Consider the following 144,179-nt stretch of genomic DNA (forward strand, 5'->3'; position numbering starts at 1 on the left):
CATCAACAAAATTCAACTCTGCCTTCTGCAGATATAAGCGTGCCAATGAAGACCCAACTTTGGGGTAAATGAAAATTATGTAGCTCAGCTTCTGACTGTTCAGTTTTAATTTCATTCCAATTTTAGTTGTAACTATGGTTAAGGATATCTGAGTTAATATAGCCCATATCTGCTCCTGAAATTCGGCAGCTTCCTCACAGCAGGAAATGACGATAAATAGTGTTTCAAGGTCACCATAATTTGTGACCGTGCAGGGCGAATGATGCCTTTTTTAATTTGCAATGATGGATTGTGGTTCACATTTAATCGTAGTGATTTCAGTGTCACGTGGTGCAGGGCATGTGCTCCTGAACGATATTTTCAGACGCTCACATGTTATTTAAACTAGACAAATTCTTCATCCTTTTCTCAACCGTAATGCACCAAAGTCTAAATTGCCACAATTCCATTTCTCCTGTACATGTGAAATCGATGTGCTGAAGATGAGTCTCAGAGTCATTTCTTCTGCACATTTTCCAACCATTCCCAGGGCATACTGGTAATGGTGATGGAACATTTTAACAGAACGCTTTGCGTCATTCCTTACTGGAATTTTGCTACCCATGCAACTTGCAAATGAATGCTGCTTTTCACCAAGTGCCAAGCATTTTAACATTAATCAGACAGGAGTACACAGAAGCGTAATAATGAAATGACCTAGCCATGTGGGAAGTCCGACCAAAGATACAGATCCTGGTGACAAAAGCTGATTGCTGTCGCTCCCAGTGGTAAGAAAATTGAAAGTCGTTGTCCTTTCTTTCTGGCATCTCTGTCATGTCGTAGGAACCATATCAACATAGAGAGGAGTAAAGAGGGAACAAAACACTTTTATAGAACGATTATACAGGACTATAGTTTCACTGTTCACCAAAACAATTCACAATTTACCCACATATTGAGAAAATGAGGGTAAATATTATGTTTGATGCCACACTATCCATCTATTGCGTGTAAGATATGAGTACACCTACGGCGTTGACATTTTCAATCAACCTCCAGATATTGCCCTTCACACAAAGAAATGACAACGTGTCAACGCGGACTCCAAGGCACTCTTGTACTGGAGACAGTGTCTAACTACAACGTTGTGCAATTATTTCGCTTCAGATTTCTCAATGATCTGTACTTACGTTACACGGTCTCGTCTATCTAACCCTATTACGAAGTGACAGTTTTTTTCTTTACGTTTGACAGGTAGAGGGAGCCAATCAATACACATGACCTGAAGCTACTTTCTCTATGGAAGTCAGTAAATTTGTAATAACCCAGTAACGCATCCATTATGTTCATTTTTTCCTCCAGCAAATGCCGAGTGTGCATAGACTGTACATTTTGCTTTCTACAAAGGTGAAGGAATTTATTTCTTTGAAAGAAACATGAATGAGGGTAGAAGCTTTGTTTTACAATTGCATGATTGTGTTATCAATACGATAAACTAATAAGATAAACTTGGTATAACGATGCAATACATATACCATTGAAGTTACCTTTATAACCTTAATCAATGCTATGACCTTTTGCTCAATAAACTATTGACTGGCACCTCAAATAAGTGTTGATAATGGCCACCATATGTGTGTGTATGTGTGTACGTCCGTTTATGTGTGTGTGTGTGTGTGTGTACGTGCGTTTATGTGTGTGTACGTGTGAGTGTGTGTATGTATGTGTGTGTATGTGAGTGTATGTATGTGTGTGTACGTATGTATGTGTACGTATGTGTGTGTATGTGTGTGTGTGTGTGTGTGTGTGTGTGTGTGTGTGTGTGTTCCTGTCACATCATAAATTAGGCGTTGTCCTGCCATTGTCTTCATACGCGGTCCTTTACCTTATTTTAGCGAGTGATACCACGCTTTACGTAGCTGTTGTTTTAAAGATGATATTACATGATCAAGTTACTATTACCCCCTTGTGTTTTTGCACAGCTAATATCTATTATTTGGAATAAAATTTGTACGTGTGTACTATGTAGTCCTCAGCGACCTGTAAATCGTCAAACCTGGTGTAGATGGCTGCAGTCAAAAGCAAATGGCTGCATGGGATGAGATCAATACCGCCCGGGTACGATGACACACGACCTGTGAAGACCCGGGGTGAATAGGTCTTCAGCAACCCATGCTTGCCGTAAAAAGGCGACTATGCTTGTCGTAAAAGGCGACTAACAGGATCGCGTGGTCAGACTCGCTGACTTGGTTTGAAGCATGTCATCGATGCTCATGATGTCAATCACTGGATTGTCTGATCCAGATTCGATTATTTTACAGACCGCCGTCATATAGCTGGAATATTGCTGAGTGCGGCGTTAAACAACAAACAAACATACGATTTTACACATCTCGATCATCACACATTTGTATGAAACTGTTCAATATGATACTTTTATTTGCAATGAGAATACGCTAATTGTGTTTGCAATGAGAACACGTTTATTCGCATCCATCTGCATTATGAATGAATGTATATAATAAAGTTTATTCCTAAAACAGCATATTTACCATCCACAAACACAAAAGAGTGGTAACCTCTTTATCGTATAATGTCATTCTTAATTTCTAACGTTGATAAACTTGTTCTCATCTCTCACAAACGGCACCTAACATTGCAAGTTTTCCTGGAATGTGCGGATATGTATCAATCAGAAGAGAAGGGATTAGTCAGTCGGAAAATGACATTCGTCAATTGTCAACTGAAACCTGTTATTTTTAAAAACAATTTTTCAAAGATAAATACTAGTAGGTAGCTAGAGTTTATCCCGCCTGTGTATCTTAGGATGGTAAATAGCCTCTATTGATATAAACTTTGTATTACGCGAGCCTAGGCTAGATAAATACAAAACGTTTATTCGTAATACAACATATTTAATATCCCCAAACACACAAGTGTCACACAAGTGTGATAACCTATATTTTTTTTATCTTTGATATATGCCTCACGTAGATTTTCAGATACATGGTCTCGATGAGACAGGCTAATTGTTGACGTTGTATTCGAACCTAAAATATGTATCCAGCACTTGACTTCATGTAAATAATGTTTGGAGAATGTAGCAGAATAACCTATTGAATATGTCTAGTCGTTACACATACCTCCACGGCTCAAGTTATGAGCATAATGTTACCATATGAACATGCCGGTTATACAAATGAAGGTCTACAGTTACATTTATCGGTGCCCCATCGGATAATCAAAGGCTAGAAATTCCACACGAATTGAGAAAGGATCCCAGAACAAAACAGTGATCCTAAAAAATCTATAACACAAAAAATAGCATTACGATAAACTACAAAAAATATGTTTTTCTAAAACAGCAATACAATTACATTAAATCTAATTTTCTAGCAGTTCCCGCAAACGTGAAAATCGTGTAGCTTTCACATTGTCAGATACGCCAATGACTTCGGCCCTGTTTATTGAATTAAACAATGTGGCAATCTGCATGCACTGGCATTACGGCGGCTTGGCTCGACGTACACGACCTCTTTGATCTTCTTTGGGAACCTTCGATCATGGTGTTTAGTGCATGTAATATCGCAGGCGCCATAAGGATGGCCGTTCTCTTCAATGCATTGATTTACACTTCTGTCGGTATTATCTGAATTGTGACTGTATGATTCGGTTGACGTGGAGATATCTAATTGAATTACGTTACAATTATATGATAAATATTATCATTGTGGTTGAGCTTTGCACCAACTTCTACCTGCTAAATGAGTATGTAGGCAAAAGTTCAAAAGTACGCTTGGAACAGTTCCTGAATTCCATTGCATGTCTATTTGAATTATTGATAATTCGAGGGAACTCTCCCCTAAATGGAAACACATGTTGGTGTGAATATGGCTTCAATTTTAAAAAATTGTTCATGTTATCATTTTAATGAAATGAGTCTCTTTGGTTATAAAATATTACTGATTATTATCTATCATTTTTAATGAATCTATTCTTAAATGAATTACACTGTTAGCATCACTTCCGGCTTTCCTCCCACATCAACCGAATACGCAACGACTCATAATATAGACTCAAATACACTCATTCGCCACGTGTAGTGGTGACTTCAAACCCCTTGATTTTGTCATTAGGAATCTTGACAAAACCGTCTTCATGAAACCATCGTTCTTCACTATTTTATGAGAAATAATCTCCTACACATATAATGTGCTCCATTATCAATGCCAATGCTATGTAATGCAGAACACTTTGCAGACGCACACCGTATGGGCTGGTGTTAGCAATATCCCCGATAAGTACAGTTGAAGTACCGGTAATAACCATGCCCGATTGTGACCTTCATTACTACGTGAATTTCCCAAGACCATCCGCCCCAATTGATTCCCCATAGCAGTTCTCCATAACACAAGGACAGTAATGACTATGAATGGGAACTATAATCAATTTATATACAACATTCTATATATTGTTGACATTCTTGCCAGCTCAGACAGTATTATGATTTATTAGATCAAAATGGATATCATCTCATCATCTCCATTTATTTTCCTCCAGCGGGTGAATAGACATTAAATCATCACGATTCATGTGGGGATATTTTGACTAGCGTTAATGTTCTAATTACTATTTCTGCCCCTAAGCTATGTTTTGGATGAGAATACTTGTAACATTAGTCCACGTCAGTGTAGAGACAACCGTCCACTTTCTGTCACTTTACAAATCATTGTTAGATATGTTGAGGTCATTCGTTGATCTCAAAGGCACTTGTACTTGTGGCACTTTTTCGTTGTCTCCATGTATTAAGTGACGACGACAACGTGATTGAGTGACGTTATTCCTCCATTCCGCTGTGCAGCACGCTTATACATGACGGCACACGTCAGGATTCTCACTAAAACGGGACTTGCCTCCAGTGGGACAGTGCACCTTGCCTCCAGTGGGACAGTGCACCTTGCTTCAGTGGGACAGTGCACCTTGCCTCCAGTGGGACAGTGCACCTTGCCGCCAGTGGGACAGTGCACCTTGCCTCCAGTGGGACAGTGCACCTTGCCTCCAGTGGGACAGTGCACCTTGCCTCCAGTGGGACAGTGCACCTTGCCTCCAGTGGGACAGTGCACCTTGCTTCCAGTGGGACAGTGCACCTTGCCTCCAGTGGGACAGTGCACCTTGCCTGCAGTGAGACAGTGCACCTTGCCTCCAGTGGAACAGTGCACCTTGCCTCCAGTGAGACAGTGCACCTTGCCTCCAGTGGGACAGTACACCATGCCTCCAGTGGGACAGTGCACCTTGTCTCCAGTGGGACAGTGCACCTTGCCGCCAGTGGGACAGTGCACAAGGCCTCCAGTGGGACAGTGCACCTTGCCGCCAGCGGGACAGTGCACCATGCCTCCAGTGGGACAGTGCACCTTGCCTCCAGTGGGACAGTGCACCTTGTCTCCAGTGGGACAGTGCACCTTGCCTCCAGTGGAACAGTGCACCGTGCCTCCAGTGGGACAGTGCACCATGCCTCCAGTGGGACAGTGCACCTTGCCTCCTGTGAGACAGTGCACCTTGCCTCCAGTGGGACAGTGCACAGGTATATTTGAAACATGCATGTCAACCTGGTTAATGAAAAGTTCACCACTAACCAATTCAATACCACAACAACCAACACCGATGAATGTGTAATGAATTTTCACTATAGATCATCTACCGCGACGATAACGACCTAACTTACTGCTATATATGTATATATACAACATAACATTAACTTGTGTTCATGTTGTGGTAACTAACCACAACCACTGCGATACATACGGGGGCACTTTTATAACTTCAAGTACATGCATCTGACATAATACTTGTAGACATCGGAGGCATATAGATGATTCATCGTCGTAGACGCTGCAATTCGCAGAACATTATTCATGAGCCGCACCAGGATCCGCTGATCGGAGTTTGAATTCCACGATTCGTCTTGATTATGCTCCCTGGCAACATCATACCTCGTGATAAACGTCTAAGACCTTCACATGAGGCTTTCCTCGCACACAAAGCTTTTACGCCGTGATATAACTGAAATACTGTTAAATGCGGCGATACATCCTACTCTCTCACTCACTCTGCTGTAGCAGAACAATTTGCAAGATAAATATGAAGGCAAGGTATGAAGGGAATATTCAACTTACCACACAATAGGCAAATATACATGGTTCTCTGTTAACTAATGTTTAAAGTGGCGTTCAGCATAGATCACTACCTCATGCTGATATATACATGTCCTTCTTATTTCCCCCCAAACCACTACGATATAAACGACCTATTTTGTTCCACTTCAATCAATAATTCATCCTTACATTGGACTTAAAATACATACATATCACGGAACGAGTGATCTGTTATCTTATTATAGACGTCACTGTTGCTACATCTACTCCCAAGGCATTTAAACGATAGCCAATGTGCATGTAATGGCAATCCAGTTGATCGGTATCTTCTCCTCTACAATATTCCAATCTACCAAACAAGTAGAAGATAGGCAACTAGAACTTGAAAAAATCGAATTACTTGTATGCAGAAAATCAATAGAAGAATCCAAAAGAAAACTTTTACTGGAACCTGTCTGACCTCAAAATCTGGCAAGTTGGAAATGGATTGTGGGTTTTCTGTTGGACGGACGTGGCGTGCCGTACCAATCTTAGCAGTGCTACCGGTTTATTACAAATGACAACAGTATATATTTGGTCAGAATTCGTCTTTAACTAAGGCATAAGCAATTGTCATGTCCGATAACATGGAGGTTTTGACAAAGGGGCAATTTCCTGTCTAACTTGCACACTTCGACACGCCTATGTGTCTCTGTGATGCATGTTCCATTATACAAATGAAAACTTGATATGAAATGCATAACTGGATGTGTTTCAAGCTATTATTTATAATCGAAATACGTTCAGATAATAATATAACATTCATCTGAAACGCCAAATGGCACAACGTAGATTTATGGTTATTGTTTAGTTTGAAATATTCTTTTTCATTTGGTATATATGAGTAAAATGAAGGTTGGGAATTTGATTTTACAGTTGGTGAGATAGATTACATGATCATGACACGTTCCTTTGTTATCTATTATTCATTTATTTAATTGTTGTTGTTTTTAATATTGTGTTTGTGTGTTGCGTGTGTTTGCTCAATTGTTAATTGTTGTTTTGTTGTTTGTGTTTGTTTTTGTGTTTGTTTCTTTTGATTTGTTTTTTGTTATTTCATTGTATTTCCCGTTGAGGGTGGGGGATGGGAGTTTAATATACAGCGGTTTTGATTACTTTTTATAAGCAAAACTTCACATTTTTCGAGTTCATACTGGAGCTTGTTCTTTTCTCTTCCCAGTTCACCAAAATGTCTTACGACGCCTTACAACATAAAACCAATATGTCCTCAAGGCTTTCCAGATACATAATTGAAAACACGTACTTCACAAAATTAGCTCTACGGCAAATTTCACTGTTCCCGATAATAGGAGCGAGGAAATAGTTTTTCTAAAAGCAAAATCTAGTACAAGCAAACCAGCAGTTGCCAGTTTTAGCAACGCTGATACACATTTGGACACATTCCCAAGGCAAGTTGTTTCTGACAACGACATGATTTAATGTGAATCAACGTAGATGCTACCGAGCATTTCAACAGCTCGATATGAGGAACAATTTCCAGTTCCAATAAACAGATGGTAGGACATCATTTCAAGAAGCAGCGTCCAGGCAGTGTGACCAGGTCACTCATGTGCCACTACCCCAGCCAACCCCCCAACCCCCCCCCCCCCCCCCCCCCCCCCCCGGCCCCTCCCCCCAAACAGAGAACCATAGACCACCTGTTAGGCTTCCTTGTCCATGCTGATAAAACAAATCAGCCATTGGGCTATCATCATTTTGGCAGACAGCTGGCAGCGCAGGTCGACGTGGGAAGTGTATAAAATACACTGGTGCTTCTTTGGTCGAATGAGCTGCCAATGTGCATTCCTGGAATTGTTGTCTGGTATGGGAACTGACCTTTCTGTTTTGCGCTCAGATAACCAATCACACATACTGCTTTCACGAATAAACTGACGTTCCTTTTGCGATGAGTTCGAATCATGATCGACATGTTTTGATTAGTAGATCCCACATGTACTCAGTATCCTTGTAGTAGTTCATACATTGAGACTGTCTTAAGATTTGAGATTTTATTAATTGGCTGTTTTCATTCTTCATATGGATTCCGTTGGCCAAAGTCTTCTTTCCGCGAATAATGATACAATTTACTTAATGCCTTGGTCATATAAATCGTCATATTTTGACATTCCTTTTATCGTGGGTAGATTTCTTTCAAATATATGGACATATTTATATATTAGACCTCTTTCTTACTTCTATTTCTGAAAGATCTCATTCACATACAAGTGCTGGATCTAAAGTTATACTAAACTGTATGTTTTGTACATTTAGTTTATGAGCTAGGTAACGAAATTTACATAAAATTATAATGGAAACCCGTTCACGTGCTCAAGTAGTGAGATATTTCTCTGGTACAAGTAGCGAAATAAACGACGAATGTCCTCACAAGAAAATGATTTTTGTATATGACAATGTCAATTTTGCAGTTCAAGTTTAATCAAGTCATGAAACAAAAAGCAAGTCTTAGATATTCATACATATGAAATAGAAAGCGGCAAAAAAATCCATAATCGCAAGAAATCCAAAAGCCGGGTCCAATTTTCGATTCCGACTATATCACAAACACCTGTTTATTAATCAAATACTGATGATACCATGTGTTCGTATCCTGTCCCATTGGTTGCACCCATGACAAACACACGCAAAGGCAAGTCAGCTGTCCACACGGGAGTTAAGTCTAGTTTTAAATATAAGTAATCTTAAATGAGAGACCCAATCAATGTTTGGACGTGTTTTGGAAGCCATTAGCTCGCTCAGAACCACAAGAGCAAGGTAGATTATCAGACTCTGATCAAGAATGATCACTAAATCACTGATGTTTTGGAACATGTTTGATGACGTACTAAAATAGTCCACGAAACTTGTACCCTTGATACATTTGTAAAACATCTATCTTTAGTATGTTGGGTCCTGCAATTAATTATATGTATACATATGTTGCGTCCATTGGGCACGCCAGAATCCTATGTTCGTGGGTTGGAGTCCCGGTTCCCCTGTCAAGTTCTAGGGTTGTGAGTACCTTATCCATGTTCATGGGTTTCACCAAAGAGGTAAACATCTAAGACATGCATCACATCGGGCGTTCCTCCCACATCAACCAGACACGCCGTGAAATATTTTTAATACTGTTATAAGCGCCTTAACACTAACTTACTTACCAACACACGAGTTGTTATTAATCTGTTTAACTTTGTGTCCTTATTCAACAATATGTATACACCAACGTTAACACAGGTAAAGTAGTAATAACACGTGCGTGCTAACAGTGCTGTCCCGCATAGACATGTCTTGAAGATAATTGTCACGAATAGATGTGTTTCACTCAGTTTCACTCAGTGAATCATAGTTGATTTCTCTTCAATGCAATCCTCATTATTAGCGGCTCTTGCACTGAAGACACCACAACCTATTGTACCAACAAGATGGATACCTCTAAGTACATACTATCTGCTACCATCATTATCAGTGTCCGCAAGCGGGAATTTCTCTCCAGGTATATACAACCAGCCTAATATAAACCTGTAGCAGTTCGTGTCATACACAGGAATACAGAGTTGACCAGTCCGATTGAATTTGTGTTACACAGTTGTGCAGCATGTAATTTACATATGCAGCCACTCCTCCTGAAAACCTACCACGATATTTAGTCTCCTAGGAGGTGATGCTTGGAAGATATGTCTTCGTCTGTCAGTGACAAATTGGATGGTCTCCATCAGACCAACGATGCCGTATTTTTCGCAGAAATTGAAATTTGTCTTCAGTATGTGAATGCACAGACATTACGGATTTTATAATGATTGAGCTACTGGCTGGGTAGTTAACTGGACTCAAACTCAGGAATCAATGGACCATGGCCGTCTGAAGGGGTAGCAGGAAACCCCCTGGGCGCCTGCCATCACCACTCTCATAGGGGCCTGTTGGGCTGTCTACCAAGTGGTCCGCCACGATTCTAAGAATTCATATCTTGTTTGTACCCAATCGTTATCTTGCGGACAAATGTCATCATCTATTCAGGTATGGATTGTGTTCAAGATAGGCCTAAAGAATGAGGTTCTGGCTCTGGTCTGTCGTGGCTTTGCCGTGTAATCGTCTCCCACTCGTCGAGGCTCATTTTTCTTTAACTTCTCTCTTGCGCTTGTGAGCCTTCTAGATTTGACTTTATAAGAGAGAAATTTACATACAAATATGAAAGGTTTTAATACATGTCTACTCCTAAACCGCTGTGTGCGTTCAATAGGAAAACGACGAGCATCCCCAGTGTCTAAATTGACAAAACTAAAGCTTCTTACAAGTTCTCTTCCGTCTCATCCGGGGGCACGGGTGGCGCCGCGATTCGCTGTGCAGAGTTGCGTCCCTCGGGCACGCCAGAAACCTATGATTGTGGGTTCGAATCCCGGTTCGCCCCGATTATGTTTCTAGGTTTGTCAGCACCATACCCGTGCTCATGGGTTTCACCGAAGTGGTAAACGTCTGAGACCTACATCACTCCAGGCTTTCCTCACACATTATATAAGCTGGCACGCCGTGATATAACTGGAATATTGTTAAAAGCGGCGTTAAACCCAACTCACTCTGTCTGATCCAAAGTTTCACCAGGTACCATTTTCATGAAATAGACTGTTACCTTTTTTTGAGTACACTTGGTATTATCACTGATTATCAGTGGTCATTTCATATAATTTTCAACGCTATTTTTCCCTTTACGCCAAATGGAATATGTTTCGGCAGATAACCTAGACTGGTTATTCTCTAGCATTGATAATTTATCTTTACGTCTACTTTGAGCTTCCGACTTAACCATGCAGAGACACGATTACTCATTTCAATGTTTTCAGATTTCATTTTTCAGTGCTTGTTCAAACACATGATCTGCATTGCTTTACCCTCTTATGAGTAACAACTTTCATGACGTCACAACTGACATTTTGTTGAATAACAAAGGTGTAATTGCACCGCTTTGCTGGATGAGTAATACGCGCGTCCAGAACATACCCTCTGGTGGTATGTGCTCCAATTACCTAACACCTCTCACGAGCCTTACACCAAACCCGATCAATATTTACTCTGGCGAGAATCCCCGAGCGATTTAGAAACTTAGAATCGAAGAGTAGGCGTTGTGTTAATTTCAAAAGTGAACACCATATACTGTCATATGAATACGTCATGGTAAAGCGTAGGGAGAGCCGTATGTACCTCATACATTGTACGTATTCTTACGCTCTGTATGTGTAGGTGTTTGTGTAGGCTGGATACATATATCACGATATACATTGTGTTTTGTACAGCACTTTTCCTCCTCTTCATCCTGGTTTGTGGCTTATCCTGGCGTGTTACATAAAACAACACGGCAAGATTGAATACATGCTTATATAAATTGCACTCGTCTCAAGATAATATCAAGTTTATGTCCCTAGGGAAGTAATTTTTTGTTTGTCTGTGGTTTGCCGAGGGCATGCTGAAAATTATTTCCCGAGGGATATAAAATTGATATCAAATTTAAGCCAGCGTAATATTCTATTTATTACCACATGCAAGTATGTAATTGGAAGACGAATCAACAAAACATAGTTTCATTACCTATAGTCTATATAGCAACCGAGAGAGTGACCAAGGTTACAGCTTTTGTTAACCAAACAACAGTGGAAGTCAGTGATGTCATGGCGGTGTAACAAAATAGATTTCCGTTCAGACTATACTGGGTAAACAACAGAATTATATGTTGGCGTGTTTGCTTGTATGTTTGTTTGTTTGTTGTTTAACGCCGCACTCAGCAATATTCCAGCTATATGACGGCGGTCTGTAAATAATCAAGTCTGGACCAGACAATCCAGTGATTGACATCATGAGCATCGATCTACGCAATTTGGAAACAATGACGTGCATCAACCAAGTCAGCGAGCCTGACCACCCGATCCCGTTAGTCGCCTCTTACGAAAAGCATTTGTTGCTGAATACCTATTCTAACCCGGATCTTCACAGGCATGTGTTGTCAAACTGAACGGCTGTATCAGTTTTTGTATCATAACTGAGAAAACAATAATTTAATAGGTTAAATCGATCGTAATTTTTCGTTACTTTCGCCCTGTGAACTGATACACTGTCTAAGCACAAGGGCGTAGTTGACTAGACAATACCGCACACGCTGCGATGTCCAGTTTGGTTTCGAACATTCCATTGAGAGGTAACCGATTGTATCTCCTAAAGAAGCCAGCACGTTGCTGAAAAACATTTTTTCCTAGAATACTTAAGACCTGAAAGGCAACTTGTGTACTCTGTGCAAATATCAGAAATATGCCCCTGAGGTAATAAATGTATATTACACAGAGATTTGGTGTAGAAAACAATATTAATAATCTGTGTCATGTCATTACTTAGCATTTTACAGTTTCGTCCTCATCGGTACACGGTTGCATGTACATGATATGTACGTTATTGTGATTATTTGAAAACTGTGTTTCAGCATACAAAATATCTGTTGCAAACAGTAAGGGCATTCAGGCATTAAACCGACTGCAGCTCAAGGTCGATTGTCCTATGATATTAGAGTGTCATGATTTGTCAGATTAATAATTGTTCATATCATGTGGTTGTATGTGTCTGAAAACTATTATACATTTTGTACATAAAATAAGTAGATCAATATATAAAAATAAAATCGTTTTATTATTTTCCATACAAACTATGGCTGGTGTCTGCAATGGTCAGGAGATGAAACAGACTATACAATAATAACCTATTGTTCAGCCACTTAACACCTGTGATACATCTGACTGCATTTGAGCTCAAATTTGGGATTTTGATCACACTGACATCTAAACGATCCTCCAGTGACGGTTGTGGTTGTTTATATTGCAGTTAGGTGTTTCAGCGATTGCTGTTGCGGTCGAGTATCAGAGTGCTATCAACTGCAAGGAAATTATTTTTTTCCAAGTCTGAATGACAATCACAATGTCATTTTTAATCACTCTCTGGTTTGCAGAACTACTTCTCTCCCAAGCATACACCTGAAAGTTCAACAATTAATGAGTACTGTAAGTCGAAAATGTTTCAACCTGAAATGACCTAAAAGAGTACTGTTCCAATATATAGCCCTTCCTGGAGCCATCACTCTAAACCTGTCAGTTGACGTTTGTGTTTGTACTTGTTTCTTTAGGACCGAAATATGACCATCAACAACTATCTATAGACACCATATACGCTGTTAGTTTAGCTAATTTAAATGACATATGATATGTTCATTTTATTCTAAGCATACGCAATCTCTATTCTGAAAGGATGCAAATTTCAAAGTTATCTGAAAAATTCTTTGAAACGTCGTCTTTTTTTACATTTAATCAAGTTTAAACGGCATTAAGCTCCAGTTTTAATATCACACAAAAAGTTTCTCGAGAAAAAAATGTACATAATGGAACACTTACATGTCATGATATCATGTGTATAATGTTTTATGTGCCGTAAGGAATTTAATGCATCTTTATGTAAATCCTATAATCTGGTTTATATATCATAAATACGTTTCGGTTTGTGCGTAAGTAAAAGCTACAAAAACATTTCCATAATCCATGTACATATCTGCTGAAAGCAGAGTCCATTCCGACTATAGTGATGAACCAGGTGTTCTGGAAAAGATGAACGTATCACCAGTGGCACTCTTCACAAACACGTGCTAGCTCAAGTCAGCTGTTGATCACAACAAACACAGAACCACATCATACAAATCAAAAAAAGAAAACAGCTTTGTCACTATCCCCCGCCATTGGGCACATTAGAATTTTGTTTATTCAATTAGCAGTCCCAGACAAATGCTGCAATTTCACGATCGCGGAAAGATTTGCAGAAAATGTAACTCACCGCAGAATTGCAGACAAATTGCGGAATTTGCCTTATTTATGAATTAAGTACACGAAGTTTCTTTATTTTCAAGCTTTTCAATCGAAATTTGCCCAAATGGAGCCCAATCATTTAACATTTCTATGAAACATACAAATATTAATCCCTTAATAAAACGATGTTTGAAAAATACAATTCTCACTTTTTAAAGTTCTTGTGGCACTATGACTTCATAAACCATGTTTACATCTTTCCAAAAATAAATATCGTTAACACAATGCATAATTGTTTGTCCTATTCCATGATAACTGTTTATAATGACATTTTGGTGGATTATTTCGTGATGAGTTCGGATACATTTGTGTGATTGTAGGCGCAGAAAATGTTTGGTAAGTTTACTGAAGAATGTTGATAACTGTATCGCCGACTTCGTCTAGGACTGGTATATTGGAGTGAATATTAACATAGAAGTTGATATTAAAAAAGTATTTCTTACAGAAGCTTGCATTCTTGTAACTTTGGTAAACCTTTATTGCAGACAGTATGCACTAAATAAGACAAGGAAACACGAATACCTTGATAGTTGTGAAATGTAGACACCAAAATCTGGAGCTGCTTAATTTTGCTCGACACAAAGTTAATGTTGAGTGTTGGAAAGTTGAAGACATACCTCTTGTCATTAGTCTTATGGGGAAGTAATTGTCACTGTTGAATCGTTAAATAAACCATGAAATGTACACACGAAGATATTGATAAGCCATGCCACCGAAGTGAATCAATCACTTCTGAACCAATCAATGGGCAAACGTCAACACTTAGTCAGCCTATTCGTCTGGAACGCATGACTGGAAAAAGGTAAAAGGAAACCAAAACAAACAAACTCTAATAACTAGACATGATGGTTCATCATCGGGGAAATTACGGAAACTCTATAGCGAACACTTGGGTGGTTTCTGCCATTATCTTCCGAATGCTATCTCAGTAGGACACTGCATAGGTTTATATAAATACTTATATATCTAGATTGTTATGGAAGGGAACCTGAAGTCGGTCACCGACTATACTGTTGCATACTTATAACGAAATGGACTGACGAGGAAAAAATCTGAAAACGACACATTACAGGATTGTATAACTACAGTGTTAATAAAATAATTTGAGTAACCTGGTGTTTAAAGCATTCGTCCGACACGCGCAAATCCTGGATTGATTCCCCATATTGGTACATTCTATGAAAAGAACACTGTCAGTATTTATATTTCGTGAAATGTTAAACGAAAACTGAGTAATTCAACAACTACTGATTTTAAAGCATAGTCTGGAATTGAAGTCGCTAATTTAAAACTTGTGCCGCAATGCTTAAGAAAACTGCTTTCTTAGTGGCTAATGTCGACTTCCTGTTAGTAATTTCGTTGGTCGGTCAAAGTTCGCGAAAGGTCGTTCTGACGTGACCTGTAATGGGATGTCCGGTAGCGAGAACTCGTATCCGATTTTAATGAGATTGAGGTAATCTGGGCATGTGATTAATCCTGTTTTGTTTATTTTAAGCAGTAATTGTTTATTGTTAAGCAAGTTTATCTCTGCAGCTCTTGAAAAATGCAGCTACTCGCCGACTCGTCTCGCATCAAAACAGGCGCTGTGTACTCGCGGGCAGATGACCACGGAGTACGCTGATCACTGTGTCGGATTAACGAGACTGATTAATGAGTGATTTCAGCAATGTGTTGCAAATTAGGTGTGTCGGAGTCGGAGTGCGAGACTGTCGGATTAATCGGTTCCCATCATTTGTGTCGGATAAAGCCGATTGTCGGATAAACGAGACTTGACTGTATATCCATAGCTTACTTATATGCCTCCTGCCAACGAAAACACCAGTGTGATTTGCAATGGGCGATCCTTTTCAATTTTTCTTCCCTTCGCTAACGCACCAGGTGCGCTGACCCCGACGGTCAAACCTTGAACTGACAGTGCATGTGACATGCGCGATACGAGCGGTTCATGCTACAATCACACCTGTAGACAGTTAACCAGTATAACCTTCGCCTCTATCGGCAACGGTCATGCTGGTGTATGAAGAGTATATTTTTTCGCCTAAACAATTATGTATTCTATTCAGTGATACATCAGTGATGACCATGTCTGCTTATATTGTACAGTTAACCACTTAGCAGTCGTTCGAATCGAGGCGGTGAGATCTGCTGATCGTTCATTCCTTGTGGCTTTCTTGACTTTTGCAATCGGTACTGAAAGTGTTACCCTAGGCAATGCGGTAGGCGAAATGTGAAGGTCTTACGCAAATTGAGTAAGTGAGAGAGTTGGGTTTATCGTCGCTTTTAACAGTATTCGAGTTACATCACGGCGACTCAGTTTAATGTGGGAAGAAAGCTCGAAGTGATGCAGGCCTCAGACGTTTACCACGAGCACGGGTATGGTGCTGACAAACCTAGAAACATAATCGGGGCGAACCGGGATTCGAACCCACAATCATAGGTTTCTGGCGTGCCCAAGGAACGTAACTCTGCACAGCGAATCGCGGTGCCTAAGACGACTGGGCCACCCGTGCCCCACGCAAATTTTGACAGCAACACATGGAAGTATTTATTAGGTGTATAACTGAGAGAAGTGATAAATGTTTTCAAGAAATTGTAAAAGAAACAGGCACTGAAACATTATGTCATCAATTAGATATCATAATACGATGCTTAAAATAAAGAAATGGATATCACTGAAATATATTGTGATATTTAAGGGTTAATCGGTGTATGGTGTATAAAAAGATTTTATGGATGAATGGTGGCTGTTTGTTCCGAGATACTACCATGTTTATATTTCAATATGATAAATAAAAGCTATACATTATTATGGCCTTTTATAAATTTTAAAAATTAGAAAATGACAAAGACCCCATATATATTCAAGGACACTTATACCAACTACAATTTGTCATCTCAAAAATTAAAAACAATATATTCATACTAATTTTCAATCTCTGTAATGATGATTGTATTAACATTGCAGAGTCTACATCCAGTTTGCTTTGACGATCATCAGATGATACAGCTCATTCTTATTTTCATTCGGGCTTGCCTTGTATGTTTCCTTTTCTCTTTACACCATCATATATACTCATTGCACAATGGTATCATTTTATGTGATATCTTTGTATACGTGTGTCATTATACAGACCAACACACTGAACATTTCCGTGTTTCGGACGCCTGCTTCCTTATCGTGACAATAGTTACACGGTGTGCATATAATTATACATGTGATGGCAAGGAAACATAAATTGTCAATGCAAGAGAATAACCAGTCTAGATTTTCTGCCGAAACGGATTACACTAGGCGGAAAGGGAAAATAGCTGAAGTGGTGAAATTATATGAATGGACCACTGAAAATCAGTGATCACACCATCTGTTCGCGAAAAGGGTAAACATGTTCTGCTCTACCGGTAGCACCCGCTTTTCATACAATGTGCATACAAAGTAAGTATTCAGCCTGTTAACAATCCATTGACACGAGAGTACCATTACTGATTCTGTTGGAACCAATAAAAACGGTAAGTCTCCTGTGTAACAAGTGCAGAGATTTTGCTGCTTATGAGTAAAGAAAAACGTAAAGAAATATATTCGTTATGCAACACACTGGGGCGCAGTTTCAAAGTCTCCGCCCAAACATTTCTTTTGTGGTTGACTCAGGATTGATAAATGCTACTGAGCTTATGATGAAACTCGGGGACTTCAGTCAAGCAGCATTGGCCAACGTTTAAGAGCGGTTATATGTCGACATAGCATGACCCTACATCGTAAAGTCTACAAGGTGTAAATACTAGCATTTGTCTATACCCACATATCATACACGTACATACTAATCATTTCGGCGAATTTCGAATTCCGAAAATAATATTTCACAGATGTTTGCTTCATATTAAATTTTGCCAACTGTGCCAGTATCTGGGAAACAAACATAAATGGATATTGAAAACTGAACTGAAAACACACGTGTCTCACTTCCACCTCGCCGACTCGTCCTTATATGCAAAACATGTTTATTTGCATATTTATTGCATATGCTCTCACACTGGCACCAGTAGAACTGTCCGAGAATTATGGTCCAGTCATGTCATCGGGGGCGGTTTTCCCAGGCAAGTTTCCAAAGGGGTAGTTTTCTCGGGCAGATGTATGTTCGTTTATTCCCTTCTTTGTCAGAGTTATTTTAATCTATTTTGCTACAATTCGTCACAACAACAAAAAATGCAAATTGCAGACATGGTATTCTTCATACTTAATCGGAAACGTCGGCATATAGTTATGTGTCTGTTTCCATAAGTAACATAAATAAATTGGTTGAATTTGGCTACTTAACATGAATACATTCATATGTATCCTTACACCTCCGCCAAAACACAGCAAAAACATATCGACATGCTGCCAAAGTTATAAAGATGTCCCATATATATTTTATTGACGTCAGTTTCTTTGTGTTAAAACATCCATCCAGTGTACAATATTGTCTGTTCCAGTGTTATGTTTGCAATACCCACTATTGATGATATTCTTGTTTTTGTTTGTATGTTGTTTAACGCCGCACTCAGCAATATTCCAGCTATATGTCCTTATTTCTATAAAGTATTCTACTGCATTCTACTGTGCTGAACACTTTGAAAAGAGGATACTGGATTAGTTATTAAGTAATCAACATATTTGTGGTTTTAGTACATGCCGCGAAGCTTTAAGATTTGCTAACGGATGCAATGCATTTTCGCAGAGGATGCTACTGTTTGCAATGTATTCCTGATCTTATCAATAGGTAAAGCTACATATACCAGATGACATCAATGACAATGAAATAGTGTTTGTATTGTCCTGATATGTGTTATCTCAGAATGATACTAACGTCCCCATGCCACATTTATAGCATTAATGAAAAGGAAAAAGCAGATATCGTGAGTCATCGGAAATTCATTGAATTAATCTCACAAACGAAATAACTGGACTAGCAAAGCATCGGCTCTGCTTAGATTCAAAACATCAATGTCACTGAATAATCAGGCCAGATTATCAGCCTAACAGACTCCGTACTACGTAAAAGATTATATGTACATAGTGATGAAGATAATACGAAAATATATAAAACAGTCAGTGCATTTATATTCTACTTTGTTAGCTATCATATTATTAGCGCCGATCTAGTCTATTCCTACTCTCAATAAACATCTATAGATTTTGAGCCAATCAGTTGTTTTCAAGGAACACAAAAGGATTTATAATTCAATACAGAAGAGGTTTGTATTCAACAGGATTTAACTACGTTCAATATTCAGCGCGGCTACAGCCTAACATATCATTACTTAGAAAGAGTTCTGTACTGGACAGTACATACAGATTGCCCCAAAGCAACGTGCCATGTTTAGCCAGGGGAACTCCCGACAACAATCGGCACTATTTGATGCCTTGGTTTCAAAGGAGAAAGGGACAATTTAGTGATTAGAGTGCTATTGAAAAATGTTCGCTCAACAGACCGTTTAGAATCCTCAGACACGACAGCGTCAATAAAGGACCAGTACGTTAATTTCTAATGCTGTTCATTCATTCACATCTTCCCAGTGTCGATTGTAAGAGGAACGCAGAGTAAATTAGAACAAAGAGATAGTTAGGGACACGGCTTGTAGTTTTCCAAATCCCTACGAGATTTCCCATCGTTCTCTTAGGTGTGGATTTAGAGCTGTAGTGTGTTTGGACAACTCTTGGTATATCAGTGTTATATGTATTGTTGATTTGATTAAGTAAACCCAGTGTCTGTCTTTCTAACGAAAAACGTTGTGACAGGCAATTACATACATCTGAAGCACAAATGTGTTACGTTGGGCTCTTTCCAAATTCGTTTTTAGATGATGCACAGTCATTTACTTCCCACGTTTACAGTGAAACTGCTCTTTTCATATAAGAACAGTAAATGTTTCAGGAAATACGCAAAAAAACTTTGGAAAAAGTTAAAAGTAATGTTTGCATTCTTCGAGCCAATCGGACATCTTTAAGGGTACTGTTTTGGTATTGTGAACCGAAAAGGCATTGCTTCGTTTGCGCGATTTATAAAACACCAACATTTATTGTCCAACAATGATTGATATCTAATCGTTGTGTTTGTAAACGACATACCATAGTCTCTTCATATGTCATCTTGAAAGGTTGCGTTGTCGTATGCGTAATCGTTGAGGTATCCGCCACGGGTACAATTTCTGAAGTCCCTAATTTGATATTGCTGGAATATTGCTAAAATTGACGTAAAATCATAATTGAATTACCACCTTTCTTCTCATTCATAGTTATATGAAACTGTATACAAGGCAAACAGCAAATTTGCCCAAGATCGACGTTATGTGTACGACTTTACATTGTACAACACTTTTACTTCCGTTCCCCTTCTTATCAATATGCAGGTGGATATCCCGAATACATGTGACAAAAGTTAAGGTCTCCGAAAAACATGTCACTCTGGTATTATCATTAAGAACGCACGATGCAAATCATACTGTGGAATACGCACAAGAAGGTAATAATAATTCCCTCAAGCACAATTGGTCATCAGTCACTTCCAAAAAACTCGGTCGACAAACGTCAATAGTTACTCAGCCAATTTGTCTCCTTGCATGACGCCTTGAAAAAGGGAAAAAACAACCTAAGACAAACAAAGTCTAATAGGCGTCTTCAGACAAAACGCAACGATGGTATATCATCGAGGGAATTAAGGAAAGATATAGTGTGTCACTGAGAAAGATACGCACTTGCTTGGCTTCTATCATTGCGTTATTGTGTGTGCATGGCACAAAGAGAAAGATAAATATGAAATTGAGGTCAATACGAAACTTGTAAAACAAAACGGCTGAACATGAAATATACCATGAATAAGCAATACACGCCAAACTTTCATGGCTATTGTCTGTTTTTCCTGATTTTAGGAGTGTTGGGATAGCTTTTAATTACAGTAAACTACGTTTATAACGAACACGCTTATAACGAACTAACGAATATAACGAACCATTTCTTGGTCCCGTCCATTTGCTGTATGTATGCTGTACATATGCTTATAACGAACAACGTATATAACGAATGACAATTTGTGGTCCTTTTGAGTTCGGTATAACCGTCCGTAGTTCACTGTACTACTAAATCTCACTTCTCAAGGAGAGGTTCTTTGTTTGATTGACTGTGTGGGTATAATAGATGAAGTGAGTTACTGCTTTGAAAAGGCGTTATGCAACAACTGAGTTCATGGCTTTAAACAACCTAAACTGTGGGCAAGTCTCGCATCGCAGTCTCTTTCATATTGTTGAAGTGGCACAGACAAAAACTATAAGGAATGCCGGCTTAGGATACATAGCTCACTCAAGCTAAAAAATGTTAAAGAGATAAACTGTCAATATTAATCACATCCACGTTAACAACGGAAACGAATATATTATCTTTCTTAATACATATGACATCGATCTGAACGTTTATATCTGCATTTGCGTAACAACATATTGAATTCATTTCTTATAGATAAATATGTCAACAATAATAACATCACATAATGTTTATTTAATTATTAACACTCAAAAACTGAAAACAGAATCGGTGATACCGTTCAGAGCAATAGTGCAACACAAGCCAGGCCTATTATACAGTAAACTACGTTTATAACGAACACGCTTATAACGAACTAACGGATATAAGGAACTATTTCTTGGTCCCGTCCTTGTGTTGTATGTATGCTGTACATATGCTTATAACGAACAACGTATATAACGAATTACAATTTGTGGCCCCTTTGAGTTCGGTATTACCGTAGTTAACTGTATTGTCAACCAACCAGGAAACACAAGTCCGTTTGTTGTAGAGGACTATTTCTGCAGTTAATGGAAACATAAACACAAAGTTAATTGCTTCGTTAGCCAATCAAATGCCACATAACTACGTGCAATATATTTATATAAAAAGCACTGAAATGACGTGCAGAACACAGATTCAATTAAACCAATATTAAAGGTATTGCTTCACGCTCAGTCCTCTTGACGAAGTAAACACCACTCTACCATCTGTAAAACCTACTCACTCGAACACATTTCAAGTTTACAACTCGTTACAAACCATACAACATAAAACAGTACAGTGAGTGAGTGAGTATGGTTTTACGCCGCTTTTAGCAATATTCCAGCAATACCACGGCGGGGGACACCAGAAATGGGCTTCACACATTGTACCCATGTCGTGAATCGAACCCGGGTCTTCAGCGTGACAAGCGAACGCCTTAACGACTAGGCTACCCGACCGCCCCCTATATATTAGTACATACATTACATACATGTATATCACAATCGTGCTCAATAATATGGACTGCTTCTTTTATGAATCGGATAGCATGATGAGATGTTTAGATATTGCTTGTTATCTGTATGTTTATTGTATATAGCTGTCTCTAGATAACGTTAAAAATGGAATTTCAGAGTAACTGGAATCCATGGCAATTTTCAAAAATTCAAATTTTATGAAACAGAGGTGACATAAAAAGTTATAAAAAAATGACTTTAACTTTGAGTGGGTTCATTGGCGCGTATGGCCGCAAGCTCCGACATTCATACAGTTTGGGCCTCACTCTATGAGTGAGTTGTTTTTTTAACGCCGCTTTTAACAGTATTCCAGTTATATCGCGGCGTGTCAGCTTAATGTGGGAGGAAAGCCCGAAGTAATGTAGTTTACATTTATCTTTAATATCCCGATACTTTAGGTAATCCATAAAAGTTGCTTTCTTTGCACACGAAATGTTTAAGGTAATCATGTGAAAATGTAGTGAGAAATTTAAAAAATGCTCTTTTCATGAACATTGGCAATATTGGTAACCTCGTAACGGTTCTTATCATTAAATATGCAGAAAGACATTTTCCTGTAATCGTCAGCATCCATTATGACAATAGCTCACATTTTTGCAAATACCCGGTATCCTCACTGTAGTGATTCATTCATTCTTATGAATACAGAAATGGTTTTGTCACTTTTATATACCTTTATCGGCCTTTTTGATTATGATATTATTAACATTAAGAATACCCTTAAACGCATTCAGTTCATACGATAATACACGCACATTAGAAACGCAGTCAATATACTGATCCAGATGCAAATTCTACCTTTCTTACCTTCAGAATCCAACAACGTTTGCTCCTAGTGATACATACTCGTCTGTGTTTGAATCATCGAAATACTCCGACAAAACCCATTAATATCAGGTTAAAGTTCATACTCATTCTCCTTGTTGTTGGTATAAAGTAAGTCCTTGGTTCAAAATATTGTTTCAGTTTTGTTTAGTTTCCGTGAAGACAAGTCATCTATTTAGGGGTGTTGCTGCCCTGTCTGTGTTGAGCTGCAGCCTTATTCAAAAACGGTCGTTGTTAGACTTCTTCCCATTTCCAGAAATTGACATACAACTTTCCATGATTGCACTCCTGTATCTTGATCTTGATTCTCGTCTTTTAACTTTTAACTTGATCTTTATCCTTTATGATAGTGATTCTTCTACTTTGTTCTTCTTTTCCTTCCCGGGGATACGGGTGGCCCAGTCGTGTAAGGCGCCGCGATTCGGTGTGCAGAATTGCGTCCCTTGGACACGTCAGAAACCTATGATTGTGGGAATCGCGACCTTTCCTCTTCCTTACAACATTTCAAGGTGATATTCTCTTTCTTCTTTTATTGGTGCATCGATACTTATCCTGTTGGGAATGAGAGCCATTTTGAGTGAGTGTGTGAGTGAGTAAGTATGATTTTACGCCGCTTTTTACCCATGTGGGGAATCGAACCCGGGCCTTCGGCGTGACGAGCGAACGCTTTAACCACTTGGCTACCCAATCTGCTTTGACCAGTATTTCAGTCATGTCACGGCGTGTCGGCTTATGTTAGAGGAAAGACCGTAGTGATGAAACACGCAAGCATGGGTATGGTGCCGGCAAACCTAGAAACATAATCAGGGCGAAACGGGATTCGAACCCATTATCATAGGTTTCTGGCTTGCCCAAGGGATGCATCTCCACACAGCGAATTGCTGCGCTTAGAAGACTGGGCCAGCCGTGCTACTTTAAGTGAGGAACCCCTCGACAAGCTCTAATGGAATCACATATTTGTTCTAAGAAATAGTGTTGGAAAATATAGCGTTAGTATTGTTGATGTATGTCGCATTCGCTTCGGTAACGTTCAGAGGAGTATCTTCGCGGGAAATGTTACTGTTTGCAATGTGCCTCCAGTGAATTCTTAATCACATTATAAAGAAAGCTAAAGATACCAAATGGCATCACAGGCTATGGCTAAGTGTGTGTGTGTATTACGTCTGGGATGAAGTGGGTGTGTTTACCTTTGGATGATATAAAACATCCCAAGACACATGTATCACACTAATAAACTTGAAATAAAAGACAATGAAATGGCTAATGGAAAACAAATCGAATTAATCCAATGAATCCAATTGGAAAGGTATTACATTCAATCTATCGAGTTACTACACTCAGTATTGCTGCGTCTGTTAATCAGATAATATTTACTCTCAATAAACTTCTTCTTCCTGTCTCCACTTTAAGGTCTAAGCAGGCAATCAAGTGTTACAGACAAGGAGAATTTGTTCAAGAACCGGATTTTGCGGGATAGTAACTATGTCAGGAAAGTTCCTATTCGCAATGTATCGCCAGTGTATTCTTGTTTTTAAATTAGGACCGCTAAAGATACAAATGAAATCAAGCGTGATAGGTGTGAATATTTTGTCTCTTATATTTTGTGGAATATATGAATATGAACATTCCCAATTCACGATCGTGAATTAATGAATCGGAAGGAGTAATCAATGATCTAGGTCATCGGAAAATATTACTCGAAAAAAAAACGAATTAATCTCACGAAGGAATAAAGTAGATTGATATTGCATTAATCGTATATGTATTGCATCAGTTCACGCAGACAGTCAATATATTTATACTTTGTTGATGCAGCATGCACTTTACGTTGATCTATTAATGTTTGCGTTCACTCAACAACTATTTCCTGTCATGCTTTTTTATTTATAACCATATGGCTATCATGTTTTAAAAACATATACACACACAATATCCCATACATGAGAGGTTTACTCAAGAACCTGACTTAATTCGTTCAGTATTAATCTTTATCACACGCTAACAATGCATTGCTCAGTAAAAAAAAGCTTTGGTTGAACTATATATTCGGATTGGAAAGCGCATTGTGCCATGTGAAGCTGGTGGAAGTCCGTTAGAATAACAATATTTGAAGCCTTTCCATGAAAGGACAGAGAACCATTTAGTGATTATTGTGCTCCTGAGAAATGTTGAAATTGAAAGTTTTATTGAGCTATTGGTAATTCTATGTGGCTAATACTTTCCAAATGTCCGAGATGTAATCATTGAAAACTCAATAACTAAAACTGTTTGCTTTTGCTTAACGATGTTTTAAGATTGCCTGTACATTCAGACTTTTCTACATAGTGAAAAACAATATGTTTTTCTGTGTATTTATAAGTAATGGTCGGTTTTGTAAAGTCATTAATACGATTTTTAGAAGTACCAATTGACTGTCTACTGAAACCTTTTGACCAACTTGTTATCCCGCCGGTATGTAATACGGGGGAGTATTGTAATCAATGTGTCTGTCTGTCCGTCCCTCCGCAAGTCCGTCTCTCATCAATTTTTTTCCGGATCATATCTCAAAAACTAATAGGTATTCTTTCGTGAAAGTTTGCATACACAAAGGCAAGGTTGTCAAGTGATATCTGCTGCTATTTTGGGATTGGTAGAATATTCTAGTTTGTCTAGTTTTCCATGGCATCAACTATTTTAATTTGTACATATATACGCTCTCAAAAAAGATTATTTCATTTGCTGTATTTACCTCTTAATATATACATTTAACTTATTAGAAATAGAATCTCCAACCACCGACTCCCAATTTAAACTGGTAGATGGTGTACCAATAAGGAGGATACATGTAAGCTATGCTCACTTTGTAAAATACATGTTGGCGATAAATTTCATTTTCCGTTAGAATGCCGTGAATTGGATCGCTTAAGAATATATCTTCCATCCATTGTTGTAAATATCCAAATATATTTCACTTATGACATGTTCTTATGGACCTCTTCCCTTACGATTAACTCAGAATGGTAAATGTGGACTGTGTATTCTCCACTAAATATTTTCTCATTACTGTGTATGTACGTTTTGTCACCAACGTGATTCATGGGAAATAAACATCTTCTGCGTCTTCACCAGTCAGTCAGTGGAACTAGAGTTCACGGTGTTTCACTGTAATATACTTCCTTCTTGTTATATTCCCTTATTTCCAAGCATCTCTGTACGACATTTAAGTGTTGTAATATAAATATATGACGACCAAACAATTGCAAAAAACTAGAGAGAGAGAGAGAAGAGAGAGAGAGAGAGAGAGAGAGAGAGAGAGAGAGAGAGAGAGAGAGAGAGAGAGAGAGAGAGAGAGAGAGAGAGAGAGAGAGAGAGTGAAGTTTTCTCAGGCACAATATTGTGAAAATAAAATAAAGATTGAACACAGTTTTAATTGGCTGGCGCTTTCAACTCGCAATACGTATGAGGCCATAACTGAATAACGGACAAGAAGTTGTAACATATACTTACGTATATATACATATGAAATGAAAGGTTTACAAGTACATCTGCGAACCTAGAACAACAAATCATCAACATTTCATCAACGTCGATATTCTGCACATCAATTGTCAAGACACACACGGCGGTTGTGTGATTTGGCGCATAAGTGTCAGTGTTGTTGGAATAAACGTGGAATGCTGTCCGCGGTCGAGATCCACAGATACACAACACGGAGCATGCTTGGAATGAGCTTGTAAAGTAGTAGTAAAAATGTTTATTAAAGTGTCACACGCACAACATGAACAATATTAAAGCGATGCACATAAGATAAAAGGTGTATGGAGTGCGTCCAGCCAGACATTGGCTTATGAGACACAATAAACAAAATATATACATAACATATATAACAGGAGAGGTGGGAAATTTAGCGTCGAAATCAGAAGACTCGCAGGAAACAATAACACAATCCTCGATTCAACAACGAAAGAAAAAGAAAGGATTGGTAGAGAGAGAGAGAGAGAGAGAGAGAGAGAAGAGAGAGAGAGAGAGAGAGTGAGAGAGAGAGAGAGAGAGAGAGAGAGAGAGAGAGAGAGAGAGAGAGAGAGAATTTAATAATCATGGCGACGACTGTCGTCTCTTAAACGTTTTGAAAAGCGTGGCGGCAAGCAATTTCTGTAAAACGTTTGAATTCATTAAGTAAATGAATTTCTTTTCTTTGCATATCACATTATAATTTCGGTTGTTTTCTTCATTAAAAACTGCATTGGAGTAACAAATGACATTCATCTTCCACCAAATCACAATTGCAATATCTACATAACCTCTCCGATAGTGGTATAGGAGGCTTGGAATATCTGCCTGTCTCAACAAACAAAGGTTAAATTCCACATCTAAACTTGGCTAAAACTTGGCATGGGTTACAGGGCAATCCGGTGACCTTAAGGAACTGCTCAAACACTGATCACAGATTGGCAATTAATACCACGGGCCTTTTATGATCCTTGTACGAACTATGAAAATCCGTTTTAATACCTCATATGTTACCATTAGAGGAACACGATGGTGTTTCATTCATTCAGTCTATTATGTCAATAAAGTAAAATTGACAAAAAAAACTTTCCATAATCATAAGTAATATCTCCATTGCACGATTCCAACGATATCATATTATGTAAGGTAGGTCATTCAAGTCTTCTTATAGCACTAAAGGAGCTGGACTTTATCATAGTATATGTTTTATGGAGAATGCAATAGAATATTATATCATATGCAACTGTGATAATTTATTTAGTAGTAATTGAAGAATTTAGAACTTTGACCAAAAAGTCCTGGCATGTCCAAGAGACACGATTGTTCACAACCTGCCCCCAAACTGTGAAAGTATACATCTGGGATGCACTTTAAGGTCCGGAATACCTTTATCTTCTCAAAGTGCGTATTTAAAAAGGTACTTTCCATACCACTTGACCACATTTTATGGAAAAAATGAAAACGGTTAATAGCAATCAGTGTCATACTTTTTTTGTCTGGCAGTGACTGACATGTAACGAATCACGTTAATTGACATGTAAAGCTCATGTAAGTTCACGGGCTTTTGGCCTATTAATGTATCGCTTACTGCAGACGTAGCTGGCAGATGCAATCTCAATGTGTTTGCACTGATTGGTGGTAAGAGCTCACCACACGGAGGTTTGATTTCATTATTGTTGCAGACAGTCGTTAAGCGTCCATGTATATGTATCAGATCCAGAGGTACAAAGCTTATGTTTGTGAAAGGATGACAGATTCCCAGCACACTATTCTCAAGACAATAGATGAGCCTAATGAACCAGAAACGGTAGTCAATAGTCTAAGTCACTGGAAAAAGCAAATAAAAACATTCGATCTAATCCCTTAAGGAATAAACTGGAATTAATTTTTTGAAACTCAATTGAATAGTGCTGCACAGTCGGTCAATACTTTCCTTTAAATGTTGATGCTGGTTGACAGATAGCCCGATGCAATACACATAGACCCACTTCTTTTGTCCTGTCAACACTCTCTATTCTGACCAAGCACGCAATCTTGTTTTAAAAACAAGGAGAGCTTTGCCCAATAACCGGATTGATAACTGTGCAAGGAATGTTTCTATTTGTAAAGTATCGCCAGTATATTCTTGATATCTGTTAATAGGAACGCTATGGAAGCAAGATGCAGTGACTTGGAGCCATGACTATGTGTTTATATTTTGTCTGTTATGTGTGATCTAAGAATATCCACATTCCCAATTCACAGTCATGAATTTATGATTCCAAAATAGTAGCCATTGGTGTAAGTAATAATATATGTAACCCGAATTTATCTCACAAGCGAATTAAGTACAATAGAATTATATAAGCTGCACTTGTATCAAATCAGTTCACTCAGACAGTAAATACATTTATACTCTGTTGATGTTGTAGCATGCATTAACATCAATTTATTAATGTTTACTTTCAATAAACTTCTATTTCCTGTCAATTTTTAAAACATCAAAACCAAACTGGCAATCCGATTTAAAAACAGATGCACACAAAAATTTCCCATACAACAGAGGTTTATCCGAGAACCTTATCTTACTTCCATCAGTATTAATCTTCACCAAAAGCTAACACATCATTGATTGGAAAAGGATTTCGTGGGACTATACATTCGGATTTCAAAACGCATAGTGCCATGTGCCAACAGGAATAGGCAATATTTGAAGCTTTTATATGAACGGACAATGGACCATCTAGTGATTACAGTGTTATTGAAAAATGTTCGCTCAACCGACCGTTTAGAATCCATAGACACGACAGCGTCAAATTTGGACCAGAACGTTACTTTCTAATGGTGTTCATTCATTCACAAGTTCCCAATGTCGATTTCAAGAGGAATGCAGGGTAAAATACAACAAAGAGATAGTTAGGGACACGGCTTGTAGTTTTAGTAAATCCCTAATAGATTGACCATCATTTCTCCCAAGTATGGATTTAGAGCTGCAGTGTGTTTGGACTACTCTTCATACATCAGGGTTATATTGTCTTGTTAGTTTGACACAACGCTGTGAAAATCAATTACATACATCTGCTGCGCTATGTTGGTCTCTTTGCATTTTTTAAGAAGTGATGATGTTTTCCACCTTGTAAGTGTTACAATCATGTTAATACATTTATGGTTTAGCGAAAAGGAAGGTTTTGGATAAGTAAAAAGTCATGTTTTCTCTGGAGCCTCTATTCATACGTACATTATATTATTGCTGTCTTTGTGTAGGTTATTTTCGGAATAGATATAAGATGTCACGGTTGCATCATTGTGTTGAATCATCAGGGTTTCTCTACTTTTGCAAACATATACTTTCAAATACATTCATTAATTTACTAAGTAACACAGTTTATTACTTAACAAAACTTAAGCGAGTATTTTCAGATCGACTGAAGCTATGTTTTATGTGTGTTGCAGACAGAAGACTTCTTAATGTTTACAATTACTCTAGAAAAGCATTTCTACGTAACAGAAAGGATATTACTATCACTGTGTTAGCTCTGTGATTTTAGGTACAGGATGATATATAGTGAAGGGCCCTTTTTCGACACACTGGAAAAGTCAAAGTTTACGGAAAACTTTTAAATAGTGGAATGAAATGGAGCCTTTTTTGAGAATTGTTTTCTATTCAAATACTGACATGATACAAATTGTAAAAATGGCTAATTGCAAGATAAAAGACAGCTTACAGCAATTCTTTGACCGAAGATGATATTTACCATACATTTGTACTGCCGTTGTACCTACTTGTACTGAGAAAAGAAAATCAGCTTGGGTCAAAGACTTGGTTCAGATATTAAAAGAACGTTTCCCCAAAATCTCTATAATCGGTCTTTTGGACGCATGATTACATAATTATACAGTTTGCAGATGCTGAAAAGAAGTATCGCTCTCTTAAATACGGATACTTGCTTCAGAAAGGTGGAAACGAGAATTCCAGTGAGGACAATTTTGTCCTTGCCAAAACCTTCTTTCGATAATTCCCATCCGAACAATTCTCACCATGACAAGTTCCATCGTTCTCACAACTCACACCATCACACTCATGGACAAAATAATCATTGTCAGTTTGTCTTTAAACTTCAACCTCATAAACAACAAGACAATGTCCCATCATATATCCTTTAATGTGTTTATCACGTTTAGCATTCATGTTAATATTCACAACAGTCTAAGTATATGTTGTCAAAAAGTAGCGTGTGATTTGATAAACATTACAGTGAATAACAGGCTATCATTACACACTCAATGACAACATCAATTGTAATGTCACAGGTCACCTGACCTGTAATTTTTGCATATTTGTTCGTTTCGTCAGATCTCTTCAATAGTTATTCGTACTTTTAGCTGTCATTGCCCTCAGATATATTAACAGCCTATGTCCCTATATTTGTTCGCACACAAACACCGAGGTTGTTACCGATTCTCATTATTCTTAAGCTGTGATTGTAGGACATAATACTTTAGCGTACATCACCCTGTGTGAAATCCATTATCACTGAATGAAATACATACAGCGAAGATAATGACATCCATCCTACCTGACATGTAATCTATTACTTTCCAAACACCCAATATCAACATTCTCTCAGTCTATTTGTCTCCATGCATGCAGAACAAAGCACTGATTCGTATTTGCAAAGGGAAATGTGCTTCATCATTGCTAACTTAAGGAAAATTATGCAATGGGCGACCAGCAAAGTTAAACTTGTCTGTTACCCGTTATGTTCCCATTATACTGATTTATATCCAAGTCTGTCGACATATCAAATTATAATCCAGGATAATCGAAAATTAATCGAGTTATCCATAGTTGGTGATACGTTGGTGTGATATATAGAGGTTTCATTCGAGCGGGGATTTTAATATTAGTTAATTGGTATTTGCGGAGTATTCACATGAACAGTGAATTCTATTTATCATTTCCAACTTAAAGTTATCCACATTCGGCATTCAGAAAACAAATACACCGAAATTGTTAAAAAAGTAAAGAAAATTATTCGTGCAGATACATATATTCTTTGGCTATGCGAAGCAATAAATAACCCCGTAACTGCTTTTGGAAAATCCAATAGTCCCTGGAAGTATTCGATAACAAAATGATTGGACAATTTGTTGTCGGATATCGGAACCTGTATGACGGTAATAATGATTCATTCTATTGTATTTGATCGTATATGTGGTTTCATTGCACAACCTCGGACATTCAAACAAACCGCGTTCAAACTTGTAGAATGTCACGTGGGCATAACAGTGCTTTTGAGTCGGTGTGACTTTAACTTCAATGAAAAGCAAGTGTCCTTTGACGGGAACCGGGCTTGGAGGTATAACAAGATTAATCGATATGTTTTCAAAAGTTGAATAGCCAGCAAAAAGTACTGTCGCGGCCAGAAAAAAATTAATAATTTGATATTGCTGACTGTTGTCTAAACGCGATTTGAAAATCACTTATGGGTTGCTATTATGCGACACTGGATCGCATGAACAAGTCAAACTGTGACGTCACTGTGTTCACTGTGTAGGGTTAGAATGCTTCTGTAAATTAGATATGATATTTGTTTATTTTCTGATCAGGATTTCTGAATGTCTTTTGTGGTGGTCCAACGTCGTTGTTCAGCCTTTCGACAAGATGTGTCCGCTCAGAGTGATTTGTTGGTCGTTTTGACGTCTAGAACCCGACTGCTTGCACATGTTTCATGAGAGTGGGTGGTTTGACTTTCTCAGTACGATTTATGATAAACCATTGTTCGTAAGATTTAGGCATGCCGTAAGTGTATACAGATCTAAAACAGACTCGTCATCATTTCCAAGAAACTGATGATGGGCATGTTATTTAAAGATACCACTGTGTCTGTGACAGTCAACTTAAACAGCGATACTATTAATCTGTAACCATCTGGTAAGCTTTAATAGGAATTGTCACAACGTTGTGTCACTAGCCTTTTACGTGAGGAAAAATAATGTTAAACAGTTTATCAGATCAAATTGTGATACGTGTACCTGCATTGATGTTTAACAAAGTTGTTTGTTTTACATTCAAATGCGGAAAAAATAATTTTGGACATGATAATATGAATTGTGTTTGCAAAAACTGGGTTTAAGTAATGTAATGCAATAGATGCAAAGGAGAGTATATTGGACAGAAGACGGGGTATACCCCAAGAGAAAAAGTGAGTCCACCGAATTCCCAAAGGTGAAACCGATGGAGTAAACGATAGAAATCATCTTTGGATTTTTGTCTTTTATCTAAACATATATACCCGTCACATATGTAACATCACTAATCATTCTCCTTGAAGGTACCATTAAAACATGTCTGAGTACAATTCGTGACGTGTCATTTTTGTGTCAATTTCGTCGTTTTTTGACCATGGTGGACATGGTGTCGAAACACCTGCCCATGAGTCAGAACAAATTGTCTATTGTTTGCCCAACAGTTCACAGACATGAAAGATTTACAAGTACGTCCACGATCCTTGAACAAGAAATCACCAACAGGAGATCAACATCTGTATCCTGCACACCACTTTGCAAGACGTCATCACTTTCCAATCCTTCCAGTCCGCATCACTCCCAGACGGTTTATATGATATTGTGTTGGCGTCAGTGTTGTTGGAATATACGTAACTGGTATGTAAAGCGCTTTCCTTGGACGAGAGCCATCCAGACAAAACATGGAGAATATTTGGACAAATTCAAACAATTCATTAATTTTAATTTTTTGCAAGACGTCATCACTTTCCAATCCTTCCAGTCCGCATCACTCCCAGACGGTTTATATGATATTGTGTTGGCGTCAGTGTTGTTGGAATATACGTAACTGGTATGTAAAGCGCTTTCCTTGGACGAGAGCCATCCAGACAAAACATGGAGAATATTTGGACAAATTCAAACAATTCATTAATTTTAATGTATTCAGAACACAGTTCATTCAAATAATGCAGGAGAAACCACTGAAGCTGATAGGGAATAGAATTATGAAATATAGTGTTGATTTAGAAAATAGTAAAAGGTGAACATACACCAATGATCTGTCATATTTATTGGGAATTATGGAAAAGCCATTATTTTGAAGGATGTGCTATTCGAGACTTTCCTTCTCTTATTTCCTGAACGAAGTCGTGTGAAAAAATTACATCATTCGTTATTACAAAAGTTCCGAACAATTTAAAAGTACCAAGCATTCCATGTGGTTGCCACGAAAGCTCCTTTCCATAATCATACGAAATATCTGCAAAAAGCAGAGTTCATCGGACGAACAAAAGTTCCGAACAATTTAAAAGTACCAAACATTCCATGTGGTTGCCACGAAATCTCCTTTCCATAATCATACGAAATGTCTGCAAAAAGTAGAGTTCATCGTACGATTCCAACATGTTCATACTCATGTATTAAAGGACCGCTTTAAAAACGGGATGATACCAGGTGTTCGCGAAAAGGTGAGGATTTCCTGTCCGGCACCCGGCACAAATACATGCAAAGGCAAGTCAATTGTTCATCGGAAAACGCACGTCGGGGGGTAATCTAAGAACATATGAAGTATATGTGTGTAAACTAGACCATTAGAGCAACACATCTTAGGTCAACTCTACTGTATCAGCTTATATGTAACCCGTTAAGATCCGGGTTCGAAGTCTTCAGCAACTCATGCTTGTTGTAACATGCGACAAACTAGATCGGGTGGCCAGGCTCGCTGACTTGGTTGATGCATGTCATCTTATCCCAAGTGCGTAGATCGATGCTCATGATGCAAATCACTGGATTGTCTGGTTTCCACTCAAACAACAAACCTCAAGTGTATTTTACACAATGTAGTCTTTTTTTATGTTTTCCATGGCCTTCGCGGGTCGCAAACACCTGGAATGATCACTATTTGGTATTGATTCATATATTGTACAATCGCCTCTGCTTTATTTCTTACGAATATCTTAAGGGATTTGACGCCTTTATTTTCTTTTTTGGCCTGGTGACATCTCTGATTTACAGTGATCCATTCGCATACCTGTCATAACAACGTTTCATTTTATACCTTATGCAATATTGATTCTTCTAAGACGACGTTTTGAATGATGATGATCAAGTGCTTATCTTTGTCTTATCATTATTCTTTGCATATATCTGTCCATGGACACTTGTACACGATTCATCACAATACATCACAAGTTCATTGGTCACACCTACCAATTTATCCTCATGACTTGTCACACCGTCTTCTTGTTGATTTTAAAACATGTTTGTTGCACGACGCACACCTGCCCGTTTCGTTGCGATACTTGCTTCGTTCCTCAAAATGTTGTCATCCTCAAATTGCAAGAGCAAATTATTTCTTCAACTTGGATAACTCAAAGTGATCTTGATCCTATATCATGTATGCTGACGTCAAGACAGAATATGTTCATCACTTCCATTTTACAATTATTCCGTAGTGAATATTCTGGAATTCATCCTTTCCGTTTTGCTCATTGCGTGAGTGTGATTGCTGTATCCCGGTAATACGGATTCTGATCAGATGCGATTTGGGTAATGCATATCATATTTGGTAGTTTGCGCGGAGTTGTATTTTAGGGTGACTCTGAGAGAGATGCAAGTGAGCCGAGTCACATACTATTTGATTCTCACTAACTTGTCAATACTACCAAGTCACTACAGGGACGAGCATCTATTATATTAAGTGATCAGAAAACAGCGTAGTTATTCTACGATCTCAGCTGTACGACTATTTTAACTCCCATTGTTTGACATTGAACTACCATGGTCGTAGTGCTACAATCGCTTTGTGCAAGTGGGCCCTGGTAATGTTACTGTGAGGGCGTCTAGATATTGCTTTTGTTTGTCTGAGAATTGTCAAAATGAAAGTCATTCCTTTTTTCTTCAGTGACCGTTGCTTACAGTTGAAGGTAAATTCGTGTCACTCTATAATTGGTCTATAATAGGTCGTTATGCTTTCAACACAACAACAATCTTTCAAAGCATTGACATTATGAGGTGCATTAAGACCATATCTAATTATGACATTCCACAAGGTCTGAGACATTGGAGCATGCTATCAACTTTGCTGATGCAAATTAAAGTAGGTATATTATCAGAATAGTATCTATGTGTTCGTCATTACAATGTCACTGCAATGATAAGAAAATAACTTATCTTATCGTGGGCATCTTGTAAGTACTACGGAGATAGTTCTTAAGAGCATATATGTACTTATCTAATGCCAAATCAAATATTTTCAACAACATATTGGCAGATTACATGTATTCCCTGATAAAAGGTGACGGTAAATACCATCGTTAGGAAAACCAAAAAGCTTCATCTTTAGAACTACGGAGAGAAAAACATTGTAACTGTCCAGTTGTGTCAAACTTGACATTAATAAATATTAGAGTTTTCACCCTCTCTTCTTCATGGACACGTTCATCTAATTTCGTTAATGTGATATGGTGTCAAGAAGCATAAATAAATCAACATTTACTTTCTCCGTTGATGATAAAAATGCGTCGGACGGCAAAACAATAATTACTCTCTATATAAATAAAATTGCGACAATAAAGAACATTAAGAAGTAGGTTGCAACTACAACGTTGTAGAAAGATATACGAATACGTTACGTTCTCCCTCTAGCAGACATTAATAAACTTCTTCATGCATAAATAATATATATATCCACCTGAAGAACAATTAACATCTTATAATGAGTTCAGAAACCGCTATACTATATGTTCAACATGATTAGCTTGTATTAAGGACACTCGTCCTCCTACATTTGGTTGGGATCATATGTGCAACAAACGTGGTGCATGTCAGCTGGGATACATATTGTTCTCTCCTGTAATTCAGTGTAAGTGAGTGCAGATTGATAAATAGAACATTATGTCAACAGGTCAGCAGCTGTAGTGAAGAACGGGCGTTCAGCAATGGGAACAAGAATTGTATTAGAGACAGGGATGTGAGTATAGTTTCACACACACACACACACACACACACACACACACACACACACACACACACACACACACACACACACATACACACACACACACACACACACACACACACACACACACACACACACACACACAAACACACACATACGACATCAATGTAAATGTCTGACAATATATTCATTGCATTGAAATAATGGCACGTTGGGATTATTCATAGACATATCGAGATTTACATGTACGATTAGAGACCTATCAAAAAATTGCGTTCTCGTTGCAAATACAGAAACAAACATTTGGAAGGGAGTGAGTAAATATGGAGTTTCGGGGACTTTAGCAGTAATCCTGTCCAGGGGGTACCAGGGACGAATTGAACGCACTGGTCCATGTTTTGTTTGTTTCTTTGCTTGTTGTTTTACGCCACACTCAGCAATATTCCAGCTATATGACGGCGGTCTGTAAATAATCGAGTCTGGGCCAGACAATCCAGTGATTGATATTATGATCATCGATCCACGCAATTGGAATCGATGACATGTATCAACCAAGTCAGCGAGCCTGACCACCCGATCCCTTTAGTCGCCTCTTACGACAAGCATAGTCGCCTTTTACGGCAAGCATGGGTTGCTGAAGACCTATTCTACCCCGGATCTTCCTGGGTCACTGGTGCATGTGGGGAAGTGAAAACGTGCATAGATGTATCCACTATCATATACTTCTACGTATATCTACGACGTATAAGTAGATATAAGTATGAATAAAACATGTATCAATTGAACAATCAACTCCAATTCCACAAGTAGACTACAAAATCGAATATCGCAAACTCCAACGAATCCAAACGCAACAGCATTGAATCCAAATCTTGTTTTGACTGACAACAGAACGAAACCCAGATCTTATCAGTCCATTGTTTATGTAAAATATCGCTTTATTTGGATGTCAGGGAAATATCTGAAAGTGAGAAATGACGTTGCATAAATGTAAAGAATTGATATTCTTCACATACCGATATTCATGCAACATGTATTGAGCCCTCGTGAAACACGATGAGATTATTTTTCTATGTAGAAAAAACAAAAACAAAAACTACAAAACTAACTTGTTGTGAGAGTCTTTTAAACTTTTCAAAAACATTTTATGGTAACAATATATATGCATGTCTTTGTGAAATCTCGTAATACCATATTTGTTTTCGTTGTTTTGATATCAACAAATTGTTTACATTTAAAGAGTTTAAATGGTTTGTCATTCACTGAAATGTAATCACGTTGTGACGAACCACTTATTGATTATTAAACTAAAGATGATGAGTTAATTCATACACCAGCATAATATATTCAACTGGATACCAAGTTAGTAAAATCGACAAAGACCTTTCAATAGTCATACAAAATCTCTTCTAAAAGCAGAGTCTATTGAAAATATCCGACTACAGCATAAGAATATGCTATTCTGGACGAACAGTTCCCATTGATGTTCTTATAATAATGAAATATCCTTTATGGTCCTGAATAGAGAGGATTCCATAGTGTCAGGGTCAGGAATAATATGTAATCACTACACCTTGTACACAGTATTTCCTACCTATGTAAATTCATTGATAAGAAGGGTTGATAGCAAATTAATAGAACACAAAGACAATAGGTGTATACGTTTTTGGTTCAGTATTTACAACTCGTTTTAAGCGAGAGAATCAGGCTTCAAGAACAACTCGTTTTTAGTGAGAGAAACAGGCTTCAAGAACAACTCGTTTTTAGTGAGAGAAACAGGCTTCACCATGTAGTGTAAGAAACATAATTATACACATGAATGTTGTCAATGACTAATAATTAACTCATAAGAGCTTTGTCCTTGAAGAGGATACTGCTTTGTTTTATGCAATAAAATGAATTAGCCCTGTGTGATAACCAATGTGGGCGGTGGGGTAGTCTGGTGGTCAAAGCTTTCGCTTGACACGACGAAGACCCGGGTTCGATTCCCCACATTCCTATAATGCGTGAAGCCCATTTCTTGTGTCCCCCACAGTGATAGTGCTGGAAAATTGGTAAAAGCGGCGTAAATGCGTATTCACTCAGCCATCACAAAAGTGATCTATGATTTTAACAGGTACATCAATCTTCTTAACACAGTTTTGTTAACAAGGTTTCAATGCAGATCCCAAAACCTATTTCACCTTGTGGCTAAAAGTAGCGGTTCATTATGGTATACAGATGATATAATATGAATACTACAAACATTCCCGCCCACATACCAAAATCAGTCGCCAAAACACATACACCAGGACAGTGTTTAACAAGGAACTGTTGATTGATTGTCAATGCACTTAAAGAAATTAACAGGCGTTTACTTCCTAAAAGCATTCACAACAAATGAGAATGAAATTGAGAATAAGAAAGTGAAGCCAAAGTGATGCTTTAAGCTAAAATGCCGTGGCTAAGTCTTCAGACACAAGTACCTGGGAGTGCATTTGGAAGACTACCACCAATTTCAGAGGTATTGTGTGTCTACATTCGATGATGACCAAACAGCCAAACAGCTCGCCAGCACAGCCACCTCAGCCACCCACAATAGCGCAAAAAACATTTTATCGGTGATCAACAACATCAACGAATCATTAACAGTTCATTAACGTTTGCATTCTGAATGCCACCGCACATGTCATCTGTTTTAAGTAGTCAGTGCTTATCACTTTGAGACATGGTATACATTTTGCGTAGGCGTTACATCTTGGACGAGATCCATGAAGACAAAACATAGAGCATGCTTGGAAGGAGCTTAAACATTGGTTGCAGGGAAAAATCCAATTTCCCGTAACTTTAAGGAACTGTTAGAACGTTGAACAGAGACGGGTAATCGATACCACAAGCCTTTTAGTGTCTTGTTACAAGGTTCGTTATACTTTGTATGTGGTTGTGAAGGATACATGTTGAATTCAGTACATTGTTCTTTGCTTGGAAAATAATGTCATTGCTCTGTGTCCTCCACTGAATGTTTGCAACCATTCCTTTCACAGGCGCTAAAAATATAATAGTCCTGACATTCAGTTAATTGTAACATTCTTTATTGTTTTCACATAATCACAATGCATAAACTTACCTACGTTTTGCATGTGTATACTTTACTTTGTGAGCCAACAACTCTTGATTTTATGGGGGGCACGGGTGGCCCAGTCGTCTAAGGCGCCGCGATTCGCTCTGCAGGGTTGCGTCCCTTGGGCACGCCAGAAACCTATGATTGTGGGTACGAATCCCGGTTCGCCCCGATTATGTTTCTAGGTTTGCCAGCACCATACCCGTGCTCGTGGGTTTCACCGAAGTGGTAAACGTCTGAGACCTGCATCACTTCGGGCTTTCCTCCCACATTAAGCTGACATGCCGTGATATGACTGGAATAATGTTAAAAGCGGCGTTAAACCCAACTCACTCACTCACTCACTCTTGATTTTATGACGTTTGAGGCTGCTGAAATCAATTTTAGACGTTTTCAAATTCAGTCGCGTTATCTTTAGTTTATGGACGGGTGAGCAGAAGACATCAAGAGCTCTACAAAGTTAATTTCAGAATGCATCCTGTTTCATGATATCTTCGTTGTTTGCCCAACGTTCAATGTACATGTAATTATGAAATTCAATATTTTAAACGTCCAGCGGCTCTGCTTCTGCAATGTACTTAACGTTGAAAATGACCGAGGAAGCAACAAACTTGCCCATCTACCAGCGTTACTGTCCAAAAGTTGAAACCATCATTGAGGATCTCCTGGGTCCATTGTACATTCTACCCATATATATTTTTATGCATATATTATTTAAAAAAACAAATTAGAAAATGAATATAGGAAATCAGAGGGTATAAAGTGTATTAGGCTATTAAGACAAATGAGGAAGACAATATTTACCAATGTGGTGAATCCCACGGTCATGGGTATTGGTGTCACAGACCTTGGTTACGGCGAACCTGCAGTTCAAACCAGTAAGTCTTGGCGTCCCTTTGAAAAATCAAGACGTAACGTTCACGAATACACTCTTTTGTCATCACAATGATGTGAGTACTCAAACAGATTCAGTGGTATTCACATACTACGGGACATTAGTTAGTAGTGATCCGTTGTTAACATATTTTAGATGCAATGTAGCGTTCGGTTTTTTATGTTTTTCACACACATTATTTCAAATAAGTACACAAATGTCATTCATTTTCAGGCTAATGGGGTTTTGTTCGATCACTGCAAATAAATCTAAGAAAGCAGATGCTATTACGTCGCTTGTACCATTTTATGTATTGTAGTGAGTTGTTTGCATTGACTGTTGACGGTTTTTATTTTATTATTTCATACATAATGCTTAAAGTAAATACACATGTTTCAGGTTCAGACCTAAAAGCTAAATGCCTAGGAAAGGGTAAAATGGCCCTACACGCACACACCTACCAGACAATGAAAGGCCAAATGAACCAGTAATAGCAGACAATAGTCTGTTTCACCGGAAAAGACACATTCGAATAGGTTCCACCTCATCCAACAAGCTTTTAGACTAAAAATACTTTTCGGATAATGTAAGTCAGTTAGTTAATAACGGCAAAAACTTTTACTCTGTTGATGTTGTCCAATACACATTACCCTATACAGATAATATCTAAATGTTTTCAATAATATTCACGTACATGCACGTCGCTATATAAGTGCAATAATCTTGGACGCGACGTTAAACCCCATTTCACCTCACCTTTCAATAATATTCATCCATAGACACCGAATAAATATTAACTGTAAGACATGTTTGCCAAAGAGTCCGATTCAACATAGTTCGTTGTTGTCTTTAGCAAATTCCAAATACTTCATTAATAAGGACGTGTTTATAAAACGGTATACGTACATTTAAACAGAGCTAAGAGACACCCCTGAAATTGACAGCCATAAATTGTGTCTACTTTAACTAACAGGCAGTTTATGAAGGCTTGTTGGAGAATGAAAGTGGGACAATTTGATGATTAGCGTTCTATTGACTTGGTATTCAAATGCCAATTCATTTCGCGATTTAGAGTACACAGGCAGCGAGAAAAAGTTAGAACTAACTGTAATTTCGAATATAATCTGTCAGCCAAGTCATTTATATTCTTCAAATGTTTTTTCCTCTTGGTTTTTTAACGCCACATTCAGCAGTAGTCAAACTATTTGAAGACGGTCTGGAAAAAGTCGAATCAGGACCAGACGTTCCAGTGATTGACGTCATAAGCATCGATCAACACAAATGGGATACGTGCATACACCTATTGAGACTGACAACCGATCCATTTAAACTCCTCTTACGACAAGCATATGTTGCTGCGGACCTATGTCCACAACCGGAATACCCATGATTTTCATTTCTATTCAAATTAAGATACGATAACTGATGTCCGACGGTTAATGCTAATAGTTCCTTCAGTGAGTGAGTGACTATGATTTTCGCATCCCAGGACACGAGAAATGGTCTTCACACAAAGTTGCCATGTGGGAAATCGAATCTGGGTTTTGGGCTTTAGAACGAACGCTGTAACCGCTACGCTACCCCACCGCTCCTGGTACATTCAAATAATGATGTTTCATCCTTCAAATGGCTATTGGGTTGTTATTGAACGATATCATATCATCGATATACTCGATGCTTAAGTTAATCTTCTTAGCCAAATGACCTTACTTTGATCTGCCAAGCCGAGCAGACATTTTCATTCATAAGCATAAAGAAAGTCGGGGAGCGCAATTGGTGCCCACAGGGCTGCCTACATCTTGCCTAAATAGCTTAGCTCAAAATTTTACAAAAATGTTATCAATGAGGAAGTATAGCTTTTCACATATATTCTTTCCTCAATGAACTTCAAATTACATTTGCGTTCAGTTTTGACAAATTGACCTGAACTTCCGAAGATAGCTATGTAAGTGTATCTGTGGTCACCTCGTTTTGTAACAAAAGCCCAATGGATCAAGGAATGCAATTTTTCTTGCATGTTGTATAGTGGTTACAAAGTAGAATGTTTGAACCTAGTTCTAGAGATTGTAAAATATCAAGCAAATTATTTAGGTTTTTGAGAAACCACATAGTATTTCTCTCGTTGTACTGATTTTTATGGAGCTTTGGAATCCGGTACAAAAGAGGAATTGACATGTCTTCAGGTTTTTAGAGTCAAGTCAAAAGTTGGTAACTAGTACTGATGCTAGGTTTGGGCAGATTTCTTCCTCAGTTATCATACTGGCCTTATATATGGTATCATTTGATAGATCTTTGATCAAACAATTAATGTAGCGACGCTTGCATATAATGGTTATGTAAAGCCTTGTAAGTGGGAACATATACAAACTTTTCATGTAGGGCAGACAAATTTTGGATGACAGCTGGCTGGGACAGAATGGGTTTGTTCCAATTCTTTTTCCACTTCATTAAGTAGTGCATTCTAACAATTACACTATCACGCACTGACGCACTCGCAAAACAGGTTTTGTTCTTTCTTTAGCCCATTTAGTGGCATATGCTTCGACAACATCTATAATGATTTTAAGGAAAATGACATTTTTGGCGGTCCCTGTAATTTGAAATATCATGACACATTTTGGGAACCCCTTTTTGTCTGAGAATGTTATTTAAATTTAAGGCGTCAATTCCCTTGTTTACCAATTTCAATATCAAGAACATGCTGTTTTTGTGTGATTTAGTGGAGTCTACGTTTCAAAACAATATCAAGAACTATACTCCCTATTCAATATGGTAGGCTGTTACTGATTGTAGACCAATCCACCGATAAAGTTGCTGGAGTCGTTTAATGAAAATCTGATTGAGAAAAATGGGATTTCCACAATGTATTCAGTGCTTTCGAAAAGGGGTTTGATTGGCTTGAACTATATACAAATTTGCTCTCATTCATATTGTTTCCAAAAGGAGAATAGGTCAACGATCATTGTTACTTGTTTCTAGGCATTATTCGAAGATATGCAGCAACAATATGTAAACTTCACTTTTGAAAGAACGTATGGTGGTTCCCCTCTTATACCTAAGAGACAGATCTTAATAGGGGCAGATATTAACTCGGCTCAGAGGTGATAAGGTGAGGTGAAATGGGGTTTAACCCTCTCGTTCAAGATTATTGCGTTTATCGAACTAATGATCTTCCTCTCGCAAGGCAGACGTTCTGTCCACGAGACCACCGAGGCGGTCAACTTAGCTCAGAAGTGCAATACAATGTACAACGATAAATAAAATTGGTATCTTTGCATTTCATGAACAGATGCGACGTCTTGGTTTTACTCGATAGAATATATCCCTCTATAAAATGGGACGACATATTATCAGTATAATGTTCAGGGGAAACCATATATTCAGGATTGTGTACAAACGAGTCAACAAAATGCAATGAAAATGAGAGGGTCAATAGTAAGTTACCAATGTGTATGACAGTGCCATTAGAAGACAATGGATTTCGTTTTGGCAATTGATTTGGTGTAATATGCATATAGTCTATGCGCCGGAGCTGACATGAAACGGCTGGCAAATCCGACTTCCAGACTAACTCGGAAATATGCAATCTGTGTACAAGGCATATCCTCGTTGCATTCCCTGCAGTACCCATCACTACCACACTTGTGTACAATGGTGTAGGCGTCACATAATAGACGAGATCCGTCTAGACATGACATAGAACATGCTTGGAATGGGCTTAGACATGGGTTAGAAGGCAAATACAGTTTCTCGTACATGTAACCTCAATTAACTGCTAAAAGCGCTGACCAGAGAGTGGTTATTGACACCACAAGCTTTTTATGATCTGGAGTCTGTATCATTAACACTGTAGTGGATACACGCTATAGTAACATATATCCTTTGCAACTAGTGTTCCAATGGAAGGCTCTGTAAAGCCAAGGTGGAGCAGGACGAATGACGATTACCACTCTACGAGCATGGGCATGGAGCTGACAGGCAAAGAATCATTGTCTGGTATTCGAATCAACGCGCTATCAGATCCTGCCACGAATAAAGGACACACTTCTCGTCACCGAAAATGTTCAGTCGTTACCAAGTTTAATGGTCATTTGGGAATCACTACATAGATAAATATAATACAAGTGGCAGCTGCAGTTAACATGCGTCATGCAATAATATGAATAAGCTTCCTGTCATAATCAACGTGGGCAGTGAGATAGTGGTTAAACATGGGTACAATGTGTGAAGCACATTTCTTGTGTACCCCGCCGTAATCAAATATCATGAAATCCACATTCGTCTAACATGTTTTCAACTTTTGATGACGAATCTATTTTCCACTGGCTGTCGTAGAGAAGCATCATATTATAATATTCTCTAGGGTATTTTGTTGGAGGATTATCTAATTAATTTAATTTAATACCCTCAAAATAAAAATAGATATACGTGGCAAACCGTCAACATTCACCAAACACGTTTGCGTTTTGTGTACTATATTTTACACACAAGAACATTGTATATGCATATAAACGTACCTTTTCAATAACATCCAAATGTTATAGGCCCCAAATTTCTCTCCCAAACTGTAGAACCGGGCTTATTTTTGTATCAAATATTTTTAAAGTAAAAAAAAATGTATCATTGTCCACACCTCTAAGATTTTTTTCACATGGCTTGCAATGAAATGTTAAGTCCATTCTTTGACCACGTTCAACTACTTTTATGTATATCATGGTATCATAACTTGTTCATAGTGATTCATAAGCACATGCTCCTCGTTATAAAGTTGGAATCGTACAATGGATTTTGCTTTTAACTAAAATGTCTTTTGATTATGGAAAGGGGTTTCGATTATGGATAGGATAACAAAGTCGCCCACGCACAAACAACCAGATAATCATATGTTAAATGATTCCGAAAGAGTAGACAATAGTCTAAATCACCGGAAAATGAAAAAATAAAAAAGACTCGATCTAATCGCACAGTCAATAAACTAGAATGTTATGTTGTTAACTCGATTGAACTACGGTACCCAGTTAGTCAATATCGTTTTACTCTGTTCAGTTTCTGTGACAGATATCCCCATGTAACATACATCGACCCAGGACTGTTGAGTGCTCCTAAACTTCCATTTCCATTTAACATTTTCAATTGCATTCAGACATACAAGAAGAATAAATATTAACTGTTGGAAATGTTTGCCAACGAACCCGATTTAACTTCGTTCAAAGTTAAGCTTCGGTAAATCCAAACACTTCATTAATTGGGATGTGTTCAGAGAACAGTACATTTAAACAGCGCCAAGAGAAACCCGCGAAACTAATGGGCAATACATGAAATCTTGCTGTAAGAGGAAAGAGGTACACATTGATGAACAGAACGTACATGACATGTCCCCTCACATACGATGATCAGTTCACATAACACAGAGACAAAATTAGACCTGTTTCCAAGTGTATATATATTCTAGTAGCCAACTCAAAATATGACACGCTACTGTCAATCCTTGTGTTGTTATGATCACTTGCATTTGTTTGTTTTTTGTTTTTGTTCGGGATTTGAATATTTTATTGTACATAATCATATACCACATACATACAGTCCGACATCAGTCATGCATTTACAATTACGTTTCTTGTTTAACGCCTCTCTCGGAAATATTCCATCTATATGACGATGGTCTATAAATAATCTTTAGCAGTAATCCTGTCCAGGGGGTACCAGGGACGAATTGAACGCACTGGTCCATGTTTTGTTTGTTTCTTTGCTTGTTGTTTTACGCCACACTCAGCAATATTCCAGCTATATGACGATGGTCTGTAAATAATCGCGTCTGGACCAGACAATCCAGAGATTGATATCATGAGCATCGATCTAGACAATTTGGATACGATGACATTTATCAACCAAGTCAGCGTCCCAGACCACTTGATACCGTTAGTCGCCTCTTACGACAAGCATTTGAAGACAACTAACGATTCTAAACCAGATCTTCCCGAGTATTACAGTTGCACCTGGAAAGGTAAGGGTACGTAATGCATTGTGAAAAGCGGTATCCTTGTTGGAATAAAAGTTCCCGAAAGGCCTCTAGGGAGAGCCATTCAATTTTTCATGTGAAGGGTGACAGTGAATTCCATACCTCACAATACGTGGATTGCTTAGCACTACACTGGATTGCATGAAACTGACGATTCAGTTGGATTGTCTTGGGTAGTTTAGTCAGGTACATGTATTGTCGCTCTCTGTGTATCAATTTATAACACATATTTGGTAAGATGGTCAATTTATTCCCGTTTTGGGTTGAAATTTTGTCCAGCCCTACTAGAACTGACCATGGATAGCCTGACAAGCAACAAATCATTCTCATGGTAATAGAAATATACATTACAAAAACTCATTGTATAAAGAGAAATGTCTAAATCGGGAGAAATATTCGAAATGGAGCTTGATTGACAATATAAATGTTATTTTTTTCATTCAGTTAATTATCCTTAATGATTTCGATATGATCATATGTCAATGGACTTGATTCTGAACTTGTAGTTTGTTAACTTCATGCAGTTTTGCTTGCACACCATAGTGTCAAAGTAATCGCTATCATCATCTTTGCTGGAGATTCTGCTGCCATTATGGCCTAGTTTTGTATTCTGTGTCATTGAAGTGCGTACATGTATGTCAGGGGGATCTCCATTTGAGTTGATCTCAATTGACTAACTTCATATACGTTGTGCAATGACGGGCGCAAGGTCAACATTTGACTTGATTTTATGTTTTGCAGACCATTAGCTGTGAATAATCAGAGGTGAGGTAAATTGGTCTTTAACGCATCGAAGATTACTGCACTTATATCGTAACGTGCATGCACATGTGTGTGTGTGTTAGTATTTCGTGAGTTAGTGTTAGTTTGTTAGTGTGTGTGTGTTAGTGTTTGTTAGTGTTCGTGTGTGTTAGTGTTAGTGTGTGTTTGTGTTAGTGTGTTAGTGTGTGTGTTAGTGTGCGTGCGTGCGTGCGTGCGTGCGTGCGTGCGTGTGTGCGTGTGTGTGTGTGTGTGTGTGTGTGTGCCGGGTTTATAGTGCCAGTCCACTGAGATACAATGCAGCAGTTTAACATGAATACCCCCTCAGACACAGTACACTGACTCCGAGCCGACCAGTCTTTGTTTAAGCCCCTTTAGCCAGGCAGGGTTGAATAATCAGAACTATTACTTCAGTCTATTTGCCAGAATCTTATATATTTGCTAATGCTGCCTGGTGTCATTCCTGTCATTTCAGTGACAGCTCCTGGGTTTGGGGTTTTTCCAATTTATCCAATTAAATACACAGAGATACAATACAATACAATGTAACGTTGTTCAACGTGTGAGGTATTACGCTGCAAGTAGTATTAATACAGCATCACTGTGGCAACATGAACATGTATCTTATCAATATTTGATCAGACAAACAGGTGATTATTAACATGGGCTACAAGAAGCAACATACAATATCACCGAGATCACAACAGTTTGGCATATACCCCAACTTTCACGTCAAGATTAATTCTCATCTATCGTCTAGCATGAACCACTGGGTACCGATTCTAAACCAGAATTGCCACGAAGGTTATATTTTACACCAGTAGAATGAGGCATATCAGTTTACCCTACACGACTTGTTGATGGTGGGGTGTGTGGTGGTAAGAGTTTTTATGTGGATGTTAATGTGAGTGTGGGTTTGGGTGGGTGTTTGTGTGAGTGTGTTATGATAGGATGCAATCGAGCATTATTTTTTTCATTATAGAAATTCATCATGTCATACTATTTTCTGTGTATAGTGGACCCCATTGCCACCAACGTTACTGTACTATTCGTTAAATTATGTAGTGAATAGAAACATGATCTGACAAGGGACTGTGCAACCACCGGAGCCTGCTGGCAACGTTTCTTATGATTATTAAAGTCGTTTTCCAATCTCCATGCCTGTGTAAATATCATATTGATACTTTATATGCAACATAATGCATCGTCATATTTGAAATCACGTGAATGAAATGGCAACAATAACGATTATGTCTTAACATTTACGTGTGCCTGCCTAGCTTATATCAATATTTGGGACTAAGCACAAACAATGTATGTTTTCACCACAACAGTACTTACTTAAAGAGCCTTACGTGTGTTCATGTTGGTATCTCTGTCACAGGAACAGAGAGAGAGAGCACAGATTAGACCAGCTTATGATACAAGGGAACATCACAAAGATTCAAAATGTGAAACATCGGTGACACGCGAACGGGAGCACGGGGGTAACGAGGAGGCCAGTTGGGCAAATAAACTAAGCGGCAAAAGAAAGTATACATGTGTAGGTTGGCAATTTGTAATTTTCCCAAAATACAGCGATAACTAGTCGAAAGTGGATATTGGGAATATGACTGCCCAGGAACAGTTACCAAAAAACACCTCAACCGAACGCGTCACCTTTTACGGTGACAAAAAAATGGTGAAACAGGCTTCGCGCCTATGGCATAAACTGCACATGCATGTTAGCTGTATAAATGCGTTCATCTGCAGGGTATAACCACACGTGATGAGAGCACACATAAGAAATGCCACGACTGTCACAGGAGCAGAGAGAGAGACTGCGATGGGCGAGGCAGGTTCGACGCTGGCAAGTGAGAAATTGGCGTTGAGTGCTGTTAAGTGATGAAAGTCGAAGAGAGAGAACGAGTTTATCGACGCAGAGGGGAACATTTGGCTCCGGCGTGTATTCGAGAGGTCCATCCATTCGGAGGGGGAGGTGTCATAGTGTGGAGATTAGAAGACTGATTTAGTGATTATACAGGGAAACCTGAACGCTGTGCAGTACAGAGACCAAGTGTTGCAGCCAGTTGTGCTTCCATTCTTACAAAACCAACAGCAGGGGACATTATTTCAACACGACAATGCCAGGCCAAGACTGCAAGACTGACTCGGAACTTTCTAAACCAGCAGAACGTTGACGTTTTGCCCTGGCATGCCCATTCACTCGATATGAATCCTATTGAAGATCTGTGGGACCATCTTCACAGACAGATTAGAGCACGCCATCAGCCTCCCGTCAACAGACAAGAATTGCAGCAGGCCCTGAGAGACGAGTGGCAACGTATTCCAGTCTACGTCATCAGAAGACTGACGTCATCGATGAGGCGGCGTATCACAGCATGCATTGAGGCAGCTGGAGGTCATACACGCTATTGAAGGCAACTGTGTCCACAATGAACTTGTAGTGTGTCTGACAATTTTTTGGTGACATTTCAGACAACTTTTCAAAATGAAATTTCTTACCCCACCATTGTTTACCTTGAGCTTACATTACCTGTGACTGCACAATTTCATTCAAACTGTGCTTGATTAAAATCCACAACAAAACCTCTTCTTGTTATTTTTTTATCGATCATGGAACTCGACCTATACTTTCTTTTGCCGCCCAGTTTATATAACGTCAACGCCAGAGAATGACCAATTTCAGTTATCGAACAAAACATTCAATTGTACGTTAAAGGCCACATATCTGTGAAAATTCTATGAATGGATTACCAGATATTAGTGAAAACACCAGGTGTTAGGGAAAAGTGTAATGCCCAGCTATACCGGTAGCACACGCTCATTTTGCTGTGCAGGTGTGCATCCCAGAAACCTATGATCGTCGGTTCGCATCCTGGTTAACCTTATTCATGTGTCTATAGGCTTATCAGCATCACACCCATGCTCGTGCTAAACGTCTCAGACCTGCTTTCCAAAATACTGCCTTGAACCTAACCACTCATTCATTATCTGCACATGCATGTATCATTGGAAGCCCAACAAAAGTCACACACATGAACAAATGGTTGTCATCAGTCATATTGACTCATATAAGACTTAAAATATAACCGACATGTCACAAATCACAAACAATTTTCTAAATGTACCTCAACAAGCAGGATTAAACGTATAACGATTGACCTATGAAAACTACCACGACAATGTAGGTAGGTAGGTGGGTAGGTAGGTAGGTAGGTAGGTAGGTAGGTAGGTAGGTAGGTAGGTAGGTAGGTAGGTAGGTAGGTAGGTAGGTAGGTAGGTAGGTAGGCAAGCAGGCAGGCAGGGAGGGAGGGTGGGAGGGTGGGAGGGAGGGCATACGCATCAATAAATTGTTCCTGCTATTGTATGTGCAAAGATGGCAAATGGTAATTCAACTACATAGTTGTGAGTTACCTCGCAGAGCAACTGCAAGAACACTTAAAATGTCTCAGACATACAGTCGGTCACTAACACCACCGGTATCCCAGCTGTGCAATCAACATGGTTCGGTTTCCTTGATCCATCAGCTGAAATTACATCCTGTCCGTACCATTTTAGAAAAGAGAAATCAGGAAATCGGTGTGCTCGCCAAAGACGTTCGTGTTAACAGTGAGGCCCTATGTACTGAAGGAGTAAAAATCAACAAAACTGAGTCTGCGGGGATATTGTGTCTATTACAACTTCAAATGAAGGGCAAGGTCACCATCAGAATGAGAAAAGACAACCGTGATCTACACACAGCGATTTATGCGAGAGATCAATACGGATTGTGTTTTTTTCACATCTCGGATATTTTGGGTCACAAAATCAGACACACTTCAACGGAGTTTTCGTATGATGTATATCGAGGCAGTTCAGTTTGAGTGATGGGATCGTGAAATTGTGTACGTTCAGTCATAAACAAACACGTTCGGAAATAGTGTCACAAAATAGGCTCCGAAGGTGACATATAAATATCTGTCAAAATAGTTTAAACTCACTTTATTTAACAACGCTGAACATAATACATTAAAAAAAAATTAAAGTCGAAAGAAGTCATTGACCAAGTAAAATGAACCCAATAATGTTGCCAACAAATTCCACTGCAAATTCATAGTTGCGTCGATCTGGTGTACCCAGACTCCTGTGTCAGGGGTTCGAGTCCCAGATTATGATTCTCGGTTTGTTCCAGGCCTGTGCTCGCGAGGTTTAAACTCTCTATATAGTTTCAAAGTTGAAACAATTGTAAAAATTATTTATGGCTGTAAATACACTGTTCACCCTATTGTTTGAAGTAACATAGTTGTAACATGTAATACAGTAAGGATAAAACCATCTAAGCATTAAAGCATTAAATTGTTCTCATTTTAACATGTGGAACAAAAAAACATACTGCTATCCATATTGAATATAAATATTGCATACAGCTCTCTTGTTTAAATATATGTATTGCATAGTGCTATTCAACTTCAATAGAGAGTATTATATAATAGGCAATCACGTGTACACCATTCTGTGTACAATACAAGGGAATGAAAGGGCATATGTACTTAGGAAATGGTTAGTTATTCTACTTAAATGACATACTACCATTGTTATACACTTCCTGAGTTCTGCAACGTCGTGTACACAGTCACCGTTGAAAATAACTTAGTTTGTTTCCTCGCGTCACTCATCAATGCAGAAATATTGAATATCCTCACAAATGTGTTAACTCATGGATAACTACATTATAAATTATTCTATTATTATATAACAACCAGAGAGACAAATTAAAAGGATATAATGAATCACTCACAAGAACCATTGTATAATAAACATTGTGATCTCGTATTAAGCATTATTATCGTTATTTTAGTTCACTTGTGTCATTATTTCATGCCACTGAGGTTGACACCAAGAAAAGGATTCACACACTGTACCCATGTGGTAATTGAACAGTTCCACGTTTGCATGCTTTTACGTGACCCAGAAGGTAACCACACAACCCCTCAAAGGAGTAGTTATTACATATATGATATTTTATTATTTCATACATGAATGTGCCAAGGTACCATAGTGAGTCCAGATTAGCGACCGCGCAGTGAAGTGAAATGGGGTTTAACGTCCAAGATTATAGCACTTATATGGTGACGTGCATGCACGTGTATGTGTGTGTGACTCATTGTACTAGTCCGGACTGATGCCGATTTATAATGCTAGCACACTGAGATACCATGTCGCAGTTTAACATGAAGACCCCACTCAGACACAGTATACTGACTCCGAACCGACCAGTCCTTGTTTTAGCCCTTTAATGGCGAGCGCCAGACAAGGTAACAACAAGTACCATCTTTTAACGTCTTTTGGTATGACGCGGCCATGGATCGAACCCCGGACCTTCCGCTCTCCGGGCGGACGCTCTACCAATAGACCACGGAGGCGGTCGCGACCGTGCAGTGAATGCGTGGATGAAATTGTAATGCGATTGAAAACCTTCTGCCAAACACGATTCTCTCGGAAAGAAAAAGAAGCATACACAAACTATTTTAGTATATCGAGGTTGTTTTCAGTTGAGTCATCTCGTAAACATATTCCTAATCGCACACAAATCACATCACAATTAATTACACAAATGCATCAGGATCATCAAGCAACAAATGTGAACATCCAGTCATCATATTTTAAGCGACAAAACACTTTCCTTAAACATAAAAGAAATTCATTGTAAGATTCCAACCACATCATTAGCATCTGTTGATGAATCACCGTCAAAAAGTAACGATACGTAGTGGGCGTAAGCTTTACTGAGGCCTGAATATTGTAACCCTGATCAAACAACTTTTTAGGAAGAGTCGTATTTAAGAGTCTTTAAAATCTTCGTCGAAAAAGCATTGAAGGTCGACAGTTGTGAAATGCAGACACCAAAGGCTGGAGCTGCTGGGAATATTGCTCAACATTAAGGTAAAGTTCACTGCAAGAATATCTTGTTGTTTGTTCTGTTTGCACTAAATGTTGGTAATGCTTCCCACGTGTATGTCTGATGTGAAAAACCAATGTGAAAAACAACGTATCCGGCCCAGAGATAAAAGCCCTGTTTTTGTGAAACGATAACAAAGCCGCTCACACACAGACCACTAGACAATGATACGTTGATTAACTTGAAAGAGTAGACAATGGTCGAGGACGCCGGAATAAATACAAAACGGCTTTATATAGTCTCATAAGCAAATACACTGGAATGTTTTTGTTAACTTTACTGAATGATGCTACTCGTTTGTATAAAAGCTTATATTCCATCGAGCCAGCTCCTTCACATCCCTTTAACATTTTCAAATTTTATTCATACAGGCAGAGCGAATAAATATTAACTGAGGGACGTGTTTCCAAACGAACACGATTTTACTTTGTCCAATGTTCAGCTTCGGTAATTCCAAACGCTGAATTCAAACAGCGTTAGGGAGAAAGCCGCGAAAGCTAATTGGGCATACATGAAATGAAAGAGCGACACATTGATAATTTGAGTGTAAATGAGACGTCCCCATCAATATGGTAATTAGAACACAAGGTCACAGAGACCAATTAGACCTGTTTCAAAGGTATATCAGTATATATGCCAGAAGGATAATTTCAGTATAGATACATGTTTTATATACAAAGTAGGGGTACACTAACAGGAGGTAAAAAGTGCATTTTAAGTACATTTAGAATTATAGTAACGAAAAACATTAAGATGGGGCATCTTTAATGTATTCAGCACATACTGACAAGATTTTAATGTTAGAGGTTTGTAGTAAAGTTAAGAGAGAGTATTGTGAAATATCTTCTTTACCCTCTTTGGTGTACATGGAGTAAATATTGTTCAGTTGCGAACGTTGACTTTGTACATAAGTACAATGCATGAAAATCTAAAGTCAAATACTCATTTAACTTTGAAAAAATAATATTGAATACGACAGTCTTTAACACGTTGCTGAAATTCTAAAAGAAATAAATCAATATTTCCAACATTTTTATTTTTCCACACATTATCGAAACAATAAATATAGTATTACTAATTATTTCTTAACATTCGAATATTTGGGTATCTGGTATCCGGCATACATACAAGTTTACTTCAATATTCATTGCATCCGGTAAATGAGTCACAATATATATTACACGGACCACACTCACTTAAAGCAGCTTCAGTAGTGGAAGATTTGCCAACACCTAGAACATATTTACTACTAGTATATGTTACATGGGACTGTTCTAATGCTTCCCATTTATGCCAACCCCTTGTCTTGGATGAACACAAAAGAAAAGGTTTTATTTGACAATCAAGCACTCTAAAGGGAACGGCGAGATTCCTTATTTCCGACCGCAACTGGTTTATAGGCAAAAGTTCTTTACCAGCTTTGTGAATAAGTGTTTGCACTGATTTAGACCATGAAAGTTAATTTAAAAATATGATACCAAGATAGCTATAGTAGGTTGAGGTTTTCAGTGCGATATCATTACACCTCCATTTTTTAGTATAAAGTTTACTTCCGTTAAGGAGCACATGAAGTTTTGTCAATTCCCACTTTAAACAAAATGTCCATAATATGCGTATTTTCTTTTGCAAACGAATATCGCTATCATAAAACAGACACAAATCACTTACAGATACTATTAAAAGCAAGTCTAAAATGTCTGCACCAACAAAAATACCTCTCTCGCCATGCTTATTCATCTTCAAGCTGGTTGATAAACATACTGAATAGAAGGGGTCTTAGAATACAACCTTGACGAACACGACTTGAACAATCAAAATATTCGTAAATGCTATCATTTGATATTTAAACAGCTGATGCATAGAATAGCTTAGAATAGATATCAAGAATTTTTTCAGCATTTTACCTTTAATATCTTGTTGAGCCTACTCTTACCATAAAAGATCTCTATTCACAGAAACAAAATATTTATGACAACCTACGAATAAACAAATAATCTACCCTTAGATTTGGATAAATATTTTTAAATTAGTGATTGTAGTGTATAAGTATTTTCAGATGTAGAACAGCCAGTACGAAATCCAGCTTGACACTCACGGTTTTGTCAAACAACTCTATGATTTTTTTAAGTCTTTTATTTAACACGTATGTAAATGTTTTACTGCAGATATCCATTAAAGAGATTCTTCTATAGTTATTCACATCATTTGTTTCCACATTTCAGGAGGTATCCATCAGGTCCAGCGCCTTTACCAAATTTCAAGCAGACAGAGCTTTAACTATTTCTTTATCTGATTTTCCCCTATTTAGAGTATTATTAGTTTCATCATCAATATGAACAGATACATGTATATCTGGATAAAGATATTATGGAATAAAGGAAACAAAGTCATCATCTAATATAATATCATGAATATTCAAAATATTTTTGAAATAGTAAATCCACTGAGAACACGAACCCGGGGAATGTGATTTACCTACTGATGATTTCACACAAGACGAAATATGATTCGAGTTTCTGTCATTTCATGTATCAAGAGTTTTATAGCTAGAGACTTATGGTAATATTCACATTTCTAGTTCGCTCTATTTATTTGCGGGCAAAGCGAAATTGCCTCAAGTAGCTGTTTTCTTCTGTTGTTCTAAACAGGTCTAATAATGTCTATTTATTTCATTTCAGTGTCATAAATTCTGCATTATACCAAGCCTCAGTCGATTTTTTGCCTCTAGCACAGGCTTTAAATATTGTGATAACATTTTGATAACTCTACAGCAGCCTCTGAAGTGTCATTAATAACTAAGGATATTAACTCATCCTTGGCACAGTAAGCCACACATGTGTATGTCTATTTTGGCGTTCTTTGTTTTCTTAATGTTTATGCAGCGAATACTGACAATTTTAACATTCACCAATGACTCATCATAAACAATAGTTAAGCGATATTTGGATAGATTGCGCGTTTGGGAGTTTTTTTCCTTTCCTGTGCGATGTTAAGAAACGCTATTACATTATTCGACATCACAAACGTGTGAATTTGTAGATTTCCTGATTTTAGAGTGTTACTTTTGTCTATAAGATAAGCAATAACGTAAAAGTCTGGAACAGATGTTGCATACAAAAGCTGAAAATTTAATCAGTACTACAAAACTCTGTTACTCATATATGTACATGTATGGACCAATGTCACTCTTATATTTACAGTTAAAAGTAAACCTAGAAAGAGAAGGATACATACTGCATTCTGAATAGCACCATAAGTATTTGAGGAAAAGGTTAATGCAAAGAACGCCCAAGAACACAGTTACCCATCTTCTTAGCGTATGGGATAACTAGATTAGTACTAGATGTGTGGTTGTGATAGATGTAAACTATGCTTGATGGTGCTCTTGTAAAACAGTTTTTACATGTGTCTTTTACTCATGTAATATATATGACCATGTATAGTATTTATAGTATGTGGACTGCATTGGATTACGTGCAGTTTATATGACGTTGGAATGTTTTGGGTGGTGTTGTGCAGAAGTAGTTTGTATGTCAGTGTTAATAACATTTCGAAAGATGGCCTTTGGATTCTCGCTTTTGCATGGAAGCTGTGTGGCCAACTGTTCACTTGAGATGCATGATTTCACTGTTTATATCCTTATCACTTATCTACAACTAACAGCAGCCCAGCAAAAAAGCTGCAAAATGTATCATTAAAACTCATTCAGAAAACAGTAATTTCCACAGGGAAATTTATGTCGGAACCAGGCCATATTTTCAATATGGAGTTTGAAAAACATCGTCCATATAAAAGTTAGATTTCATTAATATTTATGCTCAATTATTTCCCACAGGACCAAACGTCAATTATCTTGATTCTGAACTTGCAAGGTCATTTAGTATTGCTTGCAAAGCACCGTCCTTAAATAATCGACATTGTTTGCTTGAAGTCCTTCTGGTGTGAGGCATAGTTTTGTATCCATCGAAGCTAGTATTTGGATGTGTACACCTCTAATGTGTGTCAGGTAGATCTCCATTTGGGTTGTAACCTAATATGATGATACATTGTAGATATTGCTTTATGCATTGAAGATTTGATTTGATATCAGTTTTATTTAAAAATTGCGACAAGGTTTTATCTGAGGGGTTTTGCAAATGATCAGATGTCAATAATCAGAGTTATTAATTCAACCTATTTTCCAGAACATACTGAAGCTAATAATTTGCTAATGCTCCCCGGCATCTCTCCTTTCAGATTCGTGTCGGGTTTGTTTGCGTTTCTTTGTTTGTCCAACTTGTCCGCAAGGTAATACAAGCTAACTGTGCTATGTGCATGTATTGTGCAAATAGCTTTTCCGATAATGCTTAATGCATTTTTTAAGGACACCCCTTCCAATGTAACCTCAGCACTACCCACACCAGTGTCATCATTATCCTATGACTCCTCGGGGCTTTAAAGTACACCAGCAGTAGTTCGAAAATTTGCGTATTTAACTAATCATTGAAACTGAAGGATTCATGCAACATTCTTCATAATGAAGTTACTTAAATGAAAACTATTTCTTGGACTCGGCAAAAATTAATTTGACTTTGGCAGTTTGCACCATTATGGCATTCTTTCTACTTTTACTGTGTGATTGTGATACCAATATTAATGCATCTGTTGCCTTGTCATAAATGTGATGAATATATAATATGTTGGACAGGAATGAGATGTTTCCTTCATGTAGCATCATGGCAGCATGTAAGGTATCAAAGTCATACGTTGTTGAAAGAATGAGCAACATATCACGACATGCAATCATATAAATGAAATAGTTATGACATGTATCTCAATATCATTCTAACGACAAGCATCAACCATTAGGTATCAGTTCTGCACGAGAAGTGTCACGGCGGTTCCGCGAGTAGCATGTGAGTGTCATTGACACGTCAGGTTACCCGATAATTCCTGTTGATAGTAGGGTGTTCTTTTCAGTTGTTTCGCGCCACATTCAGAAATATTCCAGTTATGGCTGAATATAATCAAGTCTGTACCAGACAATCAAGTGAATGACACCATGAGCATCGATATACGCAATTGGGATACGATAACATGCATCTAAAAAAGTCAGTGGGTCAGAGTGTTTGTGTTAATTGTGATAAGATGCAGTGTTCTTGATATTTGTTTGTTAGTTTGCTGTGTGAGTACGAGAGATGTCGGTTTCATGTTTTTCGTCAATTATTTTTTTTCATTTCATTAAAACCATCATGTAATACTATGTTATGTATATACATAGAAGCATTACACAAACAATTAATACCCTTTGCAATTTCTAGGACATTGACACATCATCTGATCATGAAACTCTACTGGGCATCCAGAGGTCCCCAAACAGTAGAGTGTGCTACCAACCTAGTCTAAAGCATAATAACTCGCCCTTTTCCAATGTACATTTCAGCGCCCATAGTAGATTAATAATATTTTCATGTCTATTATTACGCAGTCATATGTGCAATCTGGTGAGTAGAAAGGCATTGTGTGACAGCTTTCATCTGTCAAACAGCAAATATAAGCTCTTCGTAAAATGCGTACAAATGCTACAAATTAATAGTTTAGTAGCGTGGGAGCTCGGTGGAAAATGTATATTCTCTATTAACATGAAACGAAAGAGAGACCAAAGACCACACTAGCTACTAATAACAGCAATTGTTATGAACACTGAAATATCATCGTTTTGAATGTCACAAGTTTCAAATCGGGACTCAAAAACAATCATGTGTCATTAGAAGATGACAAATCCCACGACCCCCACAATTTCGAAAGAACATATCGTCCGGCTTTTACTTTAAGTCAAACTTGATGAGAGAATTTCTCTTATCTAATCTAATTCTATCTAATCTGTCTATCCTTACACAAGAGTAGTTATTGAGCTATCAAAACAATTTGGATTCGGAACTTTACATTTCTATGTCAGGTACACACCAATATGAACAGAGTCAAAGTCAATCTTGTTGCCACAGAAATGGAAAAAATATAAATTCTAAAAATATCTAAAAAGTACATGTTGACAACCTGGTCACACATTAAGTTTCATGAAAGTATGCCTATTACTTAGAGAGATATGGGCCTGACAAATGCACCACTATGAACTGAGTCAAGATCAAACTTGTTGCCATGGTAACAGAATTTATTTTTTTTAACTAAATAGTAATCGACAACAATTGATAACCTGGTCTTTATGTGTACACAGATTCAAGAAGGAGAACCTATTAGTTTTTAAGATATGGTCCAGACTAACACGCGACAATGAACAGAGTTAAAGTCAAACTTGTGCCATTAGATTTAGATCTAGACTACCAGTTTTCATTTTGTGGAAGCCTCTGTGGCTGAGTGAGACAGATCACTGACTTAGTGTGCTGGCGATTGTGTGCTCACTATTGTAGTGTGGGTTCGAATCCCGGACGGGACTCAACCCATAATAGTACCAAAATCTGTACTTAACGAAGAAAGTGTTATCCAAAATATAAAATTTGACCACTTTCTAAATGACATTGTGTGTTCATGTTTTCAAGTTCTGCTCCGGAAACGAAATCCAGCACCCCTTTTGAGACCAAATTGTTTCCATGGAAATTGAGAAACGTAAAAAGGCACCACTTCAGTATCTGTTTGATATATCTGCCAAGTTTTGTTGATACATCCGGAAACGAAATCAACTACCTTATGAGACTAAGTACAAATTGCTTCCATGGTAATCGAGAAAAAGCATAAATGCTACAAATCCGTAAATTGCAAAAGGCACCACTTCAGGATCTGTTTGACATCGTTGCCAATTTTTTATGAAAAATATTGAACGGTTTTTGAGTTGTGCTCCGGAAACGAAATGATTACGGACGGACAGACGAGGCGACGAATGTATACCCCCGCATTACATGTCGCAGGATAAAATGTTACTTCTTTCTGTCCAATCACATATTTACAAAGTATTTCAAGTTTTCGTGTTTACTTTTGGTGTGGAGTGTGGCGTTAAACAACGAACAAACAAAACATATTGTCATCATTTCTGCGGAGGGTAATACTACACAATGGTAGTTTAGAATGTGGTAACGATCATGTTCTAAGACAATTGTGGTTGTGGAGGGTTATTACTACTAATATATCAGGATCGTCTAACTGTATCTGTACATGAGGGGCCGTCTAACTGTATCTGTACATGAGCGGCCATCTAACTGTATCTCCACATTAGGAACCGTCTAACTGTATCTGCACATGAAGGGCTGTCTAACTGTATCTGCACATGAGGGGGCGTCTAACTGTATCTGCACATAAGGGGCTGTCTAACTGAACCTGCACATGAACCTGTCTTTCATACTGTTTCTGCACATGAGGGGCTGTCTATCTGTGTCTGCACATGAGGGACTGTCTAATTGTATCTGCACATGAGGGCCGTCTATCTAACTGTATCTGTACATAAGGGCCGTTTATCTAACTGTATCTGCACATGAGGGCTGTCTATCTAACTGTATCTGCACATGAAGGGCTGTCTAACTGTATCTGCACATGAAGGGCTGTCTAACTGTATCTGCACTTGAGGGGGCGTCTAACTGTATCTGCACATAAGGGGCTGTCTAACTGAACCTGCACATGAACCTGTCTTTCTTACTGTTTCTGCACATGAGGGGCCGTCTATCTGTGTCTGCACATGAGGGACTGTCTAATTGTATCTGCACATGAGGGCCGTCTATCTAACTGTATCTGTACATAAGGGCCGTTTATCTAACTGTATCTGCACATGAGGGCTGTCTATCTAACTGTATCTGCACATGAAGGGCTGTCTAACTGTATCTGCACGTGAGGGGCTATCTAACTGTATCTGCACATGAGGGGCTATCTAACTGTATCTGCACATGAGGGGCTGTCTAACTGTATCTGCACATGAGGGCCCATCTACCTGTTTCTGCTCATGAGGGCTGTCTATCTGTATTTGTACACGAGGGTCCCTCTAACTGTTTCTGCACATCAAGGGCCGTCTATCTGTATCTGCACATGAGGGGTTGTCTAACTGTATCTGCACATGAGGGGCTGTCTAACTGTATCTGCACATGAGGGGCTGTCTAACTGAACCTGCACATGAGGGGTTGTCTAACTGTATCTGCACATGAGGGGCTGTCTAACTGTATCTGCACATGAGGGGCTGTCTAACTGTATCTGCACATGAGGGCCCATCTACCTGTTTCTGCACATGAGGGCTGTCTATCTGTATTTGTACAAGAGGGCCCCTCTAACTGTATCTGCACATCAAAGGCCGTCTAACTGTATCTGCACAGGATGGGTTGTCTAACTGTATCTGCACATGAGGGGTCATCTACCTGTTTCTGCACATGAGGGCTGTCTAACTGTATCTCTACATGGGGGTCCCCCTAACTGTATCTGCACAAGAGGGGGCGTCTAACTGTATCTGCACATGAAGAGCTGTCTAACTGTTTCTGCACATGAGGGGTTGTCTTACTGTATCTGTACATGAGGATCCCTCTAACTGGATCTGTACATGAAGGGTTGTCTATCTAACTGTATCTGCACATTAAGAGCTCTCTAACTGTATCTGTACATGAGGGTCCCACTAACTAGATCTGTACATGAAGGGTTGTCTATCTAACTGCATCTGCACATGAGAGGCCGTCCAACTGTATCTGCACATGAGAGGCCGTCTAACTGTATCTGCACATGAGAGGCCGTCTAACTGTATCTGCACATGATGGCTGTCTATCTAACCATATCTGCACATGAGGGGCCGTCTAACTGTATCTGCACATGAGAGGCCGTCTAACTGTATCTGCACATGAGGGTACCTCGAACTGTATCCGCACATGAGGGGCCGTCTAACTGTATCTGCACATGAAGGACTGTCTAACTGTATCTGCACATGAGGGGCCGTCTAACTGTATCTGCACATGAGGGGCCGTCTAACTGTATATGTACATGATGGGGCGTCTAACTGTATCTACACATGAGGGTCCCTCGAACTGTATCTGCACATGAGGGGCCGTTTAACTGTATCTGCACATGAAGGACTGTCTATCTAACTGTATCTGCACATGAGGGGCTGTCTATCTAACTGTATCTGCACATGAGAGGCCGTCTAACTGTATCTGCACATGAGGGGCTGTCTATCTAACTGTACCTGCACATGAGGGCTGTCTATCTAACTGTATCTGCGCATGAGGGGCCGTCTAACTGTATATGTACATGATGGGGCGTCTAACTGTAACTGCACATGAGGGTCCCTCGAACTGTATCTGCACATGAGGGGTCGTTTAACTGGATCTGTACATGAAGGGTTGTCTATCTAACTGTATCTGCACATGAAGGACTGTCTATCTAACTGTATCTGCTCATGATGGGGCGTCTTATAACTGTACCTGCACTTGAGAGGCTGTTTAATAAACACATACTGTTGTTATCTGTCATAAAATAAAAATGTGTTTACTAACTATAAACAAAGGAATGTAACCGAATTAACACAAACGATCAAAAACCCGTTCATCCGTAAATAACTACTTTGTTAATGCATCAACAAATAATATTAAATGAAGCCTTAGAAATAGTCATCGACAACTATCATGGTATGGTATGTCCGTATCGATGCCCAAAGGCACTATTTTGATTACTCACCTGCAAATATGCAGCTTCCTATGATAAATCGTATTCTAAGACACAAAAGTGAACTCTCTGCGCTCATATATTTTGTTGAGGCTACATGGACAAAAACACGGGGTGCGTGTCAGCTGGGAAATATATTGTTCACTCCGGTTACTCAATGTAAATGAACCCAATAAAGCTGCCACCGACTCCAGTCGCTGATTGATACAAAGAACAAGCTGTCAACAGTTAAGCGGCTGGAGAACCGACATACTGCCGGAATGCAATTGAGTAGAATGGTTGTATTACCGACGGATTTAAATTACTTCTTTATTTTCTTTAACATATTATAACCTGCTATTTTTATCAAATGTCTATAAGAAAATAAATAACTTTAAATGTCCTTTAACGCATATATACAATTTACATAAGTGCTTACATTGACTTTAACCATGAACACTCATATACTTATAATACATTGTTTCACTTTATTCAATTGGCAACTGTTACCTTCACATTATAGATGCAAAGTGGTATGAGTGAGTAATAGGTGTGCCGCTTCTATAACTATTCCAGCCTTATCTTCTGATGGCGACACCACGAAATGGCTGTACACATTCAAACAACGTTGTTGAACCTGGATCTTCGGCGTTACGAGCGATATCTTCACCACTGGGGTACCTCACCATCGCGTAAAGAGGTACATGTACATGGAGTGACAGAAGGTCTCAGTAAAATAGATAAGGTTTAATATTTATAAATTCGTGAGGAGAAGAATACTAACAGTTAACCAGGAAGGATATACATGTACACTGCATGTCATCAGTAACTTCCCCCGGATTTCCTTTTTAAGACTTTTAACTTAATCTTCAGGTATATCGATGATCTGATATCGTTCGCGAACATCGGGTATCATCACGAGTTAATAGTGATGCATAGACATGTTCATGATATAGTCGGAATCGTACAGGCGACTCTGCTTTCTGCAGAGATGTGTTATGAATGTGAATAGGGTTTTGTCGCTTTTATTTCACAAATGACGCACAATTGCGGGAGGTTATTGCGCCATTTTCGAGATACTTTCACAAAGTTACATCCAGCCATCTTTAAAGCATGTGTGCGCTACATTCATCATTTTATCGCATCCCATACACAATAAACTCGCGACTGTATCGATAGCCTTTACCCACACAGACGAAGGAATTGATGATATGCACATGTAGTGTACTGCAAGACACGCAGAGCAAAGTGTTACTTCCTTCGGTTCGCAGTATACTGCATTGAATCTTGGATTTATGGATGCCCTATAGTACCCACCAGTATACATGATGATGGTTTTGTTTAAGACAGGATATATTTTAGGTCACTGCTTAAATGTCACTGTGAAACGAAGAGCTGAATAATTTCTTTTTAACAACACAACTGGTCTCCAAGATATCAAACATGATCAACAATCAATTTATTGTGGGATGCAAAATCTGTAGAAAAAGTGTTCCACCAACATCGAATAGTCCGTCCCAAAATTAAGAGGAGAAGTCAGACGTTACTGAACCGGTACATTTTGATATAATCCCAGTCAAACCATGAGTTTGAATCAGTTGTAACAACCGAGCATACTTAATGCAAATACATCTAAAGCACCTTCATTTGAAGATTCCAAAGGCAACACAATTGTCTCGAAGTTTTGATTTTGTTGTTGATGCAAAATAGTGTTTTACGTGATTGTCGGTGTGAAAAAGGAATATAAAACACTCTCTGTCACCGACGTGACATTTATATAATGGAATTGAAGTGTTTTGCGAGTACCAATGAAACACAGACTGAGTCCTCTTGAAATTAGTCCAAAAATATATTCTGCTTGCTAGAGTTACAATGAACGTGTTAGAAACGTGTAAAGTAATCTGTTTGAGTGGGGTTGTCTCTGTCGATGTTCGGCAATCAGGCACAGCCAACCGAGATAGTGACATAAACTAACCCAAGCCAACCTTTCCAAAATAATTGTGTCTGAACCATTTGTATTATCGACATCTGAAACAAATCTCGCTTTAAATCGCATTTAACTTTCGTTTTGTGGTCTGTTTTTTTTCGATATTGGCATCATTGTCATATTAACATGGATATATATATTCATATATTGTACATTGTGATTTGGTGGTCAAATGGTCTAAGACGTCCTAAATCGATGTACAAAGTAACGTCCCTTTTCCGTACCAAGATCCGCACTTGGATGCACATCTAACATTCACTTTGATTAGAATTTTTAGTTTATCAGCATCATAATTGTGCTCGTTGACAAAATGGAAACTGTGACGACCTGCGTGCACCGTTTCTGGCATTCCTCATTGTGCTGACACAATTGAGTGAGTGAGTTGGGTTTAACACCGCTTTAAACAGTATTCTAGTTATGTCACGGCGTGTCAGCTTAATGTTAGAGGAAAGCCTGATGTTTACCACTTCGGTGAAATCCACGAGCACCGGTAGGGTGCTGACAAACCTAGAACCATAATCGGGGCGAACCGGGATTCGAACCCACATTCAACGGTTTCTGGAGACGCAACTCTGCACAGCGAATCGTGGCGCCTTGGACGACTGGGCCATCCGTGTCCCCAAAAGGCAAACGTAGCTGGGATCATGTTGTTGTCAGTTGAGTTTGACGCCACTTTAAACTGTGTCTGTATTCCAGTTGTAGTCCAGCGTGTCAGATTGATGTGGGAGGAAAAGCCAAAGAAATACAACTCTCAGACGTTTACTACTTTCGTGAAACCCACGAAAAACGAGTTTGGTGATGACAAACCTAGAAACATAATCAGGGCAAACTGGGGACATAGGTTTCTGGCATAACAAAGGGACAGAACTCTTCACAGCGGTTGAGTTGACTCGGCCGCCCATGACCTCTATCATGCATCTCAACTACCCTCATTTTTTAGATTTAATAATATATTATGTAATGTTCACTTCAAATGAGACGGAGATAGACCAGTAAGTTTACATATGATTTGATTTTTAAAATCCAAAAGGTCCTGTTCAAATTCTCCCTTGCAATTGTTGTGTTCTATGAAGGATGATGTTGATATGTCTTGTTGTTTGCATTCCTAATACGAGATGTACACCAGTTAGACAGACACAGAAAACAATACCAAGTGCGCATTAAAACGGCACCAATCTGCATTGGTCTGTCTTGACAACTTGTGTATTGTGTACAAACACAAAAGAGTTATTAGTGAGTGAGTGAGTGAGTGAGTGAGTGAGTGAGTGAGTGAGTGAGTGAGTGCCGCTTTGAACATTGGCCCAGTTATATCACGGCGTGTCAGCTTGATGTGTTAAACAACATGCAAACAAACAAACAAATGTTGCGTTTAGTTTAGTATTGTTTTGCGTATGCATGTTGACAGAAAGTATATGTTTTCGATAACCATACAATACAATTAATGTCAACTGATTTGGACGGTTATTTCCGCCTTCTTGCAATATGGACATAGCAGAAATCTAACTATATCAACGTCTGCTTTGCTCGTGGTCCCAGTGGATGTTTTTACTCAACATTAATGATGTGTTTATGTAAATGCCATTTATGGTGTGTTCTTGTGCCCCGCATGTACCAATCCGCAGTCCCATGGTGGATGTGCAAATGATGTCTACGAAAACGGAATTTTAAATACTTTAATTTATTTTCAACATCTTAAAATAAAAACTCATTCTAAACTGCGTCAAATGAAACAGCGATTTCCCCTTTCTTCTTATGTGTGAGCAAATGCAATATTCATACAGGCTGATATTGACGAACTCAGAGGTGTGGTATTGACTGAGCTCACAGGCGTGATATCTGACTGCGTATTATAGCGTAAGGTGAAGTAAACCCCGTCTTGTCTCGCGACATGTTCATAGCTTTCATTTTTTGTTCATCAAATGTGACAACTTTGCAGCGGCAGAACCACGGTTCATAATAGATCTGTTGGGCGTTGGGAGCAGACAGCATGGCTAAAGGGGCTGAATGCAAAATACTGACACATTTTGCAAGAGCTCGGCCACATCTCGAAACCCTGGCACTATGTATGTTCCCCGTGAATAGTGTGAACAATTATGATAGTTTGTCACGGCCAGCAGATGCTTTCTGGACACTCAGATATAACATCTTGTGTCAGGAGCATCTGTAATATGTCAGAAACAAGTGAATTATTAAAGCGTTTATTGCCTAGTCCTGAACACGTGGCAGCAATGATCGAAATGCACTGAGCCAGTTCCAGAGTGTCAAGGTTCATGTCCATTGGTAACCTAATGTAGGAGACAGAAATGTAAAAGATCCCAATCGGTGGCATTAGTCGATCGGTGTTACTCAAAGCCAAAGGGCCATGGAATGCCCAGTCTTTTAATGCTTCGAAATTCGCTCATGCATCTAAGACTCATATGATCGTGGGTTTCATCCCTGTTCGCCCTGATTAGGTTTCTAGGTTTGTCACTACCCGTGCTTCTGGGTTTTATCAAAGGGGTTAAATGTATGACCTGTATTATATAAGACTTTCCTCCAATACCAGGCTGAGACATAACAGAAATACACAAAAAACAAAGAACAATTTCAATATGAAGATAAATCAGTCTTTGCGTTCAGCAATTCAGATAAATTTTAATTGATACGTTCAACGTTGTATGTGTGGAATTTTGCACTATCGTAAATACAGAAACTCCATTCAGCCCTGAAGATGTTTTAATTATTAGTTGGACTCTTTCAAAACATACATGTAGTATCGGTGTGTGAAGCCGCGAGACTGCTTGGAGGTAGTTGTTGGAAAGTAGTATAATCATCCATGAGGAAAGAAGGACTATTACTGCTAAACACAAACATCAGCAGAACAAACAAACACAATATACTGATTATGGAAATATGTTTATTGATAAGCATAGCGCTGTATTGTATGATATATCAATGACCGTGATGCGAAAATCACACGTAGTGCAAGATTCACGGGTTGTGTGGTATTGACACGTTATGATCGGTCTCTAAATCTCCAACTATTTACCCCGAGAAGATATATTGGCTTCAGGGCATTTTGTGAATGAACTAAACGGCATCATGCATTTTCCCTAATATGTGTGGAATATGTGTTATACTGTAGCAATATAACGCTCAACTTTAAGGTAAATTGCAATAAAAGATATTCGGTCTGAAACATATAAATTATGCATCAAAAGCATTATGTTAGTTCATTGATATTATTTTTAGACAATATATTTAGAAATCAACTCCAAATGGATTTTTTTTCAAGTTTCTCAGCTTCTGTGTCAATTTCAGATACCAAAAAGTCAACGAATCTGCCATAAGCATCTTCGCATTATACAACCACATGGTCTCCACAAATGTTTGAAGGTCTGAGAAACACATGTAAATGAGAATCGGCGTCAAGTAATTAAGAATTAGATTTACAGCGCTATTTTAATTTAGGCTGTTGGGTATCTTTCCACACATCTTACTGTCGTAAAAATGTTTCAATTATACCTTTTAACTTTCACTGTGTCGCACAAAGGTGCAACCACTCAATAACCCCAAAGAGCACCAACAGCTCGCAGTGTCATTAATGCTTTTTTCAAATCAATATTTCAGCAATCCATGTTTAAAATGGTGATAAAATCATCTGAGTTGCAGTATGTTATTGCTATCATGAAACAGTGTTGCCCTTTACACGAAGAGAGGTGAACCCTGTTTTGCATTAATTCCATCCGGTAGCCCAAGTCCAATAGGCATTGAAACGTTGCTGAAATCTGCAGTAAATGTACATCATTTGTATTGACACATGGCAATCAACGACTACCCGAGGAGAGTGTTAATTTCACTGAGCGCGGTCAGTCTATATCACATAACTCCATCAAAGACCCTAGCTGTCTGGCACCTCCACTGAGACCAGATCCCCAACCGGAAACTCACGGACAGATACTCCATTTCCGGGTTGAGTGTCTATTTCCGGAAACTTTCCACCATCCCCACGCACGCTTCTCCCCATATCGGCGACATATACCAGATATCCTGCTATGTTTAGTGAGCTCTGACATTTCTCAATAGCAGAACATTTGTCCTACGGTGACAAGTCAGATAGATACAATGGAAGTACACATCAACAGATAAGCGAAGTCGTTTGTTTGTAAGAGCAGTGTCTGGCCTGATGACGGAACAATAAACGCAATTTAAGGAAAATGTTTGATTGAGGTTGCGATAATAGCATCTGTGTAGTTGTATTTCTATGACGTTATGAAACAAAGTATTGGGTTTGTATTATACTAGATAATGTGAAGAAGATAAAGTGGGTGAATATTACATAACGCTGCATAAGTAATTGCCTACTGGTATTTGCGACTATTATCATTAATATTAATCATGTTAGCACCACATTGTGGGATAATTTCACAAATTCGCTTATGGGATGATTGTACAACGCTTTTCGAAGGTGTACCAGGATCCTATGATTCTTGGTTCACAAGCACCATGAGATCACGCAAGTGACAATGGTCAAAGGCCTCCATCACTTCGGACTCTCTCCTCACAAGTTTACACATCGTGATATAGCTGATATCGAATTACTGTTGAACGCGACATTCAATTCTCTCACCCATTATATCAAACGCAAACAGAATACGCACAGTGGAGTGTGTCTGGGTTGTGTTATTGTATGCTTTCGTCTCTTTACATTATGGCGTTTTAGGGATGAAGATGAATTGGTGTGATGGAGTCTTGTTTCGTTTAACTATTTACGATGAATTGACGGATGTTTGCTCCGGAAAGAATGTCATTAAATGACACATGCTCATGGAATGTTTTTGAATTTGGTATTCTTTCAAGAGTTGACACTTTATACATGTACACTGTACCAATAACATGACATTTTTCTGATTTTATTTCGTTGAGTTGACCGAGTGATAGGTGACTGCTGATGTGGATCCGGAATAAAGAAACTAAATGAACTTTGTCCCTTTAAAGGACCATTATATTTACCAATCCCACGCAGTCGTTTACATCAAACAATGAGATCATATGTCCGGTGAGTCATACTACAAACGCAACATACAATGAAATTGAAATTTATACTGAATCACACAGGTCTTCAGGGAATCAATGAAGCCTCAAGTTGTCATGTCATCTGCAAGGATATCTCGGCCATGTAAATTTCGGGCTTTTAATTACCTCGAGTTCATCAGTTTACTCAGATACCATTTGTGGAAGCACGAGCGACTGCATTGTGTTAATTCTTCCGAATCTGACTTCAATCAAGGGAATTTGTTTTGATAATTGATATTGATTTCTTTGTCATTTGAGAATGGCTGAATTCTGAAAGCATTTTTGCAATTGCTTAATGGAACAGATTGTTCCACTAAAACCATAAAGACCATGTCCCATATTTTTTCATAATTCGCCAAACACTTTAAACGTTTGAAAAGGTTTTGGAGAGCTATTGATCTAGTAGTCAAAATATTGTTTATCTGATTACATGTTTAATAAGTGCACAATTGAACAATGAACAATTGGTGTTCTATATAACATGACGCCATAAAACAAAGATCCCAAAGTCAATACGTGTAGCTTTAATCTTATATAATATGCAAACGAAACAGAATAGATTAATTGAATTCAACAACACATAAATCACTGTCAAGGCTCATGGCTCTTGCTGTTCACGAAATGTGTAAAAATAATTGATTCGCCGATGTGATTTACGTGTGTGTAACGTCATTTAATCTTAAATAAAAGACACCTACTTTTAATTTGTGGCTGCTCATTTGGTTTATGAATTATTAATAAAGCAAAGCGAAAGACCATGCATGTACATGTACGTGCTTCCCAAAGTAAGTACACACGTACAAGTCGCACAATGTGAAACTCAAGTCTAATTGTGTTGTGATTTTGTTTACCTTAGTATAATATTTACACAATCCGTGTGAATATATTTAAAGCATTTTTATTTGGAAATTTTGATATTTCAAAATGGATCTTGTGTGGTTGATTATGGGAATCTATATTAAGCACTTCTCTTTAGCAGCTACACTATTCCTTACTTCATGTGATCATGATGCGTTATGGAACTGATGTGTCAACTTATCTACCCCCTTCCACCACAAAGGGCACAAGCTGCAGTAGACCTCGAGTTGAACGTAATTTTGGTGTCTAGTAGTAGGAGGAGGAAGAGGAGGAGGAGGGGGTAGCAGCAGGAGCAGCAGCAGCAGCAGCAGTAGTAGTAGTAGTAGCAGTAGTAGAAGTAGCAGCAGTAGTAGTAGTAGTAGTAGTAGTAGCAGCAGTAGTAGTAGTAGTAGTAGTAGCAGTAGTAGTAGCAGCAGTAGTAGTAGTAGCAGCAGCAGCAGCAGTAGTAGTAGTAGTAGTAATAGTAGTAGTAGTAGTAGTAGTAGTAGTAGTAGTAGCAGCAGTAGTAGTAGTAGCAGTGGGAGGATGAGGAGGGGGGAGCAGCAGCAGTAGTAGTAGTAGTAGTAGCAGCAGTAGTAGTAGAAGCAGTGGGAGGAATAGCAGCAGCAGCAGTAGTAGTAGAAGCAGCAACAGCAGCAGCAGTAGTAGTAGGAGGAGGAGGAGGAGTAGTAGTAATAGTTAGTAGTGTTATTGTTATATTATTTTTGATGTTGTTATTGTCATTATTAAAACTTTGATTCTGATACTTAACCCACGCCAGGTTCTAATGCTTTTTAAAAGGAAACACAACTGTTTACATCATTTGTTCATTAATGTTACATCTTAACATATTACAATGGGTGTGAAAACCTTTTAACGCAGGTTATTTAGGGCTAATAACATATTCGGTAGATGACAGGGAAATGGCTTTTTGATGCAATTAGCTTTGGATTTCTTCTCACAGTGCCGCTCCTAATGACGAAAACGACACAGTCAAATGTCACCACCCGCGAATACACGTGCTGAAAAATGCCGGACACACTCTGCATCCCTTGTTTAGCAGCAATGGTTATCTATACCATGTCATTGGAACAAAGTCAGCTTTTCCGTTTACTTCGAAATCTATTACAAATGGTTGTCGTTATTCAACGGCGCTGAAAACATGATAGGTTGTCAATACTAAAAGCAAATTTCTTAAAGGCGTTAAAAGCCAAGCTAAACTAATGCAGTTTTTTTCACACAATGGGCCTAAAATTGCCAATCAGTCATTCAGTTTGACAATACGCTCATATACAAATTCTGCACAATCCACTGTAATGCCATGCGCCTGTTAATACATTGATTCTATAGTTTCCGATTAACTTTGCGTGATCGATGTATTTGGTAATGTTAGACTTAAGTGCAGTTTTCTTGATGAACATTAGGTCTGGTATTTTTTACTTTAAGAGCTACACAATGCAAGGGAGTGTTTATTAAATATTTACAGAGGAATATTCGTCTTTGTTGACCACAAACCTTTTCATACAACATGTAAAAGTTAATCGTTCATACAAACCAATGACAAAACAACTTCGTATTAACGTACCTTTTAATAAATATTACAGTTTAGAGTAAAGAAAGGCCTCGAGAATTTGACATTACAATACATGATGATGTTCCTGTGCACAGGAGTAATAAATGAAGGTTATTTGAGTGGTATATCCGCGGTTGACTGCATCAAAGCACTGTATGATAACCTAGTGTCATACTGTACCATGGGTCCTGTGAAAATGAACACACATGTTCTCACAAGAATGTACAGACAGACGTAAATATAATATTTCTCTGCTTTTTGAAAAAAAATCGCATCAACAGATAACAAAATACACTTCTCTGCTTTTTGTAAGAATATTACATATCATAGCTATATAACAGCGGTCTGTAAATAATCGAATCTTGACAAGACAATGCAGTGATTGACATCATTAGTATTATTCTACGCAACTGGGATACGATGGCATGCATCAGCTCAATCAACGAGTCTGGCCACCCGATTCCGTAAGTCATTTCTTACGACAAGCATGGATTGCTGAAGACCAAATCTAACTCGGATCTTCACGGAGGTTGTAAAAATAATCTTTGTCAAACGACCATCTTTCTCAGATGACCCTGGTAAGGCCAATGTCACAGGAAAGCATTTATCAGATCCTAAACCCTCATTTTATAACTGTCTTGATTATCAAAGCCTTGCCCAATTCTCACAGCGCCCAACTCAATGTGCTTTCTCCCCGGTCTGACGGAAACTATGACGTCTTTTAAATGAAATCTGATCAAGCCTTAACTTTTGACAGTAATGCCCTTTCTTATGTGTCAGCAGATTTATTTTGGGAATGTTATGGGACAAATAGAGTTCTGTCTATCCCTGGGAGACAACCAGTAAAATGAGACTGTGATCGATCGGGAAAAGGCGAAACACGGTAGAGAAACTTTTGAAATGACTGTCAAAAAGTCAAAAATTGGAATTTGTTCCCTTGCTAATCCTGCTCCCTGGATAGAGACAGTGACGGATAGCTGCTGGAACCGCAAATAGATTATTAAGAAAGACACTGACAATGTGTTTAATACCTTCATATATTCTGACAAGGAAGCCTGTCTAACAAGACGCGCGAGGCTTTGCGGTAGCTAATCATCTGAAACATTGTTGAACCTAATCATCTGAGACAGTGCCATACCTAATCAACCAAGACATGATTGTGAGCACAGATTCAAGCCACATGTCCTGGCCTCGATGGTCGTTTCGCAGCATAATAAATAGGAATTTATCTTGATAAACATTGACAAGACTGATATTGCTGAGAATAGGTTTTAACGACGGCTTTAACTGTTTGAAAGCAATATCACGAAGTCGCAGTTGAATGCGAGAGGACGGGTCGACATGCCGTGGACGTTTACATGGTTCTGACAAACCAAAAATACCGAGGCAGGGCTGATCTGGATTATACCTGATGCATAGCGTCACAGTCCCATGAGCCGTAATGCCCTTATTCGTGTTGTCACAATTCTCGTATCTATGACGTCACAGTACCTGTATTCTTCTTGTCACAGTACCCTTATTTATGTTGTCACAATACTCTTATCCATGACGTCATAGTACCTATTGCATGTTGTCACAGTCCCCTAATTTATGACATCACAGTACCTGTATTCTTGTTGTCACAGTACCCTTATTTATGTTGTCACAATACTCTTATCTATGACGTCATAGTACCTTATTGCATGTTGTCACAGTCGCCTAATTTATGTTGTCACAATTATTTTATCTATGACGTCACCGTACCTCTTTCCATGTTGTCACAGTCCCCAAATTTATGTTGTTACTATACTCTTATCTATGATGTCATAGTACCCTATTGCATGTTGTCACAGTCCCCTAATTTATGTTGTCACAATTCTCTTATCTATGACGTCACAGTACCCTATTGCATGTTGTCACAATGCTCTAATCTACGACGTCACAGTACCCGTATCCACGTTGTTACCACACAGTACCCTCACCCAAAACATCCTAATACCCTCAACGAAGAAGTCACATTCCCCTCACCAAAGAAGTCATGATACCCTCACCCAAGATGTCACAAAACCCACACCCAAGAAGTCAGATTTCCCCCACCAGAGAGTTCACTATACCCTCACCCAAGAAGTCACAATACTCTAATCCATATTGTCACAGTTCCTTATTTCATGCCACAGTAAACCTGCAGTCAATGTTTCCTCACCAGAGAGTTCACATTACCCTCACCCCAGAAGTCACATTACCCTCACCCCAGAAGTCACATTACCCTCACCCAAGAAGTCACAGTACCCTCACCCAAGAAGTCACATTACCCTCACCCCAGAAGTCACATTACCCTCACCCAAGAAGTCACAATACCCTCTCCCAAGAAGTCACATTACCCTCACCTCAGAAGTCACAATACCCTCACCCAAGAAGTCACATTACCCTCACCCCAGAAGTCACATTACCCTCACCCAAGAAGTCACAGTACCCTCACCCAAGAAGTCACATTACCCTCATCCAAGAAGTCACATTACCCTCACCTCAGAAGTCACAGTAGCCTCACCATAGAGTTCACAATACCATCACCCAAGAAGTCACAATACCCTAATCCATGTTGTCACAGTTCCTTATTTCATGCCACAATAAATCTGCAGTCAATGTTTCCTCACCAGAAAGTTCACAGTACCCTCACCAGAAGTCACAGTACCCTCACCCCAGAAGTCACATTACCCTCACCAGGGAGTTCACAGTACTCTCACCCCAGAAGTCACATTACCCTCACCCAAGAAGTCACAGTACCCTCACCCAAGAAGTCACATTACCCTCACCTCAGAAGTCACAATACCCTCACCCAAGAAGTCACATTACCCTCACCCCAGAAGTCACATTACCCTCACCCAAGAAGTCACAGTACCCTCACCCAAGAAGTCACATTACCCTCACCTCAGAAGTCACAATACCCTCACCCAAGAAGTCACATTACCCTCACCCCAGAAGTCACATTACCCTCACCCAAGAAGTCACAATACCCTCTCCCAAGAAGTCACATTACCCTCACCCCAGAAGTCACAATACCCTCACCCAAGAAGTCACATTACCCTCACCCCAGAAGTCACATTACCCTCACCCAAGAAGTCACATTACCGTCATCCAAGAAGTCACATTACCCTCACCTCAGAAGTCACAGTAGCCTCACCATAGAGTTCACAATACCATCACCCAAGAAGTCACAATACCCTAATCCATGTTGTCACAGTTCCTTATTTCATGCCACAATAAATCTGCAGTCAATGTTTCCTCACCAGAAAGTTCACAGTACCCTCACCAGAAGTCACATTACCCTCACCCCAGAAGTCACATTACCCTCACCAGGGAGTTCACAGTACTCTCACCCCAGAAGTCACATTACCCTCACCCAAGAAGTCACAGTACCCTCACCCCAGAAGTCACAATACCCTCACCCAAGAAGTCATATTACCCTCACCCCAGAAGTCATAGTACCTCACCCAAGAAGTCACATTACCCTCACCCAAGAAGTCACATTACCCTCACCCAAGAAGTCACATTACACTCCTCCAAGAAGTCACATTATCCTCACCAGCGAATTCACATTAAGCTCACCCAGGAAATCACATTACCCGGACTAAGGAATTCACATTACCCTCACCCAAGAAGTAACAGTACCCACACCAGAGAGTTCACAGTATCGTCAGAAGGGAGTTCACAATACCCTCACCAGAGAGTTCACAGTACCCTCACCCAAGAAAGCACAGTACCCTCTTCACCTCGAAGTGACAGTACACGCTAATCTATACAGTGTATTAATCTACCCAAATAGATGCGTATGTGATACACATGATGTGTCTGTCGCACAAGACAATATGTCTACTTTGTTTACAAAACTAATATCAAGACAAAGGACAATCATATCTCCAGATCAAACCCTCGCACGCATGAAATGAATTCCCTGTATTTTACTCACATCTACAAGATGCGAAACACGGAAAATGCAGAGGTAATATCTCAGATAAGGTCATTAAAATAGCAGGGTTAAAACGTGCATTATAACTCCGAGCAAAACTGACGGCCAATGTGACCATTAATTTCCACTCGAACGGGTACTCCCACGATTGCCTAAGCAACGGAGCGTTCGGTAAATAACTCCATTCGATTAAAGGCATACATCTTCTTCTGCACGGAGATAAATGGAGGAATTATTGTTTAGTTAGGGTTATGATGAAGAGACTTTTTCCTTGTTCTGACAAGTCATCCATCAAGATGTAAACAGGATCATACACACAGATCTTAAGGTCAGGCACCGATATGGGTTTTGGATCTTGTAGAATGCAGAAAAGCGTGTAATTTGGCTACGAGGTGATACCCATATTTAGAATACACCTTCAAAAGGTGTCGAAATGTTTGATTTCAGATTATTGATATCAGTTATCAGTTTAGTGATTAACTATTAATGTGAGCAAAACCAATTTTAACGAGCAACAAGTGGTATGTTTTTTATGCCGATTGTGACGACTTAGCAATATTGTAGTCATATCACGACGGGGGACACCAGGCATTGGCTTCGTTCAGTCGACACCATGTTAAGATTTTGACGTATTCAGTCTACTTCTTTCTGACTTTATCGCTGGGCATTAGTCATTGTACCTGAGCTTTCGGCCAAGGGCATTCAATCAAATATTGCTTGGTAGTGCTGGCAGTTAAATAATGCCATGCATTTCTACCACGACGCGGCTTGGTACGGCATGAAATAAGTGACATGTGGAAAGCGACTTGGTAAACGATGCAAGCCTGGAAAATAACCTATATCCACCACCTGTTGTCCTCCAGTCATGGTTCACGATCCACATTTCACTACCCACCCTCCACTCGTCAGTATCTGCTATCCACTACCAACTATTCACCACCCACTATCCATAGCCAATAATGTAGAGTCCATCATCCACTATCACCTCCACAGTCCAACTTTCGACAATCTACCATCTACCTTCAGCCATCCAAAACCCATAATCCACTATCCACCATCTACCATCCACAATCTGCTACACAATCCACCTTCAACTATCCAGTCAACCATCCTCTAACCACTATCCACCTTCAACTATCCAGTCAACCATCCTCTAACCACTATCCACCTTCAACTATCCAGTCAACCATCCTCTAACCACTATCCACCTTCAACTATCCAGCCAACCATCCTCTAACCACTATCCAGTCAATCATCCTCTAACCACTATCCACCTTCAATTACCCAGTCAACCATTCTCTAACCACTATCTATCATCAACTATCCAGTCAATCATCCTCTAACCACTATCCACCTTCAATTACCCAGTCAACCATTCTCTAACCACTATCTATCATCAACTATCCAGTCAATCATCCTCTAACCACTATCCACCTTCAACTACCCAGTCAACCATTCTCTAACCACTACCTATCGTCAACTATCCACCATCCAGAACCAACAATGTAGTATCCACCATCCACTATCATCTACTCAGTCCAACTACCCACCATCTACCTTCCATAGTCTGCTGCAAAATATCCACCATCAACTATCCAGTCAACCATTCTCTAACAACTATCCACCATCCACTATCTACCTTCCATTATCTGCTATCAACTACTACACTACCACTTCTCTAACCACTATCTATCATCAACTATCCAGTCAATCATCCTCTAACCACTATCCACCTTCAACTACCCAGTCAACCATTCTCTAACCACTACCTATCGTCAACTATCCACCATCCAGAACCAACAATGTAGTATCCACCATCCACTATCATCTACTCAGTCCAACTACCCACCATCTACCTTCCATAGTCTGCTGCAAAATATCCACCATCAACTATCCAGTCAACCATTCTCTAACAACTATCCACCATCCACTATCTACCTTCCATTATCTGCTATCAACTACTACACTACCACGATCTACAATCAACGTTCGACAATATTTGGAGAGTTCTTCCACCTAAATAAGCATCTTTCAGAAGAACACGAACGCGGTGGGATCGATTCTCTTCCGGATTCCCCACAGGGAGGATGGTCCAGGGTGTACGTTACATGCATGTTCCACTGTCTGTTGTCTTAAATACACATGGTCATTAAGTAAGTACTACGGAGACCATTATGATCACAGCAAAACCCGCATATTCAGTAATGGCCGGATCTTGTGTCCGATTAGCAACACCTAATAACAGCTATGGCACAACGAGTGAATACTGTGATAACAAAATACTGCATTGTGTCGATATAAGTCCCGGGGTGGCCGACAAGCCATGTGGTTAAAGCGTTAACACATTACACTGGATACCATGTTCGATTGCCTGCGCGGGTACATTGTGTGCAAAAGCTGTTCGGGTGTATGGATGAAATATCCATATTCACGTTATGAACCATGATACATAATAGGGATAAGCAGTTATTAGCTCAGGACATATATACTACATACTATATACAGTACTATAATGAAATATCTACATTATTTATCCAGTAGAAGTATTATCGATGATAACTGCCATAAGACATATATGCTCAGTAGTGAAATAAACAACGATTTGTAACCTGCGCCGTGATACATGGTGTATCTTCGTTCGAAATGGGGTCATTTGCAACCCACATTTAGTGGCTCTAGTAGGCGACAGCAATAAAGTCCAAAATGTTAATCACAAATCGATTTCCCAACTCATATTACTTTGCAAATGTGGAAACACCTTTGCTCATTTCAATTTCACTTGTAAGCCTTAACAGAAAGCTGCCTCACATACGAGATATCTATATCCATACACATGACCGTCATGTAGATTTGGTGAAATATACAATGATGTATTGATTTTTATCCTTGCCCCAAATCAGGACTCGGATTCAACATTACAAGCTGTTTGATTGAAATGGGAGGCCAACACGCGCTGCAAAAAGGACAATTTACACCAGTAAAAGTCATCTGTCTCAATATCCCGATGTGTTGATGGGGCCACATGGCGTCACTTACACGTGTCACTACTGTAAAGAGTTGCTGTTTGTGCCTTCGTGGTTGGCGATGATCAAAATTTTCATAAATCAAATCTCCTTCGTCGACTCAGCAGTGGAATTAAAAGGCTGCCATTTGTGTGATGCACAGGACCTGGCATGTCACGAAAGAAAACGGAAGAAATAGAGAGTCATCATTGCAGAAATGTCAACCAATCTTGAAATTCTAAGCCGCCAATTTGTTAACTGTGTCGGTGCAGCTGTCCTTTTTTTCGAAAAAACTAAAACCAACTTTATATGCCACCACTGAATTGATTTTCCATTTTTCACGAAGGAAACACTGAAAATGAAATAGCTGGAATTAGTCCCTTTCAAACAGCACCTACGAACAACGTATTGGTATTGACGTGAGTTGATCATCTTCTAAATTCAACGGTTGTGTTCTGAAGGGATCACAGTCGTTTTTAGACCACTACTGGCAGTGATATTTGGATTCCAAAGCCAACGGTGTGAGAGAATCTATTGGTGCACAATCATCAAATAAGAGATAAAGCGAGAAAACGGCTCCAAAAGCATCAACAACTTGGCGTGAAATGGACATGACATAGGATCTCAAATACCTTCATACAATATTTATGTCTAAAAGCAAGGATCCGCCAAGCTGTGAAATTCCCTGGCATTCACACGTTCACTCCTCCCAGCTTGACGCGAAATTATCTTGCATGGAACCAAACATCAGATTAATTGTGTTATTTTCCTCTTAATCGTGCGGGCCGCATAAAAAGAGCATCTGCGAATCGAGATACAATACCAGCGCTTTACATAAGTTGGCTGAGAGTCTTCGACCACTCATCGTGTTCTCGACCGCGTCCTGAGTGACTGAATATCGCTGCTCAAAACCTGCCCAGACTCACTACACCACTCGCCGATCATGACGCTAGAGGATAGAGGATATTACTGGGAGCCCGAGAGGAAACGAGAGCAAACACTGTTATCGTAGACTCTCTTAATTCCATTACTTGCCTCTACCCGTGGATTTCGACCAGGAATCGCATGACATAACAGGCAGGGAACACGCATGCGCGTGGAGAACTTCCAGATTTCACACGAGCACGTTGGTTTGTTTTCTGTGACACGAATTTGACCACTGAATCGCCATTATAGCGTCACGATGCCTTGGACGATGGAGCTCTGGAAATTTGGATTTACCTGGTGTGTGATATTTCTTCTTCGAACATGTGCAGCGAGAAACACGGAAATACATATTGGTAAGTACATAACTTTACTTTTTCAGATTTGTTTGAGTTAACCCTTTTGGTCCTAAAAGGAAAAGAATGGTATATCTGTAGTGTTATATTGTTATGCTGATGTCTAAACATCTTTGTTATTTTGTGTCATCCAATTAGTTGATTAAATTAAGGTAGCCCCTTCCAATATGCTATAATATTTCCTGAATGAGAACAACGTTTCGTATACTGTATTACAGATCAAGATTCCATAAGATATCACTACAAAAGTACTGTGATACTCGGGTAATGATTACACAAACACATAAAGTGATTATTATTCGACAAATCTGCAACATCAGTTACGAATGTGTCAATGGGCTTATTGTGCTCCACAATCAACAATGCTTGATAAATCACTTGTGGAATATTAGAGTATAATCAATACTCATACGCCTACACGTGATACAGCTATAATTGTCCATCTGTTTGTTGTATGGCACGGAAGCCTAAGCATGTGGTAAACACAAATTCAGAAAGGGGTGAGAACATCATGTTCGACCATGGGTTGATTCCCTGGCGCTCGCTGTTCCTGCACCACCAGCACTCCCTACAGGAACTGATGACCTTTGACATGGGGCTTCCTGTCCCATCATTTCTAATTAATCATACTGTGTGCACTACCCGTGTTTTCACACTGACGTTCTTTCTTTCCAGGTCTCATGTTTGACGAGAACTCCATCGATTTAGAGACTATAGTTGAGAAAGCAATACAGAGATATAACAATAAAACTGAGTCAATTCTACGACTAGAAAGTCATACCCGGCCAGTGAACGTTAAAGACAGTTTCAACTTTACCAATGCCGGTAAGTGGTTTTGTTCTCTCTTGGGAGACATACATCCCTGACGTTACAACATGACGTCATTAAATCCACAACACTAAAGGTATCTTCTCATATCTACAGATACCACAGAAATCTATTTCGATACAAACGCTTTGTAATTAAGTTACTATCGACAGTGGTTCAGCCTTCACGAATACTGTTTTATCACCGTTGAGATTAATATAAATTTTTGATGATATCGGAACCTCCCTCAGGGCATTTAAGATGTTGGGAAAATGACTAGCCTCGGAATTACCGCTGCGGCCCTTATACTGGGAGATCAGAATTTCAATCCCCTTACGCCAATGGCGCTAATGAAAAGCATTAAAATCATCTGGGTTCCACGTTTCAGAAGGGACCTAGATCCATTGTCCAGTGCTGAGGAGGGCAACTATCATTCCAGGCAAGGCATTACAGAGTTGTTACTCTGATTATAACCATAACAATGCCATGGAATCGCGTTACGTTTATGCCCTCAAATTAAAAAAAGTACCGTTAAGACGAAACAAAATGTATGTTTCGTCCAAAGCCCATAATTGGACAAAACTCGTATTCAAGCCTTTTGGTCTTTCTAATGGTTTTGGTTTACGCTTCTTTTATGCGTGCATTCGTTCAGTTTCGATTTTCTCAGTAGTCTGACACAGCCTGAAGTGCCTTGTTCACAATTGATCTACTAACAGTTTCGGGTTTTTGTGTTGATGCCAACTGCCTTTTAATTTTACTCGACGTGGGCAACATTGGTTTCCCCACCCTGGTCGTTTAAGTAAGAAGGCACCTGACCCGGCCGTGTTAGAAACAGATCAATTACTATCATTATAACATCCCAGCCACAATCTCTGAAATTAATCATCGTGATGATTTACGTCCCTCTTTGACCTGACAAGGTATTTTGATTTCTACTGAACAATATTTCGCGATCGCAATATTTAATGCCATAAGCAGGTTTTCGTGGTTTATGTGTTAGAATTTAATAAATGGTGCGTTCTACTGACGTTCAGTGCAATGCAGTAGAACAAATCGTATATTATTACTTGACGTTACTAGTTAATTTCATAACGATTATTCATATTAAAGCATACTTTAATTCTATCTAATCAGAGTTTGCTTCGTTTTCATTCCACAAAGTGATTAAATTCATCGTATAAATTGTTTCCAATCCGTACATTATCCTTGAACATTTTTTTTATAATTATCAGAGGCGTTTTTGAATTACATCTTTTTACACAAATTCAACCATAGTACAATCATTTCACGAAAGTTAATGGCACTTCAATTCGAATGTAACCCTAATTCATTTGAAACCATCGATTTTATTTAAGTGTTTGATAAACCAAACTGATTCATTCAAAGCTGTTTTGCAATGATCAAGGACTTGGAAATTTTATCGCATTTTTCCATTCACAACGCTTACATTGATTAATCAATTCTACATTCATAAAATACAGCCTTGTTGCCCAAGCCTCAACTAAACACTATTTGAGTCTGACCAATCACTGGATTCCTCTACGTCATTTAACATCGGCAACTCACTTTATATAAACCACATGACAATTATCATACCACGATCAATAAAGAAAATTAACTGCCAATAGGTAGTCAAGTACGCATTTATCAATTAAGGGCTGGGACTAGAGCTGAAATGCCTCATATTTGGAGAGTTTCTGGTTCAGTGATGTCCACATTGCTCTGGTTAAACATTAAATATTGGGAAATAAACATCAAACACGAAACCTTTACAGTCAATTTGTCACATATTCTTTGGTCTCTAAAAAAATATGGTATTAAAGTCAAAATAGAATTTCTTGGTTGCTGTTCATTTGGCATTGCCTTTGGCGAATTTCCTTGTGCGTTTCCTTGTCTTCGGTTTCTTTCATGATGACAACTCTCTTTGTCCTGGATTATTATATTTACCGCGGCAACAACTTGTTTGTCCATTTGTTTGAAGAGACTAAATGATAATTAAGATGTATTTGTTTGCTTTAATGCCCTTTTGAAAAGTATTTAAGTTATATTACGGCTTGTCAACTTAATGTTGGCGTTTACACTTTTTTTTGTGAAACCAACGAGCATGGGTATGGCGTGGACAGTCTAGAAAGACAAAAATGATGAATCTGGGATTAGAACACAACATCATAGTTTGGAGCAACGGGAGACAACTTTGAACAGCGAACAGCAGTGCCTTAGACGACTTGGCAATGAGTGCCCCCCTCAATTAAGACGAAGTAAAGTTATGGATATATGACGTGGACGCAGACGTTTGAGGACAAGAAGAAGTAAAAAGATTTTGTAACATAAATTTGTATTATATATATAATGCAAGGTCTACAGGGCATAGTGAAGATAAATGTCCTTTGGTTTCCATTACCCAATGCATAAAAAACTCAGTCTAAACAACTAATACCTAACTATTATTATGAGACAGTTAAGTACAATTGATTCTGTTGAGGTTTTCTGTTGAAAATAATGCGTTTAATGCTTCAAATTGACTCTACATTTCAGTCCAAACAGCCATAAGTCACTCCAAAGGTTCAGATGAATATATATTATATCTGTCTAAGTACTCATGAAGAACAATGAGTGCTAAGCTTATTACAGAAGTTACGATCTCTTTGCTTGTATAAAACTGTAAGAGAAGTCCATATATAACATTGATGTCACAAGTGCATTGCATTCATGTGAACTTTTCTTCTTGTTCCCTCACATGTTCATGTAGGATGGTTCTCAAACAAATCAACATCGCTTCTTTTTATATTTGAACTGGCTTTATCACGTAACGACTGTTGGTGAAACATTACACCGAAACTGACCCTAATATATCGAACCATAGCATTGTGTCTCGCTTTGAGGTATTGACGTCAGCAGTATTGAACGTTACAACTTAAACGATACCACGTTAATCTGGACGGTGTCAGACTGGATTAGAGAGTTTCTTGATTAATGACTCATTGAGTATCGATGCAAATGTTTTTTGTCTAAGTCGGTAAATCTTTCGAGTGCAAAAGATTCCCTTTTAAAAGCATCAGATAATGTGCGAAGCATCTCTTTTAGTGAAATAATGACACTCTGTAATCTGTCTATACAAAGCACTTCTTTCAAACTAGTAGACAGTTTATTTTAACCATATGCATCCTTGATAAATGAAGGACAATATAATCTTAATGTTAAAATCATTGTTTCGTGTGTGATGTTGATGCATGGTATGATATTTTTGTGAATAACTCGACAATTCGCTGTGAACAGTTGTGTCCCTTAGGCGTTTCAGGATCCAATGACTGTGGGTTGGAATCTCAGACTCGCCCTGCTTGATTATGAGCGTTGGTTTATTAGTTAACGGTGGTTAACGTACAGGGCATAGAAAAATCACTTACAGTTTCCTCTAAGGTCAAACTGAAACGCTGTGAAATAACGGAAATCTAGTCCCTTAACGTTAAAAACGGAGGTAAACCCAACTCACTCACTCACTACAACAGCGATGAACCCAGTCCTATCAAACTTACTAAAGATTAGGATACATTCAGATACCACAAGGCAATTACTGATCTCATTTTGACATCGTGGAAATAACACAGTGTGTGTATCGGAACCTCGACCAACGTGAACTGGGTCGAATTCAGTGAATAGACATTAGAACTGACGTCAAGTCGAGTAATAAAAATATAATTACTGTCTTTGAACAAAACGGTTATGGAAAAAATAACAAGTCACAAGCCTTCTTTAGAAACTCTGTTAACCTAGAATGTAATGAATCTCTGAATGTTCAAAGAGGTGCACAGTTTCTGTTGGTCGAGTATGACGTCTGTGCTACACTACTTAAAGGAGATATGAAAGGCATAGAGAACGAGATTGCTAAATAAAAACTTAAAAGAGAGCATCTCACCTGTGTATATTTATTTGAGACCGTGTACATGTGAGCTCATTCCATTCTTTTGTCATATAAGGAAAAGAGTATTATTATTATTATCAGCAGGTCAGTAGATGCATTTTGCTCAACTTTCAGTTGCTGAGGAATGGATTGTGTTTTTTGACCAAACACACTTCTTCTGACTTATGACTCAGATATCAATGCTATGCACATTTGTTGTTCCCAGTAGTTCCGAAACTTTAAACCATGATCTGCTTTTCATCTTGGTGTGGATGCGCGTGTGCAGGACAGCAAATAACATCTGGGTTTATCCGTTGCAAGATCCCAATGGTTTGGTGTTTCCACAAAACGCACTCTCTTCAATAACATTAACGTTGTGGCTAAACGCGTACATAATGAACTTTGAAGATTTCACAGATGATCTTAAAATGCAGAACGCTTGCTTTGTATCAATACGATTAAATGTTTACATGCTTTGTTTAAATGTGTTTGATGTGAAGTTGGAAATGGATACCTCCATAGCTGATTTGGAACTTCTGGATCGAATTTTATAAACCATTATGGATTAGAGACATCCCCATATAATCGTCGATCCCAATTGCGTGGATCGATGCTCATGATATTAATCACTGGATTGTCTGGTCCAGACTCGATTATTTACAGACCGCCGTCATATAGCTGGAATATTGCTGAGTGCGGCGTTAAACAACAACCCAACCAACCAACCATATAATCGTACTATTTCAGTGAGTCATGCCACGTGAGGTCGGGCCTCTCACTGTCAACCAAGCCCTTGCTAGCCACACTGCTGTGTTCACATTCACATTCCTGGTGCATGGGTCGGGCCTCTCACTGTCAACCAAGCCCTTGCTAGCCACACTGCTGTGTTCACATTCACATTCCTGGTGCATGGGTCGGGCCTCTCACTGTCAACCAAGCCCTTGCTAGACACACTGCTGTGTTCACATTCACATTCCTGGTGCATGGGTCGGGCCTCTCACTGTCAACCAAGCCCTTGCTAGACACACTGCTGTGTTCACATTCACATTCCTGGTGCATGGGTCTGGCCTCTCGCTGTCAACCAAGCTCTTGCTAGACACACTGCTGTGTTCACATTCACATTCCTGGTGCATGGGTCGGGCCTCTCGCTGTCAACCAAGCCCTTGCTAGACACACTGCTGTGTTCACATTCACATTCCTGGTGCATGGGTCGGGCCTCTCACTGTCAACCAAGCCCTTGCTAGACACACTGCTGTGTTCACATTCACATTCCTGGTGCATGGGTCGGGCCTCTCGCTGTCAACCAAGCTCATGCTAGCCACACTGCTGTGTTCACATTCACATTCCTGGTGCATGGGTCGGGCCTCTCACTGTCAACCAAGTTCTTGCTAGATACACTGGTGTGTCTACAGCCTGATGCATGTTAGTGGATCAATTCTCTCACTGTCAACCATGCCCCGACTAGATACACTGGTGTGTTCACATTCCTGATGCATGGGCCGGTCCACCCACTGATACCCATGCCCAAGGTTAGATCTACATGTGTGCTCCCATTCTTGATTAACACGGTACAACCCATGGCTTCGCTGCTGAACCGACGTTTGACTTATTAAATTAACCCCTGATTATGTTCAGTTCTCGTCATTCCACTTCTATTCAAACTGCTGAAACCATGTGACACCCCTCTCACCATCTCGACAATTCGGTATCAATCGGGACATTCTGTTCTTTGTTCCGTTTGAGGAGACTCTGGAGTCCCTTTCGAGGACGAGTCTAATCAAGTGTTAAAGATTTGTGTCTAGGCTAGAACGGGAGTGTTCCCGAGGAATTATTAACAGCTATCAGTTCCCCCCATCTACTAAGTCTATATATACATATACCTTTAGCTGTTTCATAAATTTGTCAAAGACAACCTTAGAAATAATGTCAAATGAACAACAACAAATGATCATATCAACCACACGTGGATTATCGAAGGACAAGGTGGTCTCAGCCACACATAGCGTGTCTTTATGAATAAGCAATAGTGTACATGTGCTTCAGTTAAACAGTAGATAGCCGCTAGTTAAGCACAAAAAAACACGAGTAGAGCGTCTTGCCACAGTGACAGGTTGTCGTCTTTGATCGTGAACGGCTGAGTCGATTTATGTTCTGTTTTGAAGCTTTGGCTTTCCACGCCCCCGTCCTTGGCGCTGACAAACGTTAGAGTTCGGCAAACTTGAAAAAAGGCAACGAGCTGACAAAAAGCAGGCAAGGATTGCACAATTGGATTTTGATTGGAAGTATCAATGCTTCGTTGAGAGCTCCATCACCACGTTCTTCAGGCTTAGCCTCTGGACTGTACTTTGGCCTTTCTTTATACTGTTTCACTTGCTGTTCTTTCCGAATACTAGTAATTGTTTCCCATTTTTTTATTGGATTTTTGTTTTGTTTTGGCAACATCAATACATCTCTTGTTTTACCTTCGCCTTTAAAATAATTAGAAGGAATCGTTGACACATACGCAGACACAAATTGAATGGCTTTACCTAATATAGTAGCTGACGCACGTCATACATGTATAGATTCGCTGCTTTGCGTTGGTTACAAGCATGTCTGTTTCCACAATAATGCGTTACGTGCATGCGCGTAGATCTGTTGCTACATTATCGGGTTGCGTGAATGCGTGTACGCCCGTCTCTACAATATCGAGTTGCGTGCATGCGCGAATGGGTGTATCTACGAACGATGATCAGTGTCAAGTTGAAGGAGATCAATGCAGAGCAAATGTTGCCAGTGAAAATGTATCCGTGAAATTGAGCATATGCACGTGGAACAAATTTTCACTGATTCCAAGAAATCAAGTTGATCAAATGATTACATTTACATATCAGGGTTTGTTAGCGTTAGTGTTAGGGGCAGACCATCTTCAAGTTCTTGAAAAACATAATTATGTCTCATATTGTTGGAAAATATAGAATTTGTCTGCCACACAAAATACATTGCTGTAATGAGTGTTGGGTTTTTTCGAAAAAATATTTTGGCTCATAGATTTAATCAAAAAACGTATCTAGTTGTGCAACTGTACACGAAACTCAAAACAAACTCCCAGGTCCCCCAGAATCTCAACTGATTGGGAACATGTTTACCAGAAAATGTATACCGGACCTGAAACACTTAGAGAAATGGGGAGAACAAAGTCCTGGGTCGTGGAACCATCAGCCTCGTGAAACGGGTCCATGGTTATAATTTCCCCAGAGAAAATAGTACAAAGGAACATTTTCACTACAAGAACAGATCCTATATGGCATAGGCGTGTTTCTACAATATCGGGTTGTATGCATACAGGGATACCTGTCTCTACAATATCGGGTTGTATGCATACGTGGATACCTGTATCTACAATATCGGGTTGTATGCATACGGGGATATCTCTCTCTACAATATCGGGTTGTATGCATACGTGGATACCTGTATCTACAATATCGGGTTGTATGCATACGGGGATATCTCTCTCTACAATATCGGGTTGTATGCATACGTGGATACCTGTATCTACAATATCGGGTTGTATGCATACGTGGATACCTGTATCTACAATATCGGGTTGTATGCATACATGGATACCTGTCTCTACAATATCGGGTTGTATGCATACGTGGATACCTGTCTCTACAATATCGGGTTGTATGCATACGTGGATACCTGTCTCTACAATATCGGGTTGTATGCATACGTGGATACCTGTCTCTACAATATCGGGTTGTATGCATACGTGGATACCTGTATCTACAATATCGGGTTGTATGCATACGGGGATATCTGTCTCTACAATATCGGGTTGTATGCATACGTGGATACCTGTCTCTACAATATCGTTTATGCGTGCACACCTGTCTCTTATAGACTTAATAACTCGACAACAACCGGTAATGATATATACAGTCACATATCGATAAGTAGAAGCCTAAAAAACAGAAACAAGAGCGGGAAAGTAGATTCATTTGTTTGTCCCGACTGCATCCTTATTCATTTATCATTATTCGAAACAGGATAACGAGAATTGTAAAGCACCGCGTAGCAGAACACTTCCTCGATCCAAGTAAATAAAGCCAAAGTTCAACAAACAATGATATCTTATGCCAAAAACTCCCGTTGTTGATGCTGATGGCTTCAAAATTACGAAACGGTACGTCTTCTTCAGTGACCCTGGTATTTCAGGTCTTACTCGTCATTACTTACAGTAAAACAACGCATTACTAAGACCATATCTGCGTAAATGGTGTTAACCAGAAGTAAGTGATATAAAAAGTTGGAAACTCCCTTGTTGGATAAGTGACAAACAGGATAAGTGGAGATGTTTGGCTGAGTGCCTTGATTGACCACTAAACTTGTGTCGTGGGATTGTGATCACAGACAAGTAAATGCGAACTGTTGCGAAATAGCACATTCGACATTAAATAATGTACACTAATTCAATCCATATCCCTAACACTCCAAGGAAATTGTCAATAAATAGTTATTTAAATATTCAACATAATGTTTGCCCGTGATATTGCTGGAATATTGCTAAATTCCGGCGTCAAACAATACTTACTCGAAACAATGTACATGTACCTAATGTTACGTAATGATTTGTTGTTTGACCCACATTATGTTTTATAAATACAAATATTATTTGGTTATTAGAGTGTTAACAAGTAAATATTTCCTTTATCATGCAAAGATAAATATTTGCACTATGTGAAAGTCTGTCGTACGTTTAACGAACGACTTGAATGCTTTAAGTGACATCAAGATTTCTTACCATGCAATAATTCAGTCTGAGTGGGTAAAATGTTGCATCCTTCAGCTTCTGATCTCGAAATCAAATCCGTGATTATAATCCTTGGTCTATCATGACTATAGACTAACTCGAGAGCTTCATAACTATGAATTAGAACCTTCATAATCACAGGATTTTCTCCACACGAGACATGTATTGCTTCCAGATGACGTGAAAGCAATTTCAAAACGATATTTCACGCCAGAAATCTATAATCTTCGGTTCGAATCCCGGTTTGCCACGATTAAATTTCTAAGTTTGTCAGCACCATACCCGAACTCATGGCTTTCACCGAAGTGGTAACCATATGAGACCTGCATCACTTCGGGCTTTCCTCCCATATTGAGCTGACACGCCGTAATATAACTGGAACACTGCTCTTTAAATTCATGACCAGCCCCGATTATGGTTCTTTGTCTGTCAGGACAAACCACTGCACGAGCATTTCATCAAACCTGCAACAGTCTACACCCTGTATAACTGAACGCTTTCCTTCCACGTTAAACCGACTTGTTTTAACATCACTTAAATACTGACAGTGTTTAAGGAACGTCAACGCCTTAGCCCCCCACTCACGGATAGAGATACAGAGTCAGGGTTAATAACCGTGAGACACACCGCTCACGAGGTCCAAGTTTGAGTCCACCGTGGCAGTGCTGCTGATTAAAATGTTGACATCAGTCAGCACCAACCCACGTCTTGTCGACGACATCGGTCCTTGAATGTATGGCGCCATGTGCTTGAAGTAAAAAGAACGTTGCTTATATAACTGTTTGTGATTACACTGTAAATAATTGCCGTTGCTAATATCACATGATTTTCTGATTTGTTTACAGGCGATGGTCGCATGGCAAGAATACTGCTGTGCGACGTCAGGCAACAAACATATACTTATAATGGAATTAGTGTGCGTGTTGGAAGCTACCGGTATAACTGGGTATGATTTCCCATTTTGCGAACACCTGGTGTCATCACTTATTTTAATTTAATTTTCACCGCAGTTTTACCTTTTACGCCCATTGGAATCTGTTTCGAAGGACAGTCGTGTTGGCAGTATAAAATTACTTAATATAGAGAATAGTCAAAAAGACCTCTCGGTCACCAATAAATATTCTATCCATCGGTTGCGCAGTCACGGATGAAAATATTTTACTTTCCTGCTTCACGAAATGATCCTAACATGATATGGAGCAAGTATTGATATTCTTGTCATGTATTTCAAACATCCTATTTTATCAGTTGTTTCAGTCTACTGTTTGTATTTACTGTTTTATGCACTGTTTTATTGGATCTATTTATTTTCCATCATGACGACGACATTGTATCCTATTCTGGCGTCAAGGCACCCATGGATTGACGTAATCAGGATAGAAATAGGCGGACCAGTGTATTAAATTGCCATTCTACAAAATAATCATAATTCTTGTGTTTCCTACAGTACGCACTCTTGGCTATTAATAAGATATAAGATTACTCGAGGCCCTTAAAAACAACAGAAATACATTGCAATATTATATTCATTCAAAAATTACAAAACTCAATGCTATGTTCACCAAATGACGATGAAGCCAGTTTGCTAATTATCCATCTCAATCTGCAGCTGTATCTGAACTATAGTATTAAATGTCACTTCAGTGATTCGTCATCTTTGTTAACGACATCGCAGACTTGCGGACGGTCACACAGTAATTTGATATAACCGAAGATTACCTTCGAACACGCGTCGTTAGCTGGGTATCATGATGGCAGAATACGATTTCTTTTCTTGGCATCAAGTTCCTAATGCTCGGTTTCATATATGGTACTTTAGCGTATTAGTTTTGCCTTAAGACACATGTGAATGTCAAAGTATGCCAGTTTACTTTCGATCATGTGTTTGTATCGAAAACAAGATTTGCAAATGTGCTTGTTTAAAATACGATGATCTCTGATGATCAGCTGATTTCCTTTCTTCTTCTTCAATGACATTCACATACAGTAAACTACGGTTATAACGAACTCAAAGGGACTACTAATTTTAGTTCGTTATAACCGTAGTTCGTTATAAGCATATATACAGCATAACTACAGCAAATAGTCGGGACCAAAAAGTAAGTTCGTTATATCAGTCAGTTCGTTATAAGCGTGTTCGTTTTAACCGTAGTCTACTGTACATGTATATGTAGGTGTCATAACAGTTCCTGAGTTTACACCTGTTGTGCCGGATCTACCAGTGCAAAGTGATTTCTGCTCAACGGCAATCGCAGGCTTATGACCAAATTAATGGCCAAATGGTATGGATAATCAATCTTTAACTACGCGTGAAACGAAACGTCGCTACACATTTAAAAAAGTTGAACATCCATACCGTTTGGTCATAAGTCTACGATAGCCAGTGAGCAAAGATCGCTATTACTATAACCAACGTCTTATTGTGACTCACGGATATTAAGATGATAACCTACAAGCCGTAATGAGTTACAGCTTATCTGACTCAAGTTATCATATGCTATATTGGGGATTACTCTTTCTTCGCCTTTGGCGTGTAGATTGTATACCGTGTGAGGTACAATTGAGCATCCTCTTTCTACAACGATTTTGAAGAACGTCATACGGCTGTTCCGCAGAATATGTTTGATCAAGGTTACAACATTCAAGATCTCACTAAAGCTTTCAAAACGTTCTATGATAGACATGTGGAGGACATTTCCAACTCATCAGTGATAAAAATTATGTCTGATGAAGTTCTCTATTTTGGCTTGAACCTTACGTTCCCATGCTTTTTTCAGGCGACTACTTCACTTGTGTGTGCATGTGTTTGTGACGGGTGGCACCGGTGGTACAGGATACGCTCACTGTTTCGCGAACATCTGGTATCATCATCATTGGATAGTGATTCATAAACACATGTTCATGATTTAGTCGGAATTGTACAAGCGGCTCTGCTTGTAGCAGATATTTCTTATGAATAAGGGGGCTAGGGGTTTGTCGCTTTTATTTACTTTCTTGGTGGAGGTACGTGAGGACTGGGGTTTTGTATAGAGTTACATATCTTTTCAGCTACTGCTACAAAACCAGATATTTTTTTTATTTAAAACTATGAGCCTGAATTTTCTTTAAGAAGACACCCTGTAACTTTTTAGGCAGGCAATTTCGTTTCTTTTTTCATCGGTCTGAAGCAATATTCCCCCAGAATATGAAAAGGTCATACAGTTGTCATTCAGAAAGCATGAAACTCCACGTAAAGATCATGATGTGGAAAAGAACTGCACATCCGATCAGGTTGACAAGCTACGAGTCATATTTGTAAATACCCCTGGAAGTCTACCACACATTTTCTGGTGTGACTTAACCTGGCTTTAGATGGAAAAACATTTATTGAAAAGCTTGGTTGCAAGCAAAATGAGTCTTTCGATGACATTTGAATACTAGTATAATGGATATGCTTAAAAGCAATTGGGAAATATTGACACTATAAGCTGGAGTTGGTGGTATAGTGTTCGACATGAAGGAGATATCCACGATTGGAAATTTAGATCAAACTGGTCCATCTTGACGTGTAGCTTTTTACAGAGGCTGATACAGATCCAGATAAGATACTGACTATGGTCACTAACGGAGACGTATCGGAATGATGGCACTACATTCTCTCCCTTGTAGTTGGTTGTTTCTTGCCCTTGATGCCTGTTGACGCAGTTTAGTGTTCTCCAAATGTCGTGTATCGGTTTGATCTAACGATGTATACAGAGTCATTGTGGGAATAAATGTGCCACAGCCGCGACCTGTAGACTTAAGATCATATCGCTGAACATAGGGGAAATAGGTTAAATAGATTGCCTTTTTATTACATGTCGAATATCGCTCACGATAAAAGGGCTATATTCCATGCATTGCTGCACGCAAGTGTGTACTTCTGGCCGTCTCTTTCTCATAGCTGTATTTCTTACATTACGTTTGTTATTTTACTTTTCATGTAATAAGCTTTAAAAAGTTACTTCATGCACATGTATATGCATCATGTCACACTATATCAATACACAATCCTCCTATGTTTCAAGTTGGCAACGTCTCTGGGGTTATGACGAAAGCGTCTGTGCACTTCCCAAATATACTCGCGTTTGTTTCGCAGATGTGTTGAAATGGGCGTTCAGTATTAGTTCACTCATAAATGGTGTGTGTGTGTGTGTGTGTGTGTGTGTGTGTGTGTGTGTGTGTGTGTGTGTGTGTGTAAGCTTGAACTCATCCGGTCTTATACCAGTTATATGGGTTCCAGCCCACCATGCCACAGTTTAACATGGATAACCTAAACAGACACATTAGTCTCGGAGCCGACCTGTCCTTGTTTTGTATCCTTAACACGGGGTGTTTCAGGCAGGGTAACATCAAGTACCATCTTTTAACACTTGATATGATGGGGCCAGATGATCGAAATAAAAGCTACAAAAAACCTTCTCCAAAATAATAATAAATTTCTGCTAAAAGCAGACTCCATTGTATGTACATTGTACGTATCATGAACATGTGTTCAGGAATGACTATCAGAATGTTCATGACTTCATGAATGTTCGCCATTGTTGTATTGCACACATAAGACGAAGTAAAGCAATGATGATCGCGGAGTGTGGGCGGATAATACTACAATAAGTAGAGACTCCTACCAGATGTCAAACGGTTTTTCAGCAAAATAGAACAAAGGCAATGTGTTTATCCAAGTGCAATTTTTAAGTGATTGATATTTGCGATTCTGACATTGCTGAGTAAAAAGCGCATTTTATTGATTTAACCACACAGCATGATTAAATAGAACATTAACAAGAGTTTATGTGGCTAAAATATATTCTCTTGGTAATATGAAGCTGCCACTGTATCCCCTTTGAAACTCATCTTCAATAAGAACATTTCAATAAATGTCTGTATCGACATACAGCCCCATTTGAAATTAATAAAATTCCAGTGACTTCCTTGCTTCCATGTCCTTTTTCATGTGGACCGGGGCGTGTGAAGACATACGCACAAATATTTAACATGGCGCTATTTTCAGCATTCCAGACAATGGGTTTGCAAATGGTTCGGCATCGTTTGGCTCTCCCAGTCAGTGTCAGTTACAGCTGTATGATGTCTATGGCAGTAATCTTTTTTCGGTAACCGTAGTCATGTTACAGTGAAGGTTCATGATGTACGAGTGATGAGATAAACCTTAACGTGTTAAATGGAAGGTGCTATGATAGAAATAACATGTCACAGGGCAGGTGTTATGACACATGGGTGCCATGGGACAAGAGAGGTTATAAGACACACATATATATACCTGTCAGCTGAAATGCATAGTGGTTAAACATGTTCTTGATATGTAATGAAATTATATAACCATAACACAAAATGGATACGACATATGGTAGATTTCCTGGATGATATCACAATACATGGTATTTCTAGCCAATATTCACTTCTGATATTTCGTTTTCGTTTGATACTGTTACTTCTTTCACAAAAATATAAAACGTCAACGCCAGAGAATAACCAGTCTCGATTGTCCGACGAAACAGATTCCACTGGTCGTAAAAGGCAAGATAGCTTTAACAAATGTATGAATGGATATCAATAAAAGGTCATGTATTAAAACTACATGTATTTTTTCTGCAAGTAAAGGGCGTACAAAAATCATGGTATTTGAAAATAACACACGATAGCATCACAAGACGTATTCATAAACAAGTGCTTATGATACAGCCGGAATCGAAAATTGCACTCTGCCTTTATCAGAGGTTTCTTATGCTATTCAAAGAGTTTTGTCGCTTTTTGACTGGTGTCATATACTACAGACAAAATAATTAATTATTCAATATGCATGTATTCTATCACTCTTCTTTAGAAGGGGTAAACGCGCCATGTAGATTTTGCGGCGCAAATAGCAATACCCCAGCCCCACCACACCAAAAAAAGACTTCACACACACTGTGGTATCCTTGTGGGGTAGCGAACCTTGGTCATCGTCCTGCGTTTTCGAAGCATGTACTACAACGCTACGTCACCCGTCTTGTTTCCTTGGAACACATTGTGTACATGTCGTGACAGCATTTGATGGGTTTTGTCAATGGGAACATGAAAATAACGAAATTGTACTCATGCATATATCAATTTAATCGATTATGAACTTATCGTGAACCTATTTAATTATTTGATTTTGTAAATGATATTGGTTTCAAGAATGCTTCGAAGCAAATACTATTAATGTTTAACTATACACTGTAACTCGAAACCGAAATAATTCCCCCCAAAATGCCTATGGCATTCCTATACATCTGTTGTTAAGAATTATCACAATTATAATTATAAAACAATTGTAAGTCTTACCTTTCATACAACAATATCATTAATTCCGCTTTAATTTTGCCACGGTGTGAAAAACGAACACTTAATACTCAAAATATTTAATGTCTATTAATAGTTATTTAATTTGTCTCGAATTTGATTGATTCCTACAGCTAGCGCTACCACTGATTGGTACTGGTCTCGCAATCTCTTTCCGTGCTTGCGTTTGGACACATCACGTTCAGAGGCTATGAGTATACAATGCCTGTTGACTGATCAACGTTAAGTAGAACATGATGCGATATTTCACACACAGAACAAATGTTGTCTAATGTGCTTTAAATATATGGTATTTATAACAAAATATATACCCCTTGAAAGTAATTAAACAACTATTTTACAATTAACGAGGTATGTTAATATTATATAGAACTTTCTAAAATCCTCCTCTAATTTGTAACGAAACACATATGTTTTTATTTACGAAGTGCGTGTGTCTATAGAAATACAGAAATTGAAATGACAAGTATTGTAACTATTCCATGACAAGAATATAGATTCACAGCTACCTATGTTTCTCATAAGAGGCGACTAAATAGATCGAGTGTTCAGACATTTAAGATACTTGCTCGCCGGATAAAATTACGTATACTTCAAGGCTTAGGTCTCGTTTGTTGGTTGGTTTGACGCTGCACTCAGCAATATTCCAGCAACATGACGATGGCGTGATATCGAGTATGAACCTGCCCTAGCTTGAGCAACCACACAGAAGAACGTACAGTGTCCTTACAACTTTCATCATGTGTCGGCACTATTAGAGACATTTAACAACATAAGGATATGAATGTTTTAGAATGTAAACATGTTAAAGATGCACGACTAATATTTGACTAAATGTAAATCCGATAAATCATCTCACGGTATCGTTAAAACATACTAATTACATGTATTTCATCTCTTGTTTTTGTCCGTTTTGTTTAGATGTGACGACACACAGTTTTGTTCAAATTGTCTGTTAGCTGTTCAGTCTCCTTTAATCTCCTTTGAGAAATGGCAGATGATAATTTCAACGGATGAGGAATATTGCTCAAAGCTAACCCACCCTCTCACACATTTCTGATACTTGTGTCTAATACAACAACTACATCATATTTCCAAAGAAACAAGTAGCCAGCATATCCTGTTCCAGAAAACTTCCAATAAGTTAGATGGCAATTTGATTACGACCTTCGTGTAATCTAACTTATTTATGAATATCCAGCGCAAAATTTATCAAATTAAATTTCGGGCTTGAAGCACATCTTAGTCCTCTGAACTTTCCTTGGATCAATTCGGAGTTATAACTCCATCTTGGGTGTGAAGTTTCGCCAATAATTCAACAGGAATATCTGACCCAGAATCCAAACAAGTCTCCAACCGCCGGCTTTGACATGTAGCCGTCATAGACAAACTGGCCACTGACTGATTATTCTGAATATGTGAACCTTCATCTTGTTGACCTCATCTTTTCTAAATCACATCCAAGGCTGTTGAGTACACAATCATTTGGTAGTAGGTCATGCTTCGGATCATTATTCTGCTCAAAACACTATTAAAGAAATATCATGGTTAGCATACCAGCGTCAATTACCTTATTTTATGTGATAAGAGCCATCGTCGTGGCGTGTAATAAGGACATAAGTTTCTCTCTTGACGTTTCTATATGAACTGTGCGGCAAATTGGATTTGCAATGTTCACTCTGATATTGTTGCTCTACAGTTTTTATCTGATATTTGACCTTTGGAATTTTGGAACAAACTGTTCTTTATACAAGAATAACAATTTAGTTAGTGTTTTTGTCTTTGCATTTCAGAATAAATGATGATATGAACGTGCCCATACAAACAACACTTATTTATTCTCAGCAAAAACGAATAATATTTGATTAATGTATATGTGTAACTTATGAATATATTTGATTTTTGTCAAAGCTGAAACCGTAAATATTCCTTTGCAATTCTAGGTTTTTGCTACATTAAATCCTGCAATTTTGTTAGATCTAACAGATTTTTTCATGAAACAAGAGTTGATTTAACATTTTATATATGTCCATTTCCATGACCTTATGTTATTATTATTGTTGTTGTTGTTGTTGTTGTCATCATCATCATCATTATCATTATTATTATTATGGCATACAAAGATCAAGTATCATGTCCAAGAATAATATGTTGACGCAGATTTCCTAATATATCCTTTCAAAATTGCTATTCCCCAAATTCTATTCTCACTAACAACACTATAATGATGGTAATACGTAATGGATGTTATTTATCTGTGTCAGCTCTGTGAGGAAAGTTACCAGCATTTACCATAGGCCCAAGAATAGTCAAAGATTAAATGAATAAAATGGTTAACAGACATAGATCCAGCGGTTTTGCTTGGTATGAATAATATGTATGTGGACCTCGGAGACACGGAGACAACTACCGTGTGAGACTGGGTGGGGTTACATTTGTTACTGCCAAACTGTTACTTGAAATTATTAGGTACTGGTGTGAATGTACACCACTTAATGACAGATGGAATAGAATGTCTACTATCAGACACAACGAAGAGCTTTTACGCCATAACTACCGTTCACATATATCGGGGAATAATTATGTCAAAGATAATACAGTAATATCATGTTCAAGACAGAGCATCCGTGTTGGTTCCGGGAAATGATGTCGATCACTAACATCCTTCTCAGGCTCATGGTTGGTGGTATGTTGACGCTCATGATGTCAATCACTGGATTGTCTGTTCCAATCTGGGTAAGTAACGGACTGCCTGGACAGAGCAGGAATGTGGTGGAGTATGGCGTTAAACAACAAACAAACAAACACAGCCGACTCGATCGTACACACAATAACCCCAGGCAGTGGATATTATCTTACATTCGGCGTTTTATTATTCACTGTACATTTCGTTTATGTCAGTATCGACGAATAAGCGAAATGTTTCCACGAGCCTATCCGGCAAAAGTACAGCACAAGCCATACACTTGGGAGCAATATTATGTGGGCGGGAATGAGGTTATACTGGCTGGTGGCCATCATGGAAACACCTATGTGATAGCTCTCAAACGATAGGCTCTGGGCATAGACGTTAATGAATGTTGCACACTTCATTAGTTATTTCAGGTTGTTAAAGTTCGTAATGATTCGTAATGATTCAAATGATTCATATGATTCTAACATCAATGTCCGCCCTAACTTAAGTCAGTTCTTCAGATTTTAAGGTTATTGGTTTTTACCTTCACGGGATGCTTCAAGATTTAAATTAAAATTAAACCCAATTCAGTTCAAATGTTGTAAACAGAAATACTGCAATATCACTACAATGACAAACATGTTTTGTCCTTCAGGAATCTGCGACCTTTGGTAAAGGTTACAGATGACAGTAGGCTGGTAATATTAATCATATCTCCGTTGGATTTATCTTAAAAAATATAATATTTTCACTTTAATGCATTCCAGTACATTAGATGCACTTTTTGCACTATCGTATCGAAAAACAATAGATAATTTTCCTCATGTATGACTTGTATCAATTTTATCTGCTCGGTTATTTTTAACGTGAATTCTACATCCAGATATAAAACAGACATATAATTTCAACAAGCGATTACATGTAACTGTAGGCCGGAATCTACAAAACACTCTTCTGTAATGCAATGCTGGATTTATAAGTGCACGAATCAAAAAAGAATTTGTACTTAAAATACTACTCATCATATTGACAATCGAAATAGAACACACGCTGCTAACTCAGTTAGCTGTTATTCCAAGACTCAGCGCTGTCAAACCAGCTCAGCCATGGCAAAGCCAGATCCGAAGCCTAAACAGCTAATGATAGAGAGCTCATCCACCATGGCCAAGTTGACTTTGATCCAGTTTTCATTAAGGTCACCCAATGACGTAGAATATGTCTGTTGGCAAAGAGGATCTGCTTTTGAACAATTTATGGCTATTACCGATTTCGTTTTACAAATTGATTACTTACTGTCTGAATTCAAGACACGTATTTTCAAAACAAGCTTTGGGAGAACCTGGTTGTGTATTTTGCACCAGACGTTTACTTTTGGAAAACGATAATCATTGCAATATCATTTGGCGTTCCATCAGCATAAAGCTTCTTCTAGGTTAACTTCTTGAGCGTTACGCAATACTCGAAGGAAATGGTGAAACAGGGCTGTCGGTTTAAATTAGAGTCGTATAGGGTATGATAAGTCACGATTCTGAGCTGAAAAAGAACAGTCTCAAATTAAAGGCGACAGTCAAACTACATCCGTTCCAAAGCCATTCATTGAGACTGAGAAGTTGCAAGCTATTCCCACGACACTTAATTAGACTTTTAAATGAGCTTCATACCAAGGGGTCACCTTTCTTTTCCCAAGTGAAAGGAGGCCATTTTGTGAATATCAGGAGGGATGTATTTCACAGACATACTAAGATACATATAGATTATTGATACATAACGATTTGAGCTCGAGGTGAGGTGAAATGGGGTTTAACGTCGCGTCCAAGATTATTGCACGTACATAGCGACGTGCATGTACGTGTGTGTGTTTGTGTGGCTGCTTGTACTAGTCCGGGCTGATGCCGATATATAGCGCTAGCTCACTGAGATACCATGCCGCAGTTTAACATGAATACCCCACTCAGACACTGACTCCGAGCCGACCAGTCCTTGTTTTAGCCCCTTAAAGCCGAGCGCCAGGCAGGGTAACAACAAGTACCATCTTTTAACGTCTTTTGGTATGACGCGGCCGGGATCGAACCCCGGCCCTTCCGCTCTCCGAGTGGACGCTTTACCACTAGACCACGGAGGCGGTTCATACCGATTTGAAAAAGAAATATTAAATTTGTATGGCGGTTTCTCAAAGATTTATGGAGAAATGTTTTTCAGCTTCTGAGTGAAAACCAGAATTTGAAATATTCTCAGTTGTTTGTCGTCTTTTACGAGCCGTATTCCTGCTTTATCACATCAGCCTGTACATAACCGAATCTAGGCCTGACAATCCAGTGATTGAGATAATTAATTATCAATTATATGCAACGATCCAGTCGGGGTGCGGTGACACAGAATCAACCAAGGCACCAAGCCTGACCACATGATCTATGTCGTCATTCAAGGTCGTTGATTAGTTTTGAGGAACAGCAGATGTTAAAGAGTAAGTGAGAGAGTTGGGTTTAACGCCGTTTTTAACACTATTCCAATTATATCGCGGTGTATCAGCTTAAAGTGGGAGGAAAGCTCGAAGTGATGCAGGCCTCAGACGTTTACCACTTCGTTGAAACCCACGAGCACGGGAATGGTGCTGACAAACCTAGAAACATGACACACATGAACCCACAATCATAGGTTTCTGGCGTGTCCAAGGGACGCAACTCTGCACAGCAAATCGCAGCGCATTAGACGATTGGGCCACCCGTGTCCCCTGATTAGTTTTGAGGAATAGCAGATGTTAAAGAAATATGTTTAGTCGTACGCGTGAAGATATATGGCGTCATATGCTATGTTAAGTACCCAAAGTTTGGATTTCGGGGCAGCATAGGCACACAGTATCCTATGCCTGTCGTAAGAGCCGAGTACGAAGGATCATTAGTAGTGATTTGGCTGACTGTGTCCGAGCGGTGTGGTGACTCATGATATCAGTCACTAGTTTGCCTGGCCCAAAGTCGATTATTTATTTGCATTATCATATTTGCATATTTGTATCACTTGCGGAATACTGTTTCATTTATTTTAAATTACATTATCCAAAACATGAAGGAGCAAACGAAAGTACACTTGAAACTTTGACCAAACCAGTAAGTAACGTTATCAAGACGTTACTTGGCTAAAAACGGCCGTCGAAACACTAGGGAACTTAAGGTCCAAATACAATTATGCTACCCTTATCAATTACCTCACCATCAGATAACCATGTCTTGTCTGTATCATTTTTAGCCACCATCAAACATGGGTGTGTACTTTATTTTGCCTAGTCGTTTAATTTCAAGTCGTCGAGTGTATCTACCGTGTGTTCATATAATATAATATGATATGAAAAGATTTTATTAGTAAGTGGAACAATTGATTTATGTTGTTACCATGCCCGACGCTCGGTATTAAGGAGATTTGGCATGAACTGGTCGGTCAGTTTACTGTGTCTGAGTTAGGTATCCATGTTAAACTGCTGCATGATATCTCACTATAAAGCAGGACTAATACAAGCTCACACACACACACACACACACACACACACACACACACACACACACACACACACACACACACACACACTTCCCCATGCCTAGACGTAAGCACAATGTAATGAAAACAACGATTGGTCTTCAGCAACATTTGTGAGACGTGCATGGTTCATATAATGTCCCATAACAGAATATCGAAGCATCTAAAGTCAGCAACAAGCCGGTAATCATCATTATTTAACATTCACAAAATCTGCTTGATTGTCTATTCTATCGCCAGAACGTACTTAATTAACCAAACCTCGGACAACCAGACACGAAACAGCCACTCCTGTATACTTCTGATCACACAGGGTTAACGGAAACAATAAACAGGTTACAAGAAATAAACATTAGCACGCCTTTGTACTTGTATACAAAACAAAAGTTGATTTTTACATTCTTAATCATTGATGTAACATTTGAACGTTGTCAAAATATATCAACATTTTTCCTATAACGACATTTTTTTAACAAAGCAAGTATTTTTTATATACTATCAATTATCACAGTAGAGACTTGCTCGATTTAGTTTTCAATTTGTGAATCTAGTGAAAGGAAATTACGCCGCTTTTAGCAATATTACAGCAATATCATGGCAGGGAGACACCTAAAATGGCCTTCACACATTGTGCCCATGTGAAAATCGAGCGGGTCGGCGTACGCTCTAACAACGAGGGTACGAAATAGCCCTCTCTATGAATCTAAACCTCGCTGTTGAATATCATACACACATCCTGATCAAAATACATTTACGAAATTGATTTTAAAGTGATTTAACTATATTGACTGATGTTCTGTGTCGAAGAAACAAAACACTACTCTTATATATGTAGATGTTTGAAAACTTGAACACACTTCACAGGCCAATTGCTATCCATATGTCTGCCAACATATTGCAGAAACATTCATCTTGTAGGAATATATGCTGTTATAAAGAATGACATTGCATACGTCATGGTAGCACGTTATGTATGCGACTCAATATCTCACAGACATGGTGGCTCAGCGTAACCGACGTTTACTAAGACAGAAAACGTATTTCTGCATTATATCAAAGCCTACTTGTCTAGCTAATCAATTAATAAATCAGTCTGTGTTTTGACACTTGCTTGTCCAGTTGAATCCTAAAAAGACAATCAGAACGGTAGAGAGAGGGTGAGGGAATGACGTTGGTTTCGCCATCAACCTTTATCTGACACGCCGTCATATAAACTAATTGAACCAACAACAGTTAACTGTTGCGGAGAAGGTGTCGACAAAAATGAAGACAAAAGCTGTAGATCCGAGGAGTCTGATGAAGCCTAGCGGTGCGCGTTGGGTCGTGTCGACCTTTTACGAAGTGTTGCGTGGGTAGCGTCTTGTCTGGACTGCTGGAGTGGTCAATGTTTGACACGAGTGGGTAGAACTCTTGATAACTTGATAAGGTATCATTGTATTTCATACAGAAGAACATTTCAACATTTCTCTGGTATTTCTATCTTTCTTGTTTCAGCGTGCGGTCTACTTAACAGCGGGGCTGTGGCACTGTTGGGAGTTTCCAGTCGAGCGGTTCATCACACAATACAAGACTATACTGCCAATCTCCGCGCACCGTTCATTGTGCTCAATAACCCAGCAGATATCAAATCAAAGTATCACTCCAAATATCAAATATATATACAACCAACTGGCATACGTGCCATGGTCGACGTCATCAAAACCTACAATTGGGAAGAAGTGATCTATATATATGACACAAATGAAGGTAAGAGTCAGCATCTTTTATCTATATAGCGACGAGAAAGTTCTGTATATATATTTATAAACCTGTTTGCAAAAGACAGAAAGTGCTTCTAGAAATATCACAGACAATGTTAAGAACATCTGTTCATATCAATTATACCAGAGGCCGTTTAACACACGGGCTATAAGATTACATAAAAGAATATTAACTGTTTCACGTGACATTTCTTCTCAAAGGTGAGGAGAGTTGGGACCTTTTTTTCATTTTTTTATTGAAAATAAAAGTGATGCGAGAGGAACTCTTTTTTCACGAAGAATACTAAAATACACAACTGGACACACATTGAACTCGTATATTTACAGTTGATGCTTCATTTTACGCGGATAATCTGAAACAATATTGTCTTGGTGGCAATAAAATGACAGGCGCGCAGGTTTTAGAGTGACGCGTCAATGCCAGGGAAACCTTTCCTTTGCCAACCTCCATCACTAGCATCCAGAGCTACATGTCAACTATATAAGCGGAGACCACGGGGACAGCACCTCTACTTCCTACATGATGCCCCAGTAGAGTTAACGTCATCACCCCCGTTAGTGGTGCTTGTTTACAATAAGCATCTAGGCTTTCATCAAGGAATCTTTTTCGAGTTAAAATTCTGTATGATGAAATACCTTCATTTAAGTGTGGACAAACATGACAATGACGTTACGAAATACTCAAATACTGTTTGTACAGAAACGCACTGGATGGACGAATTTTTACAGTATCACCAAACAGAGACGATCAGTTTGAGATGAGGGTAGTTATTTTAATCACGCGATTCATCTCCGTGAGATCTGGTTGTCTTTGAAGAGTGAACCTTCGAGGACCTCTATGCTCGCTGAGACGATGCTTGGCAAGCCTTTTGTGAGTGAAATGGTTCTTCCCACTTCGTCAGCTGTGAATCAGATGAAACCTGGACTCATCTGTGAACAGAATACTGTCCCAATCTTGTCTTCTGCGCCTCAGATGCTGTCTACACCAAGCAAGGCGTGCCTGACGGTGACGTTGAAGTAAGCTTGGGCGTTTCGATGGGCGTCGGGGCCGGAAATGTTCTAGTCAACCGGCTGAATACGTTGCTGCCACTAGTTTATCCCAGGAATTGTCCGAGATGTTAATGTGTTAGTTGGAATCGATTCCCTAGATGCACCAACCGAATATGGTTGACTTGTTGACGTGACGTCACACGTAGTCGACCGGACAGTCATGAGTGTTGCCTGCTCTAGATGACGTCTCAAAAGACGAACGCGAGTTTCGATGAACATTAAAATGTCGGGCAACTTCGTTTTGCACACCATTCCTCTTTGCAGCATACCCACGGCATGTAGACATTGATTTTTAGTAAGCCTTGACTCTGCGTATTTACGGTTCAAGTGTTTTGTGGGCACCTGATGGCTAAACAATCAATGTGTGCTCTTCACACACGTGTAAGTATCATGCTTCCAACATCCAACTGTGTGCCTGGAATTCACTCGCACGTGCAACCTGTGAATCACGACCTTTAAGTAGAGGAGATGTCTCCATGAATGTCTTTTGAAAGATGCATTATTTAATTTCAGAATACATCTATTTTTATTTAACTTTATATGACGCACATATACTTTTTTTTCCGTCAGTATGTGATGGTCACACAACACTATTTCAGTAAGACACTGAAACTTTGAAATCGGGATTTTAAAATCACTGCATCATTAAGAGAATGAACCCGTCAACGAGAATGAATGACCTTAGATGATGCGGCGTTAAGCAATTTTCATTCACCCACTGACTCAAGATCTCGATTAGTTTCACAAATATATTCAGCTGGTAAAACTTCCGTACATTAAACTTGTGTCGTGCTTCGAGCCAATATTTTGTCCAGCTGTTGAATAGGGTAGACACAACACAACACCCTACGTCATCGCGATCGGCTGACGCAGTGAATACACAATGGGAGAACGCCAGTCTCGACTAGACTACCCACAAGTATTACGCGGCGGCCTAGCAACGTGTCACTCATTCTGCTCAGCTTCACAAAATATCATTGCATATATCAAATAGCTTCGAAAACAAAGTGCACATATTGTAAATAGTGAGTGAGTGAATATGGTTGTATGCCGCTTTTACCAATATTCCAGCAATATCACGGCGGGGGACACCAGAAATGGGCTTCACACATTGTACCCATGTCGGGAATCGAACCCGGGTCTTCGGCGTACATATTGTAAATAAGTATGGTAATACATCGTACATTTTGACAGCAATCCCATTCATTGTTAATACTGACGTTTAGTCATTCATATTTAGTACTGAAATATACATATCTTGATGGTTACAGAAGGATACAGAAATACCTCATTCACTCCCTGTCTCTATGTCATATTTTAGCATGCGTGGGTTTCAATATTTAATCACAAAACAGCTTCTGCTAGGCCGGTGATTGCGTGCAAATATTATGTTCTATACCGAATGCCGTCACATTGACTGTGGTACATCTATATGGAATACATGTCATTGATTTATCTCCTAGAGTTTATTCTCTTCATGTTCTCGGGAGTCCTACATAAATAACGCAGATCCCCCATGGGTAGCAAGCATCCAACCCACCACTACATGGCTCAAAGAGTATTTGGCGTGTTAAGTGCAATTTATTTTGTGATAGCGACTTTTCTCAAGTGATTTCCAGTCATTTCCATCGAGATGACGAAATTACGGTCGACTTACCATTGAGCATGAACCGTAATGAATTCTGGTTCGGATATAATCTCTTGGTCCAAAAAGCGTAAGTGGAAATTTGGAATGATAAACCCAAAAATGAATGACGATCGATAGAACATAATAACTCATATTGTCGTATTATGAAAAATGCAGTTATCCTTAATTGGCTAAGCGGGAATCTTTGATTTAAACGACCAGACAAATAACTGCTTCTTGACAGGGAACGGTGTTTGGTATTTACTTGCCTCATATTCAGGAACGGGAAAATCATTCCTTATTCTTAACAAGGACCTGAACTAAAGGCATATATGTGTGGTCTTAACGGGCCACTGTTCATTCTCGAAGCGTGACATCAGGTTTTGTTACACATTATTTCATTAGATCTGGCGCTACTGGTGATGGTAATATTCTACTTTATCGTGTGTGGGGGGAAGAGGAGGGGGGGGGGGGGGGGTCTTATCGGCGCGGAACGGGACATAAAAGCGTAATAAAATATGGCATGATATCCTGACCACATTTGTTTTGCTGAACGCCTCTCTTGGGGGCTGTGACAAAACTTGAATCTTCTGAAGTTGCTGGTTGAGGAATAAAGTAATTAAAAAAATTAAACGCACTAGTCCACTGGGTTTAACTATGAATTAAATATGTCTCTGTGGATAGACTTTGCATACGAATGAGTAACAAAATATAAATTGTATACATGGCGGCCGAATTTCTGGTTTCCGTTAATCAGAGGAAAATCTTTATTTTACAGCTGGGTTAATGGGTCACTTTCATCAGTTTTCGATCTTGTTTGTTTGTTGTTCTATGCCGCACACAGCAATATTCCAGCTATATGACGGCGGTCTGTAAATAATCGAGTCTGGACCAGACAATCTAGTGATTGACATCATGAACATCGATCCACGCAAATGACATGCATCATCCACGTCAGCGAGCCTGACGACCCGATCCCGTTAGTCGCCTCTTACGACAAGCACTGTCGCCATTCACGACAAGCATGGGTTGCTGAAGACCTATTCTCCCCGGATCTTCACGTGTCTTTCGCCCTTGTGTTTTACAACTTGGGTAATGGGTCACCATAGTGTATACACTCTGGTATTTCGTAACTGGGTAAGTTGTTTCCTTTAATCAGACTACAATCTGGTATTTTGTAACTGGGTTAATTGTTTGATTCAATCAAAGTACAGTCTTTACACCAGTACATTAACTGCGTTTTTAATCAGTGTAGCTTGTGCATTGGAATAGGTGCTGTAGCTATTTCATTGTAAAGGTTGGGCAGCTATGTTTTAGGCTGGGAGAAAAAGCCTTGATGATGACCCTAGGTCTGGACGTCCCTCAACTTCAATCAATGAAGATTCAATCAAGGAGATAGAAAAACGTTTACTGTCAGATAGACGTATTACCATTGTTGAACTTGAGGAAGACACAGGTCTAAGCCATGGATCAATTGAAACTATTATTCATGAACATTTACAGATAAATAATATATCTGCTCTTTGGGTGCCAAAGTTTTCTAAATCCTGATCTTAAGGGAAAAAAAACTGACATTGCCTGTGAAAATTAAGAGCAAATTCAGGAGGATTTCGTCAAATTCTAAAAGAGATTAGTGATGGGTTATGAAACATGGGTCTACCAATATGATCCCGAGTCAAAACGTCAATCCATGGAATGGCACTATTCCGCTTCTCCGGCACCAAAGAAATTAAAGTCTTTGAGATCAGTGAAGGAAGTTATGGCCACTGTATTCTAGGATGCAAAGGGTGTGATCCTTGTTGATTACTTAGAAAGTCAAAAGAGGATTACCGGTGCCTACTATACTGATTTGCTTCATCGCCTGAGAGATTCTTTCAAAGAAAAGCGGCGAGGAATCCTCTCGCTGGAGTTCTACTCCTTATTGACAATGCCTCAAGAGCTTCCTCGCCCTCCATACTCGCCAGACCTTGCACCATTTCCACCTGTTTCCTAAACTGAAAGAACACCTTCGTGGAAAGCGCTGTGACGACAACGATGACCTCAAAGCTGCCGTGAATTGTTTTTTCAGGGTGGCTTCAGAAAACTTCTTCCTGACTGGAATTGAAAAGCTTGACTATCAATATGAGAAGTGTATTGAAATGCAGGGAGATTATGTTGAAAAATAAAATCAAAAACACTTTCAAAATTGTTCGTTTTGTTTGTTAGGCTCAGAACGTTGTGACCAGCCCTCGTATATCTGTATCCTGTTGTTTTGCTACAAAAGTCCAAAACAATGTTGTAAATCAACTATTTAAGTAATACTACTGTTATGAATTTATCTTTTCAGTGTAATTACATAGTAATACATTGAAATTACTTTTGATTCCAGCGTTAGCCCACATAGAGCAAATGCACGAATTTGGGCACATGGCAAAACACGTCATCAATATTGACGTCCGTCATGTGAAAAACGAGGATGACTGCTTTAAACTGCTCGCCGCTATGCACAAAAAAGACATCGGCCGGGCCATCAGAGTTGTCCTGGACCTTTTACCTTTCAAAGCATCCAAAATCATAAATAGGATTGTGAGTGTTTCTTTCAGTTATATCATATTTATATTTGTTCAGTCTTTTGTCTCTTTATTGAAGCAGCAAGTCGGTCCTATCTAATTGTATCTTGACTGTAAACGTCCAGCATAATGTCAGGACCATTCTTTGTGCGACATGTCTTCCCCCGAAGGAAGTTCTGGTCAGACTAGATGTCTAGAGCCGACTAAGTGTGGAACTCAATGCCAGGTTCTACGATTAAGTATTATCATGTACCGATGCCATGGATCCTTCCCCATGCGTATCTAGTGTATCTGGTGCTGACAATATGTTTGTTTGTGATATAGCGAAAATGGTGCTGGTTTTGGCTTTCAACAAATTTCAGTCATTCTCTTTTTATTCTTTTTGCAGATGGGTCAACAGGACATTTTGAAAATGATGTTTCATTTTGTAATTCCTCATTTAGTAAGTATTCATTTATCACAAATAATCCTGCATTATGTTTAAGTCAGTGCAGCAACTGATTCATATAAACTAGTATGTCATTCCATTATTTGCACTCCTGGTCTTGTAATTGCACCTACCTAATTATACATCCTCTTAACAATAACCTATAAACATACTACATAGTCTATCTTAAATATTTTACATGTACAATAAATCCATTTCCTTTGGCGACAAGGTCTCTAGGATGCAACCTTTCACCATGCAGACTGGCATATCTAACTCATGCCATGATCCGGTGGTCCTAAGTTCGAATACTCTTCAAAATGGTAAACGCTGCTCAACCCTCCCTCCTAAATATATCGTCATCTAAGCATAAGGCGATTCGTTGTGTACGGTAACGTCCCTTAGCCATGTCAGGATAATATTGTGTTGGTATGAAGCGTCACGATTGTGTTCACTGGTTTGTCATAACCCACGCACAGGTTTCATCTATGTAAGCAGTAACCATCAGCGACCTTGGACGGTTTCGTCTGCATTCCACTCACTCACTCACTCACTCACTCACTCACTCACTCACTCACTCACTCACTCATACATTGTCCAACATGAATTATACACCTACTCTAGTTTTCCTAAAATGTCTTACATACGTTATGTTCTCTTCTAAAAATGTTCCCTTACAACACTGAATTACATACCAAGCTCGTGCACACGCATGCATTCTTCAAACTACTGAATAACGAACAGTACTGTATTTAAACACATTTATCTAAAGCCAATACAGATGGATAAACATTCCCACGCACACGTCTCTGGTACATTATAAATCAAATGCAAAATTCTCATCTCATCTACTTGAGGGACGTTTCTATATTTTCCAATACACAATTAAACCAAGGAGATTTCTAATCGACAGTAGAGGTATTCATGCAAGTGCTACATGAAATGTTTTTTCCTCCACGCAACATGGTCTAATGGCGTTCGATAGTTAAATTCCTTCGTTCCCTCTTGCGAGCTTGAAGCAAGTTTCACAGAATAAATGACGCTGAGATGGAGCACTTCCATGTCGTGCATTAATGTTAACAGCTATCACCCTCTCCAAATGAACTTGGTGTCAACCACACATTGATCCTTGCGTACCTCCAACACGTCCTCCACGTCAGCTGCACTCGCAAGGCTTTACTCATCCAGAAGCTTGAAAAGTTAAGGGGACGTGACTTAGTAACCTGAATCAGATCTAAACATTGTAAATGTCAGCTTCAGACGAGCTTGGTGCACTGCAAAATTTGTTGGAAAATTTACGCTCCCTTTCAACAAAATGCTGGTGAGTAGGTGGTATTTCGCTCGTCTGTATGTCCCAGAATGTACATATTATGTATTCTCACTACATTAAAAACAGAACCTATACTTTACAGTCTAAAACACCGCAAATGTTATGTCACTTAAATGCGCCGAATTCAAAATTCGGCATAGTTTTTATGCTTGATCTGCCAATATAATACCCGTGCTCGTGCGTTTCGCAACAGAGATGAATATCTACAATCTTCCATATGCTTACGTATATAGTGTATTAAAATTTAAACTGTAGATCTGTTGTTGGACAAGTATTTATTGTATAATACCTTTTTTAACATTGAATGTGTTGGATGACATGCCTATTTAGCTTAAATGATGGTCAGTAAGTAGAGACAAGGATAAACGTTTTATGTATTTATTTTAGGAATTAAAGGAATTAAATCTGACCATGTTCAAGATTGGAGGAGTGAACATAACCGGATTTGAGCTCAACAGAGACATTGTAATAAGACACACACCGGTAGGTACATACAGAGATTTTAAGGATGGTTGCCGAGATATTTTTATATCGTTATTTAATTGATATGATAACATGCTTTTCGATAAAGTAATTACTACTTTCAGCTAATAATGAGCAGTTAATTTGTATACACAAATGACACTGATGGGTGAATGAGTGTGTGAGTATGATTTTGTCAAACACACAGGCCCGAGAAGCATATGCTGTGGACGCAGTGACGCTTCTGACGTTGTCTTTAGAAGAACTGCAGCATAAACATGGCAGCATTGCAATAAAGAACAGCTTCGAAAATTTGAATTCAAGAATGGGGAACAACAGGCTCATTGACTGTGTGAAAATACATCCATGGTCGTATGGGGACATGCTCACTCAGTTGCTGTATGAGGTACGTCACCACGCGAGTAGGTTGAGGTATGTGCATGTCAAACACTTTAAAACATCGACCGTATATATTTCGGTAAGTATCGATAGGTGATGGTAGTTTAATGGATATGAATATGACGGTATTTTCAACAATACACACAATACCTGATTGTGTGATAGTCATATTATTTCTGGCTGCTACTGTATTACTTATAATGATTCTAAGTGTGTGTATGACATACGCATAACCTCGTTGCGCATTTTTTCCTGTTTTAATATGGATTTCGTGATACTTATACTTAGAAGTATAAGGCTGATACGTGTTCGATTTTTTAAGAATATCCATTCAACAATTTGGCGGGTAATGTACATTAAATTGCTTATCATAAAGGAAACAACGATGAAATGTTTTATACTTTTCAGTTATTATTCTTAATACATGTGTGACGTTTTGTCTGTGGACATTTTACCATTATTGCATCTATGTCAGCGAATAAGTGGAGTTGTATAGTATTTATGATGTTGACTTATCAACATGCAAACGATATTAACAAATACATAAAAAGCGACAAAACCACTTCGAAAATCATATGAAATTTGTGAGGAAGAGTTCATTGTAGGATTCCGACTATCAAAAGCATGTGTTTTGGAGACACTATCACCCAGTGATGACAGCAGGTTTTTGCCAAAAGGTGGCACCTGTCACAAACACATGCAATGGAGAGTCAATTGTTCACCTTAAAAAACACGGGGACATGTAGTATAAATGTACCATATCTAAATTAAGATAGACAAAGCTTTTAAGACTTGATCACTCCATTGTCAAACTGTATTAAGACCTTGTAAATACAACCTGTGAGGAATTGACACACTACCATCGAGGCTATCACCAACTGACAGATCCATGTGCATAAAATATGAGTTAGCAGGCAAACAAAGAAGGCTTTGAATTATCCAAATCAAGCTTACCGGGACTGCGATTTGCCGCAGGCCTATAGTAGGTCCAGTTTAGCCTGTTGTCACTTGGAAAATAAAAAATGCATATATTTTCTCAGCATTCGAATCAAAAATGGATTGTCAGGCGAAAATGAAATGGACCAGTCCCCAAATGTTTATCCAAAGATTGCAATACCATTACTTCTGTATTTCAGAAACGCTTTAGTGGTAATAGCGGCTACGTTGCGTTTGGATCGAATGGCCAAAGAAAAGAATATCAGGTCCAGGTCCTAGAAGTGTCCATGTACAGAGGAACAGCTAACGTATGTGGAACGAGTCAACACAGGAAGCAGTCCGTGTTTCCTATGGGAATTCGGAAAATAACATATATATCCGACATATATTTCCACTTCTTTGTCTTTGGTGTGTTCCAAAAGCATAACGCCCAGGAAATATTATATGATTTTGGGGGATTGTATTTTTGTTTAATCATAAGGTAATTCAAGACAGTTTATACATTTTATTGCAATAATAGAGACTGGTCGGGTCCAACCAACTACTGGCTTGCATGGGACGCTTACATGTAGCTTAAATTTATAATGCAATAATTATAAACAGTTGTGTTATCACGATGGCTTCAACCCGTCCCTCTGCAGCCAAGATACTTCTGGAAAACAGCTTCTCGCACGCCTTGTACTCTCCCCGGGCGGTGACTTGTAAATGTATAAATGCGAGTTGTGTTCTAGAAGGTCTTTGTGCACGATAAAACCACAGTTGTATTTATTCTGAATACAATTTAAAATTTTACAAATCCTTTGCCTGTAAAGCAATGCAGAAATGGTAACAACAACTGAGTTGGCTTCATGATATTTGTCTGCTTCAGTCAGGGACATGGAACGAGAGCGGGTTCCACGCTCAGACGCCCACGCTTGTGATCGACAAGGCGAACAAGTCGATAGATAATATCACACAAACTGTTGTCACGATCAAAGTAAGTCGCCACTTGTACTTCTGTGTACCTCTGTTGCAGTTTATTTGTTGGATTGGTTGGTTGGTTGGTTGGTTGGTTTGTTGGTTTGTTGGCTGGCTGGCTGGTTGGTCTGTTGGTTGGTTGCTCAATATTCCACCTATACAATAATCGAGTCTTGGCCAGACAAACCAGTATTTGATATTTTAAAAGCAACGTTCCACGCCGTTGGGGTACGATGACACATAAAGTCCAAAGTCACCGACCACCAGATCCAGTTGTTTGCCTCATACAAGAAGCATAACGGCCTTTGGTCTTCAGATTAGAGTCTTAATAATTAATTCCATTCTCTGATGTTACCAAATATCGGATATACGTTAACCCCTGGGAAACAGTCCTGGAATAACGATTCAGTGAAATAATTAAAGTTTCCCTTCGAAAAGTGTCGGACTGCCATTACAGTGTGAAGACAAGCGTTAAAGTTACCAGTTCGGGTGTTTGTCCATGTTCCAAAACATTAGACAAAGGCAATGGCAGATCTCTTTGACGTGATAACTTGCATTTATAGACGAAGATATACGTTATTCGTAGACAATGAACTATCGATAACCTTTGCCAACCTTTGCCATCGATAATATAGACCTAACCGTACTTCGATACAAGAGGACTTGATAGTGATTATACCGAACCAGAAACTGACATCGTCTAAAACGATGTATCGACTGAATGCATAATGAAGTTCGAATTAAGAAGGTGTTACTGTAAATGAGCTAGAGATCAATGTATACATTTATTGTACATCTTCAACGCTCGAACAGTTACACATAAAACGACAAATATAGGGAAAATAATTAAATCGTGTCCTAATGGTTATCATGACAGGGTGTATTGTTGGCACAAGACTTTTTACACAGTAAAGACTATCAGATATATAACACGGGGCACATGCGCCCCAGTCGTCTCAGTTGTCTGGGTTCTATGTGTAGAGTTGCGTCCCTTAGACGTACCAGAAACCTATGCTCGTGGGATCGTTGATTATGTTTCCAGGTTTGGTGTAAACGTCATTAACCATAAACGTCACAGCCAGATTATACCCCGCTCGCTTATTTTGATAAAGGACACAACTACTTCAAATTACGAAAATCACTAAATGAATAAATATCTCAATTTCCAAAGAAAACTCAATCGGTAGTGCTAAAAGCAACCCAGGAAATCGACCAAATTATCAAATGCGTTACGGAATTATCTTGCAGATATAAATGTCGACGTGTATTCCCTTGGCCGAAATTTGAGTCTGGTTATCGAAACAAGACGCTGATTCGAAGATCGTTGAATCGGATATTTTTAGTGCAAGTATTTCTGTTTTAAATCAATACTAAACTCCTTATTTGTTCTAAAAATCTGTTTGGCTACTCTCAACTGCAATAAAGTACGGTGAACCTAAAGTATCGAATCCGGCCACGGGCTATTAACGTTTTTGATGGGAAACCATTATCCTGATTCATCACCTGTTTTTAAAAGTGGAAAATGAAAATTGGAGTTCGTTTTAAAAAAAGCAGTTTCATTTTTATTTAACTCTCTGACACACGATATCTTAGTTTTTCTTTTATATATAAATCGACTTCAAATGAGTCACTGATTACATTCGGATAAAAACTTCCTAAGCGGAATTTAATTGGAATTTGATGACAGACTATTATTACAATTTTCTAGTAACGTATTGACTACTTGATGACAGTGATGATCGAACTTCATCACTATACACAGGAACCATTGGACAATCACACAAGAAGTATTTGAGAGATCATTTTAATATACTCCCAGAAAATGAATGAGCACTGTGCCATCTTACACAATCAAATCAACATTCGCAAAGCCATTGCTTCTGAAACGAAAATAGAGCTCTCTCAACGCATTTTCTCAATTGCTGGGGTATGAAGATTATACTAATGTACACTGAATATCGACATGGAATGTATAGCAGTGCCTTTGTGCTCGATGAATTAAATAGCCTTTAAGTGAGGTTGCAAATTTTGTCGTAAGATAAATTTTCTCAACTGAATTTCTTATTTGGATGTTTCTGTTCTTTTGGGAGCGCATGTGCTTTTCAGAGTTGCGCCCCTTAAACTATACCAGAAACATGCTATTGTTGGTTCGAATCCTTGTTCCCCTAGGTTTACTAGCACTAGACCCGTGCTTCTGGATTTCAACAGAGTGGTAAAAGTGGTTTACCTTTTACCCGGTAACATAACGTTACACAAAGGGCCAGCGTGGAGAACGGTTCATGTCAAAACGTCAGCATCATATCTGTCCTTGTGGGATTCATTTATTAAAATAAGTTTGATGTTGCTGTCACACCACTACCGCCTCCGTGGTTTAGTGGGGGAGCGTCCGCCCGGAGAGCGTAAGGTCGAGGATTCGATCCCCGGTCGCGTCACACCAAAATACTTTAAAAGATGGTACTTGTTGTTACCCTGCCTGGCGCTCGGTATTAAGAGGATAAACAAGGACTGGTGGGCTCGGAGCCAGTATTCTGTGTCTAAGTGGGGTATTCGTGTTAATCTGTGGCATGGTATCTGTCACGGTGCTGTGCTCAAGAAACCAAGGCATCATTAAACAAGAATAAAGTAATAATGAAAGCGCTGTAACAGGTTCACGGGTTTATTATTATCAGCAATGTGTTGGTATAGATGACAATAAAAAGATTAGAATAACAATTGAAACTGACAACGATTAATTAAACCAGGACAAATATACAATCTGATTAGGTAAGCAACCGTATAACAGTAATACAAATAGAATTGCTAAATCAACAATTTGTCAAGAAATTGACATGAAGCCTAGACAGCCAATGAAGTCGGATGCGACCAATTAACACCTGAGAGTTGATAAATTCAACACTTTAATGAGTGAAAAACCTCGGTTAGGTTAAATACGGAGAAATAAACATAAGTCTCATGGGCAATAAAATATACATAAAATTCCTGAATAGCAAACTAGTCTCACAGACTAAAGTCTCAGTGACCTTGACTGGGCTAGGAAATTCTTAACTTCCCAAACCTATACTTGAGCTAAGGAGCACCTAGGCTCCCAATCGTAAATAGGTATTGGACCTAAGCTAGACAGTTGCGGGATTACTAGAAAACGGGGTACAAAATGTGCAAGCTTAGCCAATAAGTTTTAGCTCAATACCACAAGAGAAAGTCAGTACCAGGGAGAAAACTGATCAATTGCGACTTTCGAACGAAGCCTAATTTTCGATCTGACCAAACCAGTAGCAAGACGACCCGTAAATGGCCTAGCGATACCCGAGGGTGAAGACACATGAGTTTGCCAAGGGTTATATACGTGTGCGCGGACCTCGGAGAGGACAACCTGAATGCAATAACCGGGTGAGGCAACCACGACCAAGTGAGAGATGGAAATACCAAACTAAAGAGCTGAACATAAACCTTTCGACGGTACCACGAATGAATTACAACCAGACCGTGACAAAATCGTGACCGTGTTTTTACGACCCACTCACAGAATCTCAATAGGCCACGCTACCACTATAAAATCGACATTAGTCCGGACAAGTACAAGCAGCCACACACACAAACACACACGTGCATGCACGTTGCTATATAAGTGCAATAATCTTGAACGCGACGTAAAACCCCATTTCAACTCACATCACCTGTTAACCATATTCCCCCTTTATTAAACGTTAATTTAAGCCTCAATCATTAATAGTCCAGCTATATCAGCGGGCTGTAAATAGCTGAATCTTGCCCACGCAAAACGTATGTATATAACATGATAAATGACCCACGCCATTCGGGGAATGATGACATATATCACACAGGCCTTGTGTGAAAGCGTGATTAATCATACACGTATTACTATTACAAAAGCATCACGTGTGAAGAAGTAAGCCGAGAATGGTTTAGACGTTTACTACTTTGTGGAAGCATACTAGCACGGGTAAGGTGCTGGCAGGATAAAACAAATGTGGATGAATCTTGGATTCGAACCCAGAATCATACGATCTATTTGGCTCTTATAAACGATGCAACTGACCTTGCCACCATTGTCGGGGGCACGGGTGGCCAAGTCGTCTAAGGCGCCGCGATTCGCTGTGCAGAGTTGCGTCCCTTGGGCACGCCAGAAACCTATGATTGTGGGTTCGAATCCCGTTATGCCCCGATTATGTTTCTAGTTTTGTCAGCACCATACCCGTGCTCGTGGGTTTCACCGAAGTGATAAACATTTGAAACCTGCATCACTTCGGGCTTTCCTCCCACATTAAGCTGAAACTTTTAAAAGCGGCGTTAAACCCAACTCACTGACTGACTGCCACCATTGCCATCATATGTATAGGAGAACTATCGTTTGTTTCAGAGTGAGAAGATAGTTCAATGACAAAGATATGGTGTTATCACTGATGTTTAGTGATCGTATAATTGTGCCTTTTATGCCCAATGAAATCTGTTTCGTTGGATTACCGAGACTGGTTATTCTCTGGCGTTGATGTTTTGTGTTTGTGGTGGAACTAGTTCAAGTTATCAGATACAATACTATTATGGCGGTTGGGTAGCCAAGTGGTTAAAGCGTTCGCTCGTCATTCACACGGCCCGGGTTTGATTCCCCACATGGATACAACCTGTGAAGCCCATTTCCGGTGCCCCCGTCGTGATATTGCTGGGGTATCGTTGGTACCATACCCACTCAGTCAGTCTTAATACCATTTCTACATATCAATTACCAATCCTTCACGTAAAATATAAATGCTAATTCTTCTTACAGGATCCACCTTATTTGATGTTCAAGAAGAGTCCAGAGCAAGGCATCCCCATGATCACCATTGAACGGTTTGAAGGCTTCTGTGTGGACCTGGCGGAGATGGTAGCACGTAACCTTGGATACGACTACTTTTTCAGACTTGTTAAAGATGGGAATTACGGCTCCAAGAACGAGTCCGGTATATGGAATGGCATCATCGGAGAGTTGATAAGACACGTATGTAGGACTCACTGGTAGACAGAGATCAGTGCTGCGTTGGTTAGTCGGGCAGTCTCCAATGGTGTTGATGCCATCAGTGGAACATCTGAATTATTCTGTTACTGTTAAAACGGAGCGGTGACTCTGTCTCGGAGTCAAGTCTTACATATTATTGGTATACACGTTTGGAAGATTGCTTTCTCATTCTGCTCCCAGTTCGATATTTGAATAGTTGCTCAATGTAGTTAGTTAGGCTTTTCATTGCATCCTCTAGTCCCATCTGTTCTGGAACACTTTGAAACATTATTACGTTTCTGTTTTATAGCGAGTGAGTGAGTGAGTGAGTGTGTGAGTGAGTGAGTATGGTTTTACGCCGCTTTTAGCAATATTCCAGCAATATCACACCGGGGGAAACCAGAAATGGGCTTCACACATTGTACCCATGTCGGTAATCGAACCCGGGTCTGGAAGCGAACGCTATATCCACTAGGCTACCCGACCCCCCTTCTGTTTGATATCTTCATGCAGTAGACTTGGAGTAATAATTGCTTCAGATTGATCAAAGGAAAATGTTTTAATGTCGACACACAAACGCAAATAATTGTGAATGCGTGTGCGTGTGTGCGTGCGTGCGTGCGTGTGTGTGAACATTAACACATTCTCTTTTGACTTAAATATAAAGTTAATTCCTTTCGCATCCTCTAGTTCTTGGATATATATATATATATATATATATATATATATATATATATATATATATATATATATATATATATATATATATTTGTTGTATTTACACTATAGATTTCGTGTATTATCATACATTATCTCTATTGCTCCCCATGCTTGCGGTAAAAGTCGACTATGCTTGTCGTAATCGGTGACTAACGGGATCAGATGGTCACGCTCGCTGACTGGGTTGATGCACGTCTTCGTATCCCAAATGCGTGAAAGTTCACGATGTCAGTCACTGGATTGTCTGGTCCAGACTCAATAATTCACAGACCGCCGTCATATAGCTGGAATATTGCTGAGTGCGGCGTTAAAAACATACAAACAAACAAACAAATTTATTGCTCCGACACCGACAATGTTATGTGAACAAAACTAGTTGATTTGACTATTACATAAATCGGTCAAATCATGATAACTGTCGTCCATACAAAAGTAATGCAAGATAAAAGCATGGCTATTCCTTTAAACACGAATCAGACCATTACCTGCGATGTCATTCTAATCTGTATCTAGTTTAAGCATAAACGAAAATACGAAATTTGGGAAAAAAGAAAGACATTACTCCAGACCCCTTGCAAACAATTGTATGTTGCGCTCTACGAGCAGTGCGGATCTAATCTTATTTCCCCCATGACAGAACCAATTTAAAACTGGTTGTAAGAAATATGATGAATTAAGGGCGACGTTGATGTATACAAAATGTCTCTGTTTGTAGGACGCATAAATATTTATATGACGATTTGCAGTATACATGTACGCTATTTTTAACAGCATTTACATGATACAGGCATGTTTTCATGGCGCTAGTAGGTAAATACAATTCATCACCAAGGGAGCGATTGAATTCATTACGCGGCTGTAACTGTTCAGAATAAATTCTTACGAAATGACCCCATGTCTGTAAATAAACAAGTAGCTCTAAACGTACGCACAGGACACAAATGAAATTAAAGCTTTGTTTTACATTTACAAATTGGAATATAAGCCTTCATTGAACGTCGGAGCTTTTAGATAGATTTTTACAGATTGTTGGGGTGTACTTCTGATTAAAGCGTTGGCTCGTCACGCCGAAGGCCCAGGTTCGAATCCATACGTTGGTAAAATGTACCGTGTAACGCCCAACTTACTATCATTGGGTACTAGCTAGCATTCTCTGCACAGCGACTACACCTTGGTCATCCGTCTCCCCAGTTATCTTTAAGCAATGTATACTTTATGAGGCATCTTATCTCAAATTACTTATCAATTGCAGTTCACAGTCCATTATTAGAAGCAATCTCTGCAATGGCTCCGACTATGTTGTAAGCCTGTGTTTATGAATCACTATTCAAATAGTGATGAAATCACGTGTTCGGGAATGGGCTACCGTATTCTGCCTCACCGTTGGTACCTATCGTAAAACACAAACAAAGGAATTGTTTAACCTGAAAGGGAGGAGCGGGGGGTGACGTGTCATCCGTGTGCACCCGGTCTTGATGAAGATCATTATTGGTGTTCCCTGTTTTTTACTAAATTACTAAAGGCGGTGTAGACCCTACTCACTCACTCACTCACTCTTAAGCATGTCGGTGGTAGCAGAATGTGATGAACACATGTACATCGAATGCCATTTATAAATCCTACATAAGGTATAGAAATCTATGTTGCTGACAAACCAATGACCAGCCACAGATACCCTCAACAAGCGGATCACGGCATGACTGAGGGTTGCAACTCTGCAAACGTCTCTCAATACTCTATAGACTTGTCATTTCCCGGACAACCCATATGACGGTGTATTAGCATTGAAATAATAACCTCCTTTCTGAACTGAAGTTAAATATTTTAAATGTGTTTATAACCCACGTGTTGAGTAGTTCATCTCTCAGTGTTTAAAATGCATCCGTTTCAGCTTACTATGAATATCATTGTTCCAGGAAGCGGACATAGCTATAGCGCCGTTAACAATAACGTCAGAGAGGGAGAAGGTATTGGACTTCACCAAGCCGTACATGAGCTTAGGGATCAGCATCATGATCAAGAAACCTGAGAACGAGCCACCCCATGTCTTCTCCTTCATGGAACCTCTCTCCCAGGAGATCTGGCTGTGCACCGCTTTTGCTTTCATCGGCGTCAGTGTCGTCCTCTTCCTCGTCAGCAGGTTCAGCACCGTTGAGTGGCAAGTCGACGGTGACGACCAGAAGCTAACGAATGACTTCACCATTGGTAACAGCCTTTGGTTCTCCCTCGGGGCCTTCATGCAACAAGGATGTGACGTGTTGCCCAAGTGAGTATTACTGACGATGCCATTTCCATTTGGGCGGGGATTTATTGTGGCTTAGTTCATACGAGTATTGTTTCTGAAATGGAGATAGAAGTGTCATGCGGGCTCTTTAATAGTCTCATGAGATGATACCCTTTTTTCCGTTTTAAGATGGTATTAAAAACGCCGAAGCTTATATCGCGTGACTATGGGTTGTCTCATGTTTGACCTTCATGGATCAAACTGCGATTGCATTTCAGATTATCGTTTTTGAAAAGGAGACAGCAGGATCACTTTCTCTGCTTGATAGACTGATAGGGTGACAATTTGTCGTCAGTTTTGAGATTATTTTAAAGACGCCTCAGCATATATGTTTGACCGTGGGATGTTTCATGTTTGACCTTCAGTTTATATTCTTCGATTTCATATCAGATTATCGTTTCTGAGATTGAGTAGCAATGCCAATTTGTGTCATTGAAATAATGATGGGGTCGTTAAGTGTCGTGCGGAAACTGTTTGATGAAAATTAATGTAACACGTGTGACGGTATTTCTCATGGGAAATAATCGTAAAACAAAACAAGCACGTACTTGGCATTTTACAACGTTTGGATGATATATGTCAGTTGGTATTGAGAAAGACACGTCATTAACTGATGTCGTGATACGAGGAAGCGCGACATCGTGATTCATATCAGGTGCAGCTTATTTGTCGTTGGTCTCATTTGCAACGGTCCTGAGGACGGGAGATCCGGATTAACGGGTTTCGGACAAACGAGGTTTCACTGTGACTGTAGTTGACAAAAGCAGGGAAATACATATTGCTATGCAAAATTGTCAAACACCGCTCTATATAGAAAAGCTGTTCATAACATTTTCTTAATATTCAAAGAACTTTCGGATTTCTGTGATAAAAGTTACCCCCTTATAAGTAGATGTCAAACACCGCTCTCTATAGAAAAGCTATTTATAATATTTACTTAATATACAATGATGTTCCGGATTTCTGTGGTAAAGGTCCCCCCCACTTGATGCTACCTTACCCGCCGGGCAAAAGAAAGTACACACATGATTACATACGTTATATAAACCTTACTGGGCTGAAAACGGTCCCCAAAACAGTGCAAAACGTTTAGGTCCAAAACAACCCGCATCAAATACATCACCATCGAATAATCATTTGCTGAACGTGTATACCTCTGGGATTTCCTCCTCAAAATCAGCCCCAAACAATTCACATCGAAGTTCTTGCGCTTGTAGTGAAAAATTGATCACAGTAGCAAGAATTGAATTTTACTCCCAAATCTAACATCAGAGAAGCATCATACGTTAGACAGAACATTCATTTACCTAATGGTGACCAGTTGATCTAATAAGACTGTGTCGGACTACTTGGGACGAGTCTTCGGTCAATATACAGCAGAGCTAAAACAGCGGGAGAGTAATTGATTCTAAGCTTGTTGTTCCTGACCACTTGACCCCAGGGCACTCTCATCTCATCAACATGAAACATGGTGTAAAATCTCAAACACACACTTATTGTATTAGCGAATTGTAATCATTCGAAACAACAAAATGATGTTTTACAATTATGTTTTGATGGTGTATTAAGGAAAGTTCTTAAATGTAGAAATACGGATTGTGGATAGTAGATGTAGAAAAGACATTTTGATTGTTTTTGTCGCATATAAAATAGTAATATAGCTCTTTAAAGATCCCTTCCGCATAAAGGAATGGTCAGATGACATACACAGGCATTGGAATAATGATGAAGGGTTTTCTTTTCATTTTCTTTTATTTATCTGTTCTTTGTTCACACGTGTTAAGACACGGAACAGGCGTCCTATGACACGTTCACCACCCATTTACCAGGAGTTCTTAACTAACACAGATCCCACACTTTCTTCACCGCAACTCACGCGTGATCATTCATTCTTTTCCCGTTGCATCACGCGAGTACCTCATACGAAATTAAATTAGCGCGCTCAGGTATAAGATATTATTGACTTGTAGTGTTATATGCAAAGCAAGGTTAACGTCGGATTATATTCGTATCTACAAATTTTAAATTTAAGAGAATATCAAGGCGCTGTAGTCAAAGTTGACCCGTCAAATTATGATATGTAAAACAACCAATAAAATTGTGCCCGCGTTACGAAAATAATCATCTTATTTTCATAGACCCCTGACTACTGATGAAGACATTATCGATCGCAATCGTTATTTCGATCAGTTATTATCAATAATCTTTGTTGTTTGCAAAAATTAATAGGTGAATGAAAAATATTTGAATGGTTTAAGATTAAACATGACGCACTGCGTTGAATAGCGTCTGAGAAAATTGTTTATTGTATGTGGTAAAATAGCTTCATGTATATAGACCCTTGAAATATGGGTTAGAATAGATCTTCAGCAACCCATGCTTGTCGTAAGAGGCGAAAAACGGCAACGGGTGGTCAGGCTCACTGACTTTGTTGAAGCATGTCATCGATCCAAATTGCGTGGATGGATGCTCATGATATCAATCACTGGATTGTCTGGTCCAGACTCGATTATTTATCCAGACCGCCGTCATATAGCTGGAATATTGCTGAGTGCGGCTTTAAACTGCAAACAAACAAACAAACTTGTATCTATGGTATACTATTAGATATACAGTAAACTACGGTTATAACGAACTCAAAGGGACTACTAATTGTAGTTCGTTATAACCGTAATTCGTTATAAGCATATATACAGAATAACTACAGCATATAGTCGGGACTAAAAAGTTAGTTCGTTATATCCGTTAGTTCGTTATAAGCGTGTTCGTTATGACCGTAGTTTACTGTACTTAGCCATCATTTTTTTGTTTTAGTAGACAACTGGGAAAGGGTGTAAATGGTATTTGTATTTAAAATTAACTTGATGGAATGTTATGATGAGATATTAGTGGCCACAATAGTGTTATCATTTTAGATACAAATCATTATACTGACGGGTGTTTAGGAGCTGTTCATATGAGATATGTATCAAATATCAATATTGATATCCACATAGCTATGATATTAGATGGCGTTTACATATTAATATATTAACATATACATGTACGAATACATCTTAATCTAAATCAATATTGATATTTTACAGATAGGTATAATGTTGTGTTCATGTGAATAATGGCGACAAAAGCTATTTATAATCATGGCTGATATCTGCTAAAAGAAGTATGTATTTATGAGTCACTATCAAATAGTGATGACACCAGGTGCTCTCGAAAAGGTTCATTATGTATCCTGTTCTTCCGATGGCACCAGTTGCACGAAGAGGCAAGTCAAGTGTTCGCCTGAACAAGCAAGGCAACACAGTTATCGCATTGCATCTGACATGTATGTGTAAATGAAACAATGCAATAGATATCTCACTCGAATACAACATTTCTACGACATTATGGCTTTCAGATCACCAAGATCAGTTATAGGTGAGGTGATATTGGGTTTAACGTCGCGTCCAAGATTATTGCACTTAATTGGCGAAGTGCATGCACGTGTGTGTGTGTGTGGCTGCTTGTACTGGTCAGGACTGATGCCGATTTATAGTGCTTCCCCACTGATATACCATGCCGATGTTTAACATGAATACCCAACTCAAGACACAATATACTGACTCCGAATCGACCAGTCCTTGTTGTAGCCCCTTAATACCGAGCGCCAGACAGGGTAACAACAAGTATAATTTTTTAACGTCTTTTGGTATGACGCGGCCGAGGATCGAACCCCGGAAATTCCGCTCTCCGGATGGATACTCTAGCTCTAGACCACGGAGGCGGTAGATCAGTTAGAAAATGCAACACCGCGACTCGTGAAACTATCAACTGTGTCAGGTAACTCGATGGAAAACACATGCTGGTCGACAAGAACATAAATTATCCCCTATTATAAGATATAACATTGATCAATTATTCAGATTGAAAATGAACAAATTAAAACAGTAGTTTTAAGAAATGAATATGAAAACACGTTAATAGGAATATTTATAAATGCAATTTAAACACAAAATGATTCTTAAATTTTGATATTTCAAAAATATTTCTGCAAAAATGTGAACAGGCACCACCTGAAACTGCTAACTTGTATGTCGAATTCAAGACAACCGCAACTTTAAAAAAAAAACTAATGCAATACGTTCACGCAAAATTTGTACCGGTCTACGCATCTCTCTCATCATCAACTGCTTCGTGTAAAACCATCTGCTCGCCTGTCTGTTCAATTCTATAGAACCCAAACATGGAATAACAGACAGTGATAGATCTTGAACCTCATCACTGAAACCCGATAGCTTCGTTTCCTCGCCACAGAGTTGACATACAGTCATAGTTGTTGTTGGTATTATCCAAGGACATTTCATCAGTACCATGTTTGAAAGGGATGAAGATTGAAAATGTCACTCACTACATTGTTTCCTTCAACCACACAGAATGGTGAATTAACAACACAGGAAGCAATGTAATGGGGCATCTTGTTTAAAGGTTACACGTGCAATTTGTTTATTACATACGCACGATTGCGTTTATTCATTTGGAGTGCTTTCGTCAAGGGTAATGAGGTGGTTTGTTATCCGTCCGAAAGCTTTTAGCAGATGCATTATAGCAGTCGGATACCTGACAAAGGTTAACCTGTACATGATCAGTTTGAAGTTTGAATTTAAATAGATCGATCAATTTTATAGGCCAGCAATGCGTCATCGCATTGTTTTCAGTGTCGAAAGAGGTGGTGGTGTCAGCAAAATGTCATCAACGGCCGACGCCACCCGATCCCCACTTAAGCGAACTTTTACAAGCATGGGGTATTCTGAACCTTAATGTGTTGAGATCCGGAATCCATACAGGGTTTAATACGCTAGCAAATGAAGATATGACAAATGATGAAGAGACATTAAATAAAAATGACAAAACCCATTCTATAACTGTAAGGGATATTGTACCTCCGAAGATTGTACTGCTGAAAATTGATCGACAACAAGGGATAGTTGACTATTTGAAAGTTGAATAAAAGCGACAAAAACAGTTCCACGATGACACGAAATCTGCTAAAGCAGGGTCCATTGTACGATTCTGAATATATCATGGGCATGCGTTTACTATCTCATAGTGATTATACCAGGAGTTCGCGAAACGTTGAGCGTACGTAATCTGCGCCATCCGCCGCACCCGTCACAAACACATGCAAAGGGAAGTCAAATGTTCACCTACAAACAATATGGAAACATATGGTTTGAGCTGTTGTTATATTGCTCGACACAAATGAAACATTGACTATTGGAAAGTTGAAGTCTTTCCTCTTGTCATACAGTCATGGGGGAGAGTTGTTGCGCCGGTCCCTTTTAATTCTGGAGCAGGTGGGTAAGGTAGTGGACGAGAATTGGCGTATTTGCCATTGATGGTCTTTATCAGATCATGGATGTACCTGAAGCTTATTATAGTAAGTAAAAGCTCTTGGACAAATTCTCTTCTTTTGATGCTGCTAAACCGAACAGAAATTCCTATTTCAATACATTAAGACATTGATCAGCAAGGGGTTGCCTACACTGTGTGCTTCTTGCCGAAATGTTTTATCCCTAACATTTTGCTTTCATTCATGACACTTTGTCCCGAGCTTTTGAAGACAGAGATGTAACTGTATATATAGTCACCACGTCTTGGGCGGTCGGTTAGCCTAGTGGTATTGCTATAGTGATATTGATGCAATATTGCTAAACGCGGCGTAAAACCATACTCACTCACCACGTCTTGTGACAAATGCCCAATGGTTCAATGAGTTTAGCGTGTTGTAAGTTGGTGTACAAAGTTGACAAAACAAATGTTTTGATATGACTGAACTTTCTGAGATTGCAAACGTTCGTGGAAACCCTTTGGTGTTATTTTAGAATCAACATGTTATAAATTCCACTTGTTCATCATCTGTGGATATAATGAAAATCCTTCCTTGATTCCATTCTGGTTTATGGTTAATCTTTGAGACTGGCATTTGGTGTGCACATTTGCTGAACACGGTAAAATATGTATCTCGTGGTACGAACTTTTATGGAACTTTGCGATCCACTACAAATGACGAATGTCTTCATGTTTTAGAGCCAAGTCAAAAGTTGCTGGTACTGATTCAAGGTTTCGGCAGAGTTCTTCCTCAGTTAACAAACTGGCTTTGTATGTGGCATTACTTGATATGTCACTTATACCAAGGGCTTTGATCAAACAATTAATGTAGTGATGCTGACATAAAATAACAGTGTTATTTGATGTCTTGTCTGTGGGAACAACCAAACACTTTTCGTGTAGGGCAGCCGGACTTTTGATGACAGCTGGCTAGGACAGAGTTTATTTCAACTTTGTTTCCTCTTTTCAATTTGGGGGCGGTCGGGTAGCCTAGTGGTTAAAGCTTCGCTCGTCACGCCGAAGACCCGGGTTCGAATCCCGACATGAGTACAATGTGTGAAGCCCATTTCTGGTGTCCCCCGCCGTGATATTGCTGGAATATTGCTAAAAGCGGCGTCAAACCAAACTCACTCACTCACTCACTGTTTTCAATTTTTGCATTCTACCAATTACAACATCACGCACTGACTTAACCAACTCTGAGAAAGATTCAACAGGTCCATCTTCTCCGTTGGCTATTTGGCATATGTTTCGACAGCATCCATAATGATCTAAGAGTTGTGATCCCAGTTGGAAGCAGGCTGCTCACGATATGTTGGTCCATGTCTGATTAACTGACGACAGTTGTTATTATCAACACAAGAGGATTCACATGTGATTAAATGGCCATTATATGGCATTATGATGAGTCTTGTCAGCCACAAGTAGTTGAATTACATTATGTGTTGCCAAGACCGCGTTCTGCCAAACGTTGCTATAACTGAACAACTTGGATGACATAGTGTTCGAATAGGAATCTGTAACTGAAGGCATTATTCGTAACATCAAGCTTTATGCACATGCACATGTCGATACAAGGGAAGATCTACTTAAGGAAAAGAACGAATTAAGGCAGGTGTATTGTTTACCATATATGGCTATGATATTGACATTGTGGAAACCATCGATTCGGCGAGAGGAAAAGCCAGTTGTAACCATTCTGGATTTCATCGACGCACGTACGACTTCTTATTTCAAGGATCCTAGACGTGGGGATGATTAAACCATGTTCCCAAAATATCGCCATTCCCACGTTCTAATATTGCCGAAGCATCAAATGGGATTAGCGCCACGGTTATACATCACCACAAATGCTAGTAATAATCTTCAGCGTAAACCGCAAGGCGCTGTGTTTGTCAATAAAAAGTTGCACAACATGAACAAAATGTTCGTCTGAACCACTTGGATTAATGGTGAGGGAGTGAGTGATCCTTCGAGACCTTGATGTCTTAATGCGAAAGGAACAGAGACACGTGTACTAAACGCATAATATAGGTTTTCATTTTGATTATAATTTAGGCACAAATGCGTTATGAAGATATATAATCAATATTGGCAAACTGTCGCAGAGTTCAGAGTTGGCAATTCATTAACAAGCATTCAATGCGATGACAATGGACATAAATTACCTTTCCAGGTAATGGTTACATGGATGGGATTGACCAGTACAGTTTAAAGAGAAATGGTTTGACGTTTCACCTGCCTATTTCGTACGCCACTGTGCTGATTTGCCTTTATCATTTTTTGCAATTTTTGTTGGTTTGTTATTATTAATTTTTATGTTGCCAATTTACATTGTTTTTTGGGGATCGTGATTTACCTTCAGTTTGGCTTGGTATTTTTCATTTCACCTCCCAAACCATTAACTGCTATGATGTAACTGATGTACTGTTCAAAGCGAGTGTCAACCCAATCACTTCACTCGCTCATCTCCTCTTCGTAATTTGTGAACTACAAGTTAAATTTACGTGAGTGAGGGATGGGTTTGTGTCACCATTACCACATAGAACCCAGGCAAAAAGCTGAGAACCACTCGCTCTTCATTTTCCATGTAACGTATTGACAATTTGCGTATGGCAGATTGATCTCACTTTAACAAGTCCCGTCTAAGGCGCCGCAATTTGCTGTGCATAGTTGCGAAAACTTAGAGTGTGGGTTCGAATCCAGGATCGCCCCGATTATGTTTCTACGTTTGAAAGGAACATACCCCTGCTCGTGGGTTTTATCAAAGTTGTAAACTTCTGAGACCCGCATCACTTCGGGCTTTCATCCAACATTAAGTCGACACGCCGTGATATAACTGGCGTTAAACCCAACTCACCCACTGAAGTTAGATGTACACATATACGGGTTAACACCATATGATAGGCAGAGGAAACAACTGACATGTGTACATGTACTTATTGCCATGGGACACGAGGATATTCACACAGGACACGACCTTCAAACAATTACATTTTATTATGGAATTGATATTAAGCCGTGCTTAATTGTCGGGTAGCCTAATGGTTAAAGCGTTCGCTTGTCACGCCGAAGACCCGGGTTCGATTCCCGACATGGGTACAATGTGTGAAGCCCATTTCTGGTGTACCCCGCCGTGATATTGCTGGAATGTTGCTAAAAGCGGCGTAAAACCATACTCACTTCATTGTTTTCAGGTATTTATTTCGGACACAGTTTGATATTTACATTTTGAGATCATAGAATTGGTTACTATATGCAACCGATTTACACTGATCAAAGTTCCCTAATATGTTGTAAGTTTCAAACATATGTATAAAGCATTACTGCAGTTTTGGAGGTGTCGGTTGTCAACATGTTATGGTAACCTACGATTTTGTTGCCACTGCGTACGATAATGATCACTGGATTCTCTGGTCCAGACTCGATTGTTTATAGGACAATTCCAGTCTGCGACGTTAGGCAGAAACACGTACATGTTTATGAAAATTGTGGCGTACCGATAGAGGAGGGCATGCGTATCTTTTTTTGCGAACACCTTTTTTTGCGTTATCACTCTTTTTCAGTCATCCATTCATATCATCTCATCACTATTTTGCCTTTTACGCCCTATTAAATCTGTTTCTGCAGATACTCGAGACGTTAGCGTTTTCAAGTTATTTTATTCCTCAAGCTACTTTAAATTGCTAGGCAACATGCATTCTTTTTCCGTTTCTTCTGCACCATATGTTATGTACTGATATGCCAAAAGGCGTAAAATAAATATTCATACTGATACCCACGGCATAATAAGCTAATCTATGGTATCGCCAGCCGAGAACACAAATTACATTAATATTGACACTCACTGCAGATGGAAGCTTTCAAAAGTTTTTGAAGCACCCACAACAGTAATAAAATACAGGGACGAGTTGTGTTAATCCATTTTGTGTTTGTTTGAGAAACATTACCTCCCTATCCTCTTGCATTAACACAGTTGAATGTATGGATGAGTTGTCTACTTGGGCACTAAGCAACAAGCGTGCACACATGCCCAGATAAAAATGATGAATAATGGCGACATTGCCAACATAATCCCCTTCCTATGGGATCCACAAAGTGAACAATACTGACATCCTCTCTGAAAGGATATCCGACAAAGCCGTTGTTCTGTCTCTTTCCCCAGTTGAACGTACTTATCAATGACCTTCTGTGCAGACCCTCCCCTATCTCCTTGCCAGACTTCTGAATAACTGACTTCGCACACACGCAGGCAAAAAATCGAATTGTGTTTGCCCAAGGGTTTTAAATAACCATCTTCTCCACGCAGTGCAGGTTCAGTTGAGAAAGGTAGGGTACTACTATTTGGCTCTCGGTCTATATTTGAACATACATCATGATCAGCCTCCTTTGGGGCGTTAACTGCTCGGGCGGGTTGAAGTTGAACAGGGGCTGGCCTGACTCATTGGATGAGACTCCCCTGGTGAAAGGGCTGAACAGTTTCAAATAATCCTGGGTTGAGGAAATTACTGCGTGTAATCTTCTTAATTACATTTGTATTCATGACTGGTTTCGTTGTCTACAGTTGACGCGAGATCGCCTCCGTTTAGACGAATCAGTCTCGATTGATCAGGACCTTTCATTCTACGTTTCATCAGCTTCATTGAAAGATTAAAAGAGAAACGGTGACAACGTAACCTCAGAGAACATGAACAATTTGGAATTACGTTGATCTGTATTGAATGAATATTCAGTTGTACAAACATCAAAGTTGAAATAGGAATATATCAATCCACTAATTGTACGAATTAAGGGATAGTTGTGGTATTTTCCCCTCTTACTTCAACATATATAACAATTACCTTACCGACAACAACGAGATTGTAAGCCCGATGAAGCCGATTAGTGTATCCTTATTACACATCTCGATTATTTTCTCAATTTATTTGAAGTTGACGCAACACTGGTAGAGATAAAGTATTATATATATATTTGTTTAGTCACGCTTTTAAGGAATGAGTAATACTAAAAGTGAAACTCGGTTTTGTGCTTTCTCTGATATCTGTTCCATTTGGAAGCCTAGTTTACATTCACTTCTTTGTCCCAGGGTGTATTTTACCCTAGCGGGGTACGACATTTCGAAAAGGGGTATTTAATCCCTTTGCGTCAATATCAAAAACATGTTTATATGATGAACGTTACCACTAGGGTACATATTGCCTCCAGGGAGATATGTTTGCCTTTAAGGCGTTGTAATTTGCTCTGCAAGAAACCCATGATCATGGGTTTGAATCCTGGTTCGCCCCGATAATATTCCTAGGTTTGTCAGCACCATACCCACCATTCACCAAAGTGGTTAACGAGACATGCCTCGCTTCGGGCTTTCCTTGCACATTAAGCTGACTGGCTGTGACATAAGTAGACTACTGCGGCGTTAATCCCAACTCACTGACTCCATTTGGAAGCATGACGATGGGGAATTCGTTGCCGCATCTTCACCCCTTCCTTTTTACGTATTATACATACAACGTTGCCTATGTGCGTGTGAAAGAAAAGTATTTTTTATCATTAAGCTGCATGGCTTTCCCTACCTTTAACGCTGTTGTTCTCAAATGTTTGGTTTCATGGAATGGACAACGTCGATTTAAACAGACATCGTCCGGCTCAATCTCAATTGGAATGTCGACAAAAAAAATGGTTTTGTTGGTTCCTGATATCCTGTTGGTTCCTGTTGATATACGTGCATGGTGATTCCGTACATAAGACATGTTTCAGTTTAATTCAGAAAAGAAAAATCCGGAAATAACCACAAACACTTATTTAAAGATTTGAAATAGTATACGAGGCACTAGACTAGAAGTGCATTTTATTGTCAATATAATGAAGTAAACCAATAAACCAGAATTATTAATATTTTTATTATTATTATTGTTGTTGTTGTTGTTGTTATTATTATTATTATTATTATCATTATTATTATTATTATTATTTACAGACTAAAATACAAAATATAGCAAAGAGTGTTTAGGTGATCCTGGCACAGTCAGACTGGTTAGGCTCATCATCATTGGCCCTTGCCCCCTCTACACGCAGCCCAGACATCGAGTAGGACTTCTCCCAGGAAGCACTGCCTAATCAAACCCACCAAGAACTTTTCGGAGAATGTGAATACTCCCCAACACTGCAGCCTTCCGCATTACCCAGATTGTCAGAAGGGCTGTATTCCTGGTAGCAAACTCGGGTACTCTCCCAATGTCAGTCAACAGATTGGGAGGTACCAAACCTAAGGCACCGAGGACAATAGGGAGTCAGATAACTTGGGATGCAAGCGTGACATTTCGAAAGCGAGGTCCGCATACTTGCCATGTTTTCCCTCAATCTTATCAATCACATGTTCGAAAAGGACAGAAACTTCAATGATATAAATAATTTCATTGGATTTATCAAAAAGGACAAGATCAGGTTTGTTGACCTGGATACGTCTGAGGCTGTATACGGGCTTATTCCAAAGGACGCCCTCCACATATTCTTGGTCGTACCATAGATGGACCTCTGTGTCAAAACCACAAGCATGGCGAAGACGGTAATAAAATGATCGAGCTACACCATCATGTCGTTTAAGATACTGTGTTTGTGTCAAAGCTAGGCATCCACTGACAATGTGTTGGACAGTCTCATTAAATTCATTACATAATCTACATTTCATATTCACATTTTGATGCAAAATCACACATTGGCGGTTTCGAGTTGTAAGTGACTGGTCCTGAGCAGCAAACAGAGAGCCTTCTGTTTCACTTTTCAGGCCAGACGACCTCATGCAAGCGAAGGACATATCTTCTCAACATACTGCACATAGACTCGATGCAGTGGTCGTTCAGATAGCCTCTCCTTGAAAAACTGAGTCTGGGCCGATTTGATATGCCACTTCGCTTGGTTGACACTCATTTCTGTACCGCCCAGCAGTACAGAACCATCAACAAAAGCAACACTGACATTGAGATTATGAACTTTTCGGAGAATGTGAAGACTCCCCAACACTGCAGCCTTTTGCATTACCAGATTGTCAGGAGGACGGTGTTCCTGGAAGCAAGCCAAACTCTCCCAGTGTCAGTCAACAGATTCGGAGCACCAAACCTTAGGCACCGAAAACAGTGGGGAGTCGAATAACTTGGTTCTTGGGATGCAAGCTTGACATTTCGTAAGCTTTATGACGGCGGTCTGTACATGATGGAGACTGGACCAGTGATTGACAGTGTGAGCATCGATCTACGCAATTAGGATACGATGGCATGCATCAACCAAGCCAGCGAGCCTGACCACCCGATCCCGTTAGTCGCCTCTTACGAGAAGCATAGTCGCCTTTTACGGCAGGCATTGGTTGTTGAAGACCTATTCGTCCCCGGATCTTCCCAGGTCCATTACGTAAGCGAAATTTGCCATGTTTTTCCTGAATCGTGTCAATCACATTAGTGTCAAAAGGGACAGAGAATTCAATGATATAAATGATTTCATTCGATTTATCAGAACGGACAAGATCGGGTTTGTTGGCCAAGATAGATCTTAGGCTGTATACCGGCCTATACCAAAGAATTTTACTTTTGTCATTTTCCACGACACCCTCTACATATTCTGGGTTGTTATTAAAATCACCTTTCTATTCCCAGATATAACATTGTAACTGTTTCTGAAGTTACGTATACCCTATCGACTCTTAATGTATAAGATGTATATTGTATATCAAAATACAAGTGGCTTCTTTAACATGTTGTTCAGTTCATGTGGTTCTGTTTCGTGGTATTCTTCATGTTACTAAAACGTACTTGACGCAAGGTAGCAACAAATCTATGTCGTTTAGATTAATGATACATTCAGGACAATACCACATGTGTGGCTTGTCTGCTTTTTGTCAGCCTCGGTATGCAGGATGACACGTCGTTTTGATCATGACCTAAGATGTGGTTATCTTAATGAATATTTCAATTGTGTGACGTCTTAGAGTCGGGTCATTATCTATATTTACGGTGATCCATTTGTCACTTTCTCGCATATCTGTATGGGCTTATTCGAAATTGCGATTTGTCCACATTAATATCATGTAATTCTCATAATGTAGAGAGTTGTTAGTATATGTTTATATTTTACCACCTGTATGTAAATAATCTTCAGGCGCATGGTGACCCCTCCTCTCAATTACATAACACGTAACCCATTTCTACATCACGGTTTCCCAATGCCCTGAACTACAGTATGCAATATATCAATGGTTTCATCTTTTTCTTCAGGTAGCATTTTGATACTCCATCTGAACTAAAGTATGCAATATCTCAGTGGTTTTATATATTTTAAAATTTTCAGGCCAGTCTCTGGACCCATGGTGACTGATCTCCATCTGAACTAAAGTATGCAATATATCAATGGTTTCATTTTTTTCTTCAGGTCAGTCTCGGGATTCATGGTGACTCATACAATCTCCATCTGAAATAAACTATGCAATATCTCCATGGCTTAATCGTTTTCTTCAGGTCTGTCCCTCGACCCATGGTGATAATACAATCTCGATGTGATCTAAAGTATGCAATATATCAATGGTTTCATCTTTTTCTTCAGGTCAGTCTCGGGATTCATTGTGATTCTCCATCTGAACTAAAGTATGCAATATATCAATGGTTTCATCTTTTTCTTCAGGTCTGTCTCGGGACGCATGGTGACCAGTGTGTGGTGGTTCTTTACACTCATCGTCATCTCTTCCTACACTGCAAACCTGGCCGCCTATCTCACAGCAATGAGGATGAGTACGCCCATCTCATCCGCCGAGGACCTCGCTAAACAGACCGAGATCAAATATGGCACGCAAAAATCCGGGAGCACGTGGTCTTTCTTCAATGTAAGCAACATCATCCGGTGCACGTGCTGAAACATACTGAATGACACGCGCATCTTGTAGAAATCGATGATAAACCTTATCTGCACCAATGTTAAGCTTGCATTAACCGAGCTGGTTTTGAGAGGTGACTTAAATTGAGTTTCCAGTTGTGGGATTTAATTGTCAGTTGTGATTCTTCATGTAAATTTAATTTGGCTGCACGTGCGTCGTAACATGTTCTTTGAATACATTAAGACTGACAACAGTGACCTACATGTATCCAGTATCATTCTATCTCTGACGAGAAGCGAATAATTACATCGAGTGATTTGCGAATTTACTAAATGTAGTTACAGTATTTCTTTTAATAGTTCTTGTATCAAATCAATTTTAATTATTCTCATGTTTTCTCGTCTCTGGATTGCCAGAGATAATGACCAATGGACAAAGCTGAAATTAAAGAAAGCCCAGTGGTATCCGTCAAAGAAAAAATCCATGCCCTGTTGCTTTGTTATTTGTATGAAATGTCCCTTTTGTAGATACATTTCAGTTATCGGTATTTATACCAATGGTGCTTTCATATTGCAATCCCGCGTCCACTCTTAATCTGCTATAACTACAAAATGTGATTCGGATGTGAGATCAGTTTAGGTTAAATGGGGTTTAACGTCGCGTCCAAGATTATTGCACTTATATAGCGACTGATTCAGATGTGAACTTGTTATCATTATCAGCACGATTGATCTGTGCAACAATAAATAAATACTGTTACATGATCATAAAAGAGTCACCCAGACGTTTGGTGCTGTACACTTTGAGAACGATTATGACTATGATCCAGATAAAAATATATTCACGAGTCAAAAGCAGCCCTTTTGTTGCTTCTAGGGCATTAATGGTCTTTTTCATGTACATAATTATCTTTCGTAACAGAAATTTACAAGAATTTACAACAATTACACTGATTAATTATAATAGATACAAGCGCACGTTAAACAGTGTTTTGTACTTTCTCTTCTGTCTTGTGGGACCGAGCTGTCATATCCGTTGACATTTTTGTAGTAGTGTTTTTCTCGATGAAAGGCTACACCTGCCAATACAGTTCAGAGACTTGCGACACTCGTAAATGTCACATTGTCTAAGTGCTTCAGAGAGCGCTGTTCTTGAACGCGGTCGGTAGCCTAAATCTTTCTTTGGTCATCTCAGTTGTAATATTAACCTTGAAGTATGAGTGCTTCTGGTGAGACTGGACATGCTCGTTCGTCATTCGAACACCTTTTATTCGCAATGTCTGCCTTATTTTTGTTTGAATTACTTGTTTCTTGGAGATTCAGCATATATACCTCAAATCCAGTGACGTTTTGTTTTTCTGAAGGGACTGTCATTTCTAGCAGGGGCACGAGTGGTCCAGTCGCGTAAAGTGCCGCAATTCGCCGCAAAGTTGCGTCACTTAGCGGGTGCCAGAAACCTATCGTGGGTTCGAATTCCGTTTCACCTGATTATGTTTCTAGGTTTGTCAGCACCAAACCCGTGTCCGTAGGTTTCACTAAAAGTGGTGAAGTCTGAGATCTGCATCTCTTTCGGCTTTTTTTACCACATCAAGCTGATACGCCGCAGCAGAACAGAAATACGGTTAAAACTCATTCACTCATTTCAGGGTTCCACAGTCTCCTTATACCAGCGTATGATGTCCTTCATGACCTCCCAGCCGGATGTGTTTGTTAGTAAGAATAGCGAGGGAATAGCAAAAGTACGGAAAGAGAACGGCAAATACGCTTTCCTCATTGAATCCACAACTAACGACTACCATAACCAACGGCGACCATGTGACACCATGCAAGTCGGCACCAACCTCGACTCCAAAGGATACGGTATTGCTACACCAATGGGTTCAGATATTAGGTGAGTCAGAGGGTGAGTGGGTTGGATTAACGCTCCTCATCGTAACCATCGAGCGTTCACTCCAAACGCTGCTTAGGCGACACTGGTGTTTTCTTCCTTAGGTCAGTGTTAACGTTAACTATAAAGTCGATGTATTGTGCAGAGAGGGGATTCTATGGTGACGTATTTATGTCAAATGATACTTTAGATCTGAGGACCTTTGGAGTTCCCTCAACGCGTTAACGGTTTCCGTATTTTAGTTATATCACGGCATGTCAAATGATACTCGAAGTCGGACAACTTTGATGATGGCGCAGTGCTGACAAAGTAGGGATGATAATCGGGCTAAATCTGGAATGGGAACCCACGTTCAGCTGATCATGACACGACCAAGGGGTGCAACTCTGTATACCTATTGGTGGCGCCATGGACAAAAAGTCCATCCATGTATATTTGAAAATTACAACAGTTGATTGATGGACGGAGAAGTTCTATACGTCTATATATATTTCTCATATTTTTGGAGTATTTGCAGAAGCTCGCCATGTAATGACATACATGTAAAACCAATGAATCGATTCGCCAAAATAGTTTTCTAATTTGGGATAAACCACAAGGGAAAATTGTTCTGTTCTTTAAATATATTTAGAATGGTGTGTACCTTTTAAACAATAGCAATTACTCACAAACAATGCGTGCATTTCAAGAATATACAGTTTGTAACAATTACTTATGATAATACATTATGTGTACATGAAGCTCTGTTATATCCTATGCAAACTACTCCACTGCGATAATTGAAAGATGACTTGCATGCATTTACAATTAATACATAAATGTTATAGATATTAAAGATTTATATAATGTCAGCATGTATGATTAATTTCAACGATCTAACCTTTGAGCGAGTGATTTGGTTAAACGCCGCTTGAACAGTATTGCAGTTACATCACGGCGTGTCAGCTTGATATGGGGGGGGGGGGGACGCCCGAAGTGATGCAGATTTTAGAGATTAACTTTACCGCTTTGATGAAACGTAGGAGCAGGATTTGGTGCTCACAAACCTGGAAACATAGTCAGTGCGGATCTTGGATTCGAACACACGATCATAGGTTTCTGGCACGCCTAGGGACGCAAAATTGCACAGCGAATTGCGACACCTGAGACGGCTGGCCACGCCAATAAAAACACCTTGCAGTCATTATCGTCTGGCAATAGTGCAAGTGACGGTATACGATACTAAAAGACGCCATCACGAATGTTCCGATGGCCATCACATAGATCGGATTAAATGTCACTCAAGGTTAGACCGACCTATGGATGGTTTATGTTACATTAGTCGCTATGTTGGGTGGGATGTTGAATTCGTAAAGGTGAAGTATATGTAGATCGGTATGTACATCACTGGACACAAGTGAGGGAATTTGGTTTAACGCCCCTTTTAACAGTATTCCAGTTATATTGCGGCGTGTTAGCTTAATGTGGGAGGAAAGCTCGAAGGGATGCAGGTCTCAGGCGTTTACCACTTCGGTGAAACCCAGTATCGCGCTGACAAACCTAGAAACATAATCGGGGCAAACCGGGATTCGAACCCACAATCATAGGTTTCTGGCGTTCCCGACGGACGCAACACTGCACAGCGAATCGGGACGCCTTAGACGACTGGGCCACCCGTGCCCCCTCAAATACAACACCATATTATTATCTGTGAGAAATTATCACTATACCTTGTGGATGGCCAAGTCAACAAAGGCGCCGGTGTACAGAGTTGCGTCCCTTGGGCATCCAAGAAAGAATGATCGTGGGTTCGAATCCCGGTTCACCACTATTATTTTTCTAGGTTTGTCAGTCGGCACCATACCCGTGCTTTTGGGCTTCATCAATGTTGTAACCGCCTAAGACCTGCATCCCTTCGGCTTTCCTCCCACATTAAGTTGGCTTAAATAACGCTATTCTAGTCACTGTCACATGTAACACATAGCCTATTATCTGTCCCAGGGATGTCCTAACACTGGCAATATTGGAACTGCGCGAACAGAGTAAATTGGACGAAATCAAGAAACATTGGTGGTATGCCAGAAGTGAGTGCCCATCCGAGAAGGCGTCGCCTGTGAGTAAGGTGATCATTTTTTCTTGCCTCTCACTGTCTTCATCACCAGTTACAGACTCACCTCTCATACCTCGCAGAATACTGTTCAAAGCGACGTCAATCCCAGCTTACTCACTCACTCAAACCTCGCCGTGTCGCCAAGGACAGTCCAACAGACCCAAGTGACCACAGCAACCTCACATGTCTATAATAGAATGACCATATTCTTTTATGACCAAGAATATATCTAGACGACAAAATGAGTATATCTTCTATATAAATTTTAAAGGTCACTTCACTAAGGACCTTGATCAATAAAAAATATATGTAATTCAGGTTTCAACTTCCTTATGTGTAATTATGATCATTTATTCAAAGGACGCACACTAGGATAATGATTTGAAAAAATATCATGCATTTGGATACTAAGCAGATGCTTGTGCGGAAAACGATAGCCTACAGTAGTGGTCCCCTGAGATGGTACACTCAAATAGATTTACGTTGAGAGGTATGTCTGTGATAGATCTGCTTTATAAGTTGTTGGCTGCGATGCATGGAGACTGAAGGGAGTGTCCTTCAATGAACATGGGCTTTTTATAAGGTTTGTACTCTCATATTGGTAAGACTTTATTCCAGTAATTTTATCAGCACATCCTCCTATGTCTACTGTGAACACTAATTATGCTTGCTTTCGCCAACTTGAATCTTTTCTGTATTTAAAAACATTATACGAAAATGCACCGTGCAAGCGGAGCTTTACCTTTATACGTCTCAGTAACCAGCTACATATTGATAATGTCAGTATGCCTCTACGAAAGTAACTTGAAGGTTTGGCTTGCCTCGAACTCTTCCATTTTTTCCATTTTTGCATAAAGAAAGCTTTTTGCAACGAATATCGATATCGTGCACTTTAATATATGTCTCTTCTTCATAAATATTTCTTCTTGTACATTTTACGTGCACTTTGTAACCTTTATATAGAAATGTATTGCATTCACAATACAACAGGAAACAATTCACTGACGTACTCCATCAAAATTAACTGTGATAAAGCTAAACAAAACTGATTTATTCTGCTCAGGTTTAAAGATCAATGCTCCTTCAAACACACAATTTAAATGTATAGGGGAATAATGCTGTTTATTTATTAACGTCTAACGAATGGGTTTCACATATAATAAAGCAGGTGATAAAATATTTACCTTGGGAGGAATCATGCCACATCAAAGGGAGATAATTCATCAATGGCATCGCCTCTTCAAAGCGCCAATGTCAATTTGATCACAATAGGATGAATGTTGCTATCGAAAGAGAGTCCTTCCTTCTAAAGTTACAATCAATCTTTTCACAACTGAAAGGTATCTTGTTATCTTCGATCGAGCTCCCCAAACATGTACAAAGCGTCTGCCCATGACATAGTTCAAGCAATGTGATATATTTGAAGATGTGTATTTCACATAATATCTCTCCATGGACATGAACTCAACGAAATTAATGAAATAGTTATATTGCAAATTCTGAATGACACATCATTTAATGTTATTTATAAATGATATTCAAGAGAAATTACACACTTTATGTGAACGAAACAAAGATATGATTGCTAATGGGACCGGGGATATTTATCATGACGGTATGACGATATATTACCCCGAATCAGCAAGAAAGGTTTAATATTGTTCTCTTTTTCTGTTGTGACAAAAAGGACAGTAAAGACAACGCCTTGACACTGACCAAAGTTGCTGGGATCTTCTACATACTCATTGTCGGCTTGGGTCTGTCTGTACTATCGGCCATATTTGAGTTCTTATACAAGACAAAAGTGGATTCAAAAAAGCAAAACGTAAGTATTTCTCAATTTATATTTCAAACATTTGTATTCTCTGTGCCAGGACCAAAGGTCCCCGTCCGATGATCATGGCTTCCATATGACCGTCAGTATCGGTGTCTTTGGTAAGACAGTTGAGAACATCTTACAAAAACGTGACCGATGAAAATGGAATGCATCCCCCTAACAGCTTAAGTGGTCCCAGTGCTTTAAAATGTTTACCTGTTCAACCATTTTGACATGTATACTTATAAATATCTTATTATTTTTTTAAAATCAAAACATTATTTTTTGTTCAATATATTTCGCTCTGTATGTTATTGTATTATTCATGGAAAGAAAATATTACCTTTCTCATCCCAAAGGTGTAAAACAATTACATTTGTTGCACAATGCTTAAACCAGTCTTTATTTTTATCATATCAATACTCAATAAACTGTTTAAACTCCATGTACATGAATATTGTGTAGGTCACTGACAGGTTCACGCTACATTTGTGAATTCCGCATTAATATTAGGATATGTAGAATATACTTCAGATGTACAGCGCACAAACCAATCGAATTGACAGACACATAAATATACATATCGATTTCAGTTCATGTACTCATTGTTCTTTAAACGAGGTTGAAGATTAAATTCCATGCTGTTATTATAAATATAATGAATTCAGGAAAATATATGGAACGGCATTATTGTTTACATCCCCAAACAGATACATTTTCTTCATTAATGTCACATACAAGCAACAATATATTTTTAACTTTTATATAATCTTTTATTGTTTCATCATGCTGTGTGATTAAGAAAGTCATCAGTATAAATTCTACAACCGCTTCTGTATTCTTTACAGTAAGTTTAGGCCTGTGGCCTGTTCATCTTTTCGCGAACACCTGGTGTTATCACTATGTGATTAATAAACACATGCTCAGGATATTGTCGGAATTGTGCAATCGATTCTGCTTTAAGCAGAGATTTCGTATGAATATAGTAAGGGTTCTGTCGCTTTCATTTAAAGTATCACTGAAATAATCTATCTCTATTCACTACTACACACAAATGACCAGCAGTGGGGCATGTTTCAGCTGCAGTATACCATTGTCGCCATACAGCTGCAAATTAAAACCAAATAGTAATACATATAAAAAAATGATATAAACGGGTTCTCATTAAGCTGGATGACCAACTATCAGATCATCAAATATGACTTCAACTATTTGCTTTATTTTGGGATGTAAACCAAGAAATTAAATATTCTCTGTTTATAAACTTTTAATGAAGATATATAGCTTACAGCTTCGCCTCTATACTATCATGATAATCGGGATGTGAGAATAATATATGCTAGGGACATTGTTACATTGTGGCAACCCTTTCGTATTCGTTGAATTGGTAAGGACTAATAATAATGATGATCACAAACAACAAATACCAGCATTTAGTATGAAACACTGAACGCTGATTCAAGTTGAAAACATTACTCATTCATTACTGTTTCGAAACTTTATTGTGGATAATATTATCTCCAGCGAAGTTTGGAAGGTGGATTTTACACGTGGCTTGTTTGAGCAGGTATCATTTTGTCTTATAACCTGACAACCTTAAAATATTCTAAGTGTGAGCAAGCATATCGGTAGTTGATCGTCAACGTTGTCGGAGCACATGATACACACACACAAAGTCACATCTTACAAGCATCCAGTCCCCATTTGAGACATCGCGAAAGACAAGCTCTGTTTGATGTTTAACGCCACACTCAGCAAAATACCAGCTATGTGACGACGACCTGTAATCGAGTCTGGACCTGATAAACCAGTGATTGACATTATAAGCAACGTCCCTAGACGTTTGGCCCCGATCCACAATGGGCACCCCTGACCAGCCGATCCATTCAGTTGCCCTGACGACTGAGAAAGAGTTCCGGGGACCTATAATATTCTTACCCATAATGCCGACGGTCGATCATTAAAAGACTTATTATACTACAAGACTTTCATCACCATAAAACTTTTA

General features: G+C 39.1%; 2 protein-coding genes across 3 annotated transcripts in view; both read left to right on the top strand.

The window, feature by feature from the left end:
* The first annotated feature begins 4,500 nt into the window (after positions 1–4,500).
* Positions 4,501–75,985, top strand: LOC139450362 (mucin-2-like). The gene is made up of 3 exons (XM_071232044.1): positions 4,501–4,542; positions 4,899–5,560; positions 74,560–75,985. Exons 1-3 carry the CDS (start codon positions 4,501–4,503, stop codon positions 75,983–75,985), a joined length of 2,130 nt encoding a protein of 709 aa, XP_071088145.1.
* A 3,845-nt stretch (positions 75,986–79,830) lies between these two features.
* Positions 79,831–144,179, top strand: part of LOC139449664 (glutamate receptor-like) — a 70,016-nt gene continuing 5,667 nt past the window's right edge. Inside the window, exons 1-15 of one of the 2 annotated variants that reach the window (XM_071231143.1) lie at positions 79,831–80,602; positions 81,278–81,427; positions 104,159–104,410; positions 109,470–109,666; positions 110,039–110,092; positions 111,795–111,890; positions 112,078–112,275; positions 113,405–113,512; positions 114,073–114,180; positions 118,945–119,157; positions 121,791–122,140; positions 136,190–136,388; positions 138,025–138,269; positions 140,247–140,367; positions 142,043–142,180. In XM_071231143.1, the coding sequence (XP_071087244.1) occupies positions 80,506–80,602; positions 81,278–81,427; positions 104,159–104,410; positions 109,470–109,666; positions 110,039–110,092; positions 111,795–111,890; positions 112,078–112,275; positions 113,405–113,512; positions 114,073–114,180; positions 118,945–119,157; positions 121,791–122,140; positions 136,190–136,388; positions 138,025–138,269; positions 140,247–140,367; positions 142,043–142,180 (2,526 nt within the window). In that variant the 5' untranslated portion in view covers positions 79,831–80,505. The remainder of the gene's footprint in view (positions 80,603–81,277; positions 81,428–104,158; positions 104,411–109,469; positions 109,667–110,038; positions 110,093–111,794; positions 111,891–112,077; positions 112,276–113,404; positions 113,513–114,072; positions 114,181–118,944; positions 119,158–121,790; positions 122,141–136,189; positions 136,389–138,024; positions 138,270–140,246; positions 140,368–142,042; positions 142,181–144,179) is intronic. The other variant, XM_071231144.1, reaches the window with a different exon arrangement.

The sequence above is a fragment of the Haliotis cracherodii genome, unplaced genomic scaffold (assembly GCF_022045235.1).
Source record: "Haliotis cracherodii isolate W230 unplaced genomic scaffold, xgHalCrac1.p SCAF_8, whole genome shotgun sequence".
NCBI lineage: Eukaryota > Metazoa > Mollusca > Gastropoda > Lepetellida > Haliotidae > Haliotis > Haliotis cracherodii.

What these genes read in the sequence shown, in the direction of transcription:
- LOC139450362 (XM_071232044.1), top strand. Translation starts at nt 4,501, where the DNA reads ATGGATATCATCTCATCATCTCCATTTATTTTCCTCCAGCGG. An exon ending in CATTTATTTTCCTCCAGCGG is followed by an intron (nt 4,543 to 4,898) that starts GTGAATAGACAT and finishes ACTTGCCTCCAG; the next exon opens with TGGGACAGTGCACCTTGCCT. An exon ending in TCCAGTGGGACAGTGCACAG is followed by an intron (nt 5,561 to 74,559) that starts GTATATTTGAAA and finishes TTTCCTCACCAG; the next exon opens with AGAGTTCACATTACCCTCAC.